The sequence below is a fragment of the Gymnogyps californianus genome, chromosome 1, assembly GCF_018139145.2.
Source record: "Gymnogyps californianus isolate 813 chromosome 1, ASM1813914v2, whole genome shotgun sequence".
NCBI lineage: Eukaryota > Metazoa > Chordata > Aves > Accipitriformes > Cathartidae > Gymnogyps > Gymnogyps californianus.
In genome coordinates this window covers 72,773,580-72,917,523 of record NC_059471.1, presented here as the reverse complement: position 1 = coordinate 72,917,523, position 143,944 = coordinate 72,773,580, and the positions used below count along the sequence as shown (strand labels likewise).

At 40.1% G+C, this 143,944-nt stretch overlaps 2 protein-coding genes across 2 annotated transcripts; both read right to left on the bottom strand.

The window, feature by feature from the left end:
* Nucleotides 1–12,089: 12,089 nt before the first annotated feature.
* CNGA3 (cyclic nucleotide gated channel subunit alpha 3) lies at nucleotides 12,090–45,702 on the bottom strand. The gene is made up of 9 exons (XM_050903797.1): nucleotides 45,667–45,702; nucleotides 35,353–35,484; nucleotides 30,142–30,258; nucleotides 27,194–27,373; nucleotides 25,530–25,583; nucleotides 20,918–21,049; nucleotides 18,660–18,767; nucleotides 17,630–17,736; nucleotides 12,090–14,195 (listed from the first exon to the last, which is right to left on the bottom strand). The coding sequence occupies exons 2-9, from the start codon at nucleotides 35,451–35,453 to the stop codon at nucleotides 12,787–12,789; spliced, it is 2,208 nt and encodes a 735-aa protein (XP_050759754.1). The 5' UTR covers nucleotides 35,454–35,484; nucleotides 45,667–45,702; the 3' UTR covers nucleotides 12,090–12,786.
* A 25,414-nt stretch (nucleotides 45,703–71,116) lies between these two features.
* Nucleotides 71,117–142,270, bottom strand: VWA3B (von Willebrand factor A domain containing 3B). Its single transcript, XM_050909886.1, has 28 exons — nucleotides 142,231–142,270; nucleotides 140,379–140,597; nucleotides 138,301–138,395; nucleotides 135,665–135,915; nucleotides 132,985–133,144; nucleotides 128,951–129,120; nucleotides 126,909–127,033; nucleotides 120,320–120,436; nucleotides 117,187–117,383; nucleotides 116,385–116,539; nucleotides 114,393–114,531; nucleotides 112,855–112,986; nucleotides 109,610–109,708; nucleotides 107,176–107,358; nucleotides 105,662–105,789; nucleotides 103,998–104,173; nucleotides 103,163–103,327; nucleotides 102,006–102,045; nucleotides 101,729–101,885; nucleotides 97,304–97,422; nucleotides 94,437–94,487; nucleotides 92,029–92,248; nucleotides 84,901–85,021; nucleotides 83,944–84,068; nucleotides 82,631–82,768; nucleotides 81,992–82,089; nucleotides 76,694–76,932; nucleotides 71,117–71,368 (listed from the first exon to the last, which is right to left on the bottom strand). Exons 1-28 carry the CDS (start codon nucleotides 142,268–142,270, stop codon nucleotides 71,130–71,132), a joined length of 4,098 nt encoding a protein of 1,365 aa, XP_050765843.1. The 3' UTR covers nucleotides 71,117–71,129.
* Between the last annotated feature and the right edge of the window lie 1,674 nt (nucleotides 142,271–143,944).

The following is a 143,944-nucleotide window of genomic DNA, read 5'->3' as shown; positions in this document are numbered from 1 at the left end:
TGCCTATTATGTTGACATTTTAAATAGACAATCCAAAGTCTTCCCTACATGTTATGTCATCACCATTTATTTAATGAATCATTGTTCCTATTTATCAAGGCACATGATCAGTGTTGCAACATAATCTAAAGGGATGGCTACTGTATTTTAATCTCATCTAACAATAAGCAAAATTGAACAATATTAAACGTAAGGCCTACTTCATGTTGTACACTTCCAACCATTAAATAAACTGTTAGAAAGTAAGTACTAAGGTTATGTTCCTCTACTACGTAAAGTATTCAGTAGGTTTTTAATTTAACTCTACAAATCATATCAGAAATAAATCCTTTACCTTTCTTAGTCTGTGTTTAATGTTAATTTCTCCTGTTGCAATATATGATAAAGGGATTATGCGTTTTTAAGTGAAGACGTAGCTGGCATATCTCTTTTATAATACAAGCTGCAGCAGATGTGCAGAGCTGAGCTTGTGCCTTGACAATTGCTATAACTGACTACTACCGATCAGACCCGTGACTGTGTGGAATTGGCATTAAAAGGCATAGTTTTGAAGTCATTGGAGAAAGAAAAGATGTCTTTTGGGACTATTTTAATAAATTCTTTCTAGTAATAGAAACAGACAACTGTTATGTAACTATGATGCTGAATAAAACAGTGACCTTTTTTCACCATGGTTCAGTGAAAAAGAAAACAAATGACTTCCTTACTTTGGTAAATCGGATATTAAATTATTTGATTAGAAAATGTTGTAGTACAGCATAATTTGAGGGTTACAGGTACGTAAAACTCTCCAGAAGTGAACTGTAGTGGTCCAGTGATGTTCCCCTCTCAAATCCAAGCCAATGCCAGATGGCCTGGACCAGGGGACTGAAACTTGCTGGGGAGGGAGAGGTGCTGGCTGTCTTCTCATCTTTGATCTCAAGGTGGCACTGAGGGCGTGCCGCCTTGAATGCTCACCTCATCGCGTGTCCTTGAAGAGGAAAACAGAAGATACCCTGCCTCTCAGTAGGGCAGTTTACAACAGCGCTTGCCGATTCCTTCAGGTTTGGGGCATCTTTTACTGTCAGTGGTGAGAACAAGATATGCTGAGTGCCTTGAGGTGTTTTGTTACAAGTATGAACGACATCGTGATACTGCTGCGTGGTATGTACTACGTCAATAGTCTATTACTGTTAAGCTATATCCTTATAACTTGTTCTATTCTGATGTAGTTGTGGATGGCGGTTATGCCCAGCTGACAAGTGTGTAAGGTTCATGTTGGGTTTTTTTATATAGGTCCGAAAGCTGGGCAGACAGTGTAGCTGGATAGCAATACAAAGTTCTTTAACTGAAGTGTTGACATTGTAAATATGCTTTTTCTGTCTTCCTTTAGCAATAAGATTAAAATAATACATAATCGTATTGGCCTTTAAAAGCACAAGTTGTTTTTCAAGGAATCATTTTCAGGTAAGATACAAGTACTTCATATTTGACAGATTTCCCATTTAAATATATACCACCTCCCCCAAAATGCCACTGTATTGAAACCTTATCTCCTTAGCGGTGTTATAAATGTGCTAATTGTCCAGCAGCAGCAGCTGATAAGGTTTAAAATAAATAAATCTTGAAGTCTTGTAGCTGCAGGCTGCTCTCCTGCCGTATAGAAGTTCCAGTCAGCCTTCTGTTGCTTGAAAGGTTTGTCAAAGTGGGGACAATGCCATTTTAAGTTCTTTTTTCCTGGGCTCCAGGCACACCCGGAATGTCTTTCACCCTCACTTGGTCTTTCAGCAGTGTTTAGCAAATTTTAGGCCTACAAAGCTTACCCCAGAAACTTGGGTGTACTTATGTGTCACTGAAATACCTCTCTCGAGTGAGACAGAAAACTCCTCTTCCAAGGTGGCAGTCTGATGCCAGTGTGCTGGTGTTCTCTCCTCAGGGTGTCCTTAATGTGTTAACAAGAAAGTATTTTGGGCATCTCAGCATTGTCTCATTTGACAAGTGACAAATGCCTCTGAGCATTGCCTTCTGCGCCCTAATAGACTGCCAAAATCTTGCCAGCCTTGGTGCGAAGGGGACATCGGGCTTTTATCTGTATTTTGTAGTATCATATGCCTCAAAAATGATAGTAATGCAAGATAGACTGAAAAGAATCATCTTAAGTACTGAACAAATATAGCACTTTTTCAGATTTCATTAGGAGTGAAGGAATAGTTTAGCTCTAAAGGTGTGTTAGCACATGACTCTGCATGAACACATCATTGCCTTTTAAAAGATGAAAGCTTTTGTTTGGTAAAAAGATTTCAGGAACAGCCATCAGGATTGCGCGCAGTTCAGGTAACTAAGGAGCAGAGTTTTGTGAACTTCTGACTGGGCTTATCTTCCCTTTGGCAGGCAGCAGCCTGGGACGGGACTGTGGCAGCCAAGGAGACCCTCTCTAGCCCTGGGCTTTGAGGAAAGCTGGCGCTGGAATGGGCTGGCGCTGAGCCCAGGGCTCCAAGCTGCTCTGTGTTAGGGTAGTCAATCCATGCCTCTCACCCAACAGTGGTCTTCACTGCTGAAGCAGGAGCTTCATACCATGTGTCATACCACGCAGGTGTGGTGTACCTGATGGGCTGAGCCTCCAGGTAGCCTGCAGTGTGGGCTACCCAGATGCTTGCCTGGGTTTCTGCTCTGTGGAGCAGGGAGTGGGGGACAGGTTTCCACACTGCTGATGTTCAGCAGGAGGACAACCCCCACAGCATCAGCTTTAAGGTGGTGTAGCCAATTACCTCCAGGTAAACTTTTAATCTCACCAGGGGATTAAAAATTTCCTGGTTGTCTCAAGAATTTTGAGGATGAAGATATTTCAGTCGGGCTGAATGTTTGAGCTGTGCCTTATTTTTTATGCAGAAAAACCAGCATTTCAGCATGCAAGATGGAGCAGGAACTTCTTCCAAGTTTAGCTATGCAAAATCAAGCCTTTCCTGACAAGAGCTTAGTTTTATTGTGGTTAGTCTCAGAATCACAAGGGTTTGTGATAAGCTACCTACAGTTCCCATTTGTACTTGTGCATAACTTTAAACTTTCAGAATTACTACAGTGATCGAAGTTGTTGTCACCAAATTCATAAGACCATCAGGGACTTGAAATGAATTTTATTAAGAAATTCAGTTTTATATCGTATGATAGAAGAGACATTGCTTTGGAAATAGAGTTGATACTGGCATTTGCCTTTAGACAGGTCACCTCTTATCCGGATGAATTCATTTGGAAAACCCATGAAATAATGGCATGTATTTTCCTCTAGTGCTCCATCTAAAGATGTCCTCAGCTGTTGATTTTTATTATTTTCCATTAACAAAATTGAAAATGGTGTCTGGCTGATGGATTTCTCTAAGCAGTAATTTTAAAAGTTATTTGCTAGGTGACTTCAACTATATGCTGCACAGCTATAAGGTTTCTGTCTTCATAGCTTTGCTGTCACTAAATCACCAAGTGAGGGGCCGGCCTGCAGTCGGAGGGCTTTCCTGCCACTGACATTGCATCCTGACGTACCGCCTTGTCACTGAATGTGGGAATCTCCCTCTTCCCGTTGTCCCAGAAGTTTCCAGTGCATCTCTGGTTCAGTTTCTGGTAAGTGGCATCGTGGCCAAGCCTGAAATGGGGCAGCTCATTCACAGCAACTGCAGACCTGGTGGACCAGGGCCTGACCAGCCTGTTGAAAGCTGCTGTGACGGAGTCCATGGGGAGCAGAAGAAGCAACGTTTTCCTTGATGTGTCCGTGGATTGTGCCTCCTGCGAGCTTTGCTCTCTGAAGAGCAGAAAGTGGGGTATGGTAGGTGTTGGTTTGGGATCCCACACTCTCCTTGAACAGAAGGAGGGAATTTCGCAGGCATAGGATGGCAAGTAGAGGAGGCTTTGTGATCTTTGAAAGCCACAATCAATCCTTTTTTTTTTTTTTTTTCTTTTTTCCCTTAGAAGAACGTAGTATTTCTTTCACTTGGATGCAAATTCTCATTTCTCTGAAACCTACTGTGTGAAACATCAGTCCCTCTTTTGCAATGGCTGGTTTACGGGATGGGCCTTGGGCAGGAACTGGGCTTGGCTGGAGAAGTCGCGTTGGCTGGTGGGGGGAGCAAGTGAAAGGGTGAGATGGGAGAGGAGGGGATGGGTTGGCAGAAAAAAGTAAGTAGGTGGGAAGAGAAGCAGTTGGAAAACAGATTTTGGTTGCGAAAGAGACTAGGGAGGGTGAAGGCAGTGGAGGTGTGTTTTGGTTTTATTTTTTTAACTGAAGGGAGGGTTGTAAAGGATCTTGGGAAGACAAGGGATGGTGGGAGGAAGGTGGTTTTAATTGCAGATGTGCCGCTTTGCGATACACAAGCATAGTTTTGTTGTGCAGTATTTGTAGAATATTTGTAGGATACATCCAGAGAGCAGTCCTGATAAATAATTGAAGTCTACCTAGTACGCTTGTGTTTATGGATGTCTGTTGCTCAATATGTATCCTGCTTCAGGATTTCTGTGTGGGGAAATTTCTAAGAGACAAGGACATCAGAGATACAAGTAGAGGGTGGGAATCGTTCTTCTATTTTAGGATAATAAAATGGCATTAGGAATTGCTACGTTATCTTCCTGTGTAGGTTTGTGCATAGTTTTGAGACTTAAAAATGAAACCAGAGCTGACTCTGAAAGTCAGCCAGTGATCGCTGGAGTCCGACTTCTGCCTTTGGAAGGACATGCAGCACAGCTAAACTATAAACAACTATGCGTACAGGGATGCTGCTGCTCCTACGGGCTTGGTTGACAGCTAGTACTGAGCAATGTCAAGTGAAGATAAAAACTGCAGCAGCTTGAAGATTTGTGACTGAACTGTTGTCATGTGCAAAGCTGATGTGAAGCCTTTCTTAATGTCGCCGAAAGCTCTGCCGTACGTTTCTGCTGTGCCAGTGGGTTCACATACAGAGAAAAATCCCTCAAAACCTGTCTTCCCACTGCATCCTTTTGCTTCCAGATCTGTATAGTACAGCAGTGCAAGCAAAAATGCTCACAAGTAACTGTCTATAAAATGGCAACTAGTTGAACATTTCTGTTCTAAGCTTTGAGCTGCCATACCTTATGTGCTGCTACATTTGATTTAGTTATTTCCTGTTGCAAGCACTCAGTGTTTGAGCAGCAAGGGGTAAAGATCAGGTGAGCTAATATGATACAATTAAGGGGGGTTTTATTATTTTCTAATATAATTGATTTTAATAAAAAAAGGGAAACTCAGCACAAGAATTTCCCAGATGAAAGCATGTCTTCAAAAGAATAATCTCCCTTCTGCTATGTACACTGATTTTTTTTAATTAATTTTTTAAATTGTCATCTGCGCATGAAGAATCCTATGAACTTTGTAGCAAGTCACCTAAAATAAAGCAGGTAACACTTTAGCCTCACCAATATGGATACTTTCTTTTCAAAACACAACACAAGGCTTCTTTATGAGCATCTGATAAGGGTTGCTCTGGGGCCAGTTTTTTTCACCTTTAATCTCTCTGGGGACAGTCTCGTATTCCCAAACTAAAATCCCCAAGTGGATATCCTTTCTAACAAAATTTCTGTCCAGCTGCTTTGGAGTAGGGCTGCAGCCATTGGGCTCTGCCCTTACCAGGCTCCGCTTTCTGCCCCAGCTGTATACCCTGCAGCCAGCCCAGGTGAGAGCATCACTCCTGCGCCAGGAGTTGTTCTGGACAGCGGACCTTGGGCCTGTCAGAGGCAATCTTGCTCCAGACCTGCAGCTTTTTGGATAAGCAGTTTGAGGTTATCATCCAAGCCAGTTTCCTTGCTGGCTTTGCTTTTGGAGAAGAGAGGCCTTCTCGGTGTCTCAGGCCTAGGAAAGGTTTCCTGGATTCAGGACTCTGTTTCTGGGACCACCCGCTGCTGTTGTTGCCACCTCCAGAGAATGGTTTTAGTCCCTTCTCTCTTTCGTGCTCTTGGCTTCTTCCGAAGGGACGGCGGGTGGTCTGGAGCCAGTGCTCTCAGCTGCCGCGTCCTGCTGCAGACCAGGAGTTGTAATGGGGGAAGCTGGAGGTGCAGAAGCAACAGTGATCTGCCTGGTGCCTCTGAGCCTTGCTACTGCAGGGCTGTGGGTGGTAAAAATGGGCTGTTTTGGCAGTTTCTTCCCAGCATCTGCAAGCTGGGAGCCTCCAGCAGCTGTATTCTGTTGTTTTTTCACCTTTCCTCTGGGAATCTCCCATCCCAAGGCTGGTTGCAGCCTCTGGAGTCTCCCAGTGGCTGACGGCAGCATCGGTTGGTCTCATCACCTTCTGAGTTTCCTCTGCAATTTTCTGCCCCCCCCCCCCCCCCCCCCCCCCCCCAAGTGAGAGTGAAACCCTGTAGAACTGAAACCAGTGTGGAGTAGGTAGCTCTGCTGTGCTGCACAACGCTTTTCCTGCCCTTGGCACCGGCGATGGCTGGGGAGGGGGAGCATGCTCCGCTGGAGATGTCCCTGTCACCCATCGGTCTGGCATGGGCCCCTTCTGGCCACCAAAGTTTAAGTGTAAATCAGTTGCAGAAAACTGCCTGGTCAATAGAAAGGGGCTTCTGCATCTGCTTTCTCCGGGGCTCCAGGTCACTGCATCTTTTCTGTAACAGCCTCTCTTCCCTGGTGGTGGCAAGTTGAGCTGCTTGGTGCTTCTCCCTTGCCCAGGACGGGTCCCTCGCCCCTGCTCTCGGCTGTAGTTTTGAACTGCCACCAGCTGCCCCGAGGTGCTGCATGGCTCTTTCCTTGCTCCTCTCCTTCCTCATCGTGCTCATCGTCCTTCAGCTGCCAGCGCTTGCGGCTGGTGCAGTTAGGTTACAGCAGGTGAAACCTTTTCAGAGCAGTTGGCCTTGAAACTCTGAACTGAAAGTGTTTCGCTTGGGGTAGCTCCTCTGTCAATCTACCTGGTAGCCAGGAGCCTCACCTGTACTGTCAGCGCTCTGGTCTGAACCATGCATGGAAAAGCCTGGCCATGGCTGACAGGATAAATGAGCTGTGGTGGCAACTGGTGTGTTTGGAAAGGCATGAGGCGCTTTCCTAGAAAAGCTCTGCAGCTTTTTGTTGCTAGACATAAGCTTTTTTCTAACCTTCATGCAAGTGTAGTCGGAGGCAGCTGTGTTATTGCAAGGAGATGAGGCATTGGGTTTTCAGTAGTCAGAATCCATTAAAAAAAACCCACCTTTAGATCATTTCCTTCACCATGGAGTGCCCAAAGTCACTGCTGTAAGAGAGGCTTCTTGTGCCAAGCATTGGACAAGTACCTGTGAACAAGCAGCCCCGAGGACTTGCTTTAAACAGCCTAAATCTGCAAATAGTTTGAAAATAGTGGGAATCCCACTGAAGCTTGTTGGATGAATTATCTGCACCGTTCTGCAAGGAAAATATTTGTACTTCTGTGGGGAACTGGCAATCGGTTCTCCTAAAAAGAGTGGAACTCTGCAGCATGGTTGGTTTGATTCATCAGCCCTGGAGGCAAGCTGTGCCAAAAAAAGAAAAATCCTTTTGTGCTTCTCTATCTCCTTCTCTGGAAAGGCAGGTAGTGCCCATTGCTTCTTGCTGTGCTACCCACCTGGAGGGGCTGCTCAGGGGTAGTGACTGCTGTGGGGTGGCTCCCCTTCCGGGCAATGGGGGGGAAATAACTGTTGGCAGTAAGAACAGAATGTTGGTTGGTTTTGGTTTTTTTTTTTTTTTCCTTGTCGGGAAACTAAAGAAATGACATGTCAAAACAGATAAAAAGCTGAGAAATTAATAGCTATTCATCAAGCTGCCCATCAGTCCGGAATACAGTTGTGCTTTCCCAATTTTCCATGTTACTGTTCTTCAGCTGCCCTGTTACAGAAGGGTTGATACCAGCCACTACAAACATTAAGGAAAGAAAAATGGAATGGCAACCATTAGTAAATTCCTTTCATGTTTCTGCACTTCTAGTAACCTACCCCCAATTTACCTATACAAATAAGACAAGTCTCTGTTAGAGCTGGGCGGTGTCCTCCTTGGCCTCTTGGGAGGACAGCCTTTGGCATGGGAGCTGTCGCCATTGGCACTGCAACCTGCACTCTCCCTGCAGAAGCCAAGGAGAAATGGTAGAGCTGATGAAGAAAAACCTCTTTGTGAGACCTGCTGCTGCTTCTGGAGTAAAGCTAATGTTTGTGTTCATCCTTGAAGCTGAGGACACCCTGCTGTCCTGCTCTTGATGTTGCAGAAACGAATTTTGCTTAAATAACGTAAGTCTTCCCTTCTCACTCCACTCTGAGGAGGATTTTGTGGGGAGGATTGCAAACACAGAACAGCAGAATTTTATTTTCCACAGTGAAGCTGCGAGGGCAGTTGGCAGCGGCAAGCCTCGGTCTTTGATTTGTGAGCTGGAAATGGTTGCAAAATCTCAATTTCAGAAACAAAAGGCCCAACCATTTTTAGCCCCAGAGGTTCTTCCTCAGGGCTTGCATGTGTTTCCCTCCCCATCTGCCCAAGGCAGAGGGGAAGGGAGCAGGGCTTCCCCATCCTCCCTGTAAGGACTCCCCAGGCAGCACCCTCCTCGGGCTCTGGACTGTGGATGGGTCTGGGGGGAGAGGGGGGGTTCCCAGATTGATGACTTCCCTCAGGAAAGCTGCCACAGCTGAAATCTTGTGCTTTAGCTGCCTGTACCATTGCCAGATCCATTTAGTGCATAATTCATTTTGCTCTCAGGGATACACAAAGGGTTTTTATGAATGCTAAGTTATGTAAACAAGGGTTTGATTCTTTCTGTCTGTTCCAGGATGGAAACATTAATAGAAGAGCTGGGGGACTTTGAAGCCAAGTACAAATGCTGTCATCTCACAAATCTTCAGGATGAAGAGCAGCTCTCCTCTAGTCAGCCTGACTGCATTACCTTGTCGGACAACCTGGACTAGGTTTGGCTGGTGAAACCCTCTCTCATCCTTGCCATCAGCAGCGATACAGAAACGAAGGTGTCTTCCAAACCAGTAACGTATGGACCAGCTCAGAGAAAGCACTAACGCTTTTGTAGGGGAAAGGAAAATGAGCAGTTTGTTTCTTAATGTAAAGCAGAGCCCTCTCTGGTTGTATGTTAATAAATATTTGGCAGGAATAAAACTGTAAAGCAGCTGCCTAAGAGAAAAGAATTAAATGCAGGGTTGTCCCTTCCCCGGGCTGTTTCTGCAGAAAAAGCTGCACAGTCAAGCTAATGCCAGCCCTCGGCTGTATGTGAGGGGGTCTGTACAAATACCTGTGCTGTTTTGCTGTCACCGCCATTTCTGTTGTCCAGTTCATTGAATTTTCCAGAGCAGAGCTTTCTACTGCAAAAGCTGTTTAAGTAAAGTAATAGTAGAGGATGAGGGGAAAAGGGGAAAAGCAAGGGTTGAATCATTTGCTGTTAGGGAGTGGGGCCCATGACTCGAGGCCCTTTCCCTGGAAAAGCTCACTCCAAGCAGCACTTGGTGCATGGTGGTGCTGCTCCATTCCCTTGGAGGGAGTTTTTCATAGGTGACATGTGCGTGCAAGTAGCAGAAAGCTGCAAACACTTTTATTTCTGCTGGGCAAGGCACCATCCCTGCTGTGCCGCCCTGCACAGAGCCAGGGAAGGGGAGGACAGGAGACGGGTGGCAGCAGCACGAGAAGCCCGGCAGGCTCTGCGCCCTACGAGGCCCGGCACTGCTGGGGAAGCGGGGTGCTGGTGAGGCTCGCATGCCTGTGTGGTGTCTGCAAAGACAGTGACAGTGTCAAAACCAGGCATGGGACCAAAGGTGAATGCCCGCTGCGCCACGGTGAGGGGAGAATGCTGCCATTCCCACTTGGTTTTCTGTCACTTCAGATCTCGGTTCCAGCTAACGATTTTCTGGGCCACGTAATATTGGCATGATCAAAGTCTGTCATGAAACACTAAAATCCAGAGGGATATGGATAAGAGAAAACACAAAGTTGCTTGAATGTTACTCAAAATATTTTAATGTACATGCTGTGGCCACATTAAAGAAGGGGAAAAAACATCTTACAGAGATGAAAGGCGTCAAAGGATGTGATTTCATCATGCCAAAAGCTGTATATTTCAAAGTGACTGAAGCCAACAGCATCAAAATAGCTCTTTTTCTGGCATGTGAAAACCAGACCAAGAGGCATGGAAAAGGGAAGAGCAAACGTATTTAACTGATAGATTAAGCTGTTCTGATCCATCAGGTAAAGAAGCATTCTTCTGTTTGTGGTTTTTTTTAACAGGTATAAATTTGGTATAAATAATACTTTAAACAGTTCTATTTGTATACACCTAGTAGGCTGGAACAGCTGTAGTATGTTGGGTAGATTGTTAGATATTTACAGAGAATGATGACTGATGCAGAACACGATGATAAGTATGAAACCCCTACCAGATACAGCCTTCGAGTAACACAACAGTGAACGTCAGCCACAGGCGAGTGCGGTACCTGCCTCTGTTACAAGGTGGGAGTTGCAAGTTCAGCAGCCTGTGACCGCACCGTCTGTGCTTACAGAGCTACACTGCAACTAGCCAACACTCGGCCCCACCTCAACCCTGCCTTCCTCAGTGTGGGAGCGAGGGCCCGAGACCCCTGCCAAAAGCAGCCTCTCCTACCTCCCCCATTTGTCTCAAGCCCTTGGAGAAAATAAGGACAAGATTCACCTGAAGGACCAAAACTCCTGAACTCCGCTGGCCGCATATAGGTCTCGGCTACTTTCCAAAGCCCTCGTTATAGTCAGTGGAAATCTCGCTAACAGAGGTCAAGCCCAGCCTACAGTAGATACCTAAGTCTAGTTGGCTTCTAGGCTGATGATAACAGGAGTTGAGACATGGGCCACGTGTGGACATCTACTACCTGGTGGTCCCTTTGCAAGTGTTGCTGGCAACGCCCCATTCCTTAGTCACGGTCAGATTTGTCTCCCTCACCAGGCTCAAAAGTGACAATAGGAGGGGGACAGCTGCTTGCCCAGAGATGAGTGCTTACTCTGAGCAGCTGTACTCAGTTTAGCAAAGCAACTGCCTCTTTTCATTTCACTACCATCTAGTTAAACCACCCTCTTCTCAGTGGGTTTCTCACCAATTTTCCAACAGGCCATCTATTCCCACATGCTGTCAGGGCTCCTAAGTCAGGGCTGAGGACAACGAAAAGGCAGAGCACTGCCCATGCCAATACCTAATGCCGCTGGAGGATCCAGCCCCCATGCCATAGATGCTGAACAGCCTCTGCTACTCCATACTCTTCTGAAGTCAGTGAGGTACTGGAGGATACAAGTAACACAGGGAAAGCTACACAACAAAAACACTGTACAGCAAAAAATGAAAGCTAGTATCTTCCCAGTGGGAGAATATTGGAGAAATCCCCTCAGTGGGAGGGAGGGAAGCCTGGAAAGAAACTGGAAGCAGCAAGGTGGAGAAGGCTAAGAGGGGTATGTAAGAGGCAAATCCTGATGTTGCAATGTGACAGAGGAAGAAACCTTCTCAGTACCGTTCTGCCCTGAATGTCACAGCAGGCTGAGTGGACTAGACCTGTGTATTCACCTCAGAGCCAGACTATTGGCAGAGACAACTCCTCTGCAGCACGCAGAAAAGCAACCAGCACAACTAGGCTCCTACCAGCAGGACCTGAACAAATGTGGCCTTCATTCTCCCTAACTAATGGAAACATGGTAGTGCGACAACTACTTCAGAGAAAAGCTGGCAATAAATAGCAAAGGGAGGTGGAGTAGGCATCCCTAAATGAAATAAAGAGGAAGAAAACATAGGCCTAGTGGCAGGAATGACTTTGCAACACAGGGCTTGTTCTCCCCGCCTCACAGAAACCCTGTTGCAGGAGAAAGCTGGCTGGCAGGCAGGGACAGCCTGTCCTGCCAGCCCACGCAGCTTCTCGGTAGCCTCCCCCTGGGACTGCCCACTTGCTGAGAGGGCATTCACTCAAGACCCTGCATATAGGAGCTGCACGCACCAGGGCCCTCTTTTCTCTTCCCAGGTTTAGTGAAGCCATATTCCCACAGCTGCCTTCCACCAGTGAGCTTTTGGGGACTCCCTTCCAAGTGAGGGTTTTACCAGTAGGGATGGGGCTGGGCTTAAAAAAAAAAAGGGGGGGGGGGATCTCCCACTCTCTCCCCAAGCAAAGCAGTTGCAGAGCAGCAAAGGCTGTCGTAGACCATGCCAGAAAGGACATGAATGAGCACTCCTACTCTGTCAGCATGGTCCTTTGTGCAGAGCCCAGCTCATTAGAAAGAATCAGACTAAAGCATCCAGATGCACGGCTATTATTTCATACACGTGCAGGGCTACACCACATAGGCCAGGTACGTGCTGCTGCTTAGCTGTAGTCCCAACTGTTTGCACAGACGCTTCACTGTGAAAGAACACAGATTTTGAGAAGCCCAGATGTGCGTCCATGCATTTAATCAGCTACTACGGCAGCAAGGTAGAGCATGTACCCTATAAATACTTTTTAAGCCCTTAAAAAAAACCCAATCCCTTCTACTTTAAGTACAATGCCTTCTTAATGCAACATGCGTGGGAAGAGACAATGTGTCAAGACCTACAGGTACCATACACAATAGATGTTCTGAGCATGACTTGTAAGAAACCCACTCCCAGTACAAAAAAGTACCCAAATGCCAGACCAAATCTCCCCCTAAGAAGAAGGTGACAATGTTCTATTTACATGAAAATACTGCTTCATTTAAAAATGCTAAAAACCATTCTCTTGAGTTCATATAAAAATAATCAATCATGTCTATGTATGCACACACATATTTACACACATTTATGGCTTTCACATACTTCAACCTTCTCCAATAAATGAGGAAATAGAAATACTCCATTACTGATTTTTCTCCTCCTCAGGTTTTTCAGCCTCTGCTTCTCCAACTGATAAGGTGCCACTACCATATTTTTTCACTCGGGTTTCTACTCTGGCAAGTCTCTGCTTCACCTTTTGTTGAGATGAGGTGTATTCTGCCAAGAGCCTCGCAAACCTAGTCTGCAGCGTATCCAGAGCTGTTTCAAGTCTTTCTACTTTTTCTTCCAAGTCTTTTGGGTCAGCTCCTGCTTTTGCTGCTTCCTCATCTATTAAATTGTCTTTCATCAGAATTTGTCGCCCTTTCTCTTCCAGAGCCTTTTTGGCTTCTGGATATTCTGTGAGGGCTTCCATTAAGTCATCTTTAGACAAGCAGAACAAATCAGAATAACCAATACTCCTTATGTTGGCTGTCCTCCTGTTGCCAGATTTGCTACCTTTGATGTTTAGGATGCTGATTTCACCAAAGTAGCTGCCATCGCTTAGGACTACAAATTGGGTTATGCCATCATCCGCCACCACAGCCAATTTTCCCTCTTTAATAATGTACATTTCTCTCCCAATATCTCCCTTTTTGCAAATGTAGTCCCCAGGACTGAAGACCGTAGGTTTCAGTTTCAGCACCAGCTCAATGAGAAGTCCAGCTTCACAATCCTGGAATATACGCACTTTCTTCAGTGTGTCCAAATGGACATTGATGGCAATTTCAGCCTTCAACTTGTCAGGCAGATTTTTGAGAACTTCCTTCTCATCCACTGTTTTCTTATTGGTCCAGAGGTAATCAAACCACTTAATAACCCTGGCTTCCAAATCCTTAGTCACTTTTCGGAAATGCATGTACTGTTTAATGGAATCCACTTTGGCCTGGAACTCTGCCCTGGAGGCATTCATGTTGGAAATCATGGAGCCCACGTTACCGACAATGGTAGCGAAGATCAGCACACCCACCAGGAAGTCAATGACCACAAAGAGATACTCTTCATCTTTCACTGGGGGAGGCGTTTCTCCAATGGTTGTCAGCGTCAGCGTTGACCAGTACAGACTGTAAATGTACTTTCTAGACAGGCGCCCATACTCTGGAATGGACACATTGGGGTAGACCCAAGAGTCGGTTCCAAATCCGATGAGCTTCGAAATCGCAAAGTATATACACGCGTTCCAGTGGATGATGATAAGAATGTATAAGACAAGATTTCCAATACGAAACATGTTTGGATAATTTGTCCTGGTTTCAGTACGGTCAAAAAACTCAAACAGACGAGAAATCCTCAGCAAGCGGTTAAATCGCAGTTCAGGGTAGTTCAAACCAAGCTTCAAATATGCCAGGTCTGTTGGCAGAAGAGACAGCACATCCAGTTTGAACTGCATAGTTTCGGTATAATGCTCTCGTAATTTCTTTTCATCCTGAACTAGCAAGCCTTGTTCAAGGAAGCCTTCAAAGAATAAAAATACATATTTTACTTGTTAGAATAAAAATACCATCAACAGTACTGAGTCACTTACATTTCAGATACCTGAGAACATTAAAATTTGTAGTTATGCACACAAACATTGATATACTGTGAGTTCATTTAATGAAAAATATTTAATTGCAAATTTAAATACTTCAGTTAAGTTTCAAAGCTGATAGATAATGATAAAGAGCAATGACTCTATTATTACCACAGTCTTCTGAGACAGCTGTATCTTTTTCTTTTAGGTATCTTTGCAAAAAGAAAGAGGAGATTCAAATGTCTCATTTTTCATGAATCATTGGCATGAGTCATAACTAAAGTTAAGCATTGTTAAGCAATTGTGTATAAAACTGGAGTGGAATATTTTTAAATAAATACCAAGAATAAGTAGGTTTAATGGATTGTTGGAAACTTTTTCCGAACAATATAGACACCCTTCAGATACAGAAATCCAGTTTTCTCCCCCTTTGAGCCATGCTTTTCCTCTTGTGTCCAACGTTAAAGCTGACAGGATTTTCCTTTTCATTTGGGCAAAATGGTTTGCACTTTTTTTGTGTTTCTAGTGAGAGAGCGACTAAGCAGAATTTTGTACATTGGTATTTCTTCATTCAAAAGACTTCGGAAAGTATTAGATTTTTAAAAATTATGAGAAGACATAAACTGCAGTAAGAGACCTTAAAGCAAACTGCATCTGCGTCAGAGTTCTCACAGAAAGGCTGCCTGAGCAGTAGAGCTGCAGTGCTGTTCTGTACCTCTGAAAGCTCAAGGCATTGACAATGTCGAGCAGGGAACAGCCTATGCACTGCAAAATACTTGCTGCAACTGCAAGTGGAGATGTCCAACTGTCTGCCCACCAGGCTAGTCAGGAGGAAAAGTCCACTGAGAGAAAAGTAAAACATTCCTTGTGTACCAGGGATTATCACATTTTGCTAATCCCTTAGCAATCTACAAGCAGCAGCTTCCTCAAGGAAGCATCTGCTGAGGAAGATCAAGCTGCATTTCTTTGTGCCCTACACAGCACAGCTGTATTTCTGGAATGTGTGCATATCTGTACAGTTGCCTCACGTATATGTGTGTATCTGTCTTCGGGTATCTGCAAACTGATGGCGACTACAAATGGAAGTAGTTCCTGTGCCATGAAAGCCTTACCTCCCAGAAAACTGCTGAAAAAGCTGGTCAAATATGCCCTTATTAACAGAGTTATGCAATGAAACAGAAAAGTTGGCCAGGCAGATGAATTTCTGACTCACAATTATTAAAAATAACTTTGAAAACCTTCCTCCTGAAGGGAGATAAAAGCCCCTCAGCTCTTTGTTGTCCCCTCACAGAACTGAAGTCCTATAGTAAAACCTTTTGAAAACATCAAAACGCAGGGTATGCTAAACACAACCAGCTGCTGAGAGACATGAATCTTTTCTGCTTCACAGTGCACAGTCACCAAATAGGCGAAATACAGTGAAACTGGCCCTGAGCTACAGAGGCATGCACCACAGAGAAGCTGATGTGGATCACAGTAGTTGCGGGGCTACCTAGATCCCAGTTCAAAGCCAGTCCCTGCCCTTAGACAGCGGGGAGTCACACTTTTCCCCAAAGGCTTCCAGGACCTCTGTCCCCAGGGCAGATGGACCTTGCAGACTCGCAGGAAAAGGCAGCAGGCACAGGCAGAGCCAGGAGGGGTTAAGAGCGTTGACAAAGATTGCAGCACCTAAAAGAAGCGACTTCCTTATTTGAGTGCCTGAAACTGCAGCAGACACCTGCACTGAAGCGTTCAGGAGATCTCTGCGGCAATTCTGCAGTTCCAATCCAGGCCTGCAAAGCTGACCTTCTAACCACACTTTAACAGCTGTACAATCATTATCAGGACAGCCCATGGAAGTTTTATAACTTGCATTGTCTGGACATGCCCAATTTCTGCTCGGTTCTTTCCCATTACAATAACAGATACAACTGCAGAAGAGAAATTTAGTTGGCGCGGTTGACATTTTAACTACATAAAGAAGATGAAGCCCCCCTCCCCTGCCCCAAATACAGCAGTCTTGTGGTTTAGGCTGCTATCTGAAATAGACTTTCCTGTTGAACAAGGTACTTGCTAAGTTTAAGAATTTGGCTTGCCATGAGTTGTGTGCTTCCCAACATGACAGCATTTTTAGCCTCTGTCTTGTAATTATGTTTACAACTTGTCACAAGCCATAATTAATGTCAAGCTGTAAGCATGATTAAAAAAAAAAAAAGAAGAAAAAAGAAAGTGTAAAAATCAAAGATTTAAAAGAACTCTCATTTTTATAACGATCAGTTTTGGGCCCTTTCAAGGGACATTTTGGGGCTGTGTTCATACCAGTAAATAGAACAAGCCCTGACACCGGCTACTGTGACAGCTTCTATTCACATGTAAGTTCTCCCAGCCCCCTCCAAAAATGACACCATGAACAACTCCCAACCTCTCCTGTCCTTCCAGCTGTGCCCAGACACTGCCTGAGAGAGTGCTAACTAGCACAGACCAAAGTGCATGCACCAAAGTACATCAAGGACTATTCTAGTAATTTAATGGTATGGATCACTGTATGTCATTGCTTAGGCCTATAGTATGACCTTGTTTAGTTTAAAACAGATATCCCTTTAAGGCTAGAATCTGTATCAGCTGGTCATGCTCAAATATGAAATCTTCTCAGCCTGTCTGGACTACAGAAACAGGGACAGGAAGCTGAAGAGAACCACTTCACGCATGACATGGCACAGTCCTCACATCCTTTAGGTTCACACTTCCTTCAGGAAGGCAGGACCTAAGCAGAGGTGCATGGGTTAATCCCATGCTACCAGTCTCCTGGGTTAACCCCATACCACCACCAGGCACTGGGAGGCCCAGCCGGGACCTCGCAGAGGCTGCAGGAAATACAGCTGGCGGCAGAGGGGCAGCACTGCGGGTTCCAGGTGGAACTCTGCAGACTGGAGGCTGAGATGGGTGCCAGGTCTTGCACTTGGCCAACTCGATCATCACTTCTGAGCAGGATGCTGCACAACTTGGCTAAGAAAGCAGCACTTGTGGGGTGCAGTTGGTTTCTTGCCCAATCTAATGAGCACAAGCAATATATCATGCACAGAGTGTCCATGACATGCAAAGTGCCTTATTCTCCCTTCCCCACGCAGCCTGTTACAGTGGCTATTCAGTTGGCGTCTGGCATGCCTATTAAGCACTGACAGAACTGAATTTAGAGACAAATGAAGTGCAGGTGTTGGGACGTCCAGCCTTAAAACAATCCAAGCTGGTCAGACACTTCATCTTCCCAAAACCTCCACTGTTGGGCTCTGCTGGAAACAGGATACTACACTGGTCAGACCCCACAGGGGAATTTCTGTTTCCAGCCTTTATATCCATGCTCTATCTGAAAACACTGTAAAATCCCAGAAAGACTCACCTGTTCTGAATCTGACAAACATGTCAAGAATGTAGATGATATCAGAGACATAATCCAAGAACAGCCATAATTTAATATGGTCAACTTGTAGCTCATCAAAGCAGGCTCTAAAGAAACAGAGATAAAAAAAAAAAAAAAAAAAAAAAAAATCACACCAACTGCAAAAGCAGAGTACTTGCAATGTGTGTCCTAGCAGCAAGCCAGTGCACATTACCGGCACTGAAAAATTACAGGCAGCATATCTCCATGCCTAGACCTCTGCACACTAGGGCTATGTCTAAACAGACACTAGGATCTTTCAGAATTCAAAGGCATTCAGGCCAGGAACAAAACTCAAACGCATATACGCCACACAAGTGCACTAACGGAGGAATACACATATCCCTACAATTAAACGTGCATCAGGTTTCATGTGATACACATCTCCATTACGATAATTCCCGAATACAAGATTTGTTTCCGAGTGGCAGGCCATCCTCATCTCTCCCTGCCATCTGACACAGCCTAAGTGAACCATTTCCACAGCACCCCATTCCTTTGACTCAAACCGATTTCCACATTTTACAAGGGAAAATACTCGAGTAAAATCTTCCTGCCCTTCAAGCATCTATAGATGCATGATATTAATTGAAGATGACCCAACACTGCCCACACCCCTCCCTTCTGTTCTCTACTGGGTGATTGGAAGAGCTCTCTCTAGCAGTGGGTACTGAGCCTACTGAGGCTACAGTGGCCAAGGCACATCTCTGCAGCTAGCCAGTAGGTGGCACACAAAGGCCACAGCCGGCGCTCATGAGGACGCTCATTGCAAGTTACTACAAACTGGTTTTAAACAAAAAGATAAAAAGAAACATGGGCCATCTATTCCCAGTGGTATGTACATCGTATATCCCTAAGGGTATATGAACTGTAAAGCTTCTAGGTAAGCCACCGAAAAAATATCGCAGGGAGATAAGAGGATGATTTACATAGGAAACGTAATGAGACACTAAATTTGAAACCTAAAATTATTATTAATTTAAATCCATACCTGCACACTAGCATACACCAGTTATAGAACACAGGTGCTGCAATTATGGTCAGCCAGTTGTAGTAAATATTGCTGGAAGGATCTATCACAAAGATCTCTTTTTTCTTCCTGGAAAGTAAAACGTGCAGATTTACACTGGAAATGTAATGAAGTGACCTGCTGGATCTCCCTCTTCTGGAGGCTGCTCATCTCACGATGAACTCACAGCTCCCTAAGAAGAGAAAGTTTCCATGCAGGCAGCTCCAGATGAGATACCAAATATTAGCTTCATCCCATCTGACATCTATTTATTTGCTTGACCCAACTTTGGAAAAAGTAAGAAAGAGTGGAAAGAAAAACACAGACATTCACATTGCCCAGGCTGAAAACCACAGCCTTTCTGCATATGACCCCCACTGAAAAAAAGTAAAACGTTAAATGTTTCTTATTATCATTCCAGCTAGAAGGCTATGGTCCATTGCTAGAGAAAGAGCCTTCCTTTGCAGATTAGTTTTGATGTTTTCGGCAAATCCTATTATAGAAATGACTGTATGAGCATGCATTTAAACAAGTAAAACACATATGTATTCAAATACTTGTTTATACAAGTAAGACTCTGTGTGTGCATACACACATATAGTGTGTGACTAGAACTAAAACATGTATTATTACATAAAAGCAAATCTCACGCATTCAGAGTCCTGGCTCCCTCCGTCTCACAACAATGAAGAGATGCTAAATGAAGCGTACAGGCCTGGAATTTAAAGAAGATTTACAGACCAGCATGGCTAATGGCACATGTGGAATATGCTCAGAAGTGCCTTTCCCCAGCACGAGAAAGGCTGATATGGAATAGACAGCAATTAGGCATGTTGTATGTAATCAGAGGAAATACGTATTAGCGGATTGTGAGGTCCACAGCTGCAGAAGTTATTCCGACAGTAACATGTGACAGTGTGATCTGTGAACTGTATAATAGTGTGGGGAATATGTGACCATATTGCTTGGATATGTATTTGTGTGACTTTTCCTAATCCCCAAGAATGCAAATATATTAAAATGTAATGAAAATTTATTTCATATTTGTGTGTATTTCTGGCATTATCCCTGCTGTCAGCTGAATGTCCAGATGATAATGTTAGTAAAGGAAGCAGTTTTAACCTAAAAAGTATTTACTTTGCCATCTTCACAACAGGTTTTGAGCCATTTCTTCTGAAAAACTGGTCACCACCTCAAAACTGGTGACCATGAAACATGGTCTTTATATGACAGAGTACACTACCTTCTAGACATTAAAACATTTATTTTCTTTGCTGAAATGTTTTAAAATGCTTTAGGCTACTGCAAAGCTCAGGCTCTTACTACATCGTAATTGAAGCCGAAAGAGAATCCTTAGAACAAAGGCTTTCTAATCAAACAAAACTTTGATTAAGAAAGTCAAGATCTTGAGATCAAGCAGATTCCATTTGGAAGCGATTCCTAACTACACGCCCCCATGTCTACATAGCACATGCCACCATATATACATACACATAAACTCGCAGTATATTACTGTAACATACTTCTTAACTGTGAAGTCCACTCAAATGCATTCTCTTTTTATCTGCTACCATTGTTATTTTTAATGACTGGCAATACTAAATTGTACTATGTTTGGGTCAGCTTTGGGGGAACAAAACAAGAGCAGGATCCACTTCTGTCAAAAGCATTCAAATGATCACATTTTGTTGCAGAAATACAGCATCTCCTAATCAGCAGAAGCAAACTTTAGTAGTAATGAACTGCACCATATTAAGTAACTAAATATGCTAGTCAGTGTAATAACTAAACTTATTAGTAAATCTGTAATTTTCTACATGTAAGATTCGTGCTCTTTGTCTAGAGCAAACCAGACTTTTGGTTCATCTGCTCTGAATCATTATGGACATTGTGGAACAATGAAAAGCCTGTGCAGATCCGCAAAGCAGGCTGCTATCCTAAAATGCCCTCATAGTAAAAAAGTGATCTTCAACAGCAAATCAAAGTGATCAGAGCTAGCTGAATTCCCTTTTACTGACCTAGGAAGCTGTTCGTGACAGGTCTAAACACAGGTCTTAAAGATGCAACAAGTTTGTTGAGCAGTTGCACCTTTCCAAAGGGGAAAACGTATTAAAGATTTGACAGGCTAACATTCTGCAGCCTACAGAACAGTAATAGTCGTGGAAGTGTTACGATGAAATGTCATACCATGCTTGTAGTCTAGGAGGTGTTACAAGCACACATTCATTCTTTATACTTACTCTTCTTTTTTTTTATCATCTTTTTTGTCATCTTTCTTTTCCTCTTTCTTTTCCTCCTTCTTTTCCTCTTTCTTTTCCTCTTTTTTCTCCTCTTTTTTCTCCTCTTTAACCTCCTTCTTTTCTTCCTTTTTGCTGTACAACATAATGTAAGGCTTAGCAATATTACTGATATTCTAGCAGTTAAGGGAGAGGGTGGATGTTGAGGTACAGGAAACTAAACTAAACTCCAGATAGAGCAGGACAGGGTTTCTCAGTGGAACCATTCATCCAACTGGTAAAAATGGTTTACAGGCTGAGGCCTCTCGAACTGACACCACGACACCATTACATCAGGTAACCAGCTGGCTGATTCTGTGCATTAGTCACCCATGCTTTCTTGACCTTTTCAGACGTCAGTGTACTAGGCTGATTTTAATTAAATGCTTCCAGTTTGTTTCACTCTTTAGAACTCAGGCATTTAAAAATAAATCTATCAAATGATAACAGAATGGCTTAAGCTTGAAATGGCTTAAACTGTCAACATTCTTTGCATATCCAAAACCTCACAGTGACTGTCTGAAGCTTTAATGGTAATTAAATGAAATGAGGCTGAATTTCCCCTCGCAGTTCTTTAAAACCAACAGAGCTATAATTAATTAATTACCTCTGGCTTCAACAATTGCCTTGGAGAAGAATCCCAGTCAGTATCTGAACAAAAGCAGCAAATGTAGAAAAAAGAGGTGTGTCTCACTTAACTACACAGTAGTCATTTTATAAATGCTTTATAGTCAACATGATTAAGCCAACCTATTTTAGATCTCTACAGTAGAGATCTGCTGTATCTACGAGACAGTCCATATCTCGTAGTCCATATCCACAAGATGACTTGTGCCCTAAAAGCATTTTTTTCTTTCCATCAACTGTAAAGGAAGAATGGGTTGCCTAGTTCAGATACAGGTGTCTATGTTTGGTCAGAGGAGCCATGCCCAAGTTGATCTGCCTGTATTCGATTGCCACTGTATTCAAAGGCTGAGCATTAAGCATGAAGTTCCATCCTTGCTAAAATCAACGGGAATTTTTCCTAGACTTAATGGAATCATGATTGTCCCCATGTTTATTAATTGCTTTTCCTGCAATAAAGTAAAATATGGACCATTTAACATAATTATATCCTACCATTCCATAGTATCCAGCACAGACCCAAGCTGCAAGATTTAATTCCAGATATAGATTTGCATGCTGTTCAAGTATGTACAGCCTTTAGCTCATTAGAATGTGATAAGCCAGATATAAAGATGGATCTGACTTCCCCCATTCTTAGGTTTGTCTGAACAGAAGAGTCTTGAGCTATGTTAACTTATGCAGATAGGCCCATGCATCCTCTTCAAAATGGCAGAAAGTTAACATCTTTCCTAGGATTCTGTCAATCTTAGAGCTAAATTTGCTACATGCATCGGTCAACAATCGTGTAAGCTGAAGAACGGCACTCATTTGCACAAGCAGAAAATCCATCATCTGAGATCTCCCTGTTCTGTATTTGAAATTTCTTTATTCCTTGAAGCAGAAAGTGTCCCCATTGGTTAGACAGAAAAGCCTAAATGTTCCTGACACTACAGTGTATGTGGATAACACATACATAAACATAACTCTCCACACATAAGGTCTGGTTTGGATGAAAGCCATGGACTCCTGCTCCCATGGGATCTACATGTTCTTCTCCGAACTGTCAAGATTGGGTCTGATTCTCCCCTTGCACTGGTGTCAATAAAGGACAAATTAGTTCAATGACAGCAACATCCCACAGTAAAGACAGAATACGTAATAACAGTTGAAAAAGTGCTGCTTACAGGATTTAAACCAACAGGTAAAAAGCTTAGTGAGCTCACTTGTGCTTTGCATGCATACCTGCTTGTATTACTGAGACCAGAAAAAGTCTACACTGTGAATGGCAGTCCTGTCTATGAATGTGCTTGTTACAGGGAGAAAGAAGCACTCCAAGTGAGAAGACAACAGTCACCAATTTTAAGATAAATATAATAGGTCTAGTAGCAGCTTTCACCTATCAGCAATGAGCACCTGTTTCAATTCTTACCCATAGACATTTCCATAGTGATGCAGCACCACAGTGTAATTCGGAAAAGGCCAGAGTCATTTGCTAAAAAATGCTGAGATCCTACACTCCTCCATGTCCAGGGAAATACCTACCAAGCTGACCAAAACCACTGAAACCTTTAAAATTATACACTGCAAGGGAGCATATCTGGAGGAGAAAAGAACCTTTGGGTTGACTGATCTTCTATTTATACATGCATTTGAACTCAAAGAAACAGTTTTTCATTTACCAAGGCTGATTTCTACACGGCAGTGGGAACTGCCACTCAAGTATTTATTTCTCTGCCACTGACCCCCCCTGGACTTCTATGGCTTCTTTTTCAAATCTGCCCCCAAAACTCCTTTCTATTTAAAAAACATGTCAGGATTTCACTGCACATTACTATACATGATGCCTGATCTAAAGCCCAATTCACAGTTGCTGTTGTTAGCATTTACATAGCTCCTCAATTCTTCAAAAGTCTGGCATTCTTACCAGAAGGGAAGAACTACGAGTAAACTTAATTTTCAAAAGGTAGGGCCGCTGTACATTTGTGGATGTTGTTATGCAGGAAAAAGTAAGTTGAGACAGAGAAACAATCAAAAAGTCTCAGCGGTGGTGAACTTTGGAGGGAATATTTTGACATTTCCAATTTCCTCCTACATTTTGTTTTAAAAAGGAGAAAAAAAACATTATTTCCCACAGCATCTAAGGCCAGTACTTCTTTTTCTCTGGCCTGAGATCTCCTACAAACTCATCTGTCAACTACAGGTATCTTTCATAAGTGAGATTCTTCCATTTCTGTGGCCTCTGTTCATGTCTCTATTGTGATAACTCCCAACTTATCATACTTCCATCTACTTGTAGTCTGGCGGTGGAAGTCACTCAGAGGAAACGGTTGGCCATAATCAAAGACTTGAAAGCATCACCTACAGTTCCCCTAGGGCAGGCACTCTTAGGTCTTTAACATAATGAAAAACCCAAAGCTTCAAAAAGATATACATCTTTTTTTCCTTTATCAGTGCTACTGAGTAAACTGCAATCCAGTAACTAATAAAACAGTTGTTTGCGCCTGTCCTCTTTCACAGCAATACAGTGGCATTCATTCTGTGTTTCCAGCACATGAAAAGGAGCATGCATCTTCAGACTTAGAAAACATGTCTTCATCAGCCCCTACAAAAACAGTCATAGTCTTTGAATGAGTCAAATATTTGCATTTCTCATCTGTCAAGTACTTTGCAAATCAAGTGTTTCAGACTGTCAGGCAGGTAGACAGCCAGGCGTTGTCTTCATTTAAAAATAATGAAACATTGGAAGGATGAAAGTGTTGCCCAAGGTACATGAGTCATTGTCAGAAACAGAGTAAGAAAGCAGTACTTCCATCCTAATCGGTCCTTTGGGCCCTGACTAGCAGGGTAGGCTCCAGGCCTTTAGCACTTTTTTTATACCAGTCTAAATAAAATTCTACGCTTTTCTGTCACTGTTCACTGCACACTGATTTTCCTTTTTAATAAAAGTTACGCAAACCAAACCAAAAAGTTGCTTCAGGAGCAGGAAGACCTCTTGTTCAGGTATGTGCACAAAGGTTTTGCAGCGTCCTTTAAAATGTACAGTTTGAGCTAGCCTGTGATGGAGCTATTTGGAGGAAAAAACCACAAGTTTCCTGAAAGTATTTCTGACATAATCAGAAACTGTCCTGATTATTTGCAATTTTTGTTTTCATCTGGAAAGCAATGACAAAAATTAACTATCATCACACATGAGAACAGATCTGCTGCTGGATGCTACAGTGCAGATATGTTGTCAGATAGCTGTGGTCTAAGACATGCAACAAACATTGGTGTTGAGTGATTTTAAATTACAGGAGCTCTTCATCTTTTCAAGAGATTTCTCTTTGGTGTAACACTGTGAAATATCGTGTCAAATATATAAACTAGACTCCAAAGGACAGTTTCTGTCAGAGCTTCTGTTGCAATGCAAGCCTTATTATGTTGCCTGTCACTCTCTCTACATCTACACCAACAATATCTACTGAACTGAAATACACATTCTAAAAAGATGGTTAGTTTTCATTTAGACTGCAGGCAAGTGTTTTCTTGGTACCCTGATTAGTATCCACTTCTCATTTGACAACCTGAAATTTTGGGGGCACTTGATTTGCAAAAGGGGACTAGTATGTTAAAAGAGGAAAATCACTATTACAAAATGAATATGTGAATCTCATTTAAAACCTGAAGAATTAATAAATCAATTGGCAATGCAGTAAAATCAGCCAGCTGAACTAGAGGAGGTAGGGACTAAATGCTTAATCAAATTCATTCCTTAAGAGGTAAGGGTAACTCCAGACAAAAAGAAGTTCACAAGGAGCATGAAGGACGCTTTTCATACTAAGAAAACTAGATCTTTCTTTATAATTAAACTATATTCTTAGGAAAGGCTTAGGAAGAGATAAGGAGTTTATACTGAAAATGTTATTAGGCTGGAAAGGGAAAAAGAGAGGAGCTAGTAGTAGAAAGGTGTTTGGAAGTTATCAGTACTTACTCTTCGTTGGTGTTGTTGCTATAGTTGACATTAAACCTGGCCAAGGGCCAGTCACTGCAGCACGTTAAATAAAACACATTAAAGAGTGTAAAGACTGTTAGTATTTCATACACGTGTTTACCGACATGACGGACTGACTTACTAGCTTCTCACATATGCACTGATAAGATTAAGAAGGTCAACTTTGACTGCAGTGATAAGCCCCTTTGCATAACTATTTCAAGGCACCAGTTTCATTTTACCATGTGCTTGGCATGGTCACACATTTGTGACCACATCTAATGTCTGAAGCTTGTTCTCAGGCGTATTAGTGCATGGCAACATGCATCTCACTATTTTTAGTCCTGTACTCATTTGGCTACTGTTTTAAGCTTTCTTCAATCCTTTCAAGTCCTCTTCACAGATGCAGTGTCAAGGCTTGTGGATAAGTAACAAGCATACCTACCATTGCTGCAGAATTAAGCCTTCATGATAGAACAACTGGGAGTTACTGTCACGTGGCAACAGCGTAAAACTGAGAAGGCAAGGATGGATACTCCCAAATTCACTTCTAATAGCCTTATATAGAGGTTTGTTGGCCCAGGATCAATGTTGTCCTCTCTAATTACTCTGAATCTGCAGTTGCTACTGATCCAGATGTCTGAAAAATCAGACAACAGTCTGGCTAACTCAACAAAATGTGCTTTTGAGCTGAATTTCTAAGTAGATCAAATGAAGATAATAAGGCTGTGCTGGACCACAACAAATCAAGGTAACCTGTATAATGCACAGCCCTTCAAAGGTTCTTGCTTTAATCTGAATTACTAGCTGAGATTTTGAAACAAATCAATTCATTACTCGCTTACCTACCAATCTTTAACTATGCGAAAAAACATGGGACTCTATGCTTCAAAGCATAATGCCAAACAGAAAGTCAACTTTTGTCTTGGGACTTCATTTTCCTCTTTTAGCTGGAGGCAGATTTAGAACACTGTATCATATATTTATAAAGTAATAATAATTCATCAAGTCAAAAGACTGTAAACACATAAAGGTTTCTCTTGCAAGCCTGTGTTCTTTTATTGGAAAAATTTTAAAATAAGACTGAACCTGCCTTCCATACCAAAGACTGAGTATATGCTAATAAGTTAAGTCAGCAGCCACAAGCTTTTTCATTTCTGCCTCAGAAGCCTTCTGTAATGTTAGCAGCTGAACTCCTGAGTAGGTATAACAAAGCAATGACACATTTTGCACAACTGCTTGTTTGGAGTTTCCTAACACTCGCAGATAATGTGCATAACATTAATGTCCTGAAAAGCCACAACTAGCAACATCCTAGATTCCTGAAATAGAAATTGCATTCATCCTCAGTAGAGAGGAGTTTAGCAACATCAAGTTGCACAGGTAGCATATGATAAAATTCCAGTTCTGAGAAACCATTCTGCCTGAAGCAGCATGACCAAAATTCTTTACTTCAAGATGTTTGCCACAGTGCGTTTGAGGGGGAAAGAGAAAGTCTGCTGAAAGCCATAATAGTTCAGTTATGTGAAGATTCCTGGGCAGCATTAGATACTTTGTTCATCTCCCATGCTAAGCTCTTTACCCTCTTCTTAAAATAAAACTTACACCAAGAAAGTACCATAACCTCAGCCGTCTTCATTTAAAGTATAAACACATCTTCTTACCTGTTTACTCCCCCAGGCCGCTCACGGATACCCAGAAAGGAGCGGATGTTACTTTGCCTACTGGACACCTCTATGAGCTCTGGCCCTCGGATACGTTCTAGGAAAGAATCAGGTCTTTGGTCTTCATGGTGCAAATGTCTTGTGGCCCATGACCTCACAGATATGACAAATCGTGATAGCCTGCATGGAACAGACATACAACATTGACTGAACCAGACAAGAACATCAGATGGCTTAAATCATCCCCACAAAGAGTAGCCCAGGAGGATTTTTCTCCACTTCTCCACCTGCCATGAAATTAAACTTGATGGATTAACTGTGTGAACCCAGTCACTTCCCACAGTTTCATACATCACCTTTTGCAGTTGATCAGGAAAGTATCTCACGCATCAATTCCTAGTCCACTGTACCAGCACCGCAGGAGCAACAGAAGAATATTTTTGCCAAGTGGGGGCAAACCAAGTGGTTGGGGTGGGGCAGTTGACTTCTGACAAACTTCTGACGTTATGTGATAATGGGGGAATCCTGGACTGACAGAATTAGGAGATATAAAATACCCACAGGATCACATGCTCAAGGGCCAGTACGCACAGTGGAAACAAAAGCGGAATAGTTGGTGAGGGAGGATGGACGTTGAAATAAGGAATGATACAAATTCAGCCACTTTCCCCGTGATTTTAAAGGGTCTGTCTGCAGACATATTAATTGCCTATCACATGTAAACCTGCCTACTGCATAGGTAGCACTATTTCCTCATCCTAAATTTCTAGCAGAGCAGTGAGATGAGACAAGCAAAAAATCATGACAATGTAATTGATTTATCACTGTATCATTATGTATCTTTTTCTCTACCCGCTAATTCACATTACGAATCCTTACAATGTTTTCTGTCAAAGTTCAAAAGGCAACATGTTTCTGAAAAATTGAAAATAATGGAGACTGAAATCTACAAAAGTGAGTATACTTATTACCCACACAATATATTGTATTATTTCCTATCAGCAGTCTAGTTGGGGCAAAAGTGGTGTTAATTCAGGTTTCCCAAACTTGGCCTTGAAAACAGCATAATGAAATCCTGAACAATGTCTAACTTCTTACAGAGACCTTGGGCTACTCAAGGAAAGCTCTTTACATTCTCTCTGCGTCAGCTAGTATTACATATGCTCAGAATCCACAAAGAGGTTGATATGAACAATTTAAATCTTATGGTAAAGTACATCTGCCTCTTGATTGCAGTTCTCAAGGGCCTAACTACACCTCCTCATAGATCTTGCCCAGGTTCTCTTACCCTGAAATAAAAAGGACAAAAAAGGCAGGAATAATCACATATCAGAAATTAGCAAAAGATATTTCTAGTTCTTTAGCACTATGCCAAGATAGCATCATATAAATCATCTACAATTGCCAACAATTAAGAGAATTCAAAGCCTACCGAGAATGCAAAAGAAAAGCTCCACATAAAAGTCTGAGATTATTTAATATATTCCTCACTCTATTCAAAAAACGCTGCATAAAATTAAGCTACAGAATTTTTCTCTTTGCCTGAGCAGAACTCAGCTTTCACATAAGGAGCGGTATGGAAAACTACTAATATGGATGTTCTTACTTACATTAGAAAATAAAGCATCTTGATGAGACCTGTTAGTTAAGGAACAAACAGATTTTACCAAGTAAGATTGAGAGCCTCTCTATTTGAACAAAGAAATAGAATATTCTGATTTCTGCCATGCTATCTTATTTTCACTTTTTTGTCCTTTACATCTCAAAGCAAGATTCTCAGCGAAGTCCATCAAATGCTGTTGCCGTAGGTCCTTGAGAATTTGCATTCAAGAGGCATGTTATGTTACCATAATATTTAAATTACTAAGCATTCATGTTTTCATCACGGGCTTCCTTGTATATTCAGAGCATAAGTAACTGTAGCTACACACGTGTAATTCAAACTATCCTGAAAAGGGTAAAGAACAATATAAACAAAGATTAAAAAGGAAGTTCTCAATATGAGTTTATATATTCATGTGCTTTATGTTCACACAAAACACATACCTATAAATGTTTTTCACCTAAAACCAACTTCTTGCAGACTTTGTAATCTACACGCAGTGGTGTCACTATCTGACAACGAAACAGGGAAATACAAGTTTATTCTCCACCATCCAAAAGGCTGAAGTGTAAACTCTAGTTTGACTCTAGTTGACCCTAGTATGACTCTAGTTTTAGAATAATTTTTTTCTTTGCTCTTTGAAACACACTATGCTTAAACTGAGTGTGGTCTGTATTGTGTGTAACAATGGTCTCTGCAGACAGAGCTCTGTAGTCTCAGCTGGAAATATTTAAAGCAGACACAGTAAGTTTTTCAAGCTCCACTTCAGGTTTATGTTTAAGTTGCAGTAAAGTAAATGACTTAAGCAAATGGTTGACTTCAATTTTGCTGACTAAGGCTCCCAATCCATTACAAACACAACTGGATTCTAAAAACTGAGAGAAACACTTGCACTCTCAACACAAGAGCCCCTGTCTCCTCCCTTGCCAAAGCCATCTACCAACAAGGGAACAATCATTATGTCTTTGATAGGAAACAAACATTGCATCAGCTATCAGCCAGTATTTACTTTACAGTCTGGCCTCATTTCATGCATTTCCTCAGTGTTCAATATATTTTCAGATCTGACCATGTAAAAATAATTTACTTTTTTGCATTCAGACTACTTTGTGTGAGCTCATTCAGCATCTCCAGGATTCTAAGGTTTTTATTAGCAACGAGTAAGTGATGAGTTCAGAATCAAGGTCAAAAGCAGTTTCTGTTACTTTTTATAGACTTTCTTCAGCTGGACTCCATCCATTTTCTTTGGAAAGTGATGGTTCTTCTTACTTTGCCTCCAAATTGTGATCAGTCTCTTTCAACAAGTTAAACTTAATACTGAAAATGGTATTAGTCAGCATGTTACCTTGCTATTGCTCCCCTGCCTGTGAATGAGCTTGTCTGGGATTCAGATACATGTCTTCCCTCCACAGAAATCACTCTCTGCAGTTCTGAAGACGCATCCTCACACAGTGAATGGGTTCTGCAAAAGCAAAATTTTTTTTAAGAATTCCATACAGCCTCCAGCAGACTTCCCCCCATCTGATTCTTTCCATCACTACATCAGGAAACAATGCAGCAACTTGTCCTCTTCCTAGTAATATGGCATACATTTGATAATCAGAGAGCTAAGCCTCTATTCCTACTTTTCTGGAGCGATCCAACACGAAATGAAGTCAGTGGAGGCTCTGCCATCCATTCCAGCAAGCTCAGAAGCTGATTCCTTACTAGTCAGTACTACTCTGGTGTGCAGATACACAATTATGGGAATCATGTTTTCTACTCTAACACCTCCTGTAAGGCATCAGCAGCTTTCCTTCAACATGTTCATCCCCAGGGAGCTTTAAAGTGACTGCCCACTGCTTTTTTCAGTGTTGTTCTAGACATTGTTTGGGTTTAACAGTCAGAAATTTCTACCAGTGTGCCTCCTATTTATGACTCAAAACAAATACATATCTCTCTTTGCTTTCACTCTTGCTTGGACTGAAAGGGAAAACAGTGATTTTACAGTAGTTAGGCCTGAGCAGCACCACTGCTGTTCTTACCAGCCCGCTGCTGCCAGCTGCACAACTGCAGGCCTAATGCTGCTCGCTTCGTAACTGAAACTTCACCTCTTGCACAGCAAAACAGGCTACAGATCTTCAGGGCTGCTCTGGCAGCAATGACATGAGGCACCTCAGGCTACTGCGACACATGGAACACACTGTAACAGCCCAGTTGCACACGACTGCAGGTAGTGATTATAACGTTAAGCTACGTGCAGTGTCTGCCAACTCCCACGAGTTCCTGCAACTGTAAGACTACTTATTAGCACTGAAATAATTAGCATTTGAGAAAAATAGATGAAATTTTAGCCTCATCTTTCAGTAATGGAGTTTTGAAATTTACTTCACTGGAAACTGGACTTCACCAGAGCTCACTCTGGATTTTTTTATGGGACTCCTAGGGTTTTCTCTGTGTTTTTCATTCTTTAGTATTCACTTTTACAAGACTTTGTCACATCCCTTAAGGATCACCTTTTTCCCCCTTTGTAATGCAAACAAGAACTCTCACATGAGTCTGTTAATCTGTATTGCCAGGAAAACACTGACTATAATGATACTTGCAGTATCTTCATAAGAACTGGCAACAGCATTTTGAATGCCACAAAAGGATAATTAGGAGCTCAATTCTGTGTGTACTCACAGCTGAGAAACTGACAAACAGAGAATTAAAACTTTATTATTTCTACACAAAGAACCATGTTAAAAAAGACAGGTCCGCACAGTCCCAGAATTCTCAACTTGTTAACTGTTCTCTTCTTCTCTTCTAATAAGAAGACACCAATAGACATCGCTTAGTATTGAAAAACTTATATAACCTAGTTTATGTTGTGGGTGCTGAGAATATTGCAGATGCCAAAGTTAACATGGCTTCTAGGGGAGAATGAACAAACTCATGGAACAGAAATCCATTACGGATTACCAGATACACAGAGCCCACATTCAGCTCAAGAAGTCTCCTGAGCTGGATGCTGGGAGAGTATTAGAGGAAAGTATGTTGCAGACACTTGCAGTTTGCCTGCTTTTTTTCCTTTTTCCTGGAGTGTTGCATTTCACTTTTACAAATACAGCTTATGTATATCTGCAACAGGATCAGAAAACAATACACAAACTACTCCACCAGGCAATTCTTACGAAAGCACCTGTCCGATATTACACAGCAATCACAAACATATTCCACTTTAATTCATGCAAATGCAAATCAAAAAGTAAATCTAAAATGAACTCTTCCTTCCATTATTATAACTCCCTATTATAAAACTCATATACTCATTCCTGACTTTTCTTAACCCTGTTCAGATAATACAAGAGGCCTAATTTGTCAGCTGGCTTTATATTGATGCAGAGGGACAGTTACAGATGGGGCTTTTGATGTAACACCTTCAATGCATGTGGCATAGCCTTTACTTTTTTTTTCACAAAGACAGGCTCATTCTCATCTGGACTCCATAAGTGTGTTTGCTATCTGCAGCAAAACAGTAACCACTGCCATTACTATCCAAGGGTGTTACATGGTCTGAAATCAACATGAGAGAAGAATACGCAGCATGCCAAGAAATAAAGAGCAGGTTACAAAGTAGAAACAGCAGCAGATGATTGTGCCTCCTCGGCTTACGCTGAAAAATATTTTATTTCCCCGGGGTAGCAATGTCACTATATCTTAGAGAAAACTCACTGACACTGAGGTTTCTGCTCCATGCCTCTTCAGCTCTCTAAAGGCCAATTTATTCCCATGCTTTCAAGGTATCTAGTGGAGTAAGCTCTGGGAAGGATATTTACATCAGCACCTGCTCTGTCCCTGTCCCTTGCCTTGACTTAATTTGGCTCTAAATTTGCACAAAGGTCTTCAAGCAAACCCTAGAAGACCATTTTCACCTAAAATGCATGCAAATAATCCAGAATTTTCATTCAGTAGTAATTGTTTTGAAGTTCTGATCAGTTAAACAGGAATTGCTGAAGCCCTTTTGAGTAATGACTATGAGCCAGACTTCAAGGGCAGGATTTGGTTTCAGATGGCAGTGACCTAAATTAGGGTATCTACTATAAGCTGAGTATCTAAGTTCCCATTACAGTCAATTGCCATCTTAGGGCTTGATTCAGTTGCCTCAATAGAGGAGTCTAGTACCATTTGGAATACCTCAAAATACTTTATCTGACCTCTCCAGAGCACACAGGTCTCACCTCATATCCACTAGCCCCAGCTAAATGCTTCAGATACTCTATGGTATCTCAAATAGCTTTAGATGCCTATTTTAGGTAAATAAATACCTCTCATAATCAACAGAGCCAAACAAGCCTGAAGAGCTATTCAACTTCAGGGTAAGCTGAACAGTTCCCTAGGCGCCACTGACTATTAGTATGACTACATCTCCACTGATGACAGCAGAAACTTAAGACACCTACTCACATAAAGACACTGAAATCCAGATGTCTGCAAGACACAGCTGAATCCTACTTCCAACTTTTAGATAGCCAAACTGTGTCTATAAGCTAATGTGCTACCTGTCCTATTTGAGCTGTTTCTATACAGAGGCTGGATTTTAAAAATGAAGACTCATTTGTTATTTTTTGTTTCGCTCATTTTTTTTTAACAAAATGGACCAACTTTACAGCGCACTACACTGTAAGAATATGGGCACACGAATCACCTACTTCAGCATAACTGAGAATGACAGTTTAAAGATCACTAGCAGCTTTCTGTTAACTGTTGCAGTGAATGCTTTTTCGTGATAATACCTCATTCCCCAGCAGAAAAGCACTTAAGCACATCCTTAGCATTAAGCATAAATTTAACACCCACTGACTTTAATGAGAACTAAGTAATGTACTTAATTGCTTTGTTGAACTATAGCCAACAGGAGTTGGAGGAAGATAAAGGCAAAGGAGAAATGCTGCTACTCTAGAAAACCTGAGGTTTTTCCAATGTCTACAGTTGTATATTTTGCTACAAGACAAAGAAGGGCTAAAATTTTGGATGGGATCTGTCTTTTGGTACAGACATATTCTAAAACAAATCTGAATTTAAAAAAAGTGTATCAGAATTCTTTGAGTGGTATTACAAAGGTATTGTATATACGTACTAGCAATCACTTCAGCAATCCAAAAACCTTAAATGAGATCTCTTTTACAGAGTAAGATTGTATCTTTTTACTCATCTACGAACTCCTGTAATTAATGCTGATAACAGCAAACTTTCTTTTAAATAAATGCCTCTTCAAGACCATCACCATCATGATAAAGTGCAATTCATATTTCAGTCCCTCTATCTGTCATATGCAAGTCATTGCCTCTGAAACTGCAGATGACTGCAGTGATTTAATTCTACATTTAAACCTTTGCAACCACACTCTCACATCCCTGCCAGTAATTCCATTCTCTGAGCTGCCAATCACTGATATCCTCTACAAAAAGGACTTTAAAAAAAGGAAAGGAAGAGGCTCACTTCGATCTGTATTTTCCCTGTTTCTCAGATATCACTGTAAACGGAGACAAAGGGACACAGCTCTTGCAAATCTCCCTAAGGAGACCATGGGGTAGTATAACTAAGTCAAGCTGGCCATACTGTGCAGAATAAAAGCAGCTCCATTTTCACTAGTGTAGGTACACCTACATGACAGAAGGTATCATGTAAGCAAAGCAGAAAGAAGAAAAAGGACCGATTCAAACAGGACAGGGATCACATCCATACTAGATGCTAGGGGCATGCAATCCAAAATTACCATAACGCAGGCAGTCCTGTCAGCCCAGCAGGATTTTGAGTGCTCTAGTCTGGGTACACATTTGAACAGCAAGAGACAGTCTGACAAGGTCCACATAGTGGAGGTGGCTGACCATAACAAGCCAAAAGCAGAACACCATTTCCAGTCTGTACAGGTGCTATGGATCATCAGACACTTTCCTGCAGGCCCAGCAGGGTTTGCCCAGACTAGACAAATGACTGGTACTGTGTAAAATGTAAGTGCAAGCTCACTGGCACATTTTAAACAGCCACTTTAAAACTATCAAAACAGAGAAAGGTGAATGTAAATAAACTGTTACAGTTCCACTGTACAGAGAGAGACTCTGAAAATCCAGTACAAAAATGTTGATATTCTTTATACACTACAAATGTTCCCTATCACAGGAACTAGGCGATTTGCAGAGGCTACTTTTAAAAAAAACTTCCTGAGGCTTTTCACTGCATGGCACTGGGAGGATCCCTTTTTCTCCAAATCCCACAGACTCTGTGGGAAGCACAGACCCTGCTATGTGCGTGGTGACTTGAGAAAGAGGTTTCTCCTTAATGAGTTGGTGTAATTCCCACTGATGTGAAAATGGGCTTTATTCCTGAGCTCATACAGATTCTGGTTCCAAAACTGCAAGCCATGACAACCTTCCTGTTGCTGTCTCTTCTGTGCCTTGGATATATATTAAGTCAGTTAAGTGCACTAAGTCAACAATATAATAATATAACACTCCCATAATGCAGAGCTAGAGGAGTGCCACAAATTATGCAGCAATCTGTCCTCTTGACTGTGATGAAAGGAATATATTACCTGATACAGCCATTTTCAATCCTTTCAATATCTTCATCAGTAGTTCTGACAGACAGTCTGTGCATACCAGGGTAGGAGTGCTGGGTGTTGATTTTTGCCATTTTGCTTTACATATCAACATCTAAATGACAGCTGAAACAGGAAAAAAACCAACACTTTGTGAAGGCTGCAAAAGAAATGCGCTCAGTACTTAAAAAAAGCAATTTATTAAAACAGTGGAACAGCAAAAAGCAAATTCAACCATTCAAAGAATAGCCAGCGATATTTACACACACAATATGATACCTGTTTCTTGATTTATTTGCACTAGACAGAAAAAAGTGCTAGTAAAAGCGTAACAAAGAAAATTCATCCTGACCAAAGAAAAGTTACATGACACTATACTCTTTTTAGTCTCTGGGCTTTCTGAATACCTACACTGTCATACCTATTACCCATAGTGAAATTACATTTAAAATCTCATTAGAAGAAGGTTACAGTTAGAAAGCCAATCAAAAAAAGCTAGGTAATACATGTGCTAGGACAACCCATTCCACTTTAAGTTGATCCCCTTGTGCTAATTTTATCTATTTTATGATTAAGGTTTTTATTCTGAAAATGCTTATTAACCAAGCAGATAAGTAATGAAATGTATCCCTCAGTTTAATATATGCCATGTATTAATTCTATATTATCTAAACTCTGCACTAAACACATACTAGGGTTTTCTTCCATTTATTTCCGTATGTCACTTTTCTTATACTGCTTCAAGACAAGCTCTGTTAAGATATTTAGCAGCCCAGCTCCTACAAGATTTAGGAAATTGACGTAAATTCCTTTCCAGATTTGACCTTCAATGCCTTACCAAATTCATATCACATCTATCACCTGCAAAACAGGTTTTAAGACTCAAGACAAGTGTCTTAAAAATGAGGGACTGAAAGACTTTCAGTGAAAGCTTTGAATTTTGAAATTTTTTTTTAAGTTTTGAAACTCCATTCAGGAACTTTGTTTGAGATATGACTAGAACGAAATTCTCTTGGTATCATTCAACTACCTCAGACCAGCTACTGTCCCTTTTTCACCTGTAACCCTCTGTCTCACTGACCATACAACATTCAGCTTTAGCACCAAATGAATTTTACAGATTTTACAGAAACTAACATTCTGCCCTTAATTATTCCTGAAGCAAAGCCCACAGTCCATGGTTAGGTCTATGTTATGCATTCGGTTTCTTAAAAACCAGATACCTGACTTACCCTCCATTCAACTCCCAGACAACTTTTAAAACTATTTAATATATTTCAAAATATAAAATAGATTAACTTCATTTTTTCATCCAGAAATAATGAAATCAGTCTAGAAATAGTCCTTGGGCATCATTTAACACATGAAAATCTGATTAGTATTTCCCATTACTAATTTTGCCGCAGGGCAGGTCAATTGATGTATAACTGTGTCTCACCTTAAACTGAGCCCTGTACATACTGGTTAACTTAAGTTTTATTGGGGAAAAAATTGACATTTCTATTACACAGTGATATAAAAAATAAAGAGAGTTCTCTCAACCCGCTCTCAGATTTGAATGTTCACTCAGAAGAATTAATTCCTAAAGTGCACATAATTTATGCTAAAAACATAACTACATATAAAAACGTTAACTGGAGCAGTCTCACAAAATGAATCAATTTTGTCTGTTCAAAAAACATCTGCCAAATTACTTATGTATATGTTAATGTATATCCATTATAAATAGCAATTAATATTTCTTTTAAAACAATTCAGCCTTTGAGAGACAAACATAGCTATTAATAAATTAACGAGTCAAATGAATAGGTTTCAAAATAGGTATGATGCCAAAAATATCTCACCTCTAGGAAAATTTTTCATAAATCATTTTTTAGGCATAATTACTGCTTCTACTACATACTTTGTAACACAGAATTAGATAGATGACATGCAATAGTGCTTTGGTGATTAGAACATTTATTTTGCTGTAACAGTGAATATTAAGGTAACTCCCATTTCTCATATATTAATTTGAACATAATTCAAGGTAAGAAGATGTGTTTTTCCTTATGTTGTTACTGATTTCTTCAAAGTTCAGCTTACCAAAATCTGCAAAAGTAGCCTACAATTTACACTCTGTCTCACTGCCCCGGTTCCAAGACTTGAAGTTACAATGGGAGGCTACAAGGCAGTAGCCAGGGTGTCAGAGCCACTTCATTTAAAATCAGAGCAGCACGTTTCCTGATGACAAATTGTTATGCACATACAGAAAGTAAGGCACAGTAGCAAATTGCTTCTTCCTACTGATAGTTGCTCTTGCTGCCTATTTCATTTCCACTGCTATGAGCTATACTAAGTCTCACGAAAGATAACTTTTAAGAGTAAAGTGGCATGAGCTGCTTGGATTTTACTGCTCTGTATAGACCCTGCTCTCCTTTAAAGCGCATCCAAATAATTTTATTGGTTTTTTAAATCATAATAGAACTCTCTATCACATTGCAGGAGGGAGGGAGGGAGGAGTTGTCACTCTTCCACTGAACAGTGTCATCTATTCCCCATGTACCCCCATTAAACTTCCACTTTATTCTAGTTCAAGGTTTTAAAAGCTGGTGGGAAAAGAAGAATGATTCACAAGATAAGTAACAAAGCATTAACTTTATTCTAAGGATGTATTTCCAGCACAAGGTTAGTACCGAGTTAAGATCTTGACTAGTTCTGCCACCTAACTCAACAATAACCCTGTCATTAGTTCTGGTGATTCACAATCAGATTGATGTCTATCTACAGCAGTTCTTAAACAAGGGTCACCTGGTTTATAATCTCCAACAAAATAAATAACTGTTCAAACAATAACAGTATGAGATAACAAAAACCTTCCAAAGTCTAAGGATGATGTAAATCATTCGCTACCAACAACATGTATTATCTCACTGAAAAGACACATGGCTTCTGAATCTGGAGAGTAGTGAACAATGCCTTTCTATATTTCAAATGCTGTAGGTGTGACATACAGATTTCCAGACCCGTCAGTTCTCCATGAGTTCCTGAAAGTTTTGTTAAAAAACATTAAGTACAGTATTTCTTTAAACTTCAAACTGAAATGGTTTCTCCACATGTTACTAATCTCCTGAAATTAGATATTACTAGTCTGGAATTAGATACTACTAATAGATACTGGAATTAGATATTCCAAATCTCCTGGAATGGTCTGAGTATGCCAGTGGAGCACTGAATACAGGAAACAGTTGTATACCTTATTTAGACTTCCAAAGCTGTGCCACTAAAGAAAGAAAACAAGTCATAGGATATGAAACCAAACACTATTTTGGATGAAAAACTAGCTTCTTAGAAGACAGAAAGCAAGAGCGGGATTAAACAGTCACCTTCACCACTGCAAAAGTTTAAGAACAATATTCCTCAGGGTTCCATAGGAAAACCTCTCATTAATGACGCTGACGAAAAGAAGGAGCAGTGAGACAAGAAGATCTCAGGATGGCAAAAAGTACTACGGGCAGGAGAAAAAAGTGGAGTGCAAGGAACTTCAGGGTGACCCACATCAACTAGATCAATTTCTCAATTTGACAGCAAGGGACGTGCAATGTAGGCAAATGGAAATCAATGAATACAGGTGAAAAGCATGTAAACTACTGCCTTATGTGCTTCCAAATTAACCATACGCTCTCCGAAAGGGTACCTGAACACTATATATGTACGGCTCAGTGAAACACCCTGCTCGGTGCAGGGCAGGCTTGTTGACACAATAGCTAACGATGTATACATGGAAAATGTTAATGACACAAAGAACGCTAAAACTGCTCCATGAAACATTAGTGAGGACTTATCTGGAATAGTCCTTCCCTTAAACAGAAAGATACTGCAGAATAAAAGCATGGCAAGAATGATTAAGGACATAGAAAAGGGAGAGAAAGAAAAATGGGGCTTGCTCACCCTAGAAAGGCAAAGAATAAGAAGCTATAAAATAAAAATACATAGGCAAAATTGGAGCTCAATTCAGAGCCCTTACAATGATTTCAGCTGTAGAATCCAAATTCAATATACAGTGTGGTCTGAACTCTTATTCTGCACTAGACTGGAGGGAAGGAAGAGGGAAAAATTTCACAGAAATACAACCCTACTATTAAGCAATAAAATACATTAATATATTTTTGGAAGGAGGTAGAGAGAGTGGATGAAGGTTCATTATTAAATTGTGCCATGCATGCCCAGCTGTGGTAGAGAGAGACAGACACAGGACTGGTAGAAATAAATAATGCAGCAATTTGGGTACAGCACAGGTGGTGAGACCTTCTGAAGCAACACGGTTTGGCCCTGCCTGAAGCACATCAAATTCTGACAAATCACTGGCTATCTGATAAAGGAGAAGTATTTGTTCCTTCTAGGCCTCCAAGATTCCTAATGATAAACGTGTTTAACGGTCTAGGGAGGAGATCAGCATTTCAAAACTGGATCCAAAATCTGGCAAGTAACTGATTAGGGAGCAGCGTAAAATGAGCATGGAGCTATCAGGAGTCAGCCAGCAGGAAAACGCTGCAGAGGCGTAAGACTCCGCAAACACCTTTTGCAGGGCCACAGAGAGACAGCTCCAGCTAGCTGGGATCTACAATCCTAAAACTGCCACTAAAAGCTGGTGCTTACAAGACAGTTTTAAGAACTGAGTAGAGCTCAGCTTTGTATTTAAAAACATAGTTATGACAGTAGTGTGGTGGCTTGGCCTTGGCTGGCTGCCAGACACCCACCCAGCCGCTCTCTCACTCCCCCTCCTCAGCAGTCCAGCAGGAGAAAGTAAGATGAGAAAGCTCATGGGTCAAGATAAGGACAGGAAAATCACTTACCAGTTATCATCACAGGCAAAACAGACTTGAATTGGGGAAAATTAGTTTAATTTATTGTCAATTAAAATAGAGCTGGATGATGAGAAACAAAGACAAAGCCACCTCCCTCCCTCTTTTTTCCCCCAGATTCAACTTCACTCCTACTTTCCCAACTCCTCCACCTCCTCCACCCCGCCCAGCTGCGCAGGGGGTGGGGAATGGGGGGTTGCGGTCAGTCCGTAATGCTTCCTCTCTGCTGCTCCTTCCTCCTCACACCGTTCCCCTGCTACAGCATGGGCCCTTCCCACAGGCTGCAGTCCTTCACGAACTGCTCCAGTGTATGTCCACTCCACAGGCTGCAGTCCTTCAGTATAAACCTGCTCCAGTGTGGGTCCTCCATGGGCCACAGTTCCTGTCAGGAGAACCTGTTCCTGCATGGGCTCCTCTCCACTGGCTGCAGTTTCCTTCAGGAGATAGCTACTTGCTCCACCGTGGGGTCCTCCACAGTGGATATCTGCTCCAGCATGGTCCTCTCCAAGGGATGCAGGGGAATCTCTGCTCCGGCACCTGGAACACCACCTCCCCTCCTTCTTCTCTGACCTTGGTGTCTGCAGAGCTGTTTCTCCCACTTTTTTCCCCTCACTCCTCACATGCTGCCTGTGCAGCATTTCACCCCTTCTTAAATACATTTTCCCTGAGGCCCCACCATGTTGGCTGAGGGGCTCAGCCATGCCCTGTGGTGGGTCTGTTGGAACTGTCTGGAAGTGGCTGTGTCTGGCACAGGCAGCCCCTGCCCTCTCTTCACAGAGGCCCCTGCAGCCCCCCTGCCAGCGCCTGGGCACCTGCACCCAATGCAAGTAAATATCTGCCTTTTATAAAATCTCTGTTATCTTTGAAGTATACTCTCTGCTCTGAATATTTAAAGCTAGTAATTACACTGAGGGTAAAACTTGATTACCTAGAGGCTGACAAGTCTGATAAATCCATGTTAGGCACTTCACACAGGTATTTAGCTCACGAGTGATTTAATAAGAGAGACAGACAGATAGATAGATAGTCCTCTGAGCCTGAATGTAGTTACCCAGTTGTAGGCAACCAAATTGGAGAACTGGATCCTTAAAGTACCCTTGTAATTTTTAGTTTTCCAGAACTAAGTGACTTACCTTTAAGCACACCAAGTCAAACTATGGAAAACAAAAACTGCCTCAGGTTGAAGAATTTTCCAGTGTCAGATAGCAAAACAAAACTTATCTGAAACAATCCTAGCTCCTGAAAGATTGACATCTTTACCAATGACTGAAGCAGAATTTTAACATGCTTTCTCACTTAGTATTTCTTTCTTTGCTACCAATTGTACTAACCTGAAAGAGATGAATAATAATTCCACACTCTAGAATATTGCTTTTCAGTGCATAAATCATTGAGACTGAAACTAGAGCTAAATGAGAAAGACACATTATCCTACTAAAAATATAACAAATTATACATTAGTGATAGCTCTCCCTACTCCAAATGCAAATAGTTCATGTACTCTTTTATCCTCTTCCTTTTGGATTCAAGAGCAACTGATGTCTTGTGTCAAATTATTTTATATGCACTGTCTGGTATAAAAGACCTGTTTTATCAAGACAGCCAGTTGTTTGACAACAAATACGAGTTCCAGTAACATATGAAAACTTGAGATTCATATAAGCATTTCCTAATTTTGAAAATCAGGTTCTACTTCTCTTTTTATAACATTAAAGACTTAGAACTAGAGGTACGAAGGCTACAGTATCTAAATTTTAGGAGCTGTATCATCCAGTCGATTTCCGACAGAAGGCATGCAGAAAATCAGGTACCCAGGAATAAGGCACTGAGAAGGAAGCTAGCCAATACAAAATGACTGAAGCTAAAACGGGAGACTGAAAATAACTGAGCATCTAACTCCAGGCCAAAAGGAGGTGACACCCAGTTCATAGCCATAACTCCCTCCTTTCTCAAGTCTATTCACCCATTTGCAGCAAATTGCGTTGTGCTTAGGAGCTGCACCTCAAAAATGAGAAACTTTTCAAGTCTGCTTCAAATTAAGCAAGCCAAAACCAGTTTTCCCCCTTTCTCCAGAGCCTCCTACCAATAGATTATGGGATACACTCACGCATACTTTCTCATGGGTTTGCAGTGCTCTGAGAACACTCAGAGCAGCAGCAGGAATGCCTGTTTTCAGCACCCACTGCAATCTGGACACAGTCAAGGCCTCTGAGCAGCTTCACGGCCTAGGTTTCAGACAATTTTGCACATGCTCAGTAGCAAAGAAAACCCAACACACAGGCACACATTTAAATATTACAAACTATATCAAATTTAGGAAGTTGCTGGCTATCAGCTAAGCCACCAAAATGAACTGTGTAGCCTGCCAAACATCTGTGAAAGAAGTCTGAATTACTATAGTCTCCCTCTTACGAGCATTGAGAGTTCACATTTGGGCTACTCTAGCAGTTCTCCTTTGGGGCAGAATATGTTATCTCACCCTAACTTAATTCAAAATTGTTAACGAAACAAATATTAATACTTCTGATATGAAGTAAATGTAGTTGTTTATCAAGTAATGATGGCAGATCAAGCTGTTTATATCACCACTTAATATTCTTAAAGCTTATTTATTTAGATTAAAAGGACTACAGACAAAAAATATGGCAGAATTCAAAAAACAGCTTTTCAAGGTGAAATATGTATCACTGTCACAACATAAAAGGTGACTTTACATACGATTTTATAATGGATCTTATGTATTTGTGTAGTTGGTAATATACTGTTGTTCTTGAGGCTTTCAACAACATTTTACTTATTGCTATGGAAGCAGTGATGAGCTGCATAGGATCACTTACATCATTTTAGTTAAGACACGTTCCAAATCCTCGCACAGCCTCTCAGGTTCAACCCCGGTAAATCTTTGGGATTTATTTTGGGATTTGACCTCCACCTACATGATCCTTGTTACATCATTTCATAATAGTTGTAGTTCAGTTGTACGTTATGCATGTTGTGTGTTACGTGTGACAGTCCGCAGTTCCAATGTGTCAAGCAGTACAGGCAACAAATGGACTTCAAAGACGGGACACTGGATCTTTAAATAACTATGTGATTTGAAGACAAAGTGCAACTTTTTTCTTCAATGATTTGGAGGTTTGTAAATTAACCTGCAGGTTTAACTCTGGCACACTCTCATGGAAATCAGCTTTGTATAAAGGTTACAGGATCAAGCCCAAGGGGTTGAAAAAATAATAAGTAGGCTGCATCACCTTACCCTCATGAACCATTATGCATAACAGTTTAAATCAACAATTCTTAAATCCTATGACCTCTTTTAAAAGTACAGTTTTCAAATTTTATTACTCTCTGCTACATTATATTGCATTTTCCATAGTCTATGGGCACTGATATCTCCTGAAAATGCACATAATTTATATGCATAGCCCAGTAACCTCAGTACTAAAGATTTGTCAAACAAATACGCTACCTCTCACAGGTACTCCAGGATGTGCATATACTACACACAACACTGCATATTCATATATGTATAATTTATGGTTTTAGAATGAAATGCATACGATTATCCTTGATCCATTTGACGGTTGAGTCCCTAGCACCTTGTAGTAGTAAAGCAATCTTTTAAATAAATTTAATTATTTGGACTGAGTTTCCCTTCCATATCTATGAATTACTAGTAATACAGTTCAATTTTCTAAGATTTACTAAATCTTTTTGCAGACCATTTTCTATGAATGTATTATTTTTTAGACTGGAAACTGCTCAGGGGAAACTAGCTGTGTATACTGAACATAACATTGTAAATTAAAACACAGTAAATTACAAATTACAGTTGACTGGACAACCAAGTCACATTGTGTTGTTTCTGTTGCTAGTATGCGTTAACATGATGCAGGTATCCATGTTTCTATACAGCAAATAAGCTCTGTGCAAGACCTCTGTAACCACCGTCTAAAATTCACCAGTTCTGCCAACATCTCTGCCAGTGCATTCATTTGCCAAGGTAACTCTTAAAAGTGAACTTAACAACGGCATTAATACAGCTAAAACACAGCAGGTTTACATTTCTGAATGAGTATCTATAAAATCTATATGTATATTTACATGTGTGCACGTGCATACATGTGAATGTTACCCATTCAAATTCACTCCCTGCCCACTTTATGTAAACTATCACAGCCTTCCCATTTGGCTAGGGAAGGAAAACATGAGAGGTAATTTGTGTCACGTTTCACATGCAGTAACGAGGCTTTTGACCAAAGAGGATTTAAGAGATGCTAATTAAAAGAGATGGCAACATTGGAGAAGGCTGCAGGGTAACGTGCTGAACCGAAATGACACAGCTTAGGTGCAAACTGGATGACAAAGGCTGGGATGCGCAGAGGTATACAGAAGGCAAAGCTGAGAGATGCTGACATGGAAGAATGGTGTATAATTTTTTAAAGCTGATGTGCTCTTCCCTCAAGTCGTTCACTGCTTGTTTACCATGATTACCCTTGCTGATCAGACATCCTGACAGTCCCATTATCATCTGCACCGTGTATTTTTCTAATCAGATGGTTTTAACATGCATACTCAAAGAAAACGACACAAAAAATATCAGAGAAAAAAAATAACTGTGCTGACTGAAGGCAAAGTTATCCTATTTCAAAAACCATAACATCTGAAACTACAATTTACTCAGTTGTAACAATGAAAATTACAGATTTTAAACACAACAGTCCTCTTACTACTTGCTTTGACTGTAACAACTCTGAATCTGGAAAACAAAATATAGTAAAAAGTGTCCACTACTAACCAGTACCAACATTTACATTTAACATAATTTCTTCAGAGATTTAAAGTAACGGTCATGCCATTTTTCCTTGTCTTCTTTTGCCTTTTTCCTCTTAGCAAGTGAGTGGACTGTGCATTAGAGGACACTGATTATAGTCATTATTGTATCTTGCACATTCTTAAGCACACTATGGCCTGGTTTACACTCCACAAGTTTTGCAAAAGATGTCATATTGCTAAAAACAACGTCAATTTAGCGGGAGCACCAGGAATCCCAGGAAAGTTATTTCCTTTCACTGCGCTTGCAGTATTTGCTAACATAATTTTCTTTACATAGGGTTTGACAACCTCATGCTTATAGCACAGGCACCGGACAGCAGAGGAGTTAAGAGACACATGGATCAAACTGGTAAAGCTAAACCTCAGTCAACAGGAGTGGGGTAATTCCCCTCGGCCCCACTTCTGTACGGATTTGTGTCCCGAATCCAATTTAACTGTGGATACACCCATCTCTGTGTCAATTAATCAAATTAACACTTTTCTTTAAAAAAAAAAAAGAGCTTCTAAGTTGCGTTTCCATTTCAAGCTTTTGAGTTAAGGTTTAGAACTGAAGTCAGATGCAGGACACGATCCCACTCTCACGGGCGTAACAGAAACGGAGGTTTACTGCTTCCTCTTTCAGACTCACCTTTCCACGCTTTCCTCCGCAGTATCCGAATTCAGAAACTCTGTCTGTCTGTCCGTCTGCCTGCCTGCCTGCCTGAGTGCAGGCGCTCCGGGGCCGTTATCCTTAAGCAACACCGACAGGCAGCGCTGCCCTTCCCCGACGCCGTTTCGGTCCGGACCCCGCTCCCGGCCGGCGGCGCCGGGAAGCGCCGGCAGCGGCAGCCCTCTCCGGCGGGGCGGCCCGGCCCGGCCCGGCGGGGGCGGCGGGGCAGGGCCCGCCGCGGCCGTCCCTCCGCGCGGCGCGGGCGGATTACAGCCGAAGCCCGCGCGCCTAAGCCCGGCTCACCGGGAAAAGCCGCTCGAAGGGCTTTGCGATCCTGTTAAGTTCTCGGAAGAGGATCAAGACGTCAAAGCAGCTCGGCGGCGCCCCGGCACATTGCTTGCCACGCCGAGGAAAGTTGGGAGCCCGCCGCGGGCCAGAGCAGGGCCGGCCCGGGGCGGCTGGCGGAGCGAGGACCCGCAGCCCCGGGCGGCGACGCCGTCGTCCGTCCTCCCCCCCGCCACGGAAAGAGACGTGACCCTGCGAGGCGGCTCCCCCCGACCCCGCGGCGGCCCCCGGCAGCGACACACACCCCGGCCCCCGAGGCACTCACGACCTGCGGGGCGGAGCTGCGCCCGGGCGGGCGCTCATCCCCTCCTCGCTGGGGAAGGTGGCGGGGTCGGGGTGGGAGCCGGCGCGCAACCCGCCTCAACCTCAGTCCCTCTCGGCCAGGCAGGGTCCCGTCGCCGACGCCATCCGGCTCCCGGCCGCGCTCACCGCTCCCGCCGGTGCCTCCGCGGCCGCCTCAGCCGCCGCCCCGCGGTCCATGCCGCGGGGAGAGGCCGGACGGAGTGGGGAGGCTCCGCGGCGTCCCCAGAGGGGCCGGCCGCCGCTCGAGAGGAGAGCTCCGGGCCGCCCGAGCAAGGCGGCTCCCCGCCGCCCTCCCCTGCCTCCGCGTCCTCGCACACGCCGCCGCCTGCGCCTTCATCTGCCGGGGCGGGCCCGGCGGGCTGCCCGCCGCACCATCCCCCCCCCCCCCCCAACCCCCGCCTCGCGCGCGGGGCCGTCCGTTGAGGGCGGCGGGGCTGGCGGGAGCGGGTTTGGTCGGGCGGGGAGGGGGGCCTCGTCAGGAAGGCGGGTGGGGGACGTGCCGCTGCCAACTGGAAGCGTGTCCCCCTCGACAGCCGTCAGGGAGGGGATTTGCCTGGGCGGGCGGCTGGCCTCTGCCCCGCCGTCGCTGCACGTCTTGCCTGAGGGGTACCGTGAGGAGATGATACCCCACAGCCGGTCACAGCACTACTGTTGCGACCGACACCTTCTCCTTGATGAGGAGGCGTTTCTCCTCGAGGTACCGCTGAACAGGTTTCTTCTTCAACACTTTGGCCTTCTCTCCCTGACCTCCTGGGGGGGGGAGCTCACCTTCACGCTGACTCCCAGCCTGCGCCAGGCAGCGTGCTTCCCTCATCTTGTTGTACTGAAGCTCCCTGAAGGCTTTCACACTCCCCTGAACTTCACCTGTTCAATTCTGATTCTGCTTTTCGCAGGGTCCAGAAAAGCTGGAAACAAAGACTGTGTATGAAAGCTCCATGAAATGATTCTTCAGCTGGAAAAAGAGTCAGCAAAAGCCATGTCATTCCTAACTGAGAGGCCACTGCACTGTGCTGCACAACGTCCGTTCAGCTGGATTGAACACAACATGACACTAGAAATGCATTTAAGTGCTTGGGTTTATGGAGAGGCAGAGTTACGCACTGCTCTCCCCTCGCTAAGAATTATTTTACATAAGACAGATGAACCACATCACACAACAAGCACTAAGGCGAGGAAAAGGCCACGTCTAAAACTCTTAAAACCCCATCCGAAACTTGAGGTCTCTTTCTCATGCAGCTATCACATCGGTCTTAAGAGTAACAAGTTTTTTTGGGATCGGAACAGAAAAGCCTGGGAAGGCAGAAAGCATTTGCAGAGCATGCTTTTTCACTTCCTTTCCTGCTGGATTGCCCTCCCCGGAAAACTCCGAGCAGTGTCCTGGAAGCGCTGGTAGGGGAGCTAGCCGACCAGGCGTGCACCAAGTGCCAGGTTGCTATTGTCCCTCAAAAGGCTCAAGCACTGGTGCACTTCCAGGTGCTACATGTAGATATGCGCCCTTTGCAGGTCCTGGCTTCCTCCTATGACAAGATCTAGTTGTACACCTTGCCCCCATGTTCTGGTTGCTATGTGAAGGAAGCCTGGGAAGGGAATCCAGGAAAAAGCTGTGGAGATTTCCAAAAGGTCCCAGATCTGGACAGTAAGGGGATCAGGCTGAATCAGCAAAAATGAATGTCCACATCTAGAATGCATCACTTTCCAAAGTCTGTCGTAATATTCAGTGGTACTGATGTAAGAAAATTTAGAGGAAATGCTATATTAAAGTTATAATACATCTTCACAGGACCTCAATTTACCTCCCTTAATCAAAGGATTAAGTCTCTTCCAATCTTTTATATCATAGAACTAAATCTCTGAGAGAAAAAAATGTTTCATAAAGGAAAACAGTGTTAATTAATTTATCTAAGCATTTATCATAACATGCATGTTTGTTTAAAAATACTGTTTTCTGTTCAAGGAAATAATGCCTTGTCAATATAACAACTTTTTTAAAAATATAGGATTATTTCTCAATTTTTAGATGAATCTGAATTACATAAATTTTAGAATAGGTAGTTGATTTCTCAGTGTATAAATATACAGACTGCACTGGTTGTTTTCCTTTCTCCTGGGTTCTTCCTGGAGTCATCATTCTCTGTAGAAATACTAAACCTACACTTACAGTTCTGTAGAGGGGTAGAAGCCTTAATTAAAACCTAAAATTCCAACACCAATATTCTTTGTTTTATGTAGGTTGTTAAAATATATACTGAAGACCTAAGCAATATTAAACTTTCCTGTTGCATTAGAACAAACAGCCCTTTCTGCACTAAAAGCTTTTGCATAGCAAATACATTAAAAAAAAACCTCTGCAAAAATATAGTTTGTAGTAGTACCAGGGAAAACAGTACCCACTCTTCAAATTCATGTGGAGCCCTTTTGTCCTCTTCAAGAAGTTGTACTCACTGAGAGACACTGCATGTTTCTCCCTTCAGACAAGGCGCGACCTGGAACGACGGAGCTATTACTGGTACCAAATCGCAACCACCGGTTCCCCATCACCACCGCCCTTCCCGCCCCCCTAGCATGGAACTGTGCTTAGCCAGCTCCTGCTTCCAGCTACGTGTTCCTCGTTGTAAAAAAAGCCAGAGGTCCTCCAGTCACAGATTCCACGTCAACTATTCCTATTGATTGTAAGCGTAGAAGAAAGAAGCTTGGTTAAGCTCCCGATAGCTCACTGACTGCTACCACATGCACCCCAATGAGTGGGTAGCATTTAAATGCTCCAGGGTACAACTTCACAGAGCACTAAACAGAACTGAGAGAGTCCAACTACCCTCCCGCTGAAGTGACAATTTGGGAGGAGAAGCTGCTCAGAGCAATTACTGTTGCTAGCACAGGATAGCTGGGTCAGGGTGCTCCATACTACTTCCCAGATAAATATGCCATAAAACCATTTGATGTCCAAATAGCAAGGCATGCCTCACTAAAGCAGCACGACAATAACAGAGGTGAACATGGAACAAAGTGGGGATGAAGCTGTTGGAGAGAGTAAGGAATGGTGAGGAAGAGAAGGGGAAGAAAATCAGGGACGGTGGGATTAGTTGGAAGTTCATGGAGAGAAGGACAAAGTGGTAGCAAAGCTCCTTACAGCAAGAAACAGAAACACTGTTAAAAAGGATGCAAGCATCATTCAGGCATTGAAAAACCCCCAAAAATGGCAACAGAAGGTTTAAACTTGATGCAATTTTAAGAAGGCTTATTATACATTACACGTCAAGTCAAACAAAAGAGCCCCTTTCCACCATACATACAAAGTGTGTGCTGGGGACATACACAAGGTGAGAGGAGACCAAAATGGCTCCAGCGCTCTCCGTGCTCTCGCATGGTGTGGTCAGCGTATGGGAGGGAGCTGCTGAACCAACTGCCCCTGCTTCTGGTCCTCTTGCATCATTTGCTTCTGAGGCACAGGTGCTGCTGAGGGCTTTGTACAACTCCTAAGCACCACAATGTTCAGCTAATTTACTAAAGATGCTGGAACAGGCTTTTAGTTGGCATAAATTTACCCAAATGAAAACCTGGTTTGCTAACTATACTGCTTTTCTAAATAGCGGTGACTGTTCCAAACATTGGTATTGGGACTATACCTCTTCAAAGGCAGCCTTAGTGATGTGGCTAATAATTATATTTGAAATTACGTCCGAAATGAAATGTAACTAGCTGCAAAGCTCACAGATTTAATTCTGCTAAAAAATCCCCCCAAAAGATCGAACAAACACATTTAAAATGTAGAGCTACACAGACAAAACGAAGAGAAGTGTTGATATGGAACCACTAACGCTCTAAACGTACTTGGCTAATAGCATGAAGTACGCACAGCAAACTGACAAAAAGGTTTAATTGCCATTTACTGTCATCAGTCATTGTCAAAGTAGTAGGCACTAAGAGGCAGAAAACCATCTTGAGTCCTGTAGTTAAATTTGGCAACATTTTCCAGTTTTCATATTTATTCCTATGTGCTAATTATCTTCTTATTCAAACCTATTTACTAGCAGGTTTCAACCTGCTAGTGGCAGAGTTTGGCCAGTTGCCTAGGTATTGAAGATGACAGGAAAAAAGAAATACCTTTTCACTTTTCCATTTTCTGAATTGTTAGATATAAGTGAAAACATGCTTATTCAGGGAACAAATATTCCTTCTTTCCAACATTTTCCTAGTTTCTATGACATTTTCTTTCCAAGTTTAGCTCTTGCTTCATTTATACGATCATTAAACCAGTCCTCTGAGAGCCATCAACAAGTAGGTTCAACATGCTGACAGCTGCAAGACGTCATCCATCTAAATAGTTATGTTCAGCAAGGCACTACTAATGATTTAACTCAGTGACCTAAAATTATTGTTCTCTGATAGACACCTCTTGAAAACACAACCATGAATTACCATGTCTAATTTCAACAAAGTATTTTGTAGTTTTATATGCAAATTAAATATCAATTTTGTTGCACTCTGTCTGCAATTAAGCAAAGCATCAGTGATAGTTTGCAGCTGGAAATTATAATTAATAAGAAAGGGAAAATCTGGAGTTTCAGCACCTCAAAACAGAAAAGAGAGGGGAAAAAAAGAAAGAAAAAGCAGCCCCTTATGTTACAGTCTTTCACACCTTGGTCCTCAGCTAACTGGTTATTAAACACAGTCCTCTCTCATAGCTTGCTCTCTTATTTTGTTCTTTTCCAGCTTATTTATAGCTTGCAAGTGAAACTCCTCAGCTGTCAGTCCACTCTCCAAATTCTTCCTCTTGTTTTCTTCCATCTTTCATGTCATGAACTTCTCATACTTATCCTCAAGACCCTGCTCAGCTGTGCCCGTCTACTTCTCTCTTTCATGTTTTCTTGTTTTGTTATTGTGCCAAGAATTCTATTTTCTAGATTTTTAGTCTGAATTCACTGTATATCTAGTTTTATCTTCACTTTAATAAAATCAGAACATAGCTGCCAATACCCACTTCTAGACTTTCCTACTTTATTTTGAAGTCCAGGAAAATGCTAACATTTAAGTAATACTTCATCAGTACCTTTCTGTCTAGAAATTTGTTTTATTAGACACTAGGCCTCTGCAGCTGTGTGGTGGGTTGACCTTGGCTGGATGCCAGGTGCCCACCAAGTCGGGCTGCAGGTGGATATCTGCTCCACCGTGGACCTCCATGGGCTGCAGGGGGACAGCCTGCCTCACCGTGGTCTTCACCACAGGCTGCAGGGGAATCTCTCTGCTCCGGCGCCTGGAGCACCTCCTCCCCCTCCTTCTTCACTGACCTGGGTATCTGCAGAGTTGTTTCTCTCAGATATTCTCACTCCTCTCTCTTGGCTGCTGTTGCACAGCAGTTTTTCCCCCTTCTTAAATGTGTTATCACAGAGCCGCTACCACCGTCGCTGATGGACTCAGCCTTGGCCAGGGGCAGGTCCATCTTGGAGCCACTGGCATTGGCTCTATCAGACATGGGGGAAGCTTCTAGCAGCTTCTCACAGAAGCCACCCCTGTAGCCCCCCCGCTACCAAAACCTTGCCACGCAAACCAAATACATTCCACCCCTCGCCTCTGTGAATCACATATTTAAGAATTATCATTAAAATACACATTCATCACACAATCTACAATCTTCACAAACTTCACTTACAGCAACAAAATGAATTCCCCAAACCAAAATCAAAATAACATCATCACAACACCAACAAAAGTGGACAATTTACACACGATCCACCCCTCATCCCTTCACCACAATTACAACCATCGAAATTCCCCAAGATCATTCTGCTCTTTGCTCTCTAGCTATGTTCAGTCCATGGTTTGCCTGTTTCCTCTCCCTATTACTATCCTTATCTTGAATTCCTCAGGCCCCATGTTGGGTGCCAAAAAGGACTGTGGTGGGTTGACCTTGGCTGGCCACCAGGTGCCCACCAAGCCACTCTATCACTCCTCTCCTTAGCAGGACAGGGGAGGAGAAAAAAAGATGGAAAAGAACTTGTGGGTCAAGATAAAGGTAGCTTAATAAAGCAAAAGCAAAGGCCACGTGCGGAAGCAAAGGAAAACAAAAGATTTATTCTCTACTTCCCATCAGCACATGATATCCAGCCGCTTCCCGGGAAGTAGGGCTTCAGTACACATAGCGGTTGCTCTGGAAGACAAATGTCATAATAACGAATGCCTCCCCTTCCTCCTCCTTTCTCTTAGCTTTTATTGCTGAGCAGATGTCATATGGTATGGAACATCCCTTTGGTCAGTTTGGGTCAGCTGTCCTGGCTATGTCCCCTCCCAAGACCTTGCCCACCCCCAGCCTACTGGTGAGAGGGGGGAACGTTGGAGAGAGAGCCTTGATGCCGTGCGAGCACTGCTCAGCAGTAGCCAGAACACTGGTGTGTTATCAACACCTTTCTAGCTACCAATACAGAGCACAGCACTGTGAGGGCTGCTATGGGGAAAATTAACTCCATCTCAGCCAGACCCAATACAAGCTGACACCTGCTGCCACTCAGGATTTGCTTCCTAGATGCCTTGGAGGAAGAAGAGACTTTTGAGTAAGGCACCAGCTGGACCACAGAGTGTGTATCACTTGTCTTTTCTTGGGGTTTATTTCTCTCTTTTTTTTTTGTTATATTCCTTTTCATTACAATTATTATTATATTATTATTAGTTAGTATTATATTTTATTTTACTTTAGTTATTAAACTGCTCTTATCTCAACCCATGAGGTTTACTTTTTTTTTTCCCAATCCTCCTCCCCATCCCACTGGGAGGGGGGAGCGGCTGTGTGGTGTTTAGTTGCTGGCTGGCGTTAAACCATGACACTGAGTTACTGTTTTTCAAGTGCGAATCATTTGCCAAATTAGAAATATTACCAGAACAGCTCTAGTAATGTCTATTCGTTGTTAGGAACAATGCTTCAGCTATTGAGCACAGGCAGCAACATAGCCCCGTGGTTAGGTGCACACTTTGCTCCCTACAGAAATGGCTCTGGTTTCTTCCTCTGCGAGAAGATTCTTGTGACCTGTGGCAAATCATTCAGGTCTGTCTCCACAATCAAATATGTGGGCATTGGACTCCTGTGGAAATCAAATACCTCTGTGGCTCTAACCCTCTAACCCTTAAGTACCCATAGGAGACATGAGTTAAGAAGGGCGTTCCTTCATAGAGGCAACTCATTTCTACCACTCTATGAAGTCGTCCCTCCTTCCTTTCCTTGCCCTGATATTAACATTTCAATTCTCTTTGCTCCACTCAGAGTTATTACCTTCAGCCACACTTCTGCAATCTCATATATGCTGCCTGCCCTCTGCCTCCCCATACCACCCAGGAGCAGCAGAAAAAATCCTTGATACTTTTTAACTTGGAATTTGTACTGTTCAGGCAATTTGAGGCGGGGCTTAAATTTCAATGAGATTGACTTTATAAATTTAGCTTGGCAGAAAAAGAAGTTAACGGAATCAGACTAGGTATCAAAGGTGTAAAGCATCACTCTACCAGCTTGCACTGGTGTAGTGACTATACAGGATGGAAAAGAAATTCTATAATCAAAGTATAGCAGTTCAATTAAATAGTAGCATATCTGGTAGCAGAAAAAATTAAGAGGCAGGAAAATGATAGCACTTGGATTGCTGTTAAAAAAGCAGGTGAAGAAATAAGCTTGCTGCACAAGCGAAAAATAAAACAGAAAATATCTGAGAGTTAAACAGCCAGGTTAGTAAAATGAAGAAAAATAGTTCATGTGCATTCATGCATATCACCAGTAATAAGATTAACTTCCACAGGGATCCACAAATTACTGATTTCTCAGCAGTCCACCTCAAAAACAAGCACTTCTCAGTCTTATTCAGCAGAGATTTGAGGAGCATGGGGCTAGCAATGGCTCCCTCAGGAGTGTCAGTGCAGTCTAATAACTTTTTAGTTCATTCTTATTCCATCCACTTTTCAGACCAGTTGGTTGTTGAGTTGGAGAACTGAGAAAATTTTCCTCCAACTGCACATGTATTTCTACAAATAACTACCATATCAGTCCATGTGTCCTGAAAACAGGGCCTTTCCTTGCTGGCAACCTCTGGTCAAAATACTTTGCCAAGATGAAATTTTTTTATCCTCTTATCAATCAGCAAAGCAGACGCTGCAGGAACATTCTGCACCAGCCCGAGGGATATGATGAAGGGTCCACATCCCTTTGGCTTCCCCTGAAAAGTTTTGCTTCTTAGAGCTCTCCCATTCTAGTTTTGCAGTATCCCCTTTCTTCCTTCAGAGCATAACACACAAAGTACAATCTCTCCAGCACCAATTCAGAGTGACTATCTGTGCTTTAAAAATCCTATAGCTGCTGGAAAATGGCTGGTGAGCTGAGGTGGTATGTCTCAAAATATTTTCTATTAATCTTTTTTTCCAAACAATACATTTTAGGAAATCTTTGTCTTCAGTAAGTTAGTTGTAGTGCATGGCTTAGACTATTTTCAGGAGAGAAAATGGGGAAACAGCCTTCCTCTTCTGTGTTTTGTGACGCTGCCTGTCTTCTTATTTGCCTTTACTTGCACGTAATGAAATTGCCTCTCATATCATGCTGTGGTCTTTAAATAGGTCCATTTTATTGTATTCATTAGATGCCTGTGAGTTAGAGAAATACCGCCAATAACACAATGGCTAAATGACCATAAGAATTATACATAATCTTGAGCTATTTTCTTTAAAATCAAAAAAAGAAACAAAACTGGGAAAAAAGTTTCACAATTATTGAGTCCATAAATTGCACTTTTTTATAACATGTACTTTGACAGTCTTCTGAGAAATAAAGAATTTCGCACAGATATCTTTCTGCAGCTGCTTTCCATTTCTCCAGAGTTAGTCTGTCAGGTTGAAGCTCCCTTTAACTGCAGGACCAGCTGGCTTGTGAGTTTTCAGGTTAATCATCAGGAGCCTCTGAGAATTAAAATAAAAAAAAAAGACAGATGATACAGCAGTAACTTCTCCCAAATGCACCAGAAAAACAGGAGTTAATTGCAACAGGAGTTTTCAGAGCTTTGACTTAGTCCATCATAGAATGAAATCCTGAGCCCATGATAGACTGGAAGCATTCAAAACTCATCAGTTACTGGAAGATACACTTCAGTGTCCTCCGGCATCCAGCAGCCGGGCAGCATTTTGAAGAATGTCTAATCTGTGAGGCAAAAAGTAGATCTGAGAAGAGGATCAAGCCAGCTGAGACTTGCGACCTTAGTTCTGTAAATCTGCCCTGCTCTCTGCCAGCTTGGGCTCAGAGCATCGATGCGGAGTTGAGTTTCACTGATTTCACTGAGTTGAATCAGGCCCCGAGCTGGAAGCAGACATTATGTCGGAGGTGTCCTTCCACATCTGAGACCAATTCCTGGCATTAGTCATCTGAGCATAAACCCCAGTTGTTCAGTCAGCTGAGGCAGTACACCTCACAGACCATGTGTTGTTATAATGAACAACCAAAACACGGAGAGAGTCAGGCCCTATGGGGAAGACGGTCAATAGCCAAAGTAGAAATTCTGGTGCATAATCATCCTTTGTTGTCAAAAACGAGTAAGTGTTTAGTGGCACTGCTAGAAGTCTCCTTCTGAATCTGTTAGGTGATTAATGATAACATATGTGGTGATATTAGCCAAGAAGAGATACCTCATCCTTTCACTCCAGTGAACTTCAGGTTCTCAGCTGCTCTGAACTGGTGTAGGTCCAGGGCAATTAACAGAGCTGAGCTTATTTACAGCAATCTGAGGTTTTGGCTATGCGGTTCTGTTGTGAGGGGCATTGACATTATTCTAATAGTTCTCTGAAGACTGCTATGCTCTGCAATAAAGCACCACCAGGATGCATGACAGAAAAATAAGGCTTTAAAAATAAATAAATAAATAAATAAATAAAGGCGTTGTTTAAAAATCTGATTTTCTTCAGGTTGAGAAATCATCATTTCCTGCTTGCACTGTAGTTCTGACCCATTTCTTCCGATTGTTCCACTTCAGAGGAATTAAATGAACAAAGATCTGTGAAATAATTGGGCTGAATTGCAAACCTGAGGAAAGCTTATTTGGTTTCGTTCCCAAGAGAAACACTGATTAGATATGCCTTAAAAAGCCACTCACATTTAAACAGCTTGAGTTATGATTTGGAGACGATCTGCAGAGTGGGAGCTCAGTTGAACAAAACCATGCAGTTCACACGTGCAAATGCAAGACAGAAAGATTCAAAAGACAGAAAAAACAGAAACAAGGAATAGAAACGTTCAAATGGGGCATGTGAAATCCACATCACAGGTATTTTCACAGTTTTGAAACAGCCTAACCCTGTGAGGAACTGACTACTGTAGAAAACTGAAGACGGCCAAGCCGTTTTCAGAAACTAGCCCCGCTAGAGCGAGAGATGTCCTGATAAATAAAAGCAAAAAGGCACACATACCTGTTTAGTGTTCCACCCTGTAATCTCCATGTTGCCCTAAATATAAGTGAATAAACTCTATTTATTTTACCTTAACCTGCACCACTGGGGGGAGGTACAGTAAGGGGGAAGGATAGGACTGTGTGCAATTCTTTTTTTAACCAACATGAATGACCTTTTCCTTGGTTTGCATAAAAATAAATGCTGAACACACAGCAGCTGCTGTGTCCCATTGAAATCAATGGAAAGCATCCCACACATTTTGGTGTAACAGGATTGGATCCTTGATATATAAACAAAAGCCTTAGCATCCACCTAAAGCCAGTCATTTTCACAAGCAAAATCACAATACAAGCCATTACAAGCTAAACTTTCCAAAGAATGAACGGTAAGCCTCTAATATTGTTTGGTGTTCCTGCCACGGCAAACAGAGGCATTTGCATAGGAGCAGACCAACGCACAGATGGATAAGGAACCTTCTTGCCTTTTGCCCGAGCGAGCACTCAGCTGTATGATTTATGTTGCACAGCCATTTTACAGAGCATTTCACAGAAAAGCACGTATGTGCCAGTGCCCGGTTCTCTGTCAGAAGAGAGCCCCGAGGGATGGGGAGCCCATGGTCACTGATCAGCAGGGACACGGCTCGTGGCCTAAGAAGAGAGATGTGGAAATTTCTGCTGACTGCAAGCCTACCTGTGAATTCACTTACCATTTTGTGTGAGTCAAACTGCCTGAAGACACAGGCTCGGTGAGCCGTGCAGAAGCACTACAGATGCTCAGGGAGCTGTGGAGATTTTTCTGTGAATTTTCATGCTGCTCTGTTTAAACAAACATGATTGCAAATGCAGCCTTGTTAATGTTTCCCAGGTGACTAGCTTGGGATAATAAGTGTACACAAGAACACTTATTTTTTTATGTTGCTTCTCAGGACAATCCTGTCTCTTAGTGAAAATAACACTATCCCGCTGTCTCTAAGGGCATTTCAGCAGAATGCTAGTCAGGCCTGAGGCACTGATAGGGATACAGCCCAACTCCTCCGAACAGAATAAATTGGCATTTTCAGTCACATAATGGTGGTCCATTAGCAGCAAGCACAAGGAAAGAGAGACACTTATGTGAAATATAAAGTAGGGCTTAAAAGCTTTTCTCATTGTGCTTTATGAAGGCAGTTGCTGTCATTGCTGGGCCTCACTAATGAGTCTGAGGAAACTCAGCTGACAGTCTGCAGCCAAATGTTGCTAATCACAGATTAAAGACGTCTCTTTCATGAAATCATAAATATCTTTATTTGGATCTAACAACAGTCTGCCCAGACTCCAAGATGGACTGCGTCCTGAGATACACGAGACAAATGATGAGTGGTAGGTCTCTAATTGCTTTCTGTAAGCACTCTGGCTGAGTTGTAAACTCAGAACTAAAGAAAGTGTATGGGAAAGCTACCAGGGGCTGACAGCTCCAAGTGTCCATGTGCTGACCTTCATTTCAACAGCACTTCGAGCAGCCTGATGCCTCCTATCAGAAAGCAGCGACTTACCTCAACCACTGAGCAAAGAGGAGAAGAAAAAATCCTATCCTCTTTATTTTGCTTTGGAGTTATTTTAGCCAACACCATTTATTCCCATTTACTGTATACAAGGCTCAAGGTGTAAAGTATGTCTCACTAATACTGGTGTTAGTAATAGCCATAAAAAACAAGCATTTGAAAATGTGACAGAAAGTTCAATATTTCAGTAAAGAGCGCTGAGTCCTGCTGAATCTTCATTTATCTGGCACTGTTAAATGTCTTTATATGACTTTCTGCAGGCCAGAGAGTAAAGCAGGGCAGCAGCAGTCTGACATGGTTCCATACGAACAACCCGCAGCCAGACATGCAGTACTCAGACTACAGCATCACTGGCAGATATGGCCAGCCCCACCTCACACAGTTTAGATGAGGCAAAGGTGAAATGCTGAAATAAGAAATGCTTTTGAAGAGCAAATATCACTGGGTGCAGCAGGTGGGAACTGTTGTCTTACGGTATCAAGATGACCACAGACAACAAAGGCAAAGACACCAGAAATCTTTGCCAATGAGAACATACTGTATACAAGCTTTGCATAAACAAACAAGCTGTCTGAGAGCTCGGGTCAGTGATTAATGTGCTCCCTCGCTGATTTACCTGAACTGAGCATGTTACTGGCTCTCACTGCTTTCTTGGTGGGAGAGACAGGTTCTTGTTAGATGGCTGTTCTGTCTCTCTTTGGGGGAGATATCTTCTTTTGTAATGTGAGCGCTAGGCTACCTATGCCCTAACTCCTTTTAACTTACACACACACACATGGTTAAGGCATGATAACTTATCATGGACTGGCATAGCCTATCATAGCTTATCAGGATGCATATATTCATGAAGACAGTGAAATCATCCTAGTTTCAGGCCAGCTTGTCCCAGTTCCATACCAACAGGAGTTTTATTTCAGCAAACTAATAACATACTTAAAAATTCTATACAATGACCAAAGACCCTCCATAGCAGTAACTATCAGCAAAACACAAGTTTGAAAGTTGATGCTGCCCATGCGCAAGGAATGAGGAGGACTATGCATCACCCTGTGCCTCTTGGCCTGAGTAGGCCTGTGGAATTGCCTTGGGGGTGTTACACCTATTTCAGGGGGGCTCAAGGCAGGGGTATCAGTATGTCTTTGCTAATATCACTGTAGCACCTATGTACACTGTTCTGTTTATTGTCTACTGAATGTCATATTCAGAGGGACAGCAAGGCACTGTAATACAGTGCTCTGGATTAGCAGCCTGCAAAGAGATTGCAACTAATCTTCTGATGCCTCTTGGAAAGTCAAATGAGAAATGGCAGCACAGCTGCCACTGGGAAAAGGGATTTCCCAGGATGATGCCTCTTTTTTTCAGCACAGAGGAAACTCAAGGAAAACTTTGGGTGGTCAGCAAACCTGAGGGCTAGAGACAGACCCAGAGAGTTTTTGGAAATAGCTTCAGAGGCTGGCAGTAAGACCAAAGAACTCATGGGATTAATCCTGCTAAAATCCTGTGTGGCTGATAAGAATTAACCATGCTTGCACCTGCCTACACACAGAACAACAAATACTGGCTGATTTGCTGCTGGTAATGGTGAGAGGGAAAGGAATGTTTTGGCAGATGATATTCATAAAGGTTAGCTCCCCATTTATTGCCTTACATATGGAGAATAGCACTGAAGGACAAGTTTCATCCCCCTAGAAAATAACATCCCTAAAGTCAGGTTATCCTTAACCCCTTTTCTTGCCAAGGGAGATGGAGATTGCTAGAAAGCACAATGTTCTAGGTGTTTTTATGCAGAAATAAGGAGACTAAAACTGAGCTTCGGACACTTGTGCCATGCTACTGAGAGACTGGGGTGGAGAGCTCAGCAGTTTCTTCTGCCTCTTCTGTTGCCATGTAGCTGTCTTTCATAGAGAAGAACTAGAAGTCCCTTTGCTTTTAGCACCCCTCTCCAAGTGACAAAAAATATTTCATTCTAGGGCTATTTCATTTGCCTTGACCTTATCCTCAAAGCGTGGGCTGATCAGCTGGTGAATGGTGTGTGCCTCTAATTCAGACGTAGGCAAGCCCAGGTGTCTGGTTTACACGGTAATTCGGAGTCTGATAACTCATTCACATGGAGTCTTTAAATGCAGAAAAGGAGTGTCTTCTCCAAAATCGAAACCTCTGAAATGTGAGCAATCACCATTCACAACGAAACTCCATTCAACTTTCATAACTACGTCCAATAAAAATATAGCATAAAAAATAAGAAAAATCAACTTCACAAACTTCTGATTGCTAAACTAAGGCCCCAACATTCAACAGCATCAAAGTGTGATCAGGCCATTCTTGGCACTGCAGGAATCACAGATATTTTCAAAAATAAATCCCAAAGTTGTATACTACATCAAAACTATTGAAAAGTGACATCATTACTGCATTTTACTTTTTCTGAAAGACGTACACGGTAGGTCAGGTGGCTAAATCACTGCTGTACTAGTTTCAAAGAACAACAAAAATAAAATCAGGACAGTACTCTAGAAATTGCTGTACCACACAGAAGTCAGTAGTCACTTAATGGTGGCTACATTTTGTTTATGCATAATATGCAGGAGTGAACAGTAGAGGGTGTTAGCTTAAAGGAAAACTTGAGTTCGCTATATGGAATACGTCCTGTTTGCTACAACTCACAACAAAAAAATCAGGTGCTGGGAAGCACAGCTGTGGCTGAGTGTAAATGGCACTGGGGCACCTGTCCCTCGCCTCAAGACCAAAGTAAAGAAATAAGAGAATTGCAAACAAACCCCTCTTCCCGCCTCAGATCTTACTCCACAAATTCTTTGTGCCCAAAGAGAGTCCAGCTGGGGTGGCTGGGGGTTTTTGTCCCCTCACATCATAATGATTCAGCAGGGCAAGCTCAGGCTTCAGCTGGGCTGGGGCAGCCAGCGCGGTCCTTGCAGCCTTGCTGCCGGGAAGGGCTTTGCCCAGCGGGGCCTGCCCAGAGCTCGGGGCTGGATCCTGCCGGCTGCTGGGCACTGCGCACACAGCATCAGCACCCTTGAGTCATATACCTCTGGAGGGAGCCCTGGGCCAGAGTTTTAGGGTTACCTACACATTTTGTGGGGTTTTCAGGAGCAGCAGCTACTTAAATCAGCAAGAAATAAGTAGTTTTGAATGTCTCCGTAAGTGCCTGTCTCTTCAGGCACCTTGATGCACCCCACGGCATGCAACTGCAAGCAAACAGTGCTCGCATATAAGAGACAAGCTCCTTTTCTCGTTTGCTTTGCCATGCTGGTAGGAGAAAAGAGCCATGGGGGCTTCTTTCTTCCGCTAGTGAAGTACTGTTTGAACAAACACAAAGAGCAAATGCGTCAAGTACAAAAGCAGGCCGGCGAGGGATAATGGCACTGACAGGGCCTGAAACTCTGTGCACAGCTGAACCCACCTGTAGGTTGCAACAGATTTAAAAAGGTGCTATTTCCTCAGCCGGGAAGCCTTCCTCTTTGCTGTCCGGCTAGAAGACCTGGCTTTGCCATCAGCAAGTTTCAGGATGGTAGGTATGTTAATGTTTTTATGTCATTTATGACTATTTTTTAGACTTGAATGATTTTTCAATGTACCTTGCAGAATGGATAAATGTTCTCTTGATGACTTTCCGGGCAGCAACTCAGAAAATGTTTTTAATGAGATTTTTTTGTGGCATGCCTTGGTATCAGTAGGTGTGCCTTTGTTTTCTAAAGCTTTCTAAGGGCAAAATGATTTCTTCCACTCTTCACATAATCAAGCAGATATAAATGGTAATGGATATAAACAGACAAACCTAAGCCTCTCCTGCAGTATTCACGAGAGGGAATGACTTCACTGACAGGGCTCAGTGCTATTTTAGGTGCTGTGGATTATCTCACTCAGCATCTAGCAGCCAGACCAAACGCGTCTTCCATAAGTCTTATGTCATATATGCCAGCCTGAACCAGATGTCTTGGAGACCCTTAGGCATCTCAGATAGCACTGGACAGATGTGTTTAGGCAGCTGGACTTCATCCTGTTTGTTTCAATTCTATGTGTCTGAAGAGAAAAAAACCAGAGATTTTTAAAGTTCCTTAATTTACTTAGACTTCCTCAGGAAGCACATTTGTGGCTGCAGTATTCATGAGCATCACATCTACATTCTGAATCACTGGGTTTTCCTCCCGCTCAACTCACATGCTAAATCTGTATCCTGGACTCATACGTACCCCTCACCAAGTGCTTGCATTTAGATTTCAACTCTCAGATGAAAATTGTCAAGTGTGGGTCTTACCACTGGCTTGGCTAACTTTCTTTTGTACATTTTAGTTCATAAAAACCCATTTAGGTCACAAATGAGACACATTTTTGAAGTATTATATAGTCATAAGTACCAGGTGAATATTATGGGAATTAACTGAAGTCATGTACATGGGTGTCTAGAGTGCCTGTAACAACAACCCCTTAAAGTTATCTGGGGCCACTGCTGGAAAGATCAAAACTGCAGTGCCATTGAGCTCAGTATTATATAGCTTGTAAGAAGACCCAAGCCCTTGTAGAAGTACTCATAATCTAATTCAAGAAAAAAAGGCAAAACAGCACTAGACGTGCCTGTAGATACAATGTATAATAAAAGAAAAATTTCTTTTTTATTACCTACTCCACGTGAGCTACTACATAAGTATTCTCAGATCTGTCTTTGCCAGTTTCTGTGAAGGAGTGGACCTGACCTCTCAGCTTCTCCCTGACTTCTTTGAAGTTAAAAAGTGCTTGCCAAAGCACATATAAACCACATATGCACAAGGTCACATATATACAGGAACAAAAGTTTCAGTGGGAGACACAGTCAATGGTGGGAGGTGAGGAATATTGTGTTCAGTGCTTTGGCATGCTGGGAACTTCAAGGATTTTGCAGTCAAATTGTACAGGTTATGGTTAAAACTGTCAGACTGGTCATTTGAATGCATTGATCTCTTTTTAAGCAATACAGGGTGGGTAGGCTTGGAAAAGGGAGAAAAATGGACCACGAGTTACTAGTCAGCCGCCAGCTTGTCACTAGGAAAGTTCCTCTCGGTAGACCAGATTCCACCCTGCACAAAGTGTCACACATTTGCAGGAGAAAGGATGCCCAAAATGCCCACCAACTACAGAAAATGATGGGGCTTTGCTCTTTTGTGCCATTTAAAAAGCACATCCTCTTAAGCTTTTCCCTTGAGTGTAACTCATTTCTCTGTGGCAGTAAAATATGCAGTCTCCTGCTGCTCTTAATTAGCCAGAATTAAGCTAAAGATTCCATGGTAAGAAAACAAGAAAGAGGCAGCAAAGAAAATTAATTTTCTCAAGGAAGACATGAAGGAAGTCTATGCGTAGCTTTTGTGCTTGGGATGAAAGCACATGGTGACGACGTGTAGCTGGTCTTTGACCACGAGGGCTGGCAGAGCTGCCTGGGACTAGCAAGCACATCACCACTTGTCCCAGCCAACGCTAACGTGGCTAAATGCATTGAGCCATATATTTAATTAAGAGAACAAACAGCCCAACACTCAGCTGCCAGCACTGCAGGCATACTCACAATGTAATTGTCTGAAAACATATTTTTAAATTCATGTGCCAAAAATATTTAAGCACTCAATACCAAGCTGTTAAGTTGAAGTGCTGCCTCTTGTTTGGCAAGGAAGGGTCTGAGTTTCCTTCATCTGTAAAGCAGCTGCATAAAAGAAAGGTTGATGGTAAATCTTGGCAGGAACTTTCTTGCAAAAGATTTTTTTCCTCCAGTGATATAACTCTTATAATTTATCCACAGGCAAATTACATACTGATTCCATGTCACCTGTCTTGATGTGAATGAAAAACTGGTCAGTAAGTACCAAAATATGCTTCTACTCAGGAAAAATGGATGCTAAAATAAATACTGAAAGGTATAACAGCCTGCCTTGGTGTCTAGTCTGCCACCATTCTATGAGTTACCTATTCAATCCAACGGCATCTTGCCTTTTCATGGACAACTCAGATTCAGTATCCATGACCTCCTACAACAGCAATCCCTACAAAAACTTGCCTAGCCCCTGTATTTTGTATGGTTATCTTTATATTTTTTAATACTTTGCCCTTGCCTAGCATGGGCAAAGCTCTTTCAGTTCAAGGTGACTTTCATGTTAGATCAATGACAACAACAGGAAAGAATAAACAGGCAGCATCTGTGGGTAGTAAATGAATGCAGTACGTGTGAAAAGACTTTCAGAACAAAGCCAGGCTCTGCAGACAGGCAGAGAAGATGAAAAACGTGAAGAATAGTAGAAAGAAAATAAAACATATTCAGCTATATTCCCCATCTGTATTCACTGCATTGCCTGAATTCACTCCCCCCCCCCCCCCCCCCCCCCCCCCCATTTCTTGGTAAAAGGTTTGGTTTTCCATTTTAGCCATGAAAAGTGAGTAGATTCACAGTATGTAGTATTAGAAAGAGCGTGGGGAGATGGTAATTCTACGAATTGCTGGTCTGTAAGGAGACTATCCCCCCTGAGAAATCCCCCTTCATGTTCCTAGTACACACAGTGCCACTTCGTCTCAGCAAGCAGGGAGACTAATGCCCCAAAGACCGAAGGGCCCCATACTGCAGAGCTAGTCCCTGCGATAGCTCCAGCCAGCACAGTACCTGGAGTGCAGGCGTGGTAGTGGCACTGTTGCACCACTGTCCTGGTTTCAGCTAGGATGGAGTTAATTTTCTTCCTAGTAGCTGGTACAGTGCTGGGTTTTGGATTTAGGAGGAGAATGATGTTGATAACACACTGATGTTTTTAGTTGTAGCTAAGTAGTGTTTATACTAAATCAAGGATTCTTCAGCTTCTCGTGCCCAGCCAGCAAGAAGGCTGGAGGGGCACAAGAAGTTGGGAGGGGACACAGCCAGGACAGCTGACCCAAACTGGCCAAAGGAATATTCCATACCATATGACATCATGCCCAGTATATAAACTGGGGGAGTTGGCCGGGAGGGGCAGATCGCAGCTCGGGAACTAACTGGGCATTGGTCGGCGAGTGGTGAGCAATTGCATTGTGCATTACTTGTTTTGTATAGTCTAATTCTTTTAGTATTATTATTGTAGTATGATTATTATCATTATCATTATTTTTCCTTCCTTTCTGTCCTGTTAAACTGTCTTTATCTCAACCCATGAGATTTTTTTTTTTCGATTCTCTCCCCCATCCCACTGGGTGGGGGGGAGTGAGCGAGCGGCTGCGTGGTGCTTAGGTGCTGGCTGGGGTTAAACCACGACAACCACGTGCTGCACCAGCTGCAGCTTCAAGTAGATGCTAACAGACAACCCAAGGAGGACATAAAGTTAGTGATTTAGTCTGAGGAGAAGGCTGAGCTTGAAAAGTCAGCGTCCACAAGTATTTATTACTTACTGCTGACCCAGATTTTGCTTTCAAGCACAAGCAACCAAGCTCTGCTTTATCTCTGAGCCTACTAGCAGCTGTGTAGCTCCAATAGTGCAGGGTGGATCTTAAATCAATGCAGGCTCCTTATCACCAGGGCTGATCAATGCAGGCTCAGTGCTGCAAAAGCCACCTTCATGTGGCTTCTGGTTGACTTAGGGCACTGACAAAGCTGTTTGCAGAAGAAATCTGCCTGGAAAAGTTAAAAAGGATAAGCAGGAGAGGCAAAAATATGGTAACCTGTATGTGAACTCAGATGTGCCATGCTGTGAACTCAAAGGAACTTCCAGGATTGGGGAAAGCTTGGCCGGAGCTTGTGAGCTCCTGGGAACAAAGCTTGGTGCAGGTGTGAACAAGTCTGGTCTGTACTGTATCTTTACAGCAAAACCAGGGAAGATCTGCCAAAGTGTTCAGGTTAACCTTGAGTTTTAGAGCTGAGCCTGAAACTCACAGCTTACCTCAGGGGAACTGAAGGTGTTGGAATTAGCCACAGTCCTAAAATCAAAAGCCTTCCATCTAATCCTGCCTTAACCACTCCTGTGAAATTCAATGACTGTAATTATTTTTTTAAACTACTGAAACCGAGGACAATAGTCCCAATGCAATGTCACAGAAGAACCACTCAGATACTGGGGAATAAATGTATCAATGAGATCAAAGGCAAGCTCTAGGAAGAAAAAAAAGACCACTTTGGCAAATGAGGCCCTGTAATACATCACTATACTTCTTTTTATGCTGAAACATACAATGGTTGCCTGGAAAACCTTGTATACCTATCCATAACTATTTCTCTCCAGATGAAAGGCTATTTCCAGAGGAAAAAGACATGAGCAGTCTGAGGAAAAGTTCTAAAATATCCCTGACTCATCAGCTTCCCTGAAAACTATGGCATCTCCTGTCCTAAATCTCCATCCCTCTTTGACCTTCTTTCCTCTCTGCTGGAGACACACAACAGAAAACAAAGACGAGGTGTGCAGGGATCTCCAGTCTCCTCATCACTGTCTGACATAGAGAAAAGTCAGCTTACAATCACAAAACTGGGCTCAAGTCCAGCGCATGCAGATAGCTGTGACTACATGTCGCAGCCTGTGTCCTGAATTTCCCAACATCCTTTCCACAAAAGCCTCAGGCAGCTAAAGATCATGTGGAAAACAGGGAGGCAGAGAGGCAGCTGCACAGACGCCGCAATGCTCAGCTCTGAGTTACCTGTGGAGGAAACTGTCTGGAGCAGGGAATGTCACTGGAGATGGACAATTACCTCTTCTAAACCTGCTAAGGACTGAGACGTGGGGCAACTTTCGGAGGAAGGGGTGGCACCGCCAGTGCTGAGGCCCCAACCTTAAGAGCTGGTCGGAGTGGAAGAACTGGGCAAAAAGAGCAGGTGTTCAGTTTAGGCCACAGACGTGTTTGTATTTGTTTGCTTCTTAACCTTTTCTTACAGCCCTGTAATTAGAAGACCGAGCTTACAATGTGCTGAAATCAACCCTCACACAGTTTTGCCCTTCAGCATGTTTTCTATTAAATTGGAACCTGGGTACTACTGAGCCGGTTTGAGGTGTGTCCCTCCAGAAGCAGTAAGGCTTCATCAGCAAACCTCATCTCGTGACTTGGTCAGGGACAGCACTTGCTTAGTGCTGTTGCCCTGGCTCCAGGGCCAGTGTGGGGAGGACTGGCATTGCTAACTGCTCAGTTTTCAAGAGCAGTCAGCATGAGCCTACACCCTTTTCTGCCAAGCACCCCCTCCTCCCAGGAGAAGCACCCCACAGCTGGGGGAAGACCTCAGGTTTGATGTTAACACCCTCATTTTATCAACAGGAGGTGGTTACAGGTGGCCCCAGATCCACTTGGAGCAGCGTGGATGTGTGGTTAAGAGCAGCTATGTGATCTCTCACAGTGTCGTTTATCAAAGGACTGAGCCCTTCGGAGCTCGGTTGTATTTATGCAGCAGTGAAGCTAGCAGTGTTCTCACTAGGCAAGAAAGGAAATAGCTGTGGAGGAAAAGGTCCTTTGCATACCTGTGCAGATTGAGTCAAAGTTGGCTATACGAACTTCTTCCATGAAGCTGCCCTTTTTCTTGGAAGATAGGACATTGATCTGATTTCATGGTTTCACAACTGCGTAGGAGGTTACTGATGACTTTCTAAAGGAATTCAATCTCAAACGCTTTTCCACAAGTTCTATCAGCTGGTCTCATAAAAGCCTTTACTCTCATTTCCCCTTTTATCCTTACTTCCCTTGGACCTCATGAGTTTCATGGCCACACTACCAATATGACAGCTAACTGGCAGGCGTTTTCTTCCTATGCCTTTCTTTTGCTCAGCCCAGCAGTCCAGTATGAAGTATTTCTTTTTTACCTTCTTGTGCAGCACCAATGAATGCATGCAATGCTGAATGCCAGGGGCTGAGTCCCAGCCCCTGGGGTCCAGAGTTTGATCCAGAATGACAAATACAGGTGGGGGTGAATATGACTTTTTTCTTTTTTTGCTTTTTTGTTTTGTAGGCTATCTTTCTTTATCAAAAAGAAACAGAAGTGGGGGGGAGAGGGAGTGAATAGAAAAAGTACCATCTTAGTAGTCGGAAAAGAATCACAAAGAAGAAGTCTGAGCATAGTCTTGGCCAGTCCCAAAGCCAGAGAGGCAACCCAAACCCCACCACTGCCAACTTTGTACGAGGCAGCGCAAGGAACCAGCAACCTGGATTTTCAGTGATCTGGTTATGCTCTATTGACAGAACCTGAAATTAGGCCGTCCTGGTCAAGCTCAGCCATCTGGCAAATCTAATTGGAAAATTCATCTTGTTGACAGACCACCATAATACTACTTGCCTCTTTAAAACAGATCAGTGGAAAGAAGCAAGCATATGAACACATAACCTCCTGTACATCTGCATCACGGTGTGGAACTGGGGACAGAGCTCACTTTGTGCAAACGGACCAACAGGAATGTTCGAATGAAAAGAATAAATCATCCTGACAATTCCCAGGCTTAATACAAAGCAATGCAACAAAATATTTAACCAAACTCAGGTAGGAAAAAGTCTTGTGGGCCGCAGTAGGGAAAATTAATAAATGTTATCCCATGACAGGTGCTTCTTGAGGTCAGACTGCGCACCCAGAAAGGAACAGTGACATGGATCCTTAATGACATGTGAAAAGGGAACTCATCCATCACCATCCGTATTTCTATAATAAATCATTTTTTAAACGTAGCTTGTCTAAAGAACCAACAGTGATTGATGATCACCCTTTATGCAGAAGAAGAATTCACCATTCAGACTACCTGTGCTGCCAGTTTTGATCCTGCGCTTGGTTAACATTCCTGTTTGTATTTCTCACAAATTTGTATTGCACCCAGTGGAATACTAAGGTAAGTTTTCTTCAGCCATTTTTTTCAAGGGCATCCCAGTCTTTATCACTGTGGGGTGGCATACAATCCATCTGCACGTACTTAACAGTATGTCTTCTGTTCATTGCTCTGTTTCTTTTAGATTTCAGGGCCAAAAAGTCAAGGTTCTCGCCATGCTACTATGGTTGCATTGTGCTAAGTGAAATATTTAGTGCTTGGAAGAAGTGGACTGCATGAAAGAGAGATCCCTCACTCAAAGAATGCGCTTCCTCACTATTATTCTAAACAGACACAAACACACAGAAAGACCATAAGAGAAGCCATACCGTAAAATGCCTGGACTCCAGCCAACGCCAGCTTAGAATAACCTTTCTTGAGCAGAGGGATTGTCTTCTGTATTTCTGTCCCAATCCTTTTGCCACTGATGGAAATTATTGCCCCACATACGTATGCAAAAGCCTCTCTAACAACATGCAGAAATGTGTGCTCAGCTGCAGAGGTGTCCTTGGCTTACCACATCCCTGGCTCTGGCAGGGCCCTAGAGTCCCTGGGTACAGCTAGCACAGCACCCCTGTCACTGCCATTTGAAATCTGCAGTAGTGATGTCACACTCTAGGCATCCAGAAGAGCCAGAATGGCCAGACACCGTCTTGTAAGGTGAAATTGTCTCTATTCCTCTTTGTTTAATCATGCAGCAATCTTTAATATTTGCTAATTCATTCAGAAAGATATGTGGAATGTAATAATAATGTAATATTAATATAAGAATATTCTTCATCTGAGAAAGACATCAAAAATAGAAGAATCAAAGTGTAGAAGAGGTAATAAAGGAAAAGAAAAGACTTGAGATATTACTGCTACATCAAAGCAGAAGAATATCCTAGCAGTCAGACCCAGTTATAAATGTGTCATGTATCTGGCACACAAAAAAGGTCTGCGATTAAATTGGCTACCATAAAAGCTGGAATTCACCGAATATAAATGTACCACTGGGTTACAATATATACATGTGTATACTTTAATTGGCCACCTTCTGTTTCTTTCTACACTTTCTGTTAAGTGTATCTTTTCAACTCCACTTCAAATGTAAAGATGAATACATACATGTGCCTGGAAATTGCATAGCTATCTACAGTCAAGCCTGTGAGAATCTTTAAGGTCCATTCATCCTGACATGCCAAAAATATTAAGAATCAGTCTTCGCCTTCTTGACAGAAGGCCCTGGACAACCATGCAATTGTGTCACTACATCCACAAGCCGTACTTTGGTTGAGGTGAGGATCTTCAGTGCTAAACACACAACATCCCCCCAGCTGTGTGCCATTTCAAATGTCATGTCTTGGACAGTGAATATCACGTTACATTTGCTAGATAGAGAAAACGAATCTTTATTTGGATTTTTTTTTTTTTAACTGGGTTCAGTCACCTATCCATTATTTGGGAGCTAAGAGTAGAGATCCTCCTAAATGTGTCTAGGTGCAATTCCTGTTTTCATTTATAATGCCATAACACTGAAGCAATTCCTCTGCCTTCAAAGTAGGACTGGCTTTATATCAAACGTCACAGAGAAGAATTCAGCCCTTGATCTAAGTCTGTGTTACCAAGAGGTTAGTCTTCGAGGGCAAAGCACCTCATGTGTGTTCTCATGGGAGAGTCCCCATCAGTGGAAAAGCTTTAGGACAGATACGTGTAAAAGTCAGCACCAGTGGAAAACTGGGTAAGCTCCCTGCAGCAGGTCTTCCCAGATGCCTTACAGACTGCGTCTGTGAAAAAGGAGTTTTGGAAAAAGGCATTTTGTAAGAAAGACCCACACTTAAAAAATCAAATAGGTCTACTGCAAACAAAGGATACTCTGACAAATACAATTTTCCATTCTCTCTTCTCATATTGATACTTTTCAGCAGCACAGCTGAACCTCTGACACTGTTTCTCTTTCATACCTCCAAAGTAAGTCTGCAAAATCATAAATAATTTAGCATTAACTAGTCGGTTTATTTTTGATTCAAGGAATAAAATTTCACAGTTACAGGTGCTAAAAATCTTTCCTATCTGCATCCTCATCCATTCCTCACAAGCTCCTTCATCATGCACCCTTAACGTGGCTTCGTTTGCTCTGTGCAGTGGTGCTGAGTCTGTCTTGCCAATTTTTGCTGCTCCACGTTGACTCTAATAATTCTGGTGACGTTGCTTTTACCAGGCTCTGGAGACTTTTCTACAGCAGGACTGTGCAAGCAACAGGGATGCTTTGGTGAGCTGGGAGTTGAAGCGCTCGGCAACTGCAGAGTTTGACGTCTTGATGAACACCAGGATGATGAAATGGAGAATGAAGATGCTAGGAGAGAAAGGATACTCTTTAGCGAGAGAAAATGCTGACCTGTCATGAGCTTGGTTATGACAGTTCAACACCCCCCCAACACACACCTTGAGATTTATCATGGAACAAATGACTCCAGGACTATGGTACCAGAGCAACAGTCCTGTGTAAAGAGGCTTTTCACTGCTTTCCTTTTTGCTTTCATCCTCACAAATTCAAACCAGTCTGCTTTTTAAGTATTCTCATTTTCTAAGCTTGCAGCTCTTGTTATTCACATGCTAACCTTTGTTCTTACTCTTCCTCAGGAATCATCTTCTAGCCACGGCTGGGGACAGGGTCCGGGCTACATGGACCTTTGTCTGACCCAGTACAACCATGATTATCTTCTCTGGTTTGCTATTAACAATACTGTATCACTGAAAAGTCACTTTTTACAATCATATCAAATGAGACCACCAACTACTAGGCACCCTCCTGGCACAAAACGATGATAATGAATGAATGGCAAAAGACTGTAAGCTGGAGGAAAAATGAAAGAGAATAAAGAAGGAAGAAACAAAGTAAACAAAATCGTATACTCTATTTTGCTTCATATATTTCTTTAGGGGGGATTTTCTGGTTTTAAATGATCGTGTAAAAAACACTCGTGTAGTAGAAAACAAAACTGTGGGAGGCATCTGAAGAATAAAGTTATGATATAGAGGGTGGGGAAGCAACAGCACAGATTGAGTACATAGAGAGTACAAGATTTGAGTATGATTAGTTTTAGGAATGCCAATCATCCATAGCTACCACTGGAAACTCTGAAGCTGAGGGTTTAAAAATGAAAAGTGTGCCTTTGAAAATTGTCTTATAAATGCACAACATCAGCACTCAGATACACAAAAGGAACATTCTGATTCTTCTTGGGCACCCTAAGAGACAGGAGTCTGGAGTTCACCTGTGTGAGGGTCAGGAAATTTCTTGGCTGTATCCTACAAGCTGAGAGTATCTGTCTGCAGTACAAAAACACTGCCGGACTAAAATACCGAAAGGTATTGTGGCCATACTGCTACCTTGAATAAAATGAAAGATACACTGTTAAATGAGTGTTCCCCATCGCACACAATTCACAAACTGTTTATTTTCTTTACCCAGTGCATGTGCCCAGTATGTACCTTCCCAAGACGTTGAAAGAAACCATTCCGGTCTTGCTCCCAGAATCTCCCAGAATCTGGAGAGAACTGCCCTTCCTCTCCACCCTCAGATACCCCAACGCATGCCTCCTACACCAACGGAACTGCACTTTCTTCCCTTGCACATCTCCGTGTTTCATTCTTTATGGGGAAAGAGACGGGAAGTTTAACGCACTTTCCTCTTTCGATGAGCGGACAACCCTGACAGAAGAGAGAGTCGTTCCGGCCAAGTTGTAACATGCTATCAACAGAAAAACAAAAGCTAAATCTGGAGGCTGTTGGGGAGCCCTTAACAACACACAGCTGCAGTAAGTAACAGATGCAAGCATAGCTGAATTGACATCAACTGCTTATTAAACAAGCCATGACCAACAGATGGGAACACTGCTTTATTATGATAGCCTTCTCCAAATGCTGAATGAACTATCTGGAAAATGAGACTGGAAAACAAGTGGATGCTAAAAATGTGAAATCCGACTGTGGGAAATCCAGCCAATCCACGAGACTGCCAGGTGCCACAGCTGTTACACTCTTGAACCCAATTCAGAGGAACTAGATTTGCCGCAGAAAAGGACAGAAAATGATCATTTTCAAAGGTCTCCCACCTACCCCATATTGGCAGTTACAGTAATTATCAGTGTAATTGCTTCAAGTCACATCTCATTCTAAATTAAAAAGGAGATTTGGGCTCTGTTAGCTATGATTTGCTAATGCATCAGGCAATGCAGTCTATTACTGTGTATCATACCTGTACTTCACTCTGAATTGTTTTCTGATTTAGTTTTTTACTAGATCACCATTTTGGAAAATCAACAAGGAAATCACGTGTAATGAACATTGATTTTAGGCTTTACAGAACAGAGAGAAGACTAGAAGACAAGAAGAATTTTTCTATAGAAACAAATACATGTTTTTTAAAGTATCTATAAAAACAATTACTGCAATAACCAATGACGGAGTTAAGTATTTGTGGTCTTGTTCAATCAAATAGTATTATTTGAGTTACCTAGACAAAGAATCATTAGCCTACTAACAGTCAGCGGGAATTTGCCAGGACTTCATTCACTCTCTTATAAACATACAGAGCTAACTAACACAATAAGAGCAGAAAGCATACGTATTAAAATAATAACGTGTTAAATATAATAGTTCTGGAATAAATAAGACAAAATTACACATCAACACAATAATGAAGCTAATATACACTAAATAACTAACACAATTACTTAATCTTTATTCACTTCTGTTAATGTTGTTTCCCTGAGTGGGAACAACAGGAATGGGTTGTTGATTTCTCCTAACAATCAGGAATATTTTAGCTGAGCACAAACCAAACCACAAACATTCCAAAATGCTCCATTAATTCATACAGGACCCACAGCTCTGTGGAAATATAAGGCTTCATGGAAATACAAGGCTTCATCAACCACCTATATAAGAGCCATGTAGCTGAATCCACATTATCTTGGAGAGCACAAAAATCCATCTCTATATTGGGCAATGCTCATTCAAGTTCAGGAGAACTTACTTCCTCATATAACAGACGAATGTACACATGAAGTCAGCAGAACCGAAGTGTTGATTAACACATGGAGTAGTTACAAAACGCAGCCCAATCAGTTTATTAAAAAAATACATATGTATCTGGAGAGTTCATAAGAAGTGACAAGACAAACCTTTGGAAAGGAAATGTAGGAATTGCTGATGGCATTAAATGCTTTTAACGCATTACATACATACACACATAGGGAAAACTATTGTGTATAAATATGAAGAAAAAGCCTTTACTTCAGGCAAAGAGATCAGGACTATTGAGCTTTTTTGAAAGTTAAAAGCCAAATTATTCAGGTATTTGATATTATAAGGAAAAGAATATGTGGGAGGATTATGCATCTTTCAGATAAACCAGTTCCCAGTTTAACAGACTGCTTTTAGAAAACTTGAAAAAATAAGTATAACCTAGTTACTGTAGAAGATATTTAGCTACCAAAGTTATTAGCTTTAACTATTAATGGTATTTACAGGTATTCAAAACATTTCTCTGAGATGCTGACTCTATTTTTAAAAAATCTGCCTTTGTTATAAACAAACAAGAAATAATGAAGTATTGAAAACAACTGCTAGGAAAATCAGGTAAGGGATCATTCTGATGAACATTGGTGTGTCCAGTGTATGAAGGGCAACAATTGAGACTTCAGGGTTATACAGGTGTCTGAAGATGAAAACAGGGTGTTTCAGCTCATAAGTACTTTTGCAATTTAGGCTCCTGACTTGAATATCCAGCCTTATTTGAGCATTATGAAAACTCCATGAAGGGAAAGTGCATTGCTAGATACCTGATATTTTTAATATGTGGTCCACAGAGACGAACTGAACAATTCATTAGACCAGTAGAGCTTTCCAACACCTCACCCATGTTATTCAACACTTACTCATATCAATATAATTAAATATGACTACTTCTGAGGGTAAGTGTTAACCTGTATAGGTGAATCTCACATATCTGGTGCTCAGCACATATTGGACTGCCAAGCACTAAGTGTAAACTAATAGTTCATACTAGACCTGAACCTTGGGCAGAAGGAAAAAACAATGCCAGGCAGATTTGTTTTCTTTATTCTCTTCACTCTTTAAAATGAAATCCAGTATTAACACAGTTAAAATAGATATATATGTCGGGTCAAGTAACACATTTCATATAATTTACAAAATTATATACACAAAATGCTATGAAATCATTAGCATAGTTTGAAAATGGGACAAATATCTACACCCAAAGACGATAAATACACAATCACGTACAGAGATTGGATAAAGAGATATCTGATGAAACTCTGTGAGGATGACCATATAGTCTTATTTAACATCTTCATCAGCTCTCTGACCTTCCCCTTTCTGATAAAACACAGAAGGATATGTAAATGAAAATACATTTAAGCAAAAAAAAGCCATATCCAATGTCCGTGGTGTCATAAGAAGAGGACAGGGTACCATCTTTAGCATGTTCGACCTGCATACCACCTTGAAGTCTTGTTAGAGTCTTAATAGAGTACTATGAGATTATTTGGTAAGTCTAGGCAGGATTCCAGTGCATAGATAGCCACTGCTCTCATTTAATCTTTCCTTCAACTTGCATGGAATCAGTAACAGGACTTGCTGATCAGATTAGCATTATTTCACATTTACTCAGCATCTGCATCTCAAGATGTCCAAGAAGGAGGAGTCTGGGATAACTGAGCATTTCCAGTGAAGTAGCCTTACCTGTGGAAGCCGTGGCCTCTCACACAGCTACAGGACAAGCCCAGCACTTCTGCTCTCATATAATTCTGACCAGGCCACTCCGAAAATGCAGTGGCACCATAATACCCATTATAAGCAATGTAAATGGAATTTGCAGACAATCTTTAAGAGATGAGTGGGAACATAGAAGGAAAGTTCAGACGAGCCAAATCAAGTTGACTGACAACATGATGATTGAGTGAATCTATAACCCACTACTTCTGGATGTAAATAATTAATAAGGATGTTGAGAACATGTTTAAAATAGTACAAGAAGGTACAACTAGCAAGTATGGATAAAAATCCTCTTATCTTTCCACTGACAGTAGGATCTTTAAAATGAAGAGCTGACTGTGGCATGTAATGTCATACCTACACTAGCCCAGGTCTCTACTGCAGAGTGACAGGGAGTATAGATACTGATGTCAGCTTTAACGGAGCTAGCTCAGACACTAAAAGCAATTTAACCTCTGAAGCATTGAGCTCCATATGCAATAATTAAATGCCTGCAATATAGACATACCTTTAATCTAACGAGTAACAAACAGTAGAGGGACTGGAATATATACTCTGCTTACTAGCAGGTACTAAGGTTGGTGTTATTGCATCTTCACTGCTACTACAAATGTTAGGGAAATTAAGATAGCATATGCTGGAACATGCTTTATTCAGTTCTTCCCTTTGCTGTGGAAACACATGCTGAGAATGATCAGTATGAAGAATAGTTTCCAAAGGAGGTGAAAGAACCTCATCACATAGGACATGGGAAAGCAGGCTGGTCTAACACCCGGAGATGCAGAAACCTGGTTCCTTGTGTGGGGATTAACTAAAGGCCCAGCAGATCTGTTTAATCCCTAGTATTTATAATTTTCCAGAGCTACTTCTTTACCTCCAAATTCTTCTTCATTGCTAGGCAATGAGTTTCTTCCTCTCTGTTTTACTTCCCTTCTGGAGACAAAAAAAAGATCATCAGAGTCCAACATCCTCTCCCTGGGATGTCTTTTGTCTTCTGCTCTCCTCTTTTTCTTTTTTCCCCTATCTTCTTTCACAATATTTTGCTTTGCTTCTTCTCCTCCTTCATCTTCCACAGATGAGTGAGGATAGGGCTTTGCGGTCTCTCTGTCCAGGCTAGAAAATCAGACAAGGAAATTCACTAAGCTAAAAGCACACATATCGTATACTATTTTAAATCCTTTTTTACATGACATCATAGATTTCACCTTTTCCCACATCTCACAGTACTGACAAGAGAAGGACCTATCACACTCTTGACCATTTGCAGGGCTATAAATGTCTTACAATTCAGTTTCCCTTTTATTTATCAAATAAGTAAAGAATAGCCTAAAACAGGGCTCTGGCCCCTAATTCTTTCTACCTCTTATGACTCCAAAAAGGATTTGGGCAATAATTGTCTTTTATGGTGTGAGCCCAGAGCACATAGTGCTTTACTTTGCATATGGAATGTGTTAGTTACATTTGCAGAGTGCTTGTTCTGCCATAATTATTTCTTTCTACTGTGATGGCAGGAAAACACCCCAAACAGATGCTAGCATCTGATACTAAAATGATGAGAGCTATATTAGTACCTCTAAAGATTAGTGAATTAAGGATGACCCCTAGTACACACCACATAAACATCAAAAGACAATCCCAAAGAACCCAGAGCTGAAGAGTTAGCCAAGCTATTGTAATACATCTGTGTGCACTGTGGACCCCCTGTCAACAGGGGAGCCTGGGCCTTTTACTTTTTTCCCCTTACTTCTACAGGACTTAGCACACAAGGATTGTCTCTTTTTGAGCTTCTAATATTGTATGGCATTCAAACTTTTTTGTTTCCTTTCTGATTAAATTATGCTTCTACTTTGTTTGCTTCCATCAACAATGTCAGCATGTTCTCATTAGATCTGTGCGCACCCATGAGCAATACGCTGCACTGTTCCCCTCTGGTAAGTATGACTTGGGAGGTAGGCATCTATTTTAGAATATAATAAATAATAAGTTCCAGTGGGAAGCACACTTCCATGCCCTCTAAAAGGTAGAGGCTCTAATGGAAACTCCAACTCAATCTGGGCTGGAGCACTGCCATAGCATTGCTAATATTAGTAACTGATTAATGTGTAACTAATGAAATACAATTGTTTAATGGCTTTAAATGTACACCTCCTCATAAAAGGAAAACAATCGTTCAACACGGCACGGTGGTTACACAAAGAAACAAATATAAAGTAAAATCATGGCCAGTACCAGCTTTTTATGATGCAGCCACCAAGTTAATGTAGTCAATGCCCAGAAGAGGACATTATGTATGTTTATATGCTACTAAAGTGACATGTTAAGCAGCAAGAAAGGAATGAGATTTCACTTTACAAGTATGTGGCTTTACAGACGACTCAAAACCTAGCTGAGAACAAGCAAAAGACGAACATTCTGAATTAGTAAGTGCATTATCAGGGACTGTCTACTCAAATCTTACAAAGCAATTTACTGTAGAGAGTTATAGATCCAAGAAGTAGGAAACTTAAAAGACTCTTAACTATAAAAGCTCTATAGTACCAGGCTTCTATCGTTAATTCTTGGAAAAGAGACTAAAAATTCAGCAGAACCAGGTACGACACATAATGTGGAAAAAGATGGACAAAAATATATTGCAGTAGGTGATAAAGTTGGGAATGTGCAAAAGAAGGTGCTGTGATTCTGGCAGCAAATCGTGGAATATTGTGGATCAGTAGTGATCACCAAGGTTTTTATTGGCACACCAATGCACTTCCTCTGGGTACCTGGGGGTTAGGTCTATGTTACCTATATGCTAAAAATTACTATTTATGTACTTTATCCAATGCCAACAGAGGACCCTGGGAATCCCAAAGGCTCAAATATGTCTAGTTCAGGGCTGTAAGTGGGTATCTAAGTTAAGAGAGTCTCAGTTTCAGATGCTCAGCTCTCTTTGTCATTTCTTATTAGCTGCTTTACACATTTCACTGCACTCTGCGCTATAAATCTCGACATTCAATATACATCCATGGAGCTAAAGCACCTAAATTCCACTCTCAGAGCTGCCAAATGCTCAAGTGTTACGGCTCAGAGTCCCACAATGTCCCTTTGTGTATCTGGGCCTTGGTGTCTTTAAAACACTAGCAATCAGATGTAAGTAATAGCATTTGAAATAATATTGTTTGGAAGCACTTCTCGTGTTCCTTTAATGGGGGTAATTTGAGGACAATCTGATTAGTGCTATCCTCAAAAATAGAGACATTTTGCAGTAAAAACATTGTCATTTCAAATATGGTGGTTTGTTTCTAAAATCTACAACTGCTGCGAGAAAAAACAGAAATGATGTAGTGAAAACTTCAGACCTTAAAACAACTGTAAAACATTGGTGTGCTCAGTCATTATGCTTACAAAATTTATGCTCTATTCCCGGCCATGCTAAAAACTGTTTTAGTTTGGTTTAAAGGGGATAAAATGAATGCCTTAACTGAGAGTCCATTAGTTTGTGCTGTGGCAACAATATTGTTTGGAATATTTTATTTAGATTTCATTAATTTAATTTCAATCATCTGTTATACAAACTGGCCAGTGAATTTACAACCAAATCAGTGTTTACTAGCTGGAAACACTATATAGAAATTCACAATTAATATGACTTGAATATGCAGTTTCACATACTATTTTAACCAGAGATCTGCCAGATTTGATATCACTTCATCTAAAATGTAGATCTAATGAGTACACTTATTTCTTGTTTGCAAAAATTTAGTGCATTCATTTCAGTCAGTTCTCCAAAGAATTCCTCTGTTTGCCAGTGAATAACTCAATTTTCTCATCATTTGTACATAACAACAGCAAGTCAGCTTGCCAATAAAGTCTGTTTGGAGAATGAATATTAAAATTGATATTAAAGCACTCAGTCATGAAACAAAGTATGTAGAATGGAAGCCACTCTTATTGCTTATGCATTTAGCCACATCTTTTCTTAATAAGGTACCTCATTTAGAATATAATCCAACTCAGTGGAACAGAAAGACTTCCACTGATTTTGCTGGAACTCTGCTCAATTACATACCTGCCTCATTTCAACGGGTTGTATGCATTAAATAGGAAACTGTGGTGTTCAGGTTTACTTTTTGGTGAAAAGAGGCTACCATCATGTAGGTGATCTGGCCTGGAAAAAGGCATTGATGTATTTCGAGATTTGGAATTCTGCTCAGTGAAGTGGGGGTATTCATTTATTTATGTGCTGTGGCTGCAAGCTGGCAGAAGAGCAAGTTTCAAACTGTGCTGGAATCACTACTAGAAAATGTGTGGGAAACAGGGCTTGAATCAGTGTTGCTTTTTCGTTCCATCATTCTCAGGGAATCCATAGATCAGCCCACAAGTGGTACCCTCACCCATCATTTTTAGATGCAATTTTTAACACTGATCATCATATTAGAACATTTCAATAAAAATGAAGAACTTCTAAAATTGCCTTTAAGGGTGGGATTTGTCCTGTTCATGCAATCTCTTGGGAAGAAACCTCCCATGATGGACATTATACAATTCTTTGGCAGCAGTGCCCATACCACGTTGACATACACGGAAGAGGAAACCCTTCAGTCTAGAATTCCTATGGGATGTTGTTGTGGTTTAACCCCAGCCAGCAGCTAAGCACCACGCAGCTGCTCCCTCACTCCCCACCCCCTGCTCCCAGTGGGATATGGAAGAGAATCAGGGAAGAAGGTAAAACTCGTGGGTTGAGATAAGAACAGTTTAATAACTAAAGTAAATACAATACTACTACCAATAATGATCAAATATAATAATAATAATTGTAATGAAAAGCAATATAACAAAAAACGAAGAGGAAAAAAAAGGAAAAAAACCCCAGTGATGCACAATGCAATTGCTCACCACCCACTGACCGATGCCTGAGCCGCAATCCGCCCCTCCTGGCCAACTTCCCCGTGTTTATATACTGGGCATGACGTTCCATGGTATGGAATACCCTTTTGGCTAGTTCAGGTCAGCTGCCCCGGCTGTGCTCCCTCCCAGCTTCTGGCACACCTGCTTGCTGGCAGAGCATGGGAAACTGAAAAGTCCTTGGCTTAAGATAAGCGCTACTTAGCAACAACTAAAACATCAGCGTGTTATATCAACATTATTCTCACACTAAATCCAAAACACAGCACTGTACCAGCTACTAAGAAGAGAATTAACTCTATCCCAGCTGAAACCAGGACAGATGTCAAGGCAGATGGAAGATTGAAAACAAAAGTATATGTTTTCTCACACAAAATGTGAAACTGCACAGCTCCTTCTGGGAAAAGGCTATCGATGATAAAGGTTTACATGGGTTCAAAAAAGTAACCGCACAAATTCATGGAAGAAGGTAGGCTGTTTAATACAGATACTCCAATTCTGCTTCAGAAAATCCTTAAATCACAAGCTGCTGGAGGCTGGGAATGTATTCTGGAGAAATATCCATAAATGATTGTTCTGATCTTATTCTACTTCCTAAGATCTGTTGTTGCTAGCTGTCAGAGATTGTCGGTGCTCTGAAGATTATCACAATCCAATGCTATTTCAAATGGATTAAACTGGAACTTAATACAAGATGAAAAAGTAATCCACAATCACTTGGAACCACTGCACGTGCAGCGCACACTTCACACCAGAAAAATGCTACCCCTGCTGTACATAAGTTCTGCAGAACTTAAGTAGGGGCTCATATTCATCCTACACACTCTCTCCCCATCATTCCCCAGATTTAAGTCCAGTAGAAGATTCAGTATCTTAGAAACAACTTGCAGTTTAATGCATAGCTTTATATCACAATAAATATCTTAAAAGATATTTTTAGATAATATAGACAGTTTAGATATAAAATAGAAACTCCATCTCACCTTTCAGCAATCTTCTAACAGCTTCCTGGCGCTAAGCTTCAAACCATCACATCCCACCGATGTTTCCAAAATTAAAATAGGGCAATAAATTGCCAGATAATGAAATAGTAGGACAGACAGTTAATGCTCTTGATTGACATGCTTGTGGGTCAAATCACTTGGTTGCATGTGTAGAGCAAGCCAGTTCACAACAACTGTACTTAGAGTACTACTTATGGAAATCTGACAGCATAGTTGAACCCAAAGTGCAACATTTAGGATTCACATAAAATAACTTTTATATTTTTAGGTTCAAGCATACTCACGTCATGTAATCCACCCTCTGCATCATTCTTATGTACCGACAGGAAAAGGCATACTTCGTTTGGCTGATTTTAATAAGCCCGCTTCTTACACAGTGTTCCTGCAATAACACAATCAACATTCATCTAATTTAAATCTAAATCTTAGAAACAATGAAGATACATATGTATAAAAAGTCAACTGTTTTAATGTAACTGTAATCAGCCTCTAAATAATGAAGATAAAACTTTCAAGTACAAAGTACATTTTCTTAATATGCACTATGAAAAATGCAGCAAAATTATCATAATGGCTTACAAACAAACAAACAAAGATAATGAAATGAACTGAAGACTATACTGACTGTGATAAAACTCCCTATGTTTCTCATTTTAGCAGCATGGAGCTTGTGAAAGCCACCAAATGGATTATAGAGGACAGAACAGAGTATGATTTAAGAATAAATTATCCTACAGAATTTCTTGGTTCATGTCTATTACATGAGCTCTTCATTGAGCCCTGAAATCCGATTTACTTTGGTTAGCTGGAGACAGGGATTGGGACAGTGAGCTCATTAGCCTGGAAAATTGTATCTGCCTCATCAAAAATAGAACAAAGGTAATACCATTGCCAAATTGGTCTCATCTTCTAGGTTTACTTACTTTCCTGTTGTTGAACATCAGAACTGTGTAGAGTTTGTCACCCATTTCCACCCTCTTTGGTGTTGCTATGACAATGGCAGGCACATAATATTCATCTCCTGTCTGTGTCCCAGTTCTGGCAAACACATAGTCTCCAACCTGCACATCAGGAAAGCATCAGTTTGCAAGAACCGTGTAACTTGCGAGTTTTACATGACATAAAAGGTAAATACTAAGATATTTTTACATGAATCATCATTCTTACATGTTCCCATGCTTTAATATGGATCTTTAAAAGAAAAGAAGAACTTGGTACTTGCATGTACTGAACATTCACAATTTCCGCTGAATCAGGGAGAGAACACAAAGCAAAAATAAAGGACAGAGCCGTACTAAATGTACCAGGGCTTAACTAGCAAGTCAAACTGAATGAAGAAACTCTTATAACTCTTCATTCCCTTGGACTTCGTGCAAATTTATATGTTTTTAATAAGCTTTTAAACCAACCTTGGGAATTTTAGAGAATTCCATAGGCAACTGACTTATACAAAATGATTTTAAAAATGAACACAGAAGTCACAATTTTCTATCAAATTCTGCAGATCTTTTCTAGAGTTGGAAGTTCCCCTTACAGAACACCAGGAACTACCAGATCAGGATTTGCCTTCATTTCAAACTGAAAAAAAGGCATGTCTCTAGTTTTAAGTGTAACAAAGCAGTTACAAAAATGCTTCTTGTATTCAAAACAGCTGTATCCATTCTGTAGCCTTTCTGTATCCATCATCTCTCTCGTGTGTAAAATAAGAATCACCTGAAAAAACAACTGTGATTACAGATATTCAGCTGATAAATTTTAAATAAAAACAGAAATGGAAGAAATTTTTTTTTTTCATTACTGTTATTTGCCTTAGGATAAGGTTAGCTGCTGAATTTAAAATATGCTGTGAAAAACAAATGGTTATAACCTGCTGTACATCACATTATGTATAAAAGGCTCTCCTTGATTCGTAATCTATGTGCTAGGAAACTGCACATAGTTCTGCTGGTAAATAGCTCACCTTTCTTCTATAGGTGGGCAAATATTCATGTTTTATAAAGAAAATAATATAGAATTCTAATAAATAAAGGAATAGGATTACAAAGAAAACAAGCTCCAAACAAATGAAAAATAGCATGTTGAAAATAGCATGATATTACTATCACTAAAAATTCTTCTTTAAAATAAATAGATTTATTTAAAAGATTTTAAAAAATCTATCCTTTAGTCTACGTGTGACCAAATGAACAGAATTAAAAATGCATATTTGCTGTCATAAAAAAATACAATTTTTCACCTGCAGATATGGGCATGGCATAGCACCTCCCACAGGTATAGCAAACTTCACAGGTACAGTCCAGGACTCCCCATTGCTGAAGTCAACAAGTGCACAGGTAGAACTGATACTCTTTATCACAGTTCCTAAAAAACAACATAATAAAATATTCAAATTATTGTTCTTCTACCCTTTGTGGAAATTTTTTTTTAAATCCTATAGGCTGTCACACATCACTGAGGTCAAATGTGTCTATACTACACATTCGTCATTTTCATTTAGTTAGGGTAAGCTGTGCTAGGGCAATAGAGAAATTTGTACCTAAAAAAAATACAGTCTTAGTAACCACTCTTAATAATGCCATAAAAATAAAACGAAGAATAATTTTCAGGCCTATGCTGAAATTTGTAAGCTGATGATCAGGTGGATGATTGTTGACATAATGAAACTAGTACCACAGTTAAAAATATGTAATTTAAAAAAACCAAACAAGTAAATGTAACACAAAAATAAACACACATACACACACACACATACACACATTTTTTTTTATGAAACAACAGAACACAATTTTACCTACTAATCATTCTGGCTCAAAACTCAACAAAAAAGCAGAAGCATTTAGTGAATTCTTTGAACATATGCAAAAGCTCGGCTTTTGCCAAACACTCAACAGAAACATTCAAGGAAGACATCAAGGAGGGATAGGTTTATACTCTCGGATACTCAGTTACTTAAAAGGATTTCCTTCCATACTCTTCTTATATAAATGTATCATTGCTTTCTAACTTTACAAAAGTATGTCTTTTTATAAATGTATATATGTGCACACACAAAATATACATTCATTTTTCATGGGTATGCACATGTAATATTAAATCTGATTAAGGCAGAAGTAGCTAATTATGACCAAAACTAATGATTTAGCAGTATTAAGAAACTCTAAAAAATATTTAAAATGTGGACAAAAATATATACCTGGATAATAAAATCCTGTGACGTCTGATCTTGCAATCACCTTTTGGCTTTTGTGAGTCACAAATACTTGGCCTTTTTGTCTTTTTTTAGACTTTGACTTCACAGTTTCTTCTTCAAGTGTCTGTAATTTGATAAAATTATTTTTTCCACAACAGCTAAGCCAGTCAGCCTCAATCTATCCTTTGGAATTAATTAAAAATTTAGGCAATGTAATGTTATGACCTCTGCAGATAATTCACAGTAAACTGGAATTATATTAAACATTCAGAATAGTTATAAACAGAAGAAGCAATATTACAAGAAGTACTCATGGATAAGATCATCTAAGAGTTTTCACTATAAAATCCTGTTTTACATGGTCATAACAATACCTACATTTTCAAGTGTTCAGGTAGAAATTTACCGTGACGAATTATGGCTCTGCTGCCATTTTCCTAGAAAAAATTTTACAGAGTTGTACAATTCATATTCAGGGATGAGGTAAGGAAAAATCAGCTGATTTTGCAGAATAAGTGAAGGTGCGATACACATTTATTTTGTCCAGATAGATAGGTGAGTCTTCACAATAATCTTCTTTTCATTAAAAAAGTACCTCACTGTATGGAATGACTGATTAAAAACCTCAAATATAGAATCAAAAAAATTTAAAAAAAATCTTGAAGTGTCTGGAAAAAATGTTTATTTACAAACTATAAATTCAAAATTAAAATTTTCAGCAGTTTTAAAACATTCCAGCTTAGCAAAATATTATATCACATTTTCCAGAGCTGCCACTGTCCATCATTCTGCCCTGCTAGTTTGGGTTCTTCACACACCATTTCTCCTCTTGGGGGGCAGCTCCCCAGACTACAGCTCCTGTAACGTACCACAGCCACACAGAACACCAGAGCTTACTGCTGAATTGCTCATAAATAAGTCTGGGGGACCACGCACCAGATGGTGAGAAGAGAAATACCAATGGGGCTGGCTGGCTGTGGACCGACTCAACTCCTAGTTGAAGTCAGTGACTGCAATTAGTAGTAACTGAATGAAGAATGCAGAAAGCACAATGGATCTCACACAACAACTGAGGCAGGGGGCTGTGGGAAACCCAGTGTGTGAAAAATAGTCAAAGACTCACAAATCACAAGTGGCTCTATGTAAAAATATACTGTCGGGCTTTCCAAGCTTCTGCGTGCTTGACTTTACAGTCACCAAATTCCTTTACCTTGAAGCCTTTTTATCTCACATTAACATTTCATGGAGTCTCAGTGTTATTTGCCTTTAAAGTAAATCATGTTCCTGAATCCCTTTTTTTCTAGAGGAAAGAATTTCTTCCCATTCCAGGCATCTCTTTTACAGGAAGTTTTGAAAGAATCAGAGTATTATGTGGATATGTCAGAATGTGAAAGAACGCTTTACATTTTGCTTTCCTGAGAAAATTAAGAAAACTGATGATATAAAAACATTTTCTTTCTAATACTGAAAAGCCCATAATCCCAGTATTTTTATAAGTACATTTTAATAATCCTCAAGAATAACACTATAATTTATATTTACTACAACAATAGCAAATTAATTCTTGAAAAAGTCTATTATTTTCTCCATACTTCTCACAATAATGTTTCTAAATATAAATTATAAGCAAGTGCAAATTTAAATAAATCAGTTTTCCCATTAATTTTTAAAACACATATTTATTAGCCTACCTCATAAACAATTTGCAAGCATCCATCTCTTATACAGTTCCTTTGAATCATAAAAACACACAGCTTGAAATCTCAAACTTTTCCACAGATCTACACACTGTTCTGAAAAAACAACCGTAACTCACAGACTCCTAAAAACTCCTGCTTGCTAGGGTGTGTATGACCTGCTTTCTTGTCTGACGACATTTTTCTTCCTAAAAAGATATATTTGATTTTGATACTTGGTTTTTCCTAACAGTCAATAATGATGGAAATGATGGGAATTACTTCAACTAAATTGTTCGTTCTCAGTTTCACTATAACTATCACAAACTCTTTTTTCCAATCTCCCACACAAAAATCACAATCAATCCTAAAAAATAAGTCCTAAAAATAAGCAAAACATGCACAAAAAGGCAAAGAGATATTTTAAATGGGAGATATGCAGGGTTTTTCTAGTTTATTCTTTACCCCTATAGAATATAAATTATATCAACAGTTCTGTTTTTCAAACTCAGTCTAAACCAGAGGCTCTTCACAGCAGTTAACTGCCTGCTTGAAGTACAACCTAACAAAGGCTGATTTGAGTGCAAAGACTTACAGCTCCACAGACACAAAAAGGTATTTGGGTAAACCATTTACTTAATTCCTCAGGCTCCAAAGGGACAGCTGCTGCTGAATATTTATTATCAACTAATTTGTAATGCTTGACTAATAACTTGGGCAACTTCCAGGACTCTGCGTTAATCCAAATACTAAAGGCTGTGCAGGCATCCACAATTAGGACGCCAAGTCCTGCAGAATTCAGGTGGCTCAGAAATACTGTCCAAATTCAGATCCATCTCTCCCTCCTCTCACACAGCCTTTAGGTGTTCAGCGCGATTGACCCAGATGCTGTCAGAGTGCCCATTTCTGGGATATCATCCTCCAGTATTTTTATTACAAAAGAGCCCCATCTGATTCTCAGGGATTTTCACCCTGTTTAGCTCTGCTTCTGTTGAAGGTAATGCATTAAACCACATGAGGTGAAGGAGACTTTGTTTACTTCTGCCAATACCTGCTGCATTTTTAAATTCCCTTTCAAAGAGACAGTTTTTGCACTTTCCTACTAGAAGTGAGAATGGATAGGAAGACTACCCACAGATCTCCATGTATCTTGGCTCTAACTTTGGCTTTTCACAATCCTGACACCTCCAGAACCAAGCAACCACTGCTTTTCCCAGGCTGTCAGTGGCAACAAGCCCATTCTGTGTAGACCACAGTCCATTTTTATGAAAAAGCCTAACTTTTTGTAGCTACATGCTGTCTGTCCAGCAGGTTACTTCACTGATGACAATGGAAAATTTGACCAAACATTTCTAGGTACTTATAACTTTTTTGTTGTTGTGCTATTTGGGATGCCTGTTTTCCCTTGTCTCCCTAAAGAGATACAAGAACAAAGGCAGGGGATGCCAAGCTGTTTAGGAAACATATGAATGCAAAAAAGGTATCAACAGACAGCGATTAGTGATCCTTAAACAGTGAGGAAGAATGAGGAGTGTAAGAAATAGGACACCAGGAAATAGAAGAAACTGCCAAGGGAGATCCAGAATTTCCATTCTTGTAAAGAATCAAGTCTCAGCTATAAATATTTCATTAAGAATAATTAAATCAATCGTATGTGAAAAACATTTTTCAGAAAGAACAGACTCAATGAGCCACTAGAGGTCCCTTTCCACTCGAATAAACATGCTTTACAAAACACATTATGCTTATTAACTATTTTAAGTTATTTTTAATCACATGGTGACCATTCAGCAGGGTCACAAACAAGTGTAAGCCTTGCACGTTCGAGCTCATCCTAAGGGAAACACAGTACTTTAAAAAGTATATTCTTAATGAGAGTTAACCCTTAGCAATGAATGCAGCTTTATTTCTCTGCAGAATCTGAAGTCCATTCATATGCAGAAACATAAATATTTAGTATGAGAGGAAATGTGCTCCATCACTCTCAAAGGCCAGATTATAACACTGGGGAAAGAAATACTTCACATGAAAATGTTATGGCCATTAATGGAATGCACGAAACTGTCCTGGAAGCTATCACACTTGGAGAATAGTAACACCATGACCCCAGTAGACCTGAGGTTGTCTAATGAGAAGTGGTTGGGGATCCTGAACAATTCCTTTTACTAGGCGACATCATGTTGTAAACAGCTTTATAATTCAGTGAGAAAACAACATCATACAAAATGATGGCTGACTGTTATGCCTGACAAGTGCAAAATAGAAAACAGATATAGTATTTTAAGTCAAAGCAGTTACTTATTAGAAAAAAACGAAGTAAATGATACATTCCTCATTTTTGATATCTTTACATGAAAGCTGAGTGCCAGCCTGAAGAGGAAGACTTTTGTCAACCCATGCTGTAATCTGTACAGCAAAAGGAACTGAGTAAAATAGTCTACAATTAGCCCTCCAATTAGGTAATCATCAAGGTTCAGTGTTTTATATTTTGCCTGATAGTAATGAAATGCGTTTGCTCATTTCCCAAAGCATTTACTTCTTGCATCGCTAGAGGTCTTCAGTCATCTCATGGCCCTGTGCAGATGGATGTCTACTTCATCCTCCTCCAATAAGGCACTGGCATACCCTACCTTTCATGGATATGTGCAAACATAGCAGCCTGAACACAACTCCGAGAGAAGATCAGAGCACAGAGGGAGGATAACCAGACCATTAATTCAGTTGTAGGCTTAAACAGAAAGCTCTCGTAGCAAGGACATCCAAAAAGGATTACTAATTCTTTTAAGAAGTTGTGTAGGTAATTAGGAACCCTTAAAAGCTAAGAACTAAGGGGTTTTACTTTGAATTTAGTGAAAAAAATTAGCAGGATATTTAAAAGTCTGCTTTGTTGAGTAGACCTCCAGGATAATTGTGATTTTTCCACCATCTCGCAATGACAATTTTCATTCAGTGCCATATCAGCTATTTCCTTGCTGTAATGTATTTCAGATGGCAGTTTATTTTTTTATACCCATTTTGTAGACAGAGAGCACAGTTGGAAAAACCTCCAACAGCATTTTTAAAAGGCTCCCCAGGTTTTTTCTATTTTTTTTCACTGTTTTTTCCACCACATAAACAGAACTCTAATTACATCTGCATTTCTGCCTCTCACTCTTAAAGCCTTTCAGTTGCAGATTAGCAATTACTGAAGATGGTGCTCTGATTAGGCTCCTAAAGCAGGTTGACTCAGGATAAGTGATTGCACAATGTTAATCACATCATGTCTGAGAGCACACATTGGTTGTTCCAAGGCAACAGTAAAATTACAGTCAACAAATGAAACATGAACGTGTTTCTGCTGCTCTTGTATTTGGGACGTTATCTGGCAGAGGTAAATCAATAATCAAAATAGCTGTACTAGCAATGTAATATTTTCAGACTAATGTAAAATGAATCAAGATCATCTGTTTTTTGAAGACATTAAAATGTTTTCAAATGTACAGTCTTAATGGAAAAAAATTCTCAAAAACTACAGAAAACTGTTTATGATCCTTTCCATAATCACTTATTTTCATACATGGCCTGTGCTATCATAATATATTCTATTCAACTTAAAACAAATAATTTTTTATAACTTATGTCATAGTATGTAAAAAGCTACAGCTCATCATGAAAACTATCGTTGATCTCGATGAAAAGAGAGGTGTATCTCAGCCAAGGAATGTCAAATAAAACAAAATATTTTTGGTATACTCTGGTAAGCAGAGAATATGGATACTTGGCATAATTTACAGTTGTAAATTCCAATTGTACTTTCCCATTCATTGCTGAGAACTCACAGTATAGGTTTGTACTGTGCTCATTTGAGTTCCACTTAGCTTACCTCTTCAAACTGATGTATGTATGTGTGTATATATATATACACATATTTGTATATGTATACATGCATACGTCAGGACAAAAAAGACCTATTATGAACACTTGATTGTGCTCCCTACATAATACAAAGCATAGGGCTTTCCTCAGCATTCACTGCAACTAAGCCAACCACATCTTCAAGTTCAGTCAAAGAGTAGTTTCCCTCACTCGATATAAAACAATGAAAGAGAAAAGGAATATATTAGTATATGAGCTTCATGATTAATCCTCTATTTGTTTTTACTTATTCTCTATTAGAACTTAGAGGTCTGAGAAAATATTTTCTTTCTTATTAATTTCCTAGAGAGCTTATTTTAATATTATCATAGTACTACTCTACCTAGATAGCAGTTCTGCAGAGGCAGCAGCACTCCCAGTGAAGCACTGTTTGATGAAGCTTTTAGATGAAAAAACTTGAAACCAAACAAGAGAAATGGTTTGGTTTTTTCAGAGGTAAGTACTTTGAATTTCAAAGCATCAATAGTGTATACAGAAATCTTTCCATTGGGGAAGATTAAATTGCTTTTAAAAACTTAGAAGTCTGTTCTTCATTTCCCTGAGAATTCATACTCATATCTTGAAGGTAAAACCATTAAGGTAGAATTAATTCATTTTCAAGACTGTTCTGAAAGAGTGAAAATAATAATAGAAGAATACAACATTGTAACCTAAGATGTATTTTCTGACCATATATATCACCACAGAAAAAGCTAAAATGAAAAAGTGTATTCTCTCTTCCAATAGGGCAGCCTAAAATAACTTACTAGCCTTATTTTTATATTTATTTCTTCATATATTTCCATATGCATTTCATTAAACCTCTCAATAGCATTCCAAGTAAAATTAGAGGTTCATCTGGGGGACATATATATCTCTCTCTCGATCAAAAATCACAAATTTCAATCACAGTTTCAGAGTAGCTAGACTACTTTCTGCTAATGTATTAATGGAGTGGTAAGAGCACTCTGGCTCGCCAAAAGTAGGTGGACACTTCAGGATGAGCTCCAGATGCCACTGACTCCATTCATGACACTGTGAGATTAGCCACCAGTTCATGTGTGCCTACATTTTATGGACAACTAAATTTTAGTGTCTGAATATGGAGCTGAATCCCACCTCTTCTCTCCATCTTTTCTCTTGCAAGAAAGATACCATGGAAGATTACAGTGAATTATTCCAACATTACAAGATCTTTTAGTCCTGTTTATCAGATATTAACCCAACCACAAATCTTATATCATAATTGCCTTTAATATATCTCTTCTTTCATATATATCTCTGCTGTCGTTGCAGAGGAGATAAGGATACTTTGCTCAGATTTGTTTCTAAGAGGCTCTATTTCTGTGGCGCTCTCAGCTTCAGAACTTCTGCTTCCCCAGTACTTCAAAAAAGTCATTGAAAGCTTGCTCTCTTTTTAACTACCTTCTTTCCTCTATCCATTTATATAGCATCATGCTACATGCCTACTTTATCAGCTATAATCATGGAACAAAATTATTCCAGAAGCACACACTGAAGAGGAATATCTGGGGGGAAAAAATCGCTTCCAATCTATTACCTTTTTATTGTTGCTTATGTGTGATTCTGAGCTTTTCTCAGTTTCCTTTTTGACAGCCTCCTGAAGATCAGAGGCTTGTTGTATATAAGTTAATGCTGCCAGTATCTCATCTTCTAACAATATTACATCTTCATAGGAAATGGGCCATCCTAAATTCTCTAAAGCCTCCAGCAAAGCTTCTTTGTGCTGCATATATTGGACTGGCCCATTCTCTTCAAATCTAAAAAAAAAAATTTTTTTTAAAATTAGTAATCACAAGTAGGAAAATTTTTAATTTTGGTAGTACTTTACAAATAGAATCACAAAGCGTAAAGGCAGAATAAAACATCAGATTCATCCAATCTATCTTCTGTATGCCACAAGTTCTTGTGTTTCATCCAGCTACTGTTGTGTTTAGTCAAACAATCACCATCTGGCTTAATCATATCTCATAGAAAAACATCTACAGAGAAATTCAAGTGGCTAGGCATAGATGTCTGGTGCCATTTTAGATGTCCTAGAATATGTGAGGCATCAATAAAGAACTTGCAGATACGACTGAGAAATTATGGAAATCCCTGGCCCTTCTGGAGCAGCAGCTAGGGTGAAGCGGCAAGCATCTAGACAATCTAAAATGGCACCAGACACCTACTAAGTCCTGATTTGCCACATCAGTCTTGACTGTTCACATAAAAAAGAGACAATCTCCTGCTGTTTATTCCTCTGTCAGTCCTGCACTGCTCAATTTCACTCAGTGATCAGGAGTTTGCTTCCATCCATGGTTCAGATTATGTCAATGTCCACTAGACTAAAGAGCCAGTTTGAAGCTACACCTGAAGGTACTTATAAACAGAAAGCTAAATTAAATACAGTCATCTCGTTGATAAAAAACAAACAGACTGAACCCTCCAAAATCCAGAACAGGTAGAATTCTTTACATCTCCAATTGGAAGTAACGTACTTCTTTTTAGTACTCACAAAGTAGCTCTTCTTCTCCTGTGGCTCTTCTCTACAGCTTTGTCAACATTTAAAAAAACGTGAAACCTAGAACTGGGGAGAGTATTTAAGTATCTCTCTTACCAACACATACAACCATGGTGATGCTCACCACATTGCCCCACTCTTTGTCACTGCTTATCTCTCTGCTCCTCTAGGAACTGCTTTGTATTGAAATTAACCTGACCGGTATAGTTATTTACCTAGATTTTGTTCTCTGTTACCTGAATCCATTATTAATTTTTAATCAATGTCAAGCTAACTTAACTCCTGAGCTGGATCTCTCAACTGTTTTGAACACAAGCACAATATTACCACTTCTCTAGTAAATTTGAATTTCCCTAGTATCTGAGATAACATTTTAATACACACTAGCAAACCAGAAAGCTCCTCAACCAATTATTTTAGGACTCCTGTGACCAAGTTAGTAGACTTTGTTTATTACTCTCTCCTTCCAGATTACTAATTTCGAAAGTATGTTGTCATCCTTTTGTAATACATGAATGTGATCATTCAAATTGTAAATTTAGAAGAGAAATAGATCAAATATTTCAATTTCTATGCACCATTATTAACAATTTTAATATGCCCCTCTAGCAACAGACTGTACAATTGCTAGGACTGGTTTTTTTCCTTATATACATAATTGGCCATACATTACCAACAATAAAATATTTTGGATATCATCCTGTCAAATTTCTATACTCTACAACTCATTGTCTATGAACAAATATCTATTTCCTTTTTTTTAATTATATGCTGTTCTTTTGTTAATAGCCTTCACTTCCTCTCTGCACCAGAATGGGGTTTTAGTTCTTATTGACAATAGAACTGTGTATTTTTTGATCATTAGCTTAAGTCTTCTTAAAAACATTCTAGTTTTCATTCCCATTTTTCTGCCTAAGAATATTTCATGCCCACTCAGTTTTCATTAATTGATCTCCACTTTATTCTCTGAAGTAAACAGACGCTAACTTCACTGATGTCAGTCCTGTTTATACAATCACTATTTTTCTAAATCAATATACAGAAATAAGCTAGTTAAAGTAGTACAAACTTCCAGTGTGAGATACAGTTCCAGCACATGCTGCAAAGGTGCTTATTATACCTTTACAAACCAGCCACTGAAGTGTTCTTTACAGGATGAGAGATTTACCTTTATGCCAAAGGCAATGACATGCTGCCCTCCCAAGGCCCTGCCACTTGACACTGATTAAGAACAGACCAGCACCATTCAAATGGAATGCAAGTCCTTTCCTCTAAAAATAATATCAGCACTGCAAGAAGGAGGTCCAGAATTTAATATTACTCCACATCACATATACATTTTTGAAAGTAAGGTTAGTTACAGAAATAATGATTAAAAAGTATCAAATATTTATGACCAGCCTTTCACAGGTAAGTAAGTTAGAAAACCAAAAGGTGATACTTACTTGTCTCTTTCCTCCTGAGATAGTGCTCTCCAAATAACTAGGTTTAGGCGCCTGTTAAAGAAAGCAAAGCAGGTTTTGAGGGAATGCAGTTCCTTGTGCATCTGATCATCTCAAAACTAGCAAATAAACACAGTTTCTTAAGATATCTGCATTGATTTGTATTCCAAGAGCACTGTATCATCAAATTGTAACCTTATCACTCAGCTATGAAATTATCAACTGCAAGAGAAGATGGGAAAACAGCATCTTCCATCAAGTAGCAGCATGACTATTTCAGGGTCATAGAAGGATTAATGGCAATCACTGCTGCTTCCTGCCAGGATTTTCTATGGATGGTTCTCCTCAGCACCAGCAAGCTAAATCAAATAAAAAAACTGATTAAATGCCAGTTAAGCTAAGCACAGCTCCTCCAATTAAACAGTTTCAGAAAACTGTAGCCTGAAGACACATGGAGAACAATGCTAATTTTTTTTTTTCTGCTAAGATAACCCCTCAGTTTGTGCCATTCAGCTTTCTACTTCATTAAACTCTGGCTATGAAGAAAAACTACTGACAGGAAAACAGAAGTGATTATCCCAAAGCAATGCAGTTCTGAGATCACCACTAAACTTTCTGCTTTTGCTTCTTAGACGTAAATTATAAACTCTTATTAGGTCATCTAGCTTACAGTTTTCTCTATTAACATCTCAAACAATTAAGCCATCACTCAATTACTTCATTTCATACTACAGAAATAAACCTCTACCAATGATCCTAATTGCTGTAATTCTAGAAAAATTTCCGAACTTCCTTTGGAAATACAAGAACAAATTCATTGTTAGGAAAAATTCAGATTGTAACCATTAGACTTTTAACAGTTTTGCCAGATTTACTGGTGCATGTACAAAAAAGCTCATTAACACCAGATTTTGAATATTAATTTCTTGATGATTCATTTTATCTACTAGAAACTAAAGCCCAGCATTTTTAGAATGTAAATTACTTAGTTCGTTCACAATCTGCAGCCTCAGCATGCTCCACCGCCTATTTCATACTTTTAAATGTGCACACTCATAACTAACTTATTTGTAAAAGCTTCTGGCTATACAAGATGACACACATTTTGAAGCTTCCAGCATTCTTCTCCTTCAATACTGGATATTCTCTTTGTCAGAGCACAAAATTTCTGCCCTCGCCACTTTTTTCCCTCTAAATCTGATGCTGAGGTCAATCTACGTATGGGGAAGATATTGTCATGCTTGCTTCTGTTCTTGAAATCTGCATGCCCTGATGTATTGTCTCATCTATAGATGTCAGAATAAATTTGCGACCAATCACTATTCACAAAGCTGAACTGCAGCCTTTGCAAATTCAATTACTAGAAAAGTACTGTGGCATTTAGAGCAAAATAAATTTGACTGGGTTGCTGTTTCACATGTAGAGGAAAAGCAATGAGAACTCTTTTTTATATTGTGAATTATAAGGATCTTCAGGCAGATCTCTCTTCTATACATCTTTTTCACAGAAGTAAGGAACTCAATCCTACTATTGTAAATACACTGATTCATTGACCTCTATAGGTAAACATGTAAACAGTACTCCCAATCACCAAAGTTTTAGGGAGACTGTGAAAAAGCTGTCAGTAGAAGATCATCAGAGTTTAACTAGAAAACACTTTTCTTTCCCTCAAAACTGAAGTCAATAAATGTAAAATATTCAATGGTATGGCACAGCAATGAAAAACTTGAATTTTTTTTCAAAGTCACCATCAAAAATACACCACTTGAACCTTCTGTCAAAATGAGTGACAAATCCAGATTTCTGTGAGCTCTTCATCAGCCTGATAATAACAGTATTGTCTCAATGACAGAGCGCACAAAACCAACAGATTTTTTCTTCACTGAATTCCATTAATATTAGACATAGCAAGCAGCATTTGCAAATCATAATTCTTGATTTTTACCACAAAAGACGGGTAAGTTTAGAAATAGGCAATGGGAATGAAAAACAGAGCTATTACATGCTTTAAAAAGAACTGGTATGATCATAGAGCTACAGAGGAAAAAAAAAAACCTTAAAAGGCCTTAGTGGAATTAATCAAAAAACAAAGACTAAACACTTGTTATCAAGGGTTTTTTGGTCATATCAAATAATTACATCTGTAAATGTTATTACAATACAGCCTGAAAAAGATACCTTATTTATTAAAACAATTCTAGTCAAAGCTCTTATCAGGTTACTGAATGACATTAGTAGTCAAATAATTGCATTACTTCAAAAAAATGCACAAAGTTAGATCAAGGAAGGAAATAGCTTAGAGGTCTAATGTCTGTGTCCTGTTTAATTCTGATGTGCTTTTACCAACATTTAATTAATAAGCACAACACATCTCTCAAAAAAAAAAAAAAATTAAAATTGTCAGTATCTTATAGGTGCCTCAGTTATGTTCTTGCATCCATAGTTAGGTGCTAGACAGCTGGCAGCAAAAAGCATGCCACTAATTTAAATGTCAGTCTATGGATTTAGTAGCTTAATTGTAAGTTAGAAGTCTGGCTAGCACTGTATGTTTAGGGGAGATTCCTCCCCAGGGATGATTGCTTTCAGGTTTATTCCCAGAAAGTAAAAGATTTTTTTTTTTTTTTGTCATTGACCAAACATAATATGAGCAACATGTTATTTATTATCTCCTTGCCTATTATCTGTTTTTTTCATTCTGCATTTTTTTTGAAGAAAATAAACATTTCTCCTACAGGTTGATGGTGGATTAAAGTGTGCCAATGTGCAGAATTATCAGTATTGAGCAAAGCATGTGGGAGCAAATACACACTACATAAGAAAAATCTGAAATTAGACTGCAAACGTGATAAATTTCTGATGAGTAGACTTGCCTTTCATAGGATTTAATTGCTTGTTCCAGCTTCTTTTTATAGGCATCAAGATTCACTGCCTGAGGATTAATTAGTGTGATCCGCTTCTTGTCGTTGCTAACATGGGCCAACGGTAACATCTATTATACAATAAAAGAAAAAGACTTCATTTATCATACAACTTTTCCTCCACCAGAATAACTGAATGCCCATGACTCCATGTCCAAGGATCAGAGCAGCCAGAAGGAACACTGGAAGGCTGCAGAAAGAAAGATCTGAGCACCCCAAAGAAACGTCAGAATTAAGACATAGTTTCCAGCCTGTTAATAAAATCTTCTGAAATTATACAATCCCTTTATGCAGAAGTTGCAAATTAAGCTTCCTAACTACTAGTTAATTCTAACTAAATCAGTACTGTCAAATAACTCTAATAATAGAAGGGTAGGTCAGAAGGGAGACAAGCATGTCTAGATCATGACCATATTCCAGATTGTTTTGCTTTAAAACAACACTCCCTTATACTTATTAGCATCTAATTCTAGCATACAGGTGTGATAGTTACTTATTTAAGTGTATTTAATAATCTTATTCTGGAGGACCATATTTTTTAAGGAATTAGAGTACTAAAGACGGAGAGACACTTTTCACCATCGCACTGATCACCAAAGAGTGAACAAGGTGGATATTGCTCACTGAAACTAGTCTTAATTAACCACAATAAGGCTTAGGAACCTAATCAGGTTGATCAGAATCAGGAACTTCAATACCTTTCAAATCTCATAATACAGCACCTACATAAGTCAACTTCATTACAAAATAGAAAGTCATACACTTACAAGTAGATTTTCAAAAGGCAGAGAAAAGGGTAGAAAAGGATGACAGAGAGCAGGAAAGATGCCTTCCCATCTCTCAGTCCAAAGTCCCACCATCCTTCAGCCTCTTAAATTACTCAGCAGCTCGTATAAGAAGTTATTTTATATATCAATGTCCTGATGATGATTATAAACAGAAAAAATCCAAGAAAGAAATGGCAAAGACAGAGAATGTTACTCTCCCCAAAACTGTCTTCAGCACGTATGGTTGAGTGGGAAGCTTCTCCCAAGTGTCTGTCTGAGATCAGGATACAGATGACAAAAAGATGGATGAGGTTCAATTTAAATAAAACTAAAATCCTTGTTGGGGGAATAAGGCAAGCAATCAGAAAATAAAACAATAAAAAGACTTCTTTAATTGAGAACATTTTTCAGTGATGTTTTATTTGTGTTTGAATCATCACAGCATAGCTGGATTCCAAATTACTACTGTATGACCATTTTTTCAGGAGCAGTGGTATGACTTTATATTCTCTCTTTCTGAGGACGTCTCCTCTCTGATTAATAAATCTGTGTCACATCAGTGCCAGACCAAATCAAAGCTCCTAATATTAAATTAATCTTAAGATCATTTAGAAGCTAAAGTTAATGGGAACATGTCAGTGAAGTATCTTGCCAGAGACAGATGAAGTAAATCTCTGCCCAGAACTGTGAGCCATGAAATCTGGCTACCTGTCATTTCCAGGTGGAGTCTGAAAGCTTAAAGGCAAGGAGCTGAGAGTACCCCTCTTCCAGTTCCATACTGCCATGGTTGCTGTCTGCTATGTTACTCATGTTCACCATGTAGAAGCCCTCTCCTACATTCCCTTACAAATTCCCAGAGTAACTCCAAGTACACACAGCATTATTTGCAAAATGAATATTTAATACAGTTTATAAAACACTTTGAGTAGCATATGAGGGGCAGACAAACACATTATTACAGTATTGAAGAATAAAACCAGAATGGAATGTGTTCTTAGCAAACAGTAAACTTGAAATATTATGCATACTTTGAGAGCAATGAAAACTGCTCATGAAGTCAAGTGAAATTTGACAGATTCAGCTGAAAGAAATCACAGGGAAGCTTTTTTAGTGCCAAAATGTTTTGTCATTTTCTAAATTAAATACTTAACTTTCATATCAAAAGAATTCACTTGTTTCAAAATGGTTTTTATTTCAAAACCAAAATTTCAAATTTTTAAAGATAAAACCAAAGCACAATAACCCTAGAAAACTCTTTCTTATTTTAGACCAAACAAAGATGTTTTTGTTGGCTTAATCTGAACTTGATTCTTCTGAGCAAAGCATTAAGTTAAAACTCCATGATTTGCAAAGCTGTACTTAAGATGCCACAATCTGCAACAGATACTCACATAATTCTGTAGGGAAGGTTTGTTCCAGAACTACCATACCGTAATTTAGACAAGCCCCCAAGCCTTTTTTTTTTTTTTTTTTCTGGATATGAATCTGATGGGTAGTTTAATGAATTAACCTCTTTGAAATAACTCAGGTGAAACTGACAGGTCACACAGAACTGAAAACAACAGGTCAGCCTCTTGTTAATGAACAGTTGTCATGGAAACCTTTTGCTTGCTGCATCTCCAAGGTGAGAAAACCACTCATAGTTACTCCATCATCACTGCTAGCAAAGGCCAAAAATAAAAATTATACTATCCCTAGAGAAGCAAACAAGGATGTCTGCATTCCACACGAAGAAAATTAAGATCTCAGAAGGAAGAATGCAAAAATGTCTGTACATTTATTATCTTCAATTAATTCTTCTGAAGTACTGGAATAATCAAGATTCTTAATCAATTTGTTAATGTCTCCTAGTCAAGCTCTATGTCTAGTCTCAGAACCTATTTTCTGCTTTTCCTTAATATGCTGGCATGAAGCTTGGGGGAGAGTGGGTTCCATACCTCATAAATTCTACTGGTCCTGCCTCGTGTGCAACCCCCAACCTTGTTTTCCTTTCTATACTCTGCTTCAGACCCAGAAAAATCCATGCCTCTACACATAGAACAATAATTCTCCACTGCCTCAGAAACTGAGTGTCTCTATACAACTGATGGGGATTAGCAGGTACGAAAAAGTGGTAAAAATGACATATTATTTTGTGTTTATATCCCTGAATCTAAAGAAAGCCCATGGATCACTGTTTGGACTCTGTACAGCAGCTGTTCATTCTAAGAACACTGAACTTAATTCAGCCCTGAACTACCCTAAGCTCCCATGAACTGCCATTAAAAATTACCTGTACATAGCACTTGCTGAATCATAGTTTTGACTATTTTCAAAGACCATGGTTTTACAGACTACTGTTTTTGCAAATAGCAGTTCAAATGCAGCTCAGGATTTTCTGGAAAGGATTCAAAGGAGTCTTCATTTAGAAACATGGAAGAAAGAGGTCTACTTAGTAGGTGCATTCAGAAGAAGATGAGAAAAGAAGTGACTGCTCAGAAATCAGACATAAGAGTTATGAGAAAGTCACAATGTCTTTTGTTTGACATTTCACTTACAGTAGATTGTTTTGTACAGTTTTGTAATCATCGAATGTCTCAATTTTTTTGAAAAATGGCTATTTTACATCTGAAATATTAAAATGTACATTTTTAATGCTTTTGATACAAAAAGCCATCTTTTTATTGCATTAAAAAAAATCTCACACTTCAAAAAAAGATCTTGGTTTTGACTTGGTTTTACTAAAACAGAGGATCTAGTTTTGCTTCCACAATCTGCCTGCTATAGCAAAAATTCCCATTCCTAAATTTAAAAAACAAATATGCAAACTTTAAAATGTACAAATGTGTACATTTGTTATAAATATTTTACTTAGCTCCATATCACATCCTATTACAAAAACCCTTGCTCACCCCTTATTATTTAAACAGATGCTGTTTAGCTTTTTCTTTGAGTATTGTTTAAAGAAACAGTTTTATTAAACAGTTAAAACAAGCTGCAACATATTCATAGGACTTTCACAGGATGCATGACACAAGAAGAATAAGAGCAACTTGCCACAAAATGGATTTCCTTTAAGTGGAATGGCAATTAGAGCTTCATGATACACAATTCATCGTGAATTTTGCACAATCTCACAATTGTCTACACCTATCAGAATTAAATTTTAATAACTGAATTCCAATACTTTTCAAAAGGTCTTAGCGGACACACGTAAACCTTGAGAATGCACAAATCCACAAACTGTGCATCTGCACAGTTTTCCAAATGACTTTATGGACCTAAAATACATACTCCAGTGAATTAATATGTATCAGTAGAGGCTGTGGTGCTCAAGAAATTGCTGAACACCTGATGGCTGCACACTGCCATCAACTGGTAACTGTGAAAGAAAAATATATAACTAAAACTTAAGGGTAAAGTTTGCAAGAAATACTATTAACTGTCAGTTTTAACTTCTTATTGATGCATGAATGAACATTCAGATATGCATTATACCTTTAGTGCACATCAACCATCTACAATGAACACTAGAGAATGCAATTATGACATTTATAGAAATGAATTAAAAAATCCTTTTGAAAACAGTACCAAGTTTTATGTTTGCTTTGAAACAGCGTAAGAGTTTTACCTCATCAAATACTTTAGAAAATACATGCTTGTCCAGAACTGGGATGTATTTGCTACCATGAGGGACAGCAGTAGGAGCTAAGGCATCCATGATGGTGAGTCGCCTAGCAACCAAGCCATGGGTCTTCAACCAAAGAGCTGAAGAGACATCTAGAGAACTGGAAAAAAGAGACTGTAAGATGTAGCACAAGGTAGAAATAAATCTGAGAAGTTTGAAATTACTAAAGAAAAATATAAACTATAATTTTTGTGATGTATCTATATATGCACACACGTACCTTTTAGATGTCCTTTTCACAGCTTTCTGCATTTTCAGATCTAAGATAAAACATTTGCATTTCATTATCTCACAGTTTTTGTGCACACAAAAGTATATATAAATAAGCTGACATGTAACAACATCATTTTTTTAATTAAGCCTACTAGCAGTGTCACAAAGACTACACAATAATGTCTATTTCAGTTGCTAAATTTATCAATGAGAATTACGTTGCCTGTGTTTCTTGGTGCTTGATCAATAGTAACAGTGTTACTATATGCCTCATGAGTCCTAATTAAACAATGAGGAAATTTATAAAATAGGTGGGGAATAATTTTTTTTTTTTTAAATAAAAATTGAACTTTGTACATATTTATTTCTTATAACCCAAAAGGAAAGATTAACCAGTTTATTCCCCAGTTCAAGATGTGATACCAAGTACTATCTCTAATGAGATGGCCAGGAGTGGCTAATTTAAGGTATATGGCTATGAAAATCTGTAAAAAAGGTATATAAAGAATTAAAATAAGACACTGAAATGTAAAAAACTCAAACATCTTTAAGTATCATAGGTGAGGTTTTAGAACAACTTAGAGGACCTATCATAAAGTTCAGAGTTGCATGAATTACTGAGAGAAATGAAAACTATCTGGATGTATATCCAAGCCACGTTGGAAATACTTCTGTCTCTACATATGCATCTGTCCCAGCGAGCATGTTTTTTGCAAGTCTAAGCATATTAATAAGTGCAACCTCCTTTTACATTGGTATCACAGAATTAGAACCGCCACTCTCAGCTTTAACCTCAACATTGAACATAACTACAAATTAATGTATCACAACAACAATCTATAACTGTATAACAAGATTCTCAAGATCTATTTATTCTGTTGATAAGAAGCAACTGTGATATCCTTTCAGCAGTCTAAGGCGTAGCTGTATCACAGCTGCTGCATACTGTGGACATAACTAAGCTGTTGTAAACTGAATAGTTTGGGCACTGGCAGGAGTCTGGCTGCAGCTGTAAGGACCTTGTTACAATACCCTCCTGCATGTCCAGCTCTCTGCACCCCTGCTGCCTTCCAATCCTTTGTACTGCAGGTCTGCACAGTTTTGCCTCACATGAGGCGCCATTAGTTACAACTGCAGCAGGAGAAATGTTATTGTCTGCCCCACCCAGAGCTTCCTGTTCTGTCAACTTGCCTTTGAAAATGGTTGTACATTTCACACTCTTTTTGACAGAAAAACTCTTTTTTTCAGGAGATATTCCCTCCTCTGGGCTTTCTTCCCTAGATTTCACACTATGGCTCAGGATTCGCAGCAGACTCGTCTTTGTTTGCTCTGTAGGTGTTGAAAGGGAAAGAAAGGAAGAGCTAACTTACTGCTCAAACACATGCCTGGGATTTTTGAGTTGCTCTTTGGTATCCAGGCCCAATTTTTAAGGGACCGCCTACACAAGACCTCAAACACAAAATTACTTCAGCACTAATTTGCACTTTGTAGTTTTCCAAGGATGAAGACTTCTTCTACATCAGCTGGGTAAACTTGGTTTCAGACGGCATACAAAGGATACTTCAAAGAGAAACATAGTGTTACAGGTGTAGTAAGGAGAAATATTAGTCTAAGTAATGCTGTAACTAGTGAAACATAGAACAGCTCTTCATTCTTGCCAATGATGTACTTATTTAGAGTAAAAAGAGAAAAGGATTTAATATCTACTGTTAAAATATTTACAGAGCTTTCAAAACATTCTGTCAAAATGGTTAATTTGTCATTGCAGGGCCTGTGATGAAGCATAAATGAGCAGACATTTGTCTGTCTTTGGATCAAATGAGTAAGATGGCTGAAAAGTAAAAATGAAGAGAAGTTAGAATTTCAGAAAGAGGATTATTTAAATCATCAAAGGCTTCATTTGTTCCTACGACGAGGGATGCTTTTTGCTATTTTTAACAGAATCTTTTCAAGTTAGTGAATAAATTCTGCTAACAACTGCAGTTCATTTTAGTCTTACCTGCATATAATGCTTTCTTCCTTCGGGCTGGACTGTCAGCAGTGGTTTGCCAGATTTGCTGATGTGGTGTCAGTGCTGGCTCTTCTGAAACACAGCACAGCTTACTGCTAAGAGTAGTACTCAGCTCTTCAACATGTTTGGTTACAGAAGACACAGTATGTGTCTGCTTGTGATTACTGCTTGTAAGTGACAAAAAGAAGAAACAAGCAAGATATTACTTCATACATATAACACTGGTTTAAAAAACACTAAGCTGAAGTTTTCTGGTAATTTAAATAGTCATTTCAAATGCTTCTAGCAGTGCAAAATACTTTCTCTATTATTTCTCTAGTCTGCACTTCAAAGAGGAGTTCAAAGGAGGTTAAAATATTCCTAGTTTTTTAAACTATTTAAAAGTTGTTTCTTAGTCTATTTAAAAGATGTTCATTACTTTTAAGGCAACACCCTCGTATATTTTTAATAAGGTCAGAATGTTCTGTAAGTCACTTTGAATCCTGGGGGAAAGAGTAAACCTACCATCAGCAATGAAAATAACTGACACACACATATATGTATATGCATATATACATATACACACACACACACACGTATATACCCATGTCCCAGCATTAATAAAAAATAAAATATGCAAATTCAGAAATAAATACTTATCTACATTTTTATACTGGACATCCTGCCTGCCCATCCACACATATGAAATCATTCCACAGCACTCTCCACTTTTAATTTATTTACTTTAGTTTTAATACCTTTATTTTAATTTACTGGTTTTAATAGATTTCTGTCTTAAAAATCTGATTTTTTTTTTTATGTACTTTTTTGCTTTTGTACTATTACTGCACAGATAAATAGGGCACCGGGCAAGCTATCTTTTTATTAAGGCTGTGCTCCTGTAGAGATTACAAGTAACTTCATGTTTGAAGCTAGGTCTGTGTTTGTTCCCCAAACAGAAACTCAGTATAATCAGACATGCAGAAAACTTTTCCACAGTGGCTCAGGAGTCTGCCTTCAGTACGCTGTGGAAGGACCTCTTTTTGAACGGTCATTCTTGGCACCATGAGATTTTCAACATGTTTTTCAACTGATGTTGAACATGAAACTATTTTTAATGATGAGATTACTTATCTTTTGATAAAAAGCAAGGATAAATATGATATGAACATACAGACACACATTGTAAAATCAAAAATGTGAAAAGAAGTAAGCTGAATTTCATTCATGGTGTTTGCCATCTTTTAAACAAATACATTTATATGTAATTTATGTTTCATCAGCATACCCCAATGAGTGGCAATTTAGTCATGAAGTATCAAGCCAGCTCTACCTAAAGGACAATAATTTTTCATTAATTCTCTAGGTCAGAGGGAGCAACTTTACCATGTGCTGGAGACAGAAAAATATTTTCACCTCTTTGCTTTAATTATTCCTAATAATTTGAGACTATTGAGATATTTGAGATCATTTTGTTTCAGGCATCACAGTATTAGTGCATTTTTCCAGATTTTTCTTTTCCATTACTCTAACCATTTAAAAACAAACAAACAACAACCTTTCTTTTAAAAAGAGGAGAATGTCAGAGGTTAAAAATGCAAGACAATGAAAAAGGAGAAATGTAACAGATAGCTCCTATCTCTTATTAACATAATAGCAGTATGAGGACATACTTATTCTCTGGATCATTTTCTCCATTATAACAATCCATCATCAGACATTCAGCATGAAAGGTCTTCACTTTCTCTAGGTCTCTTTCTCCTTGTTCAACCTCTCTTTTCAAAAGATGTATGTCTTCACTCTAACAAAAAGAAAATAAAAGGTTTTATTACAATTATTCCTAAATGTGTTTCATTTCTGAACTGAAACTATGCAAGCTCTGATAATAATTTTGAATAATGACTGAGTTAGGACAGCTGCAAAATTTTGTATACTTTTTCAGATAGTCTCTTGTGCTTGGCAATACAGCCTTTCAAATTATTCTTCCTTTTTAGGAAAAGGACAAGCATTCCCTAACAAGCCAGTTACCCCTTGAGATATGAACAGCCATATTTCTGAATAATGTAATGAGGTCAGTAGCTCCCCTCATTCCAAGCAAGCAAGCAAATAAGTAAATAAATACAATACAGTACAAGCTATGTACATTACAACTGTTGTCCTGTCATTCTACAGATCATAGCTGTATCACATACCGTCCCTGAAAAATGGGAAGTAAAAACCATACTCTTCAAGTAAACATTGGAACTGACTGGGAATCATTTGGACTGCAGGAGGAAACAGGAAGGAAATTCCAGTGATGATCCCTTTACAACTCCCACAGGGCCAGAAGTCTGGAGGTGGACAACAGGGACTCTGGCCCTCATCTTTCTAACAAGCACAGTGTCACACAGGCCACATCAGCAGAATCACCAAAATTGCCCAGTACACTCTCTGATATCTTTCAAGAGCTGGAGTATTTTCACATCTTCCTTCTAATTGGTGTCTGCAAAGTTCTACATTTCCTGCTACTGTCTTGTTCCTGGTTGTTCTCATTGTTCCACTACCACCGTTTCTAAAATTTGTGGAACTAATTAAGTGAGTGTTAACTTTAATCAAAAACAAGAATATGCTTTAAATGGATGTTTCTGTTAGTCTATTCAGAAATTTCCTATTGGGGATTGTTAGATTGAGCTGCTTAGTCACACTTGATAGATCACTGCTATTCTAGTCATTTTATTCATTATAGATCTCTCCCCAGTGGCTACTGTAGAGCAAACTTTTAGCAAAATTCAAAGAATCGTTCATTCATCATCCTTCAAATTCAGCTCTGCATTCTCTCATTTATTAACAGGATACAAACCATAGTTTCATTTTAAACAGTAACTTATTTCTGAGACAGCAGAGATCACATGTGTTTCTTCCAGAGCTGAATTTGGTCTATATGTTTTTGGGGTTTTGGTTTTCGGGAGTTTTTTTGCAACAGTAGCACTACAAATGTACTTTGCATGATATTTGGGCTTTTTTGTTGTGGTCTAATAAAATTTAGTAACCAAAAAATGTCACCCTCATTGCTTTCACATCACTTCAAATCTGACTAGGATTAACCCTCTTTTTTTAATAATCTATTGTAATATGCAATCACAATAATGTGAGTCATGTGGTTCCTTCAATAGCATGAAGAAACAAACATTTATTTTCAGATACTCACAACAATAAACTCTGCAGCATCAGGATCAGTCAAATAAATGTTGTAATAATGAAACCGTCCCTCTGTTTCAGTAGATAGTTCATACAAAAATTTATTAGCTTCTATATCATCACAGTTAAAGGATACAGTATGGATGGGAATTTTACGATGAAGCTGGACTTGAGCCAAAATTATTTGAGGGGGCTGAAAATTGAAAAATACATATTAAACATGTGGTGTCTCAAAATGTATTTATCAAAACATGGAGAATTTGTAAGAATTTAATCAGTCATACTGTTGCTTAGAGACAGATATAGATCAGTTAAAAGCATACATTTTATATGGATTGCTATTTCATAATTATATAAAATAAGCTAATTTAAAACTGAATTTGAAACACTGATAATGCTTTAAGGCACAGGATACTCTAATAAAATAAAATGTAAATTATAATATAATCAGTACTCTTTGTATCTGAAGTCTTAAAGGAAATTACTAAAGTATAGGAAATTACTACATTGGTGTTTGGTATCACTGTATGTATATAACAATATTTTTGGATGTATATAAATGTTGATATTTTTATTAAGCTAAATTACTTCAATGAAAAGTTGATTCAATACCAGGAAACACAATAGAGGCTGAGAAAATAGGAAAGCTAGTGTTCCTCCTCCAATAAAGAAATAAAAATCAGGTGAGAAAGTAAAAGATCTACCATATGTAAAAATGTTGAAGGATCTGGTAGAAAGAAATTATTGACTCAGTTCTCTAACTTCTGATAACAATTTGGTTGTTCAGAATACTGTCATAAATCTTGATAAATTTAGCAATATTTGCAATGTAATTGTTTGTTGCACTTTAATAGTTAAAAGCAATCTTGGTCATTTCCCCTTTTTAATCTAAAAAAGTATAATATAAATCATAAAAGCCATTATTAACTAGGTAAAAAGAAATGAAGTATTCATTAATTTCTAACTTAGTAAGAATATTAAAATGAAGAATCCGAATAAGTGTACATTAAGCTAAATTATTATCTAATAAAATATTAATATATGCTCCAAGCTAGCAAAAGTGTGAAACAATGCAAATATTTTAATCAATTGTAAATTGAGTTTTAATGAGTGATAGCCAATAACAAACAACTTGTCCTTAGAAAATATCAAGGATTAAAACTAAAATTAAAAACAACATTAAAAGATGTGAGTCGAAGTTTCTCATGTGCTAATTTAAAATCAGGTTTACATTTTGATATTCAAATCATTTTGAAGCATATAAATCCACCCTTCCTTGTGGGCCACCTTCCTTTTATCAAGAAAAACAGAACAAAAAGAGAAGTGGGCTTTTAGCATTTTTCTTCCTTATCAAGGTATAAAGAAATTATTTCTGCAAGTTTATGATGCTTTCTGAATCCTAGATTTATTGAATATGCTTCAGTAATTAATTTCATGTGGCCTTCAGCCCAGCTATTTACCTAAGTAAAGTCGGGATTTTGCTGCATGTCTGCCATTACAACCAAGCTACATTTTCAAGGACAAATAAAGTATTTTAAAAATGTCATTCTCAGCATACGGGCTAGTTTTCACCATGCATTACAGCTTGAAAGTGGTTTTTTTTCCAGTTTTTAGTTGGTGTTATATAATGTGATACAACATGAAATAGCATCATTTTAAGTCACGGTAACAACACATTAAAAAATAAAAGCATACTTTTGATTTTGTTATCCACTTAAAACTAAACTTAAAGCAACTCCAGACTGCTGCTACTCCCGAACTGCACCTACATGAGATCAAATTTGACTCAGTAGAATAAAAATGGAATCATACAGAGACCTAATGGTAAAATCTTTATATTAAAATAATGTAAATTAATAATCAGGCCCTTACTCCTCAGACATGACATAGCCTTTGTGTAAGTTCTGCAACAGAATGTAAGAAGGTACCTACTTATGTATTTGATGTGTTCTTTGAGGAAAAATGTTGAACACAAACTTGGGGTTTTTTTATTTTGCTATCAATCATTTTCTTTTTAGGTTTTCAAGCCATCACACAAGATTGCAGTTAAATTAAACCATATCATGGGACCATCACTATTATTTTTTTTTTAATTCATGAGATATTTGTACTAAGTTAGGGAGACATTTTATTTAACACAAATCCTAACCTTGATACTAACATACAGCTTTAATGTTTAATCCATTACCAGATCCTTAAAACAACTCATGAGAAATGTCATGAGTTATCATGCACCAAAGACTGGACTGTGGGCAGAGAGTTCTAATCAAACCCCTTCACGAACAGTACATTTCTCAGATATACAATTCTTCAATATTATGACAACGTCCAAGAGACTCCAAGAGACTCCAAGAGACTCAGCTCTGCAGGTATGATATTCATCTCATACTTCAGCCTTCTGACACCACACTACTGCATTTTCTGTTTTCTCATTTCACAAATACCTGGTCAGGTCTCCCGTCAGTCAAGAGATAAATAGCCTGAGTGTCAGTATCAGCAAGAGCAATCTGGAGAGCTTTGAGTGTATTTGTGGAACTTCCAACCTAAGAAACCAAAAAGAAAAAGACAAAGAAACAGCTACAAATACTAACAGTTCTTTGCCTCTGTTCTTAAATTCATAATGACAGTGTACTAATTGAAGGGATATTACAGAACCGAAATGAGTAATAAAATGTTGAAAATATTTATGTCAAATAGCTAAAAAAATAAAAGCAAGTGTCACAGTAGCATAAATTGGTACCAAATCGGTATTCAGTGCTTATGCAAACACACATAAGCAAAATGCTGGCAATAGAAATACGAGCTGTAGAAGGAAAAGCAATCCCTAAAAGACTATAAACAGACAGGAAGATGTAAGATAAAAGATACATTCTATTATATTTTCCCACTGCTGCTCCTGATTGCCAACTCATCACACTCCCTTGAAATACATATTTTACTTAACCAAATAATTCAAAGGCTCCACAAAAGAGTTGCACAAGTTTATTTCTCAAAAATAGGTAAAGCATGTCCTGGTTTTCTGAACAATGCTTTTTCCAGACTATCTATCTCCCATCTACCCCCTTGGCACATCAATGTAAACATCATTTATTTTTTAGCACAAAAGTTAGCCATAACAACAAAACATACACAGTAAAGCAATACTGTGCCCCCTTAAAAATTCATATTTGAGCAATACTAGCACTTTTCCTGTGTCATTCACATACTTAGTGATCATGAGCTGTCTTTTTTCTTTTTAGACTAAATGCAACTCTAAACTCACTGAAATGCATTTCAGGGCTTGTAGGAACCTAAAAACTACAGTTTACATCTTCAGATTTCCACCTTTCAAACATTCAGTGTACAAAACCTTATAAATGTAAGGGGAAAGTAAGGTTTTATCAGTATGGAAAAGTGTTTCATCAAGTCTTAGTCCTAGTCTGTTAATGGGGCCAAAGCAAAATCCCTGAAAAGACATGAGTCTGTTTTATGCTAGTATAACACCTGAGTACCGCTCTGGAGGGCAGTGAGGATTGTAGTGGTGTAAGTAAGAAGAGACTCAGGATCCACATATATAATGCATTACAGAAGACAAATATAAAGCACTAACATTGACCCATACATGCAAAAATATGTTAACAGCATTATTTCTTCAGTCTTATTAATTGTGTTAAAACATCTTCCAGTCCTTCCCTCCAGCAAACAGTTCTATTAGAAAGGGCAAAGTAAGTAAATCAGGTGAAATGGAATAGGAGGTACACTCTGAGAGTAACTCTGTATGGCTGCGTAAGAGTGTATGGGCCAGGCAACAAGACAGCTCAGATGATACTTTATAATCCTATCTTCTAATTCACAAACAATCCTTACCAGTACCCACTCATAAGAAATAACTAGCCTGAGCCATTTTCTTTGTGTTAAATATATCTAATATTCCTAATGTTTTAGTAAGCATTATAAAGTTGTAGGCACACATCAGTCATTATTATGTGTAAATTGGCCATCCTGGCTCTTTTCAATAATGGTACATGGTTTTGATCTGATTTGAAACAAAACAACTTCTTCCACTATATCATGGGAACATACTGTGGATGCTGATGATGTGAGGGAAATAACTATGTACCTTATGGTAAAAGCTGTTAATTTTAGATTTCTCAGTTGCTACTATTACAAATGAACACTGTTTTTATCAGTGTTTGAACGAAGTTGACATGCTTCAGCTACATGGCATAATCACCCTCAAAATTTTAAATGTTATCAACTCTAAAGGCTTTTTAAGGAACAGTTACTGTTTATAGCTCAGCTTCCTTATTCAACATCCTGGGACCAAAGTGTATAAAATGAGATCAAAGGATCTACTCTGATTAATATTCTAGAGCAATCTTCTGTTCATTTCAGCTTCACTGTAAAGCCACCTTTCTGATCTCAGACTTAACGCCTGCACTGCTTTAAACAGACTAAAAGGTCAGCAGCAGATGTCATCCCCGAAAAAAAGTAGACTGTTCTTGTACCATTCCCTGTACCATTTCAGATATCTAGATCTGAACTTAGAAGGAAATTTATAATCAACAATTCACAGCTTCATGAATAATGATGAAAAAGGCCCTTCCCAAATGCATATACAGGATGGTATCAAATTATAGTAGTTCAAAGTATTATCGAACTTGCATGAAGCTGTAGCACATATACGGCTTAAACAGAGCCAACTTTTCAAGTCTGAAGGAAGGCAGTAAAATTAAGTTTACTAGCCTCAGTTATAAGTATCCACCAACTACTCAGTGAGGCCACACTAATAATTTCTTTTCTCCATGTGTTTGTCTGTTAGTATTTTCTGAGAATACCAAGTTATTTATCTTGCTTTGTAGTCTCAGAGGTATTATGTAGCTTCCCCAATTCCCTCATCCCCAGGAATTTCATGATTAAGTCTGAGGAAGAGCTGTCATAATGCTGAGGAGTTTTATTATATAAACAAATTTTTTGTGTTAGAAAACATAACATGGGATATATCTGTACTGTTGTATGACTGATTTTCAGTCCTGTGCTCATAACACTGCTGTGCACACTTGACACATTAACTGGTCCTAAAGCTGCTGACAGTTACAATCTGGTGGCTGACTGTGGCTGACTACAAGCATTTCTACTCTGTTTCAGGGAAAAATCCTCAGATTTTGGCCACTGTCAGAGAAAGAATACTGGGTAGATGATAGACAGATGTTTGGTCTGAGTATGGTTGCTCTCATGTTCCTATGAAGGCTAAAGTCAGCTGTCTATCCATGCACCAAAAGGGACTAGAAATGCTCGTCCAGCTTGCTGGCACCAGTTTCCTGTGTCACCTCTGAGCTGTAAGTCTGCCAGCGACAGCCCTCATCTGTGCAGCAGCCCTGCAGTAAGAGTGACAAATTTAGACACAGGGTCTGAGCACTGTCATGGCTTCTACAGAAATCAAATTGGCCGATGTTTGCATTGTGGCTACTAAACCTAGCAGGCTGCAAGTTGAATTAATATGATCTTATAAACAGGTCCACTGTTAAAGGATTATTATACCTGACACATAAGTTGTGCTCAGATCTACTAAAGTCTATACTTCATCTATATTTTTAGCTTACTCAAGTCAAATACTTAGTCAATCCAAAAATGCCCCAGCCATACAGAAAGGAAGACACAAATATAACTTTGTACAAACACGCTTTGTGGTAATTAGTTGCCATGTTACCTCAAGCCCTTTTATCCAAAGCCAAGCATCTTGCAAATTTTCCTCATTAACTTCAGCAAGTTTCTCTTGCCACGCCACTGCTTGGGCACTAAATTTCACAAAGTTAAATCTCTTTTTGTGTCTCAATTGTTCCTGCAAGAGACAGCATCTGAATTTTACTCAGTGTTAAAAGAAAGAATACTTGTATCCTGAAATACTGACTAGTAGGAGTTGTTTTAGTTAATATATAGTTGATTATATGGTTACAATAAATTATGATAATATTCAGTTATGGTGTACAGAGAGACATACAGAGACAGAGACAATTATTGCCTGCAATTATTAAGATTACGTGAACTTCCCAATGTAAGTCGCCATTTACTCATATTTCTCAAACTACTTGAACAGCAAATATCTAGGAGGGCAAGAAAGAGAGAGACAAAACTGGTTATGAACAGTGGTATAAGGAAGAGATTATGACTGCTTACCAAAGGAAACTGAAATCAGAAACAAAGTAAGACATCATTTAGAGGAGGAGAACAAGAATCAAATGTAGAGCACTGGCAAGGGGAACTAGGACAGCAAGAGAGAATTAAGTTAAAAATTTGCTGAAGTTGCTTTTGGACAGAGGTTATAAGGAAGGGAAGATTTGTGCAAGCTAGTACAAACTTTCAGAGCCTGGAATCTTTGCCTCCTTTTCATCACCGTTTTTGTGCAGCTGCCTGTGAAACCTTCTGGCACAGTATCTAATCATTTTCTAGTGCTGATCTGCCTAGAGGACCACATCATACTACGTCCTATCACTTGTGCACTTAGCTCAAAAACCTCTCTGTTATAGTTTTAAATTTTCTAGCCCTACTAATGATTGCTATCAATGCCAGACTGATGGAATTTTTATTTGTCAGTTACTCCTCTCAGGTCTAAAAAAGTTAAGATTAATCATGTTTTAACAGTGCCTGTTTCTCTCAAATATTAATGTAAGCTTACGTGACATCATTGTAGATTTCTAAAACTAGGTGAGACAAATCCTGTCTTAGCTGTGTCTCCCAGTACTCACTGCTTTTGAGGTACTTCTGCACTTTGCAAATCCCTTTGCAAAGTTCTGAGTCACTGTAAGATGCAAGCAAGTTCAAAATGTTTTACACCCTCTACTGTAGAAGTACGAAAGTGAATCTAGAGCACACATTACAAATCACAACATGCCAGTGGAATTGGATGACACTGTTTAAAAATAAAAATGCCAAAAGGTGTTTCATTGCATAGCTTTTTTGGTTTTTTCTTTTTTTTTCTTTTCTTTTTTTTAGGAGGGAGGTGGCTTGAGGGAAAGAACTACTTAAGCCTTTTTAATTTTTAACATTTTCTCCAGATTTTTTTCAAATGTTTGTACAAATGAGGAAAAAAAAATTTTAACTGAAAAATGAGCACACCAAGAAAAATAAAAAATTTCTATGAAGTTGCTAATTTAAAAAAATAAATAAAAATTAGAGTAACAACCATCCAGAAAAGATCAGCCTACTCTAAAATGCTCCTCAGTCTTCAGAATCATCACATTATCATACCTGTATAAGCTGAAATATTTTCTCCTTCACCAGTGGCAGCTTGTCCTTCATAGACTGGGATGTATCAATAAGAATATAGACGTCATCTTCAAACACATTCCCGAAGAGCCCTCTGCTTCCTTGTTGAAGCCACTTAATCCTGGGGGAGGAAAAAAGAAATCAAAACCTGGTCTGTAAGATCTTTGGAGCTTTGCGTATCAGAATCTAACAAACAGGAAGGATCTTTTCATCACTGCTGTACTTCTTATTCTCTTTCCCTAAGCACCTGTTACTAGTCACTGTCAGAAGCAGTATATTGGCCTTGATGAACCAATCCTCTGTCACTACATATAACAACACAAGGCATTTTTATTTTCTAATTTCAGCAGGAATCTGGAGACAGACAAAACAGACAAAGCAATACAGCACCTTTATAAAGTCAATTATCAGGTAGTTTGAGCTGGGAAATCCCATGTGGAAGTAACTATAACTATTGCCCCTGTAACAGTTCTCCAGACTGAACTCAGGAAATCATTTAAGCATATGCTAATATGCCTCCCTTTTCAGGAAACCACTTGAGAACCTATTCTGCAAGGAACTTGAGCACTTTCAAGAGTCTTAATATAACACAGATGCTTCAATGCTTTGCTGACCTTGAGCCTTAAATACAGACTTAGTTTTACATTTTAAACAGGATTGAACATGCCTGCCAGTTAAATACGTGCATACATACTGCTGTGTACAAGAACATTTCCTCAGTAATGGCTGCAGCAGGTCCAAATCTGATTTCCCTTGAGAGTCATAACCTACTTGTCTACTCTGAAACAGAGACATTTAGCAGATGGAACATAATGGCCCTGGGAAAAATATTAGTCATCTCCACAGAGGTTTAAAAAAATGGTATCATGCAAACTTAAAGGATCCTATTACATTTGCTACTGATAGATATTTTGCCATTAGTTATTTCTCCCAAAGTGTTTGATGAGGTCTACCAAGACTTTTTAACAATGAGATGAACCATTCAAAACAGCAAACCCATAATCTTGGCTTGGATTTCAAAAATATATACTCACCAAAACCCTTTACATCAAATTTTCCTTTCGCAGTATGTTAATGTTATCCTAAATACAGCAAAATGAAGATAAACTAAAACGAATAACAAAATTCTGTTTGACCTTGCTAAATGTAATCAGGCTGTTATACTTCTTGTAGAGAAGCAGCAATAAAATGAAAGTTCACATCCTGCTTTTTTCGGTGAGACATCTCATTGTCCTAATATACAAAACAGAGGGCAACATTTATTCTTTCTCTTGCTTCTACAACATCCATTTTTAAAGTTTCCTTCTTCTCCTAATGTAGATATAAAAGCCAATTTACTTTAGGGCATCTTTAGGACAGATGAATCAGACCCTCAGATTGCCTATTTTTTTGTAGATGTCCTACAAAATGTAAGAGTGTATCTGTATGGCTGCAGAAAAGTAAACTAGGGACCTAGCGTGAGCACTAAATTTCTGATTAAATGCATTACTTAATAGCTCATGCCCTGACTCTGATCTAGACTGTTCAAACCTGTCTTCAACACAAAATTGCAAAAAGGGCAAATAACCATTGTCAGTATGGGCACAAGCCAAGCTGTGCTGCTTGGTGTCAGAGGTATCACAAGGGATCCTAGGCACACAGGATGAATGTTTACCAAGTTTTATTGATGATTCTAGAAGTTCTCTGCCACCTTACGTCCCGATGCTTTTTGGCACTTTCAGCAGTATTTCAATAATGTGCAGACTGACTTTCACATTTGTGTTCCAGAAGAACAAAAGGTAAAACTGTTCATCGGTTTTCTTACATGGCTACTAAGAAATCCTACACACAAGATTCTGACCTAAAATGGTTTTCTGGCTTAGTATTGCTACTGGCAATTTACCAACCACTTCAGCTTATTATGACAGTAAATGTCAAACATTTCAACACCAATGTAAAATAATACAAACTGATTTTACGTGACAGAACACTAACCTTCCTTCCACTTGTCTGAGAGCTGTCCTCATTTTCTCTTCATACTGCTTATACTTTTCTGTACTAACATATATGTGAACTACAGATCCATCTTTCCAGAAGGTATGTACAAACTTGTCACAGTATTTTGCATGAATTACCTTCCTCTTTGTCTCCTACAGCCAAGAAAAACACGTTTCATGTTCCAAAACATATTATTTTGCACTGCCTTTAATATTTGGTGAACAAACTTCAAAGGTACATGCTTGTTGCACATGAACAGGTGCAGAAATAGACATAGGATAGGGTGATCACAGAATTTGCTCCTAGCAAAAGTCAATAGAAACTGTTATTATTATTGTAGCTAGCAAGAACAGAAGCTTACCAAACAGTGTAATGGTACAGCTTGACAAAACCAAATAGAAGACAAATGAATCCAAATTTGTTTAAGGACTTGCAAACACTGGAGCAGCTGAGACCAACACTTCCTCTAATGAAAAATAAAGATGACAAGCAATCTTTGCCCTACCCCACACAAATACATAGAAAACCAAGGCATTGCTTAAGTGAGTCCTGATTCTTCCTTGCAGATTATATGTGGACAAGGAAGGAGTCCTTGAAACACTCATTTTCAAATAGCCCTTTGAAACAATCTTATTTATAACCATCTTTGTCCCATTCCACTAATAAGCTGATTTTAACAAAAACTACAAAACAACGGACCATACACTTTATCATAAATTCATCTATCAGTCAAGTTTTCAAGCTTTAAAAGAAAAACCAAACAACTCACAGGACGTGAAGGAAAATTAACAATACTCACAGCATCAGTTTGTGAAGATTCATCCTCTGGTTTAGTTTTTATGTCAACAATCCCATCTGCGTGGCGAAAAGTACAATCAGCAAGTGCATCGAACAGTGTGAGCTTCTGAGCTTTCAAGCCATACTTCTGCAACCACTTCTCAGAAGTCAAATATTTGTCAGATGTATGCTTTTGTAATGGATGATCAGCTTTGGTTGCTAATAAAGAAAATAAAACAAAATCTCCTGTATAACATGGTTCATTTCGGATAAGCTATTTTCAAAAACAAGCTATGATACTGGAGTCAAAATTTTTGAACTTGTTCTGCTTACACTGACAGCATTGGAGTGAGCGGATATTTCTGACTGATTTTTAATATTCTCTACTTGGGTTGTGTTTTTTTTCTTATCAGACAATTCTTCGCAACAAATTCCTTTGTAACTGGAACAAAATCATCAGAAGACAGAGAGCGAAGAAGATAAATAGCTACAGGATCAACATATAAAAGGAATATTCTTAGTAGTATGAAGGTTGACTTAACCTTCATACTGGTTGAATTACAAAATGCCAGAAAAGGTTCCTGTATAAGATGTCTAACTTCAAGGAGAATCATTTGAGAAAACAAAACAACAGAAGATATAATTGAAAATACAGTCGAGAACATTGGTTAACATTGCTGTTGGTCTTTTTCAGAGAAGGCTATTTAAAGTAAAAGGCAAACTATAATGTCTTTGAAAGAGATTTTACTGTGTTTCTCTGCAATATTGCCTTTTTATAGGCTGAATATTGCACTGTGCATCCCAAGCCACAAATCACTTTCTCTAGTTCTACACCCTCCTTCTAGCATTTTTAATTGATACTGAAAGACATAAGATATTTTTTTTGTCTGATCTGGTATGACTGTTCTTATGTTCACCTTTTTATGTCATATTCTCTTAGAAATTTTCTAAGGACCATCTTAATGTTGCGCACTGCATGTCTCTGGATACTGGCAATAGGATACAGGGCTCTACACTCACTCATCACTAACTCAATAAACCACACCTAAACCAAATGACCTAACAGTGGGTCTCATAGCAGGGTGAATTTATTTTGTCACACTTTAATTTTGGTGGACCTAGGTGGTATAAATGTCTGGTCTGTTTAGATGCAGCTACAGTGACAACAGTGTTGAGATCCTGAGCCTGTAAACAAACCTATGGAGACATCTACTGCCTTAACACACACAGAGACCAGCCAGCATCAGGGCAGGTGCAGGGTCGGAGCCTGTTCATGTGGAAACATTTGCTTTCTGATTGCTTGTGGTCCTTAGAATAGCCAGTGTGGCAAGTGTCACAAATGCACTCACATAATTTTAAAAAGAAAACTGTAGTTTTCTTTCTTCCACATGCTTTATGTAAAAAGTCATGTCTCAGTTCAGGTAACTAGTGCATTATCTGCAGAGTCAGCAGAAAAATTGTCTCTTTTTCTCTGTTTCTTCTCCTGCAGAACATCGCAATCTTCAGAACAAACTACATTTTGTAGCAGAGCATTTTAAACAGATCAGGAAGGCAAAAACAGGAAGAAATGCAGGCAAACAGAAAGACTGCAGTTATTTGGATCAATGGGCAACAGTCAAATAATGCTGAAGAACTGACAAAATAAATCACACTGTAATTTCATTTCTTTTGATTTATTTATGAAGTGATTATGTATGAAGGCAAATACTAAAAGAACATTAAAGCTGCATAGTCAGGAACACATAAATAAACACTGAAATGAGGGCTGCCCTTGCAGCTTTATTGTGGTTTTTTTGTTCATATGCATTATGGTATAGCTGTTTATCTTCATATGGGAAGTCCTGTTAATTCAGAAGATGCTATTATCAGTATAAAGAACAGTATTATGCCTTCACAGAAGAAAAAACTCAATCTTAAGTCCTGCAGAGTTATGTTATTGGCAGATGTTCAAACCCAGTGCAGGCTGAGAAAGCTCCCAGCTTCAAATCTTCACCATCACCACCCTAGTCACACATCTCAACACACTGCTGAGAGTTCAAGTGACTGACCAACTGACTGTACAAAGCGTTCCTCGGCAGGTGATCCAGAAAAGGGCATCTGGCCCCAGCCTCCATCTAGCCAAAGCAAAAGCAATTGCACTGCAAAAACAATACTGGAGCTACACAAAATCACTGGTGACTTGTACTAATTCAACCTGAATCTTGTATCAACTTAGGCAAAAAATACCGTCAGACACCATGTAAGTATTTTAAAACCAGAGACTAATGCAGAATACAGGCACTGACAATCACAGTTATGATCCTGAAAACCCACCCCCTCAGTTGCAGTCCAACACTGAAGCTGCCTAGACTCTACAGATTCCCAAGTTTTCAGTATTTAAGTCTTGTCAGTGTGATCATTCTGCTCCAGAGCATCCCCAGAGCACCTCCATCTCAGCAGGACTGAGTAGCTTCTCACCATCCCCTGTTTAAGCCTTCCAGAGATTCAGAAACCAGCTATGCTTCTGTCTCCAATAGGGCTCAATCCAATCAATATGCACAGAACAACAAATGGATCATGTTCTAGGCCAAACGTAATGGTGGGAACTATTAGTTTAATGAACAAATGTGGGTGTTCCTCCATGTTTCTTAACACAAGAGAGTTGTCAGAGCACTCATCCAGAATCGGTTTCAGTCCTCTACCTTTGACTAAGAGAATTCAAACCCACACTTCTTCCCTTTTAGGGGAATGAACTAGCTACCAGGTTGGGGGCTATCCCAAGAAGGCCGTGATGGGAGAGAGATGAGGTACTTCCCCAGCACTGTGTACAATAAAATTAAAGATTTACTGGCCCAAGCAGAGAGGGAGAGACCACACAAAATGAATTTCAATATCTTGAAATCTAGGCAATTTCTAAACCTAGTCACTGGTGAACTAACAATGGTGTGTTTCAGCCTGAGATGTTGAAGTTCAGCAAGTTTCAGCAGTAGTAAACAGAGATTTGTAATGGAAAGTTTTAAGCAACCCTAAGTTTAGATGCCAAGTATAGGTGCTACCTGTATATAGACATTTCTAAGAAAATCATCTCCAAATTGACATGTAATCAAAAATGTTCACAAATAAAATATTGATCATTAATATAATGGTAACTCTCTTGAAAGAAACATAAATGATACCATCTCGAGAAGCAGGCTGGTCAGATTCTGATAAAATTTTCTGAACTTGTCTCACTGTACTCCTGGCTTCCTCCAATTCCTTCCAGATCAAAAAGACATCTTCACGGACACCAGCTACTGCAAAAGAAATCATAAATAGAACTTGACATTTTGAGACAACTTTTGCTTTTTCTAACTCCTCAATTACCACAAAGTCATTGGGTTCATCCAGATGTTGCCATATAACCTTGTTTTCTTGAGGTCCCATTGCAGTGACAAGTTCTGTTCTTTGATAGACTTCAAAAAAGGGCTCAAAGCTGGCACCAGGACATGAGAGGTGCTTAGCCTGGTGGAAGTAACCTCCAGAGTTGGCCACAGATTGTTCCCACAATGGAAGCAAATCCTTTTTAACACTCTCGGATAATAATAAGGAAACTCCACAAAGAAATTCACATGTTGTCCCCTGGACTTCATTGCAAAAGCTGGCTCCAAATATTAGACCCAACTTTGAAACTTTAAAGAGAAGATATTTTCAACTCTTTCAATTCCCTTAAAGTACACAAATACCTTTATTTAAAATTAAATCTTCTTTTCCTGAAGAGTATGTGATGAAATTTTGCTAAGATCAGTTTACTTTCATCCTAACAATTCTCAACAGTCATAAATAAATGCTAAAAAAAATAAAATGTTTTACTATCAGGCTATATTCTCAAAAAATTGGAAAAAACCAACGCTGGAGTTGATACAAGGTTTTCTTAATCTCAATAGATATGTTTGTCTTGATTAAAAAAATTAAAATATGCATTTATTTAGTAGAGTACAATTATTAAAATTGAGGCACCATGTATACCTAAGCAGTATGAACACTACTAAAAAATGTGTTAAATTAGGTTAGTCTCAGAGTTTAGATTGCAATATAGGACAATACAGAAAAACTATGTGTAGTGTTACAGTAAAAACATAAAATAAACTGAATCATGAGCTATCCTAACCACCAATGCAGACTACAGCCTATTGCAGATTACAACCTATTACTGAATTGCACATAAAGATGCTGAACAAGGCAAACTATATCCTATCATCTAGTGGTTCAGTTAATATACAGTGGTGGTTCACTCTATAAAAGATAAGACATGCAAACTTGTCTACTAAAGTATGCTATCAGTAAACATACAAACCTGATCATTTTGTTCTTTGATAAACTTCCCTGAAATAATAATATGAACGTTTTACAAAATAACAACTCAATTTTAATTGTGAAATGCTTTTAGTTTCCAAGAAATATTTTGAAATGTGTTATTGTACACTGCCATCTCCTGGGACCTTCCTGCATTTCAGAAACATCTGCTTCAGGCATTAGGACAAAGATCAACATTTCCTAAATCACAAAAAGCTTTAGTAAAGCAGATCATTCCACAACATAAAACACAAAAGGAAGAAAAAAACCTCAGTCTGTTATCATTACGTTTTAAGTCTAAGAAAAGTATTCTGTTCAAATACTTCAGAAGGAAGTCAACTTTTCTTTTGTAAACAATCTCTCCCCAGAAATGCAAAACATACAAAAACTGAGCATTGGCAAAATTCCAGCAAGTAGGGAGGTAGAGATTTTCTGATGAGTAGTCAGCCATTGAATATATATATACACACACCTGTTGTCACAGTTAAAACCGCAAAACACATGCATTCACAACACACATGCGCATATTTCTAAGTTTAAGACTGTTAAGAATGCAATTCCAGTGGACCTGTCTCCAACTAAATCTAGATATCCTCCATAAGCTATCAAATACTGGGATCCAGATTCAATTTTATGAACTTTTTTAACGTTATGTTTGAAAATATTGAAAGAAGTATGCATATTTCAACTACCTTTAAAACAATACTGATGATATCATTCTGTTGCTTTATTTCCCCTTAAATTGATGCTATGGACTCATCAAATATTTACAGGATTATTGTTACTGTCCCCAGTAAGATATGTGTATTGAATCAGTATTACACAAGAAGGTATTTTTTCCTTATCTATGCTGCAGCACAGCAAAGTAAAACTGCATGCACTCTCAAAGCAAGTACATTTGATGACTCTTATTATACAGGACAAATTCAGGCATCAACAACTGCACGTTGTGAAGGTCAAGTTGCTTAGAAAACCTTTCCTGTGGCAACAGTTTTTCCTGGATTCAACTGGGAGAGCAGGTTGCAAGCAGTGACAACTGTAGCAACTTTCTCTCTCTACACAGGAGGCTCACCTCCACCTCCACTTCGGCCTCTTTTGCTCTCCAGCTAAGGAGGAGTGGGAAGGAAAAAAGCTGTGCCTTTCGAAACTGAGCCCCCAAACTCAAAATACACACGCATATACAACGCATAGTATCTTCCAGGTGCGGTTCTCAACCTGCGGCCCGTCCCTCAAAGCACATCAGTGAAAAATGACCAAGAAAGCACGAACCTCTCTTGGGTTTAACTTCCCTGCACTCACACCTCAGCTGTGCCATTTTTGGGGGCCACCAACTGAAAAGCAGCTGAAAGTCAACCCCCTGGGGGGTGCAGCCCCCAACCGCTCCAGGCCCACTGGCTCTTGCACGCCTTCAGGCGCCCGCGTCCCAGGAAAGGCCTCGTCTTAAAAAAATTGCATTATCCCCAGAGGGAAAGGGCCCTCCCCGTCCCCCCCGCCGCCCTGGCTGGTGGTTTAACGGCCAGACCCCTGGGGACCCCCTGGTTCCGATTCAAAAACTGCCACACGGCAACGGCAAGAGGGTGGCCACCAGACACGCACGAGGGAACCAGCCCTGCTGCCTGCCGAGCGCAGTCGGTTGTTTTCAGCTCTCCTGGTGGCCATCGCGACCCTGCAGAGCTCCCTGCAGAGTACCCTGCAACGCTGGGTAACGTTTCAGACGTGCCCTGCCCTCAGTTAAATGGCATTTCTGCTCTGGAGGAGGGAGGCCCTGAAAAAGAGGAAGAGGATGGGGAAGGGTGCAGGGAGAGCCTGCAGCGAGGGGCAGAAGCATTTTGCTGACACCGGCGAATTGAGAAGCAAGATGGTAGGTCTAAGCGAAAACACAAACAGACTTGCACATGTACACGGAAACTCATAACCGCCCTAATTTCCATTTCCCAGTTATTTAACACTGTCAGGCAGTCTTAAAAGAAGCAGCTTTTCCACACCTACCTCCCAGCAGACAAACTCATCCAGTTTGACAAGTCACTGTAACCCATTTGATTTCATACTCAAGATACAAAACCTGCTGAGAAAAAAAGCCCATACAAAAAAAAAAAAGCCTGCAAAATCTACAATATCTTTGAAACATCAAGCAAATACCAATGCAAAAGCAACTCATGGAAAACAGAGGCATTTCTTACTTCTCTGATTATCTGACTTAGACCATGGAAGCAAGCAAATCCAAATATAATGGAATAAGATCTATTGTAAAGTTCATTTGCCTGCAAGGCAAGATGGGCAATTTCATTCTTTCACTGCTGGTCCCTTCCTCAGCCTCTACGTGGCAGCAGAACATAGCAATATTCCCTCAGGCGTTGATTTTTAAAATCCCCACTTAGAGGGGGATGAATGGAGGTACAAAGGAGCACAGGAGGGGAGTACGCAGCTTTACCTGCATACCGGCCGGGTCAAGCAGCACTGAAACTTACCGCAGCCTGACCCTGACCCTTTCCCACTGGGCAAATGGACAAAGCAAATGAACTTTGTATCCCATGTGGTATTGCAGAGCGGCTATCTGCATCACTCTCTACACATTAGCAAAGAGATTTGCCAGGCCAAGGTTAGGCTGCTAAGACTAGACAAAGCACATGCAAGGAAAAAGCAGAGGCAATGATCTTTGCTACAGCTTGTAGGCAAAGTAGCTCCTCTTAAGTCATTATCCTGGCTCTCCAAAGGGAGGGTTCGGTCTATCCCACGTCTGTGTACATAAACAGTGCAGAGTTCATTGACTTCAATGTCATATGGGAGGCTGATGCTCTTATGCTTCCCATTTTACACATAGGAACCTGAAATTTTCCATGTGACCATCAGGTAAATGTGGAAAATCAAGCACACCTAAGAATACCGCCTTACACTGTTCACAAGGAGGTCAGACATGTCCCTCTTTGGATTTGTCACATCAGTCAAATCCTGATTTCAGTCCATTTGCATTTTCTTTACACATCCTGGCTCATCTATTCCACCACACAGAAAAACACTGCGCAGAGATTTACTGTTGTTTTTATTTCAGCCAACGAGGACCCACTATTCATTTCAGGATATAGTTCAAAATGCCATTGCTTTTCAAGCCCTGTCTAGCACTTATCTCCCTGTCACTCCAAGCAGATGACACAACTGTGCCCCTTTTTGGCAAGAACCTTCTTCTCCACAGCTTCTACCATCTCTTGCCCTCTATGTCTTCAAGTTCCAACTTAAATTTCACCTCCCTTCCACTTATAATTTTAACTACATAACAGGATTGCTTAGTTCTGCAGCTTTTTGCAGATGAAGAAGCCACGCAAAGAATGTAGGCAGAAGTGATAACAGGAAAATCAGTGCTCGTTGAGGAGATATCACCACATTGGTGAAATTAGGCTTTATGTAAAAGCATTTCTCTGCCTTAAGTAAATCTGAGTCTGCCAACATAAGGACCTTAATTCTTTACTGGCTTACACCTGTTTTGATCTCAAGCACCCACTCAATATGAGTGTAAAAAAAAATTCAAATTTGGCAGTTTCTCATGCTTGCTTTCTAAATGACTGCTCAAGATGCAAAACAGGGGAGAATGGAGCTCTTATCTAAAGTTTTAAATAGTTCACTTCCGACTTGTTTTGGTTAAGCAGATGAAAAAGAGTGAACATGAAGACATCCTGTATTTGCAAAACGCTGTTATTCAGTGGATACCCAGAAAACTATCAGATGTCCTTAAAACAGTTTTTCCAGTCCATAAAACATAATGATGAGTTTCAGTTTCCAGCTGTTGCGTTTGTGGTGCAAAAAGAAACATAATCAGAATATTCCTGTGCCTCCCCTTATTTTGAAGAAACACCACATTTGGAAGATTAAATCTCTGGTTCATTCTCTATTTATTTCCTTGTATAGTTTATGCCACACATCCAAGAACCAGTTTCAGAGCCCATTAGTGAGTAATCGACACTTTTATTATTATTGCCTTCTACACCCTTGAAGGAGTCTCTGAAACAAGAGACATCAGACACAGACCAGAATAATGTCTCCAATGTGTTTTCTTTTCTGAAAGGACTTTAGATTCTGCATACGACTGAAACGCTCTGATTGGCTGCCAGTGATGTCACGACTGTGCTTATAATACCCAGTCAATGCAGAAAGCTAATTGTGTTCCTTTTTAATGTGTAAATTCTACTCCATAATAGCAATAAGACACAACAGACAATGCACTTCAAGGGGATTACTGCCCTTTTGAGCGATTAAAGCTATTAGGCTTTCAGCTTTAGAAACAGTGGTGAGGAAGTAATTTCAGTCATACAGGAGCTCTAGGCCCATCTATTGAAACAGGGTGACTGCCTGGGGGAAGAGGAAGCCAGCTCCCCCCATGCACACCCCCAGATGGGGTCCAGCAAGGAAGCACTCATAGCAGGCTGAAGGCGATCATTATACTGCTCTGAATTAGTACGAAATGAGAGATAGGGTTTTGAAGCCTACTCTGCTGTTGGTTTCTAAAGCTTGCGTGGGTGAGGCTTGAGTGTCCCTTCACAAAGCAAAAAAACAGGTAACACCTCACTGTCTCACTTCTGGCCCCCCACTATGGTTCTTTTGTACTGTTCTAATCATGGTGCTAGTGAAGAATAGGTTAGTACACAAGGAACTAGACTACAACCATAGTAAGATACAACCATAACAGACAACCAGATTAAGGTATCAGACTTGACATACACAGCCTCACTTCACACCACAAGCTGGTCTCCTCCCAAGCTGGCTGAAACCCAGTCCAGTCTCACTGAACAGTAAGGCTGACTTACCCAGAGGAAGTAGCACTGTGACTAATAAGAAACACACTGAGAGCTTTCTGCCCAGCTCCACCCCCAGTAAAATCGTTTCTTTCTGTTATTTGTTTCCTCCTGGGGTTTTTTTCATCAATTCTTCCCCCCCTCTTTGCACCTTCTTCTCTATGGTTATTTTACTCTGCTTGTTGCCTGTCTTTATGACAAATTCAGATCTTGAGAGAAGCAAGTCAACCTCATATGGATTTAATTCCCTTATATTACGTATGAACTTGGCCTGTATTGATACGGCTGTTGTATCAGGTGGTCTTCCACACTGTTCCTCTTCCTTTCTGCCATTTCTCTATACATTTCCACAAGGTCACTGGCATAAGCACACCAGTACTATTCTTCATCTCCCTAAATAAATGTTCTTCTTCTCCCTTTTTTCACTTCTCTTTCATTCTCACATGCACATCCTCTACACTCTTCACTTCTCTCTTTTTCTTTCCCTCTCCTTCCCACCCACAGAATTTCCATTTGACCAGTCTTGTCCTCACCCCACCATGCCTACAGAAGGCTTCTTTGATTTTACACTTAGCAAGTTCCCATATTACATTTCTATTTGAAACCTCACTGAGAAAATCAGTATCATCTTGGTTTTTATATTGTCTACCTAGTGGCATTCGCCCTTTCACTTTTCTGGAATTCAGGGCAATTAGACCTTTTCCATCCTCTTCCCATTTTAGTGCAGGTCCAGTCGCATCTCTATAGTCATTCTTCTCAGCAAAAGCATGGAATCTGTAATACAAAATGAGTTTTCACCAGTACGTAAACTACATAAATACTTTTCTAATTTTAACGAGATACATGATGTCACACATGCAAGATCATAGTGGTGTACAACTTTGGAATTATTTGCTTATCTATTCAAGATATCTAAACCTGCAACTACAACACCACTATGAATATTATCAAACCTTTTATATACATTTATGTACATTCTGAAGTCTCCTCATGAAGAACATCCCTTCATTTTGGTATCATTTACTTTGAGGCACCTTCCTTTTCAATCTCCTGGAAATCTATTTTTAATTAATGCTTTTAACATGCCAAGCAAGCATGTCATTTGAGATGTCTGAGATGACGCTAACACCTTTTTATCAGATTATCCTCCCAGTTGAAAGCCCAACAGGAACATTTATTTCCTTATTGACACACAAATCAGGAAGTCAAGCAGACTTCATTTACCCTCATTGTCAAAACAGAAAAGCTCTCAGAGCAGGAAAAAGATGCATTTCTAAACCAGAACTACACTAGAAAGAGGCTCAAGCCATGAAAAGCCCATGAACTTGGCCATTCCTATGGGAAAGCTGGCTTAAACTTATAGACAGTTATTGGGCAAATACCCACCAGCAAGATATTAATTGGCCCAGTAAGTCTCTGCACCAAAGCTAGACTCATGTAAAAAGAAGATAGTGGGAATCATATCAAACAAAACGATTCCTCTCAGCTCCCTGCTACAACCCTTCTTGCCTCTTTCTCTACCATACAAGAAACATTCACTTTCCTTTTATAAAGGAGGTAAAAACACTGCCAGAAGAAAATGAAGGATGGTGACTGGCAATGTACCTGGTATCATGGAGGTACCACGATTCTAAATGACCACAATCATTTTAGACACACATCAGACCAGAGCAAACATAACACTTTCCCACAGTCTTGTTTTTTGGCAGATGCTCCATCTCTTAAAAGCTACTTCTAAACACAGATGGCTATAAAAGAGCTAAGCAGCTGCCATCTTACCAATTGCTCTGCTGTCATTTGGGAGATTTCTACTGTTGGAGGTCTTCCCACTCTTGCACAAACAACAGTGAAACAGAAAGAGCTAGCAGCCATTTCACAGCTCTGTAACTGTCCGGTGACTTCTGTTAAGCAGACAAACACCTACTGACTCCTACTGCCCTCCTGCTGTTCAGCATGGGTTTGGTATTGTGGGGGTTGGTGTTTGTTCATTTGTTTTCCTTATTTTGATATCAGAATCAAGATTAAAGTTTTATTATCCCTTTCTACTGAAGGCTGATTCCCACCACACGGCTGATTCCCAGGATAAAGTAGCCAGCAAGCCATGTGGAATATATCAGTTTCCACCAACCATACCGAATAGATGCTAGAGAGCGTGGTACAGAACTGCATTTCCACACAGTCAGGCCTGATGGATAACACCACATCAATTTTCTTTTGTTCCAGGAACTGCCCATTTAGGACAGGCATTACCTTTTCAGTACATGTCTGTATGGCACTTGATCCAACAAAACTCTAGATCCTTTGCTAGTGCCTGTGGGTATTACCAGAGTACAACGCAATACAATAAAAACTTGTTTCACTTTATGTTGTGACCCTTTCCCCTGAACAATTTTTCAGACTTCAAAAGAGGACCAGATGACAGACGATTTAGGATACAAAAAAGGAATGGCCTTTCTGCGAGCCAGTGAGCACATATGTGGAGAGAAGCTGGTCTGTTCGAGTAGGTCCTGCATTTTAGTCATATCTCTTAGACTATTTCCCCAGTTTCCCCAGATCGCTTACTGAACTGCTTTGTCTCATTTTCCTCATGAATAAAACAGGGATTATATTCAGATATCTTCCAATATCATTCCTAGCAGCAAAGCACTTCACAAGTACTGAAATCATTACTGTGCTGCTTCTTTGTCATACCTGCCAGAGGCCAAGCGGCTCAACTCTTTCAGAAAAATAATAGTTTCATCTTCCCTAGCATTGAAAGATACAGTGTTGACTGGACAGGGGCCATCAGAAACCTTCTCAAGGAGTAGCTGCTTTGTGTCCACTGGAACATCACCCACAGCAAAGTAATAAACAGCTTCAACCTGTCATTAAACAGAAAAAAATTGGGAATTGGAAGACATTGTTTTACATGGGTGCCTGGTACTTACTCAAGCACTGTCCTGTACTGAGTACTGGTACAAAAATTTGGTAGAACTGACGCATTACTTGGGCTGTAAGATTTTCAGATCATTGGTTCTCCCTCTCATTTACGCTAGTAATTCAAATGAAGTGCACATAAAATGTCCTGAAGTGAGAAGAGCCCACAGCCCCTGGGTCTGATTCTGCCCAATGCAAGCCCCTTTCCACAGAAGTTAACTGAAACCAAAGAGAGGCGTAAGGAAGGACAAAGTATTACTAGTCAGGACAAGGCTCTGTGCCACATTCCACTTTTATGAAGAGAGATGTTATGTTGGTGCCTTGCCAGGGCTGAAAATCAGTAGGAACTTTTGTACCAGACATACTTTTACCGGCAGCATGTATTTTGAGGGTAGGAAAGATGCATCATCCTTTGAATGCTACTGCTGGTATTTACAGATAATTCATATTTTTTATACTTCCCAAGGCAGAAGGAGCTTGGCAGGTTCATTATGACCACACACACTTATATTCTGAAAATTTTATTGCAAGAAGAGAGAGAAGCTGAAGAAACGTCCTTCAGTTATTGCTTGAGTATTACATTATGAGGGATTTGATGTTACCTGCGCTTACCCATGCTAACAATCCTCATGGTAAGTATGCTTCTTGAATTTTCTCCATCATTAAAAACAAATGTAACAACAGCTATCCCATGATGATGTTCAAGACAATAAGTATAGCATATCAGTCCTATGGCATGGTACATACCAACAGATAAATATCTGATAAATAGTTTTTTAACTGAAAAAATACACTCGAATATGACTAGGAATCCTGGGACATGCACCACAAAAGAGAAGACAACTATTTGAGTCTGGGATGGCACTGATGAAATGTTTCTGCACCCACATAATTTAATGCAGTAGTAAAGCAAATTCAGTGTCACCTGTAAGTGTGTTCATGCATTTCTACTACTGCCTTTGATACTGATTGATATTTCAGCTCCCCAAGTCAACAGACTGGCACATGAACGTCTTTTGTCCAGTTTGTACTCGAAGCTTCCAGGCTGTAGGATCCCTGTACGTCCCACATCATAAACATGTTGATATAAACTGACATGGATTTCTGGATTTCAAGCTTTCTCCCTCCTCTACCTTTTGCCACAAATACTTGGGCTAATCCTCAGCACTGGAACACATCTCTCCCAAGCAGCAACCCAATCTCAGGCTAGACCAGGCAAATTAATGAAGCAGCACCTTGCCACCTTGGGCTTCCCTTGGATCTTGTAGAGGGTGCGAGACACTCCATGTGGGAGGCAGGGCCCATAGTTACAGACCACACTTGCTTGGGAGCAAGCAGCTCTGTGGTCAGCCAGGTGTCCTGGCGTCACTGTTAATGCTAGACAAATACTAAGGCTAAAGAGAAGAATGAATGTGTTTCATTAAAGTGCAAGATTAATAAAATACTTACTAGCTTTAGAAAAAGGTGCACAGAAACAAAATGAAAGAACTCTTGCACCTATCTGTGCTTTAGTTCAGTTTTACAAGGTTCCCTCTGTGTTTCATCCAGCTAAAAAGCTATCCAAGCATGCGCACAGCTCTCCCAGCTGAGACCCAGTCCTTGGACAACACCTTGCTCCTATTCCTTTTGCTGAAGAGGCTCCTGACCTGGGGGAATGCCTGCATGAACAACCACTTTTCCCTGTGTTCCTTCAGATTCACATCTTCTCCCCCTCCCTCCTAAGACTGCCAATAATTCATAAACTTGATATTCAACAAGGATATCTATTTTCACACTTCCTCCAAAGGATTTGCTGCCTGCCTCTGCAACTTTTAAAATGCTAACATTTCTTGGGCATAGCTGATGCAGAACGAACTCCTCCCAAGAAAATAAACAAAATTGCTAACCACAGACAATTCACTCTACTTAACTACGAATCCAGCAATACCATACCACAAAGGAAATGTTCCTTACAGATTAGTGGGGAAAGGTTAAAACCTTTCCATTTAGTCCTTCATATTTTGAAAATTATAATTTATGCAGCCATCTAAACAAGCAAACAAACTTCATACAAGAACAGGAAGGAGACCAACATGAACAGTTCCTCACAGTCTTTACCTTGGTGGAGAGGTGTATTTTGGATGGGTCACCCACACTTTGCAGAGTGGCACCTGTACAGAACCGCAAATTAAACACTGCGGAAGCATCTGCGGCAGGTAGAGCTCAAAGGATTGCAACCTTACAGCAGCGTGATCTTGAGCTTGGGACTGACAGGTCATGAGGAAAGGAAATCTAGGGAGTCACCACACATGGGAAGAAAAGCTCAGCTAAAGGAATGACAGGAAGAGCCAAGTCTAGCGAAAAAAGAGCTATTGTTTTGGAGCAACTTCTGTTGATGAAGCCAGTTCGGAGGAATGAGTCATTTATGACTGTTCAGTGAGTATGCAGCTTTTGCCTAGGACTGAATGGGGTCTCTCCCAGCCTGCAGTACAGTGAAGCTTGCGCTCAAGTGAACTGTCAGTTATGAATGATAATGACTGTATTTAGGAGCAATTGAAGTTTGTTTTATGTTGAGCACCTGCCACAACTGACTCCCCCAGATTACCCATTAGCCCACCAATGTCCAGAAAAAAATAACAGATGTCTCACTGTTGGACGGATTTTAATTTCTGTTTATTCATACGTAGACCCACCAGGTCCAACAAGCCTTTTTTTCATCCAGACAATACTAAAATCTAAATATGAGCTTTTTTGTTTCCCACCAGGAAATCAGTAATATACTGCAAATTGAAAATGTTAATAAAATTTATGGATGCATTTAAAAAAGCAGTCATAAAAAATCTCACTGTTGCACAATTTTTTCCTCACCCAGTTCCTTTTTAATATCAGTTTCCAAACATCTAGGTTCATCTGGATGAGAATCCACCAGCACAGGGAACCAGAAGGAAAGTCAAGCCAAATTTACCTTCTCCTTCAAACAATGTCTCAGAATGAGATTTACAAATGAGTTAGGATTGGATCTGTGCACAAGGATGGATCTTAATGGCAGTGAAAACCAATGATTCTAGTCCACACACAGTAGGCCCAATTTTCCATTAAATTTGGGTGCTAGGGAACTGGAACAATGTACATTGTAAGCAAATTTCATAAAATATGTCTTTAACAACACAAGTTTTAAGTGACTAGCTCAAATGATGGCATGTATGATTTACGTTTTGTGACTCTGCTATAATGAATAAAGTAATACGGTACTTTTAGAAACAGACAGAATTTAATTGCAGCAATACCTCTGCATGCTTTGTCTTTTTGTCCTGGAAGAAACTGTAGCTATAACCTGGCCAATGAAAAAGGATTTGCATACTCCTACCATGAGTTAATGCTTAAATAAATCCCTGTACTTACTATTTTGGATTTTAAATATAATTTTTCATGAGCACTTTGGATACATAACAAAACAAAAATGGTTTCCTTGTCTTCAATAATGTTGATACTAGCAATTTTCTCATAAACTTGAAGCCCTGAAAAACATATATGGCAAAGAAAGTGGAAGGGAAGATGTTTTCTCTTTCCCTTAGTGATTGAATATGTTATTTATTCTGTGTACTCTAGAAAAGAAAATAAACAAGTTTCTGCATTCAAAATACAGTACATTTACATTAACAGGCCATCAGTAAACATAGTATGCAGCTACACTTGGGGGAAAAAAACTTTCCAAATGCCATCATTAATATTTATCTTTGCAATACTCATCAGGGCAAATCACAGTAGCCAGTCTGGCACCGACTATACTTGGATTTATTTGAGGCTTCTGAAAAGATGTATGAGCTTACCGCCTCATCACTCATGGCTTCCAGCAGGGCTTCAGCAGAGTTGGTATGGCTGGCAGCTGTCATATGGTCCAGCTTCCAGAGCCACGTAACAGCAGACTTTACAGTATGCTCAGACACAGGAATAGATTTCTGTTGCCACTTCGTAAGATCCTGAGCAGCCCTGAAAATGACATTAACTATAAATCAGAAATAGTGAGAATAATGCTGGCAGAGCAAAGGAGTGGAGCTCTGCTATTGTTACTATTCTTTTATATTCTTAAGTAATAATTACAATAAACCATAGATACTAAATCTAGACTTGCAATAAAGGAAGTAGAGGAAAAATAAAACCCTTTCCTGGGTTCAGCTGGGATAGAGTTCATTTTCACAAGAAGCTGGGAGGGGACACAGTCAGGACAGCTGACCTGGACTGGCCAGGGGGATATTCAATACCATGTGGCATCATGCTCAGTATATAAACTGGGGGAGCTGGGTGGCGGGGGGGAGGGAGGAGGAGGGATCGCGGCTCAGGAACGGGCTGGGCATCGGGTTCCGGTTGGTGGGCAATTTCATTGTGCATCACTCACCTCATATATTCTTTTATTAGTATTATTGTTATTATTATTTCTTCTCTCCTTGTGTTTTCCTACTGTCCTTATCTCAACCCACGAGCTTTTTACCTTTTTCTTCCAATTCTCCACCCCGTCCCACCGTGGGGGGGAGGAGTGAGCGAGCAGCCGTGTGGTGCTTAGTTGCTGGCTGGGCCTAAACCACAACAAACCCTTAGAAAAATACTGTAATTTTTGTAAGAATTTTTTTTTGAGACAACTGTTTCCAAAGTAGGGTCAAGAGAGCTAAAGTACTTTAAAAACAGTTCCTAATTCACATCTCCCCTTAACATAAAAACACAATCAGGTTTTTAAAATATGTGTATGAAAAAAAATCTGGCTTCCACAGGTCTCTTTCCACAACTTGCTGCATGAGCTTTCTGTCAGACCATTTTAACTGACACGCTTTTTTTGCAGTAGGGCTGATCTTTATCTACCCATCAAAATAAAACTTGTGATGCTAAGCTTTTTGATATTTTAATTGATCAAAGGCCTTAGTCTTAATGCCAGTACAGAAATACAAAGTACATGAGCATGCATGCCTGTGCATTTGTACATAAAAAGACAGAAAGCAAGATAAAAACCCAACTGGTTCCAGTATCTGTGACGTTCCATCAAGCACTATTTTGAAGAGTTTCCTGCAAATCTAAAAGACAAGTATGCTTCCCAAGATTCTTTTAAAGTAATACTTTATATGCTATATTGTCCTTTGTCTCCCTCCTGCGCAAACAAATCAATGAACACAATTATTGTGCCTCAATTTTGACTTGGCTTTGCAGATCATTTTTAAAGAAAATGTTTTATGTGCTTCTCAAAAGCTATGGAAGTTATCTTCTACTTTTCAAATCTCAGTTGTATCACAAGCTAGAGAATTAAGAATTAAGGGCACCAGAATCAAATCTGTAGGACAAAGCTTGGGTAAAACAACTTTAAGAATCACAGTTTAGTTGCAAGTTATCATTGTGGAACCAATTTTAAAATTATATGACCTAATTTATGCATCTTTTTTTTCATAGTCACAAAATTCCACTCATCTATCCAAACCTAAGCTTACGCATTCAAACCTTTATGCATATATGAGAATTTGTGCAGAGATACATAAATTTGAATAGCTGCTTCTATTCTTCTATTTTTAACTAAACCCAAATTCATTTACTCATGTTAGGGAACAAGCACTTGTCTTTTGTTATGGAAATATAGTATTGTTTCCTAGTTCTGCTACTGATTTCTGTGACCATGGAAATCTATAGAAATACAAATGACTATGCCTGTGCCTATGGCACTTGGCGGAGTGTACATAAGCTGTAAGGCAGAAACCTGTAATGCCTAAAGACACAAGAATGCCTTGGCAGTCAGATGGGACCTCACTGTTTCACTCTGTAACACTTAGATGCCTGAAGAGCATTCCTGCTATTGCAAAGTCCCCCTTATCTTCCTGTTTTTCTGTGCTACATTTGTAGAAGGCATATATCAGTATTTGGGTTCTGTCAGTCTTTATCTGTTCTTCAGGGTAACAATGATCTTCTGTTAAATGGAAGTAGCAAGGTCAGCATGACTGTGGGTGAAACTTGGTGGAAAATCTATAGATTACATGAATCAGGACAATTTCCACTACAGAAAGCGCATTATCCAAACACATGTCTATATGATATGTGACTCCTTTTTATTCTCCAGCAATGGGCAGACATGGACTTCTTTGTTTAGCCTGGAGAAGAGAAGGCTCCAGGGAGACCTGATTGCAGCCTTTCAATACTTAAAGGGGGCTCATATGAAAGACGGGGACACACTTTTTAGTAGGGCCTGTAGTGATAGGACAAGGAGTAATGGTTTTAAACTAAAAGAAGGTAGATTCAGACTAGATATAAGGAAGAAATTTTTTACAATGAGGGTGGTGAAACACTGGAACAGGTTGCCCAGAGAGGCTGTAGATACCCCATCCCTGCAAACATTCAAGGTCAGGCTGGATGGGGCTCTGAGCAACCTGATCTAAAGATGTCCCTGCTGATTGCAGGGTGGTTGGACTAGACCTTTAAAGGTCCCTTCCAACCCAAACCATTCTATGACTCTATGATTCTATGATTCTTTCTGCTTACCGAATGAGGTTGAATTTGGCAATTTGGGTCACCTGTTCCACAAGTACCATAGAAAGTGCATCCCGACATAGATCAAATTCAGTTGGAGCTGCAGTGCCAAAATCCAAAACAATCACAATGCACCGTTCTTGAATCACTCCAAATATCTGCCGGCTCTCACTGGTTAACCATTCCATTCGCTGCTTATATAGCTCAATAGCTCCCATTAGACAATCCACAAAATGAAGAATCAGTTCTTTTTTGGCTGTCAGCTTTATTTAAATGAGGGAGAGAAAGAAATTGAACATCAAAACAAATAATACAAATGCAGCCCCAAGCTTAGCACAGCTGCAGTAGCTGGTTTGCAAGTGCCAGATATGCCAGCCAAGGTAGCAGTGAAAACAACCCATTTTTCTTCCACTATTTCAAGAGCAAACACTTGACAAATGCATCTAAGCTATAAAGAAAAGACACTGCATTTTGTCCTAATTGCTTTTCATAATCTTTTTATATGAACATGGGACAGTGCCAGTGGGTTGTCTGACTTGTCTGTCTCAAGACTGGAGCAATTAGAATGAGCTGAACACAGGCTAAGATGTAGAAAGGGCTGCAGAGCAGATGGGTGAACAAACAAGGACACAGAAACTTTGTACCTTCTTAGACTAGAATTTTGACTGGCTCTTAAAATTTTGTACAGCGATACAAGGGAGCTTAAGGTTTGGTTCTGGAGCACTTCAATCTCCACCTTGTCTTTAGCATTTGAAAGGAAATTGTAAAATGTTTCCTGTTTGTACTATTATTTCACTAACAATGCCCAGCATTACAGATATTAACTATTTGTGGGTAGGTGCTTAGGCAAATTTAGTTCAGACAACTGCAATCAACAGCTAAAAATTCCCATACCATATAAGTAAAATAAGAAAAACCTAGATTCAGTATTAAAATTAAAAACAGCAGACCCTCCCTATGAATACATGTATACACGTTCACCATGCGAAATGATCTCTGGGTTTAAAAATTCACTGCAAGTTCCAGTAAAGACATTCCCCCAATATCTCTGACCCATGTAAGCTAATTTACTGGCTACCTTCTACCTCCAACTACCTTTCCAGGACTAAGTACAAAACCCTGGAGATACAAATGTTTTTAAACAAGAACATTTCTCAGGGAGAAGATATTTTGTGTGTCTGCACACTTCTTCCTCTCATTTGTATTTTTCTCTGTTCTTTATGTCAGCTAGGGCCCTGTAATGTGCCTCCCAGATATAGAGTCTCAGGCTGTTTGCCAAAGGAATGTAGGCCTGGGAAGGAGCACTTAGAAAATCCAGTTTCCTCCTATGACAGCCAGACTCATACAAAGAAGCTTACTGCACTACACCGATCAAACTCCATCTTAAAATACAGCAGTTTCCTTGCACCACCCCTTCACTTGTAGTTGACCAGTTCAGATTCCCATTTCTCTGAGGGCTAGAAAACTTCTGACTGTCCAGCCTAAATTTATTCACGGCAGTTCGTACCCATTTATTCTTGGACTAGCACGCCTTTTAGCATAGAAAACTATAGCTTTTCCCTATCCCCGTAATTTGCCTTTCTGTATGCATTCAAGGGCAGTAATGCTACCCTTTGTCAGTCTTCTTCAGCCTTACATACATCAACATCAACCAAGCCCTCTTATAAGATCAGCAGTCCATTGCAGTTCATCCTACTAGCTCTTCCCCGTACCTGCTCTGGTTTGAATTGCTTGTTCTCAACCTGTGGTAACTGTACACAATATTGTACACAATATCCTAAATGAGATCTCACCAGATGTTGTATAGTGGCATTGCTACCTTAATGTTACCAGAAATGTCTTTCCTACTGCTCGCAACATGTCCTAAGATTAAAAGACATTATGTAGGTATTTCATGTGGAATTAATTGGAAAAAATGATGGGAAAAAGCTCACTGAAATTATTCTTTTCCCATTTTTAAGCCTTGTGCCTCAGAAGTGACTCTAGTTATCAGAAAAAATGACAAACCGTTTGCTTTTGTAAAATCCTTTATAAATTAATTCTCTCCCCTCCTCGCTCACATGCGTATTTCTTCAATCAGAATCCATCCTCTTAACAATGGGGCCGCCAGCAGCTGTTGCTAAGACATTCCTTAGAACATGAGCCTGGGCAGAGATCCAGCTAGCTGTCTCTATAGAGTAGGCTGAGCCTTTTGTGACCCGCTGGCACTAAGCAAAGCAGCACTTTGCATCGGCAATGACAGTGCATTATGTCTTCTTATTTCAGCATCCCCATTTGTTTTATTGACTACAATTTTATTTTTTTTAACTCTGCTGAGCATCTTCTTTTTACGTGTTCCCTCCTTCTAGACAGGGTAAATGTTGCTTAGAAACTGCAGTCTTGTCTGGAAAGATTTACTGCAATGCTGCACCAAGGCAAGAACATAAGACTTTGCAAGGAAAAAAAGAAAAAGATTTCTAGCTTCTCTACCACTGATTTTTATCACTACCAGTTTGACAAAACAGAAAAAAAAATGATCAAAAGATAAAGTTCTCACAAAGAATATAAGTATTTCATGCCATAGGGAGACATTTTAGTCACATCATTCTGCTACAGTGATAATAACTTCCAAGGGCACAGGGAAATTACCACAAGTCAGTCACACTTACATTATACACGCTGCCATCTTGTGCTGTCTTGTATTGAGGAAACAGACCATCTGCATACCGAGAAGCCACAAGTTTCCCCAAGGTGGTCACATAATCTACAGTAAAGGTTACAAAAGATCAAGTTGCTAATCATAAGGATTACTTCAAACAGATATTTTTCAGGTTGATATGCATACCATCCATGTGTGAGGTACAAACATCTGTATTGAACTCTTGACATTAAGAAATTTGAGAGAAATTCTAATTATGTTTTTGTTTTACAATTTTTCCTGGCTATGTCTACGATGGGGCCCTGAGGGCACCAACAGGCCTTGATTGCCCTGATCAGCCTCACCTGGGGTGCTCAGGCCTGGGCACCCAGTCTTTGCTTTAGCCATGTTGTAGGTGTACCTGTCTCAAGTTCTGCTAGTGGACCTCTCCCCTGGATGGACCTCTCAGCCCTGTATTATAGCCTTGTCTCCAGTTCTGTCTCCTGGATGTGGCTCTAAGACCTATGTTGAGGCCTTGTCTCCAGTCTTGTCTCTGGCTCCATCTCCTGCTGCTCCTGGCTGCACTCCCTGGCTGGACCCTAGACATGGTTCATCACCTCACCCTGTCTGGGACTGCCTGTGGACACTGTTAGCAGCACCCTGCTCTGCCTGCGGTGCTTAGATGCTGCAGGACTGCATCCTGGTCAGTGAGGGCACTGCCTGGGCTGCGGTCCCCTTTGGCTCCTGGCTCATTTTCCCCCCATGGAGCAGCCCTGCTCTTGCTGCTCCCTGCCAGTTTAGTCAGAAGTGGGGACAAACCCCACATTTAATTATTTATACACCAAAAAGCTACATGGGACTTTAATAAGTGAAAGGTTTAGGCAATTAAACTTCTGTATTATCCATTTACCTCACAACAGGACTTGCAAATATTTGTCCATCAAACAAAATACAAAATCTGGTACAGATAATGCTGTTCTCTTACACAACTAAATGGGTGCAGAAGTGGGTGCAACTAAGGAAAAGGTTGCACTCCGCTCTTTCAGTAGCTAGAAATCTTCTGTAGGATCTCCACTGATAGGAAAACAGTAGGGGTGGGAGTATTTAACATCACAAAGCAGCTGTTCTGCACAGCATGCTGGCCTGGTAAGCTAGTACGTTCTGCTCCTAAAATTACACTGTAACAACATTAACCCTGCTTAACAGCTTCATTTTCATCTACAGCATACAGGATTTCAGGATCTGCACTGTTGATCTTTGAATGCCCCATGGACAAAAGCCAGCCAAAATCTTAAATTATGCAACCTAGAACAATTGCAACACATTACAATTCCTACTTCTCAGGCAGCAAGCTCTTCAAAGAAAAGAATATCTTACCATGCTCTGCAAAGCACTATTATGGCAGTGATTAATAATTATTAGCAAACTCTTCCCCTCCAGCTGTCAGATAACTGCAAAGGAACATTTTTCTATAGCCTGACTTTGCATGAAAAGCAGCCTGAATTCTAATAAAATTTAACTGCTTCCTTAAAGCTGGATCCCTGGAAATAATATACTATTCCCAAGCAGGTTGGCTAGCCCTGATGATCAACTAGTAGATCGCAGATTATGGCATAGCATACGTTATATTTGCCATCTAAAAATGGACAGAGATCTTATGGTGTATTATTTGCAGGAAAAAGACTAACAGCTTGTCGTGGTTTAACCCCAGTCAGCAACACAGCACTGTACCAGCTACTAAGAAGAGAGTTAACTCTGTCCCAGCCGAAACCAGGACACAGCTTCAGCATCACAACTTATTTCCCAGCTATAGCTAAATTGGAGAGGATTTGAACTGGAGCCTAGGGTAAAGCAACAGTACAGTTGCGTAAGGAAAGCCCTTCTCGGATCTTAAGTCCTTCTCAGATCAAAAGGAGATGGAGTTCCTCAGTTCTCTGAACTGGCAATGTCAGCAACTGTGGATACAGCTTCCCTTTCCACCGTTACCATAAGAGAAGAGATAACATGAAAATCTCCTCTCTGTACACTGGGGTGCAAAATGAGTGCGACCCTATAGACTATTCAAAGTCAGGGGGGTTATTATTATTCTATTATTGATTTGTCTTATACCTTTCTTGTGCTGGAATCCAATCTGTGACAAAATCTGGGATAGGGACAATTTGTTTCTTTTGAGTCCATGAATTTGAAGCCATTTAGAAGACGAAATGAGGGGTTGTACATCCATGTCCCACTGACTGACTGCCAGTGTCCTTTCCTTCACTTTTGATTTCTTCTTGTGGGCCTCATGGGAATCTTCAGGATCTTGTCTCTGCTTTGAATCAAAGACATCTGTTGTAAAGAGAAATGAGGGAAACACGACATTTATACTTTAACCAAACGATTCACTTGAATTGTCTCCTTTCTTTACTTGTATTCCCTGGTACTCTGTACACATATAGCTCACCTCTTGTTTTCTTTTGTTATACTGAACAATGTTCTTAATCCGGAAGGCTGCTCTCAGTCCTACATATCTACTTGCTGTTATGTCTTTTTATTCATCCATATACATTTACCTTCAATTTATTAAAGAAAATGTCTCTTGTATGCTGAAATCCAAGCCCTGAAATCTAAGTCCAATTTGCCAAATGGTAATTCTTCCAGCTCCTAAGACATCTCTCCTAAGTCTTGGGAATCAGAACTCATAATAGGCATTCAAAGATTGTCAGACAATCACTACCTACACATTAGAAGCATTATGCAATAAACAAGGATTTCTTAACAATTATATGTCGAACTCCTACCATAAGCAATAGCAGCGCCAGCAACAGATCCTGACTTTATTGCAGGGCTGGTGAAACTCCCTCTCCTCACATCATTTACCTCAAGTGTAAATGATGGTTCTGGCAGTATCTGCTCCAGGCTGTGATGGATCACGTGCATGCACAGGAAATCATGGACATGAGGGTCCAGTTTCATTTTAAGTTCTACAGAACAACGAACATATCTCAGCACCGATGTATAGTTGGCTGGGCTAGCTTCACTTGCAACTGGCAGCAGAGGCAGTCCAGAGCCTAGAGTGGTTGAGTCAGAAATGGAAGCGGTGACAACAGTAATGCCTCTGTTCCTCAGCACAGAGGTTCCAGGAGGACTTTGGTATTTCCTGTTCATTCCCAAAATACTCTGCATGAGCTAAGCTGGCTCTAGTTGATTAAATACCCTTGCTGTATCTGAGTTTACTTTCTGTGGACTTTTGAAATTTCTGTCCATTTTCCCCAGCATCAACATTATCTGGAGTATCCCAGTCCTCCATTGCCCATATACTGTAAGCTGACTGTAAATGTACCGCACAGATCAAACTGGTCTAAAACACAAAGAAGGGTACTTCTGTCTTTAATGACTGAAAAATAACCTTCAGTCTAGTATGGAATATGATCAGAACTCTCTGCTAAGATCAAATATTACAACTGACCTGGTTACGCAGGTTTATTAGATAGACTGTTCCTCAGTTAATAATACATAAAGGAAATGAGACTATATGTTCAGAAATCATCTTTCAGTGACAGTAGGCTTCTATATGGTGCAGACTGGCACCAGCTCTTTCAGTCACCAGTCCTACAAGCAGGGCGCTGGGCTGGCATGCCTGTAGAGGTTGGCATTTTACCAGCCCTCCTCCTCCACTCAATACAGAAGCAGCAGTGACAGATGTTAAGTCTAGAGAGAGACAGGTGAAGGTTTGCAGCTGTTTGAGCTTTGTATATAGTCAGGCACTGTTTATAGTCACTTGAACAGTCATTCCCAGTTTCCTCCTCCGAAAACACAGAAAAGCCAGCACAGCACCTCATATACAGCACAGGCGAGAGTGACACAGCTTCAGAATGGCTTGTACACAGCTAGCAGCATGCACACCGCAATGCTGCAAACAAAACTGGAAGTTATCCAGGAAAACATGGAATCTATGCAAAAATAGTCCTGAAATACTCACAGTCATTCCAGGCAAGTCTCTTACATGGGTTGCCAGTCATGACAGATCTCTTGATTGGCAGCTCCTCTTTGCTTTCTTCTTAAAAACCTGAGGAATTATTATGTTTTAAAAAAATTAAAATATTGCCATGCACAGGTCAATATGAACTGCAGACCAGCTCCACAGGCCCAGCCAATAATAAACAGCAGAAGGTTGAGATAAAGATTTTCCTCAAGGAAAATAATATTATAAATTAAAAAGGATAGCTACTCCCCATGTCAAGAAAGGCTGAAGTCAGATTTGACAGGGAGCCCCACACTCAGAAATGGGAAAGTGGGAAACTGGTAATATGGTTTCCCTGCTTTCCCTCTAAATTATCATAAAAAAGAGCCAATGTGGAAGTTTCCACATAGATATGCTAGAAAAATGAGTGTGGTGTTTTGGCCTGCTGTTAGCCAGTTGCATTATATTCTATTATTGCTTTGCATTATACCTTACCTTTGCTATAATCCAATTTATGACTAAACCTGTGAGTATCTGAGATGCAATTTTGTGAAGAGATTCATAACTTTGCCTATAAGACTACAAGATGATTCACAAAGAATTATGCGTGTATACATGTATGTTTATGTGGTATAAGGCCCAACTGTGAGTAAGACACAACATATGAATAGAAAAGACGAAGCAAGGTAGCATATATTGGCTGAGTGTATCACTTTGAGACATTGTGTTTTGCCATTTACTTGGTTCTTCTTTTAATAAGATGAATGAATGAGGGATATTTATGAATCACTAGCAGGCCAGCTGCTAACTATTGTCATCAAGCAGTTTTTCCTATGGGAAAAGCAAAAATGGGTTAAAATAATAACCCAATGACTTAGCCTCCTCCCTCTTTCTTCATTGCAGAACTGAACATGCTATTTATTCCTCTTATATGGGTTTAAATACCCATATGGAAACATATAAACCATTCCAGTCTTTGTCCTGCTCATGCAGAAAGATATGAACAGTGTGAAAGGCAGGGAGGACTTTAAAAAAAACAGGACTCCGTTCTGCACCTTAACACCCCAGGCGTTGCGCAGATGTCCCCCAGCAGCACAACCCCTCACTAGCCTGGACTTGGTGTCAGCACAAGAGGAGCCCTTGCCACGGGGGAGGCATGGCAGACAATGCCCAGAGTGAATGGCCATACCGAGCCACCAGATTTGTGCCATTTCTCTCTCAGGCTGCAGAAATAGTTCCACAGCGGTGCTCACAGTAATAGCTGAGACACGTTTCAAGCAGCAGCCTGCATCAGAGAACAAATCCCAGGTGCCATCTCATGTTCCAGATGCCCAGGGGTGTGGCAACAGGTTTTCCCTTGCGTTAGCCTCCAGCACCACCCCCAGCTGCTTGAACAGCAGCTAGACGTGAAATGCTGGTGCCGTATGAAAGGGAGCATTTGAAAGAAAATGAAGCGACTTCCAACGGAAACAGCAAGTTTACCTCAAGTCTTGGAAAGGCAAGCGAGTTCAAAAACTACGACAGCGGGATAACCTGCAGCCCAAAGTCTGGATCAAAACAGGTTATTTTTGAAAGGTGAACAAGAGTTCATCTGGGCACCTCTACCCTTCCGCTCTGGCCAGCGCAAACAATCTGCTAAACCTTCACCCACCACGCGCTTCAAGTTTTTGACAGATGCAGTAGTGTTTGCCGAGGCCGTACGACCAGGCTGCCCCTCACACACGGGAACACC

Bases quoted from the DNA above. Each gene is read 5' to 3' on its own strand.
- CNGA3 (XM_050903797.1), bottom strand. From the start codon at position 35,453: ATGGCAAAAATCAACACCCAGCACTCCTACCCTGGTATGCACAGACTG. The intron at 21,050-25,529 runs GTAAGTACTGAT...TATGTTGTACAG, and splicing joins AGCAACAACACCAACGAAGA to CAAAAAGGAAGAAAAGAAGG. The intron at 14,196-17,629 runs GTGAGTCTTTCT...TATTCTTTGAAG, and splicing joins GTTTGTCAGATTCAGAACAG to GCTTCCTTGAACAAGGCTTG.
- VWA3B (XM_050909886.1), bottom strand. From the start codon at position 142,270: ATGACTGGCAACCCATGTAAGAGACTTGCCTGGAATGACT. The intron at 109,709-112,854 runs GTAACATGGCAA...TTGGTTTCTTAG, and splicing joins TTTGGATAAAAGGGCTTGAG to GTTGGAAGTTCCACAAATAC. The intron at 105,790-107,175 runs GTGAGTATCTGA...TCTTTTTGTTAG, and splicing joins ATGCTGCAGAGTTTATTGTT to AGTGAAGACATACATCTTTT.